Source organism: Labeo rohita, chromosome 15 (assembly GCF_022985175.1).
Source record: "Labeo rohita strain BAU-BD-2019 chromosome 15, IGBB_LRoh.1.0, whole genome shotgun sequence".
NCBI classification, from domain to species: domain Eukaryota; kingdom Metazoa; phylum Chordata; class Actinopteri; order Cypriniformes; family Cyprinidae; genus Labeo; species Labeo rohita.
In genome coordinates this window covers 8,852,694-8,996,872 of record NC_066883.1, presented here as the reverse complement: position 1 = coordinate 8,996,872, position 144,179 = coordinate 8,852,694, and the positions used below count along the sequence as shown (strand labels likewise).

At 40.9% G+C, this 144,179-nt stretch overlaps 3 protein-coding genes and 1 long non-coding RNA gene across 6 annotated transcripts in view; all 4 read right to left on the bottom strand.

Annotated features, from left to right (window-relative positions):
• Window positions 1-1,231: 1,231 nt before the first annotated feature.
• On the bottom strand, window positions 1,232-16,713 carry LOC127177488 (interferon-induced GTP-binding protein Mx). The gene is made up of 14 exons (XM_051129786.1): window positions 16,701-16,713; window positions 16,298-16,490; window positions 9,340-9,548; window positions 5,107-5,241; window positions 4,524-4,678; window positions 4,005-4,143; window positions 3,710-3,908; window positions 3,530-3,608; window positions 3,200-3,319; window positions 2,912-3,044; window positions 2,660-2,818; window positions 2,497-2,573; window positions 2,162-2,419; window positions 1,232-1,503 (listed from the first exon to the last, which is right to left on the bottom strand). The coding sequence occupies exons 1-14, from the start codon at window positions 16,711-16,713 to the stop codon at window positions 1,279-1,281; spliced, it is 2,094 nt and encodes a 697-aa protein (XP_050985743.1). The 3' UTR covers window positions 1,232-1,278.
• Window positions 16,714-40,121: 23,408 nt separating this feature from the next.
• Window positions 40,122-76,133, bottom strand: LOC127176750 (interferon-induced GTP-binding protein Mx). Its single transcript, XM_051128530.1, has 13 exons — window positions 76,081-76,133; window positions 75,725-75,933; window positions 73,379-73,513; window positions 72,745-72,899; window positions 72,234-72,372; window positions 71,904-72,102; window positions 71,711-71,789; window positions 71,364-71,486; window positions 71,114-71,246; window positions 70,875-71,033; window positions 70,664-70,740; window positions 49,438-49,713; window positions 40,122-40,878 (listed from the first exon to the last, which is right to left on the bottom strand). The coding sequence occupies exons 1-13, from the start codon at window positions 76,128-76,130 to the stop codon at window positions 40,654-40,656; spliced, it is 1,959 nt and encodes a 652-aa protein (XP_050984487.1). The 5' UTR covers window positions 76,131-76,133; the 3' UTR covers window positions 40,122-40,653.
• Window positions 76,134-104,873: 28,740 nt separating this feature from the next.
• LOC127177486 (interferon-induced GTP-binding protein Mx1-like) lies at window positions 104,874-126,130 on the bottom strand. Its single transcript, XM_051129785.1, has 11 exons — window positions 125,963-126,130; window positions 125,351-125,489; window positions 125,025-125,223; window positions 124,855-124,933; window positions 124,509-124,631; window positions 124,300-124,432; window positions 124,047-124,205; window positions 121,111-121,187; window positions 120,760-121,023; window positions 112,974-113,181; window positions 104,874-105,199 (listed from the first exon to the last, which is right to left on the bottom strand). Exons 1-11 carry the CDS (start codon window positions 126,128-126,130, stop codon window positions 104,874-104,876), a joined length of 1,875 nt encoding a protein of 624 aa, XP_050985742.1.
• Window positions 126,131-142,110: 15,980 nt separating this feature from the next.
• The window catches only part of LOC127176744 (uncharacterized), a 5,256-nt gene continuing 3,187 nt past the window's right edge, over window positions 142,111-144,179 (bottom strand). For all 3 annotated transcript variants that reach the window (XR_007829146.1, XR_007829144.1, XR_007829145.1), the window contains one exon: window positions 142,111-142,589. This is a non-coding gene — a long non-coding RNA (uncharacterized LOC127176744). The remainder of the gene's footprint in view (window positions 142,590-144,179) is intronic.

Here is a 144,179-nt window from a genome sequence, read left to right as displayed (position 1 = left end):
TACCAGCCCAATGCCCAAATCTATTTTAGAGGGCACTTAAAACATGAAATTGATTCTTGGTGCCCTTTATATATATATAAAAAAAAATATATAAAATTAAAAAATATATAAATATAAAAAATATAAATATTAAAATATAAAAGATGTTTAATATCCTTAGACTTTGGGTGGAATCATAGTCTGAAGCTGGTCATACACTGCATGAATTATTATTATTATTATTGTTTTTTTTTTTTTTTTTTTTGTGAAACTCAGATCTGCAGACTGACTCTGAACAATTAGGCTACAGACTGTAAATCAGGGCAAAAGCTGTGTAGTGTATTCCAGCCTCAAACTGAGCTGCTGCAGCAGTAGCATCAAAGACATCACATAGGAAATAAAGACAGAGTGGTTAGTATTATATTAGTGTAATTAATGTAAATGAAACAATTAACACAGGTAACATTAATGAGGATGTAACTGTTAAATATATATAAACCATTAGAATTTTTAGTGCAGAAAATTAGTTTTCTTTTTATGTTATATTAAGAAGAACATCAAATACAAGACAAAGAGGTAATATCTTTACCCAATGGAGACTAGTGGAGTGTTTTTTTTTAGTTCGAATATTGAACATAAATACATACTCTTTTGAAGTCTGTCTTCACAGTCTCAAATTTCTACTTGTGCCGCCTCTCTTTCTTTTGTTATTTTGTTAGAGAGAGAGAGAGAGAGAGAGAGAGAGAGAGAAACTGAATTATTGTTAAATTAAAATAATAATAATAATAATAATAATAATAATAATAATTTAACAATAATTCCGTTTTTTTTTTTTTCTCTCCTCCTGTAGTTTTACCTGGTTCAATTCTCAGGTACACAAAAACTGATAAAATGTATACCTTGAATGTTAGTTTGTTAGTAAGTTTATTTTCTTTCAGTATCATGTACAGTATTCAAATGAACTCTTCTCAGAACTCAGAACTGACACAGAATCCCATACTATTCATGGTGTTATATCCTATATATTCATTCACAAAACTTTTTGATAACGCATTGGATAGGCATTACAGGAATTATGGATTTATGTCATTTTAGTAATGGAAATGTAGTGGAATGACTTCAGCACCAGTTTCCATTCAGCGACTCGAATTCGAAACACACATTATGCTTTGTCTCTTATAATGATCCGACAGATAGAATTTCTAAACTGAAATAAGATCAGTTATAATATATCCAGTGGCCAATATCTGCAGCCCTGATGCTTAATTTAGACATATCCCTGATGTTTATAAAGATGTGTCAGTGTCTGTTGTTTATCAGTTCTTGAGCTTTTGTGAGACGTTCCAGACGCTGCTTTAGATCAGCTCTCCTTCGCCACTGGTCTGAATCTTCTTTCAGTAGTTCGACCACATCTGCCCCGTTCCTCATTTCCAGCATTTGATGTCGCAATGTCTTAGCTGCATCCTTCAGCATGAAGAGGATGAGCAGCATGGGCACATAGTCTGTCAGGCGTTGATAGATGATCTATATGGGGATAAAACTTGAATTATTATAATATTCACTAAGATATTTTAGCCACCTTTTGGGGTTTGTTGCCCCTTTGGTGAACCTCTAGTGCCATTGCACTGCCAACATGTGGTGTGGTTCTTCATTAATTGTACTCCTAAAAATAAAAGTGGCAGGTAACGCCGCAACACAGTAGTTTCCGCAGCAATGCCGTATAAGAATAAATTTCCCAAAGAACCTTTTAGTCATTTTCTTAGTGTGAGGAACATTTTAAAGAACTCTTGTTCCCACTACAAAGCACCTTTGTAAAATAAAAAGTTTAGTGGATGTTAAAAGGTACTTGAACATAATTTCAACAATATTTATTTAACTATAAGTAAGCCATTCGTACATACATTCCCCTAAAACACTGACTCTTTTTATTTGAGTGTCCCAACCAGTTCTATACAGTAACATTGACACAGCCATCATTTTGGGGTGGGACTATCTTGTGATCGATTCGGACTGTAGTGGCATGGAAATACACGTGACATTGTGTATTTAAAGCCCATGTACAGTAGATATTACAGTGTATACATAACAAAGATAAATTATGCATGTAAATGAACATTTTTACTGTGTGTAAATTAACGGTTAAAATAACGACAAATTTTCTGTCACTGTCACAGTGACCTACCTCATAATAAAGAGCCAGTTTTTCTGGTACTAGATTTCTCGTATCCAACAATGCACAGCCTTTGGAATTTAAAACCATGTCATCTTCACGGAGGTTCTCGTAACGTTCTAGCCCAGTCATTTGATGGATGTCAGATTCATCAAGTTTCTTTTGCAATACTTTGTCCTGCGTGAAAACCAGTTGCTCCATATGAATGAACTCTTCGATTCTTTTCTCCACTTTGGCCTCTTGTTTTAACTGAATCTCATCAATCTTTTTCTGAGGAGTACAAAATAATATATCAAAGATAATAATAATAATAATAATAATAATAATAATGTAAAAGTTTTACTTACAGAGACATTGCATTTCAGTGACGGGTACTGAACAAAACATAAATTACATATTTCCCTAAACTTATTTTGAACAATCTCTGGAAGAAAAAAAAAGAGAGAAGTAAAGAAGATATCTTTATCGTCAAAAATGTTTAACAGTATATTTAGAAAATGCACACTGTACCTCGTACATCTTTCAGTGTTTGCATAGCTGGCTCTTGAAGGGCTGCCACATGGTCTTGGATGACACGTTCAAATTCACTGAAGTTACTGAACGTTAGCAATTCTCTGCCACGATGCATCTCATTATACTTTTCTATCATTTCCTTTACTTTTGCATTGACTAAATTTGTAATAAAGATAAGAGAAGGTCAGGTTTAGGGATCCTGATACAGTCGTAAAAAGGAACCAAAGGTTTTATCATATCTTGACTCACATGATACTTCAGTGTCTCTTAGGCAGCTGTCCCATTTCTTGAATACAGGACGTAGAAGTGCATGAATGTTCCTGTTTTTTGAATGTCCTGTTCTACTCAGTTCATCGATTTGGTCACTGAACTCTATTATTATCTATAAAATAAAAAAATAAAAATAAAAAAAACTCAATCAATCAATCAGTCAATATCGAATAAAAACAAAAATAAAATCAAATTATTTAAGGGATAGATAGATAGATAGATAGATAGATAGATAGATAGAATGTGTTTTATTCTCAGAGCTATTACCTTACTGAGAAAAGGTCCCATCATTTCTTCTTCAAGAGGTGGACCCTGATACTTTTTAAGATCTTCCCGCACACCAAGTATTTTAGTGTTTATCTGCTCAGTTAAGTGTGGTAGTGATTTCTGTGTCAATAAGAAAATATATTTGGATAAATCAGCTGGCTAATTGCACCATATACAGAATATCCATAGTGCATCCCACACGGTGGCACTTCACTTGGCTGATCCTAAAGTCTTAGACCTAAGTCTTACATTTTTGTTGTATTTATAGTTTTTTATTTACTTGGGGGAAAAAAAGTGTTAAAAGAATCCTTGTCATCATTTAGTGCTTGCCTTGATATGATAAACCAGTTCTGTGGTCAATTTCTTTGCCAGGCACTGAGTAGATGCTTTATCATCATTCAGTAGAGAGCTGTCAAAAAAGAAAAGCACTATATAAATATATTTTAAGTTGTTTGAAACAAACCATTCATCAATTTTCAGTTAAGGTAATTTAAGTCATTAATTAACTACCTGAAATATCTGTGGTTTTTAAAGAATTCAATTTCCATGTCTATGGCTTCATCAAGAGGCATTTTGTTATTGATGTCACTCTGACCACGACATCGCACAATAATGTAACCCTTACTGAGAGGAACAACTTTGCCCTGAACAATGTTCAAAACATCAGTCTCTGCCCCTCTGTCAATAAGATCTGGTTTTGTGAGAATTGCTAAAAAACAAAATAAAAAAAATAAAATAAAAATTAGATGGCAAAAAAAAGTGATTATATATATCATAAAATGACAAAATACATAAGTTGGCAAACCAAGAGTTCTGTTTCCCTCGGGGTCTGCATGTTGCGCCATTCTTAGTGCTTCTGTTGTTGTTATGTCAACATTGCAGGGCACAACAACTAAAATGATGGTCTCACTTTTGGAAATATATTTCAGTATCAAGTTTTTGATCTAAAAAAACATGACATATTGTCTGTTTAGGGAGGAGAGAATCTTCAGGTCAATATGAAACACCACTAAACCCATTATACTTCCATAATATCCATGATAAAATGTTATGCAGGAATATATATGACACTAAATAAAAATACTAATTCTGAGTTTGTGTTGACTTTACACCAGTCAGCTACAAATAGACTACCTAATTTTTATCTATTTGAAACTGAATGTCATCTGGCAACATGTCAAAAATAAACATTTTTTGAAGCTGCAGTTTAACAAATAAAAGTGGGACTTAAGGAGATAGCTACTGATCACGCAATGAAGACTTTGTGTACACTGAGTTTGCTGTGAGACATAAGCTGCTTTGAGGAAACATCACATACACTCACCTGATCTGCAATATCATCAGGTTGATCTTGCACAGGTACACGGGTTATACCAGGTAGATCGATCAGAGTGAGGTCACAAACATTAGGAGATGAAATTTCCAAAGTAATGAGTTCATCACTGATTCCAACTGTATTTCCAGCAAGCTCATTTTGAGCTGTTGAATTCACATGTAAGTTTTTCAACAGACATACAGAGGAGTAAAGTTTTGGTATTGGTAAGTTTGCATCTTGTAAAATCTACCTCTGAAATTCAGGGCTGTGTACCATTCACAACAGAATTGAGAATACCTTTGAAATCCTAAATCATTGAGTTTCTTTAAATTTAAATTTAATAAATCCATTCCAATTCAAATTCCAATTTAATATGCTTGTAGACCATATAGCTAATTTAATTCATATTCATTAATCGAAAGGGAATCAAATTTTGAGTTTTTGAATTTTGCACATCCTTCAGACACAAGTGAATATTGGCTACCACATGTACCACATGCTTTTTATGATGCTGATTCATTTGAATTGCTACATATATATAATAATTATTATTATTTATTTTTTTATTATTATTTTTTTTTTCCATACTGACCTTTTCTAACAAGGTTATCCACCATTAATGGGTCATAAAAGGTCTCTTTGTGGCCATGGTAAGAAATGGTCCCTGACCATTGTCCTTTTTTGACCTTCCGCAATTTCAGCTCAAGAGGACACCGAGTGACAATGCCTGAAAAACATAAAAGCATAAAGTTTTTCTTTGTACAAATGTGACTTCTCACACACAACTGATTAACACAGAGATTAGTGCTTTTACTAGAATAACACAAAAACCTAGACCCCTTTAAATAAATTAATTGTACTGTAGTGCAATAATCTAAATACTCTTAAAAGTTGGGAAAATAAACAGGATTAGTTTTGATTAACTTGGGAAATTATATACTTGGAATATGACTAGATTTTTCACTAGGTGGCAGGTAATTAGTGATGCAAAAACTAAATGAGTAAAGTAAAAAAGATGAACAGTACTGTTGATGACGTCTGAAATTCTAGGGCTGTTTCTTTGTAGGGGTGTAACTAGTAATAGCTGTAACTTGTAGGGATAAGTCAGATACACTTAGTAGATCATCTCAGGTAAAGTCTGTAACGCAGTTCCCTGAGAAAGGAACGAGACGCTGCATACTGATATCGTTGCTATGTGAACACTTCTGTGTGAGCCGTCCGAAGCATGTGAAGACACTTGCCAATAATCGGAAACAAACGCCGCCAGGATCTAAAGTCTAAAGGAAAACGTTTTAGTCATTGTATGAGGTATGGCAAGGTTACACAGTGTCTTGTTCCCTTTTCAGGGTACTGGGTTACATACTGGTTTGCATCCTTTTCTCATTTAATTTTCTGACAGCCTGAGACAAGTTGAACCCAAAGGGACTTGACTGGCTGGGATGAATCCATACCCAAACTATAATATCTTAAGAATGCACCAGTCTGTCACAGCTCAAACATCTTGCAAAGATGCAACCTTAACCAAAGCTAAGACTAAAGACTCTGGAATGGACTCTGATACCAAGAGGCAAAGCCACATCATGTGCCTCATAAGTAATGGCATCAACAATCTAATGAGAAAGTCACTGTAAATCTTTTGGGCCCTGACTAGACATAGACTATGAAGTCTATCATGCTCTAGTAAGTCAAATGGAGGAGGGGAAAGGCTTGAAGAATGACTGGACGGACGACAGTGGATGGCAAGTAAGTAAGTAATGTTAGAGCCAATAACAGAGCAACTTTCACAGTCAGAAACTTTTCTTTTACTGACTCCAATAACTCCAATAAACCAGATCCACAGATAACATTGATGTGATTGTGGCAAGTAAAAATCACAGCCACTTACACTTTGATAGTAGCAGGAGATTCTGCAAAAAAAGCAAAGCCTACCCATTATCCAGACCTGAAACCATGTCAGTGGAGAAATATATTGAAGAAGCAACTGGTTTCCTATCTACACTAAGGACCAGGCCAAGCCTATTAATGATGTCAAGATGGTCCTCTTCTGTTTACAAAAGCACCAGCTCTACGTAAAGGCAGAGAAATGTAAGTTCCAAACATTCTTGGGGTATATCATCAGTCATCAAGGTGTCGTCATCAAATGTTTTCTGAGCTTCGCTAACATTTATAGACACTTTATCCACAATTACAGCCTCATCGCTGCTCCCTTAACTTTGTTGATTCCAATTCACAGTCACTTATCTTCCAGGCAGTAAACATGGCAAAGCCAATGCTCTTTTCACGCTGTCATGATCCTCCTTGCCTTACACCACAAAATTAATCCATACTACCACCATCTGTTACCATTGCACACATAAGCTGGGACATCATGGAAGAGATTCAAAGAGCATAACAGATAGACCCAGTACCACTTGAGTGCCCTCCAAACATTTTGTCCCTTAATACACTACGTCAAAAAACAATGCAGTGAGTCCATACCTCCCTTGGTACTGGACATCCTGGTATCCACAGAATCATCAGCTTGGTACATAACCTATTCTGGCAGCCCTCTCTCACTAATGATGTCATTGTTTTCGTTAAAGACTGTCCATGACACTCTTGCAGCTTAAACCCAATGAAGGGTTTACCCACCGCTATGGAAACTGCTGACTCTATTCCAAGTTTTTACGATCTGCCAGAGGATATTGTGTCCAGTTGTGGACCCCATTTTACTTCCTGAGTTTGGCAAACACCTCCAGAGACTTCTGCAAACAACTGGACATCAATGTCAGCCTCATGTCAGGGTTTCACCCAGAGTCAACAATACAATAAACAATAAAAAAATAAAAATGGAGCTTTCTTCCTTGGGTAGACTATGCACAGAACTCCCTCACTCATTCCTCAACCGGACTCACTCCTCTCCCTTGTGTCCGAGGCTACCTACATTGTTCTCTTGGTCGGCTGAACCCACTATGGTGCCCACGCTGGATAATTGGATCAGATACAGATAACGGGTGTGGGACAGCGCTCACATAGGACTGCAATCTATATCCAAGTTAATCTATAGATATTTTGGACCCCAACTATCAGCCTGGCCAGGTGGTCTGGTTATCCACCAGGGACCTCAAGTAGTGGCTATCCTCAGCCCAGGATATCAGAACTGTTAAACAGGTCAATCTTGTGACATACATTTTGTAGCTTCCTGTTAACTACCATATTTCTCCCTCTTTTTCTTTTCCTTGCTGAAACTGGTCCACTCTGCATCTGGCCGCGGAACCACAGATCCTGAGCTTCCTTCTAAACTGGAGATTGATGGATCACCTGCTTACTTGGTCAAATATACCGTATATTGTGGGTAGCCACTGATGACATTTTGTACCCATCACTGATCCAAGAATTCCACCAACAGCACTCAAACCATCCTGCACAATGACTAAGGGGATAACCAAGAAAAAGGACACTGGGAGGTGTTGGTAGATTGGAGGGTTTTGTGATAAATGAGGCCGGTATAAATCATACAGCCACCAGAGGGAGCCCTCACCATGTACTAACATGACTGTTGCTTTGTTGGTTACTTCCTGCCGTCAGTATTTATAGCCATATAGTTTATAGCCATTTATAGTAATAACAGATGATGACAGATTTTTTTGTTTACGACCCTGTCCATCAAAATGTCTTGTCTTAGATTCAACGCTTGTCTAACATAACCTCTGATTTATATATACAGTGCTGCTTGAAAGTTTGTGAATATCATTTTCTATATTTCTGCATAAATATGACCAAAAAGTTAATCAGGTTTTCACACAAATTTTGAAAATTTACAAAGAGAACCCAATTAATTGGCACCAGTAGCCTCCATCCCCCCTCTCTTCTCCCAATGCTTTCCTGTCTGCTTTCTATACTGTCCTATCAAAATAAAGGCAAAATGACAAAAATATAACTTAAAAAAAAAAGAGAGAACCCAATTAAACAAATGAGATTGATGAGTTACAAATGAGACATGTCAGAAGGCTATTGGAGAAATGTTTTGTGGACAGATGAGACCAAAATATAATTTTTGGTTTAAATAAAAAGTATTATGTTTGGGGAAAGAAAAACACTGCATGCCAGCATAAGAAGAACCTTATGCCATCTGTGAAACATGGTGGTGGTAGTATCATGGTTTGGGCCTGTCTTGCTGCATCTGGGCCAGGACAACTTGCCATCTTTGATGGAACAAGAAGTTCTGAATTATACCAGCAAATTCTAAAGGAAAATGTCAGGACATCCATGCATAAACTCAAATTTAAAGAGAAAGTGGGTCATGCAGCAAGACAACGACCCCAAGATCACAAATCATCCTACCAAAAAATGGTTAAACAAGAACAAAGGCAATGTTTTGGAATGGCTGAGTCAAAGTCCGGACCTTAATCCAATTAAAATGTTGTGGAAGGACCTGAAGCAAGCAGTTCTTAGGAGTTCTCAAGTGTTTCTGTACTAAAGAATGGGCTAAAATTACTACAAGTCATTGTGCAGGACTGATCAGCAGTAATAAAAAACGCTACTTGCAGTTATTGCTTCAAAAAGGGGTCCAACAGATACTGAAAGCAAAGATTCACATACTTTTGCACCTCACAAATATTTAACACTGGATAACTAAATGAAAAAGTATATATTTTTGTCTTGTTTGTTTGACTGGATTCTCATTGTCAACTTTAAGGAAAATCTGATGATGTTTTGCATTATATTTATGCAGAAATATAGAAAATTCTAAAGGGTTCACAAACTTTTAAGCAGCACTATATATATATATATATTTTTTTTTTAGTCACACAGTGCTAAAATAAAAGGAGTTTCACAGACGTACCACTTCCTCGAGGTAAAGCCACTCCAGAAAGTGCCTCCAAAACAGAACTCTTTCCAGAACTCTGATCTCCCACCACCGCAATGGATGGTAGATCTATATCTTTATCAATGCCAATCAGCCGCAGAGAATCAATCAACTCTATTAAAGGCTGAACAGAATCAGTGAAATGATTGTGGAACGTTCCTTGAGTTTGTGACTCTGAAAATGAGCTTTGTAATTAACACATTAAAAGAGAGAAACAGAGACATTTTTAGATTTAGATCATTCATTATTTAAATGTATTTAGATTTAGATTCAACAGTGGATGTACAAGCACTGGATCTACAAGCACTTTTGTTTTTCCACAGTACTCTGTGGTGGAAATAACATGGTAAAATGTATATAATTCATTTTATTCATTTGAACTACACTTACATACATAATATTTACACTTACGTTTACATAATATTTTCATGCTTAATTTGCCAACACACACATTAAGCATAACTGAATACTGTACCTTTCTTCATCCTGACTATGCATTGTTTGCCTGAAAATGATTTAAGAAATTTTAATCTGAGATTACTCTCAATTTACTTTGTTAAATTAAATAATTAGGAGGAATGATTTGGTATGTGCAATAAGCCCAACACATTCAATGCAGTGCTTTCACTTACCTCGTATAGTAATATGTAATGAAAATCAAGAAACTGATGTCTGTTTATTTATGCTTGCGTTATGTGAAGAACAGTTCAACTTCTGAAAGGTATATATAGTGTAGGGCGTGTTTCACGATCGTTGATTATTTATTATTTATTGCTCCAATAAAACTAAAGTTCCTTGTTTGTATGAGTTGACTGGTCTGGAGATCATATGTCTGGAGACAGGTTCAATCGGAAATGATTCATAGGTACATTTTTAATTTACTTACGTTTATCAAGGCAATAAACCAATAATTCTCCATTCCTGTTACTGATGGAGTTTGGATTCCTTGCCATTGTCACCTTTTGGCTTTCCGTATTTGGGGACAATTAATATTTGGCAATATTAACTCTGTTGGATGATGCCATCACTGTATTGTAATAATCTGTATTGTATAAAACGTTACAGAAATAAAGGTGAGTAAAGATCACGTTAGTTTTGTTTTGCTTTCGTTTTAATTCCTTTTTGACTTTTGTACTCACACTAATGACATTAAAAAAAAAAAAAACAGTTATGGCTCATAAAGGAAATAAATCATAATAGCATCATAATTTGTTGTTGTAGCTTCAACTAGTTGTTGGCTTACTTGTTCAGTGTGTTAAATTTTATAATTAATTACTTAATAATCGTACTAATACTGGAGTTGACGATGCATGCATTTCCTTAAATTCTGATTTTGATTCATTAAAGATTCAAAAACTACTTTTATTCAAAAAGACAACACCGCTAGTTTCTCAAATGCACCCTGATACATATTCAGTTCATTCAATTTGTTTGGAAACACCCAAACAGAATAAAATAAATCTCTTTTTCTCTTTATGTAGCTCAAACAGTAGAGCTTGCTGCTAATAACACCAAATAAAGTGATTCAAATTAAGACAATCTCAGAAAATGTGTGAACAAATGAATTACTAAAGAGGTTGGAAGCAATATTGTTTTGGATAAAAGCATCTGTTAAATGCATAAATGTTCTTGGACTCAACCAAGTATATCACTTCTTCAGCTTTATAAACTACAGCTAAGTGTTATAAACTGGCTATTGCGGGGTTGGATGTACAATTTATGCAAATTACATTGTGCTATATTGTATTTTATCAAGGAAAAAGATTTAAGGAAAGAACCAGAGAAAAAAAAAGTTCTATTTGTACATAAAAAGACTGATTTGATCTTGAAAAGGACAAAACTCACAAGCAAGCATGCATACAGCATATTTCGCCATGTTTCATTTCACCAAGAAATACATTTTGGAGCTGGTTTTCCAAAGTGTTTAACAGCCTGTAACTTTGAATAGAAAATGTCATGTTTTACAAAGTGGACATTCCTAAGATAATTTGTTAAAGTGCTCCTATTATGCCTTTTCAAATATGATCTTTCATGTAGTGTGTCATGTAGCTGTATGTGAACATAACCTATCTGCAAAGTTATGAAGCCGACAGTGTCTATCAAAAAAAAAAAAAAGAGTCGGCTCACATTTGCCTGAACAAGTCGTCAGGAATTTGAATTTTTTTCTGTTACGGCCATACGTCACGAAGTAACACATTTGCATAATGCACTTCCAAAAGATGAATCTACAAAGATTGTATTTTCTAGCGATCTTTCAAAATACGTAGTTGTGTATGTTATGTATTGTAACAACCCTGCACATGTCTTGCTAACCGGCTAAATCACGCTTCTATAGTTCTGTTGTTCACCTGTGGACCCACTGTAGTCTGACAATTTGTGATTGATGCAGCTTGACTGTCTCTCTGTCTCATTAGTTGGAGTAATGATAAAGGATGGCGCACGAAGCAGCTTTCACACCGAATGTGGAAAACGCTGTGCTATGAAACCTATTTGTTTCAATTGCTTCTGCCGTGTGAGGATGGCTTGTTTCTGCCTCAACCAAAGCGCACACCATGGACAAAGTTCAAATGAGTTGTTCAAATGAACTTTTGCTGCTGCGCTCTGAAGGGCTAGTGCAGCGATTTCCGCGTTAGGTGTGAAAGCCGCCTTAATGCATTATACAATGTTGAAGTTTACAACATAGAGGTGTGCCCGGTTCGCTTACATAAGCAAATTGCCAGCACTTTCCACGGTAGACCGTGCTAACTTGTCGATCAGCCACTTCAGCCGTTTCATCGTCAGACTCTGGCTCAAATTGGTATGGTAAAATTGATACCATCTTTTCTATGTATTGACAAGTATCCAGGACTGTCAATCAGTTATGGCAATGGGCGTTTCATTCTCCAACACGCTTTACGCGGTAGACCAATCATACAGGACTGCATCATCTGACCAATCACAGCAGTGAGGGCTCACGGAAAGGAGGGGTTTAGAGAGACTGATTCTTCGAACTGCTTCGTACGAGTCGTTTACAAATCATTTAGAAATGGGGTAAAATTAAATCTATTTTTGGAGAAAACTAAAGAGTTTTTTGACCTTGCATACATGTAAACCTGTTTTGGGAGTCTATTAAAACAATATTAGCAACCTTTAAAATGGCATAATAGGAGCACTTTAACACTCATATTAGTCATTAATGAATAACTACACAGGAACAAATGACTGATGCACTATTAACATTCTAGTAACGACTACTGACTAACAAGAAATTCTGATTAACAAATCAGTAAGTCATAGTGCTCACTTAAAAGTGGTAGTTCACTATTAGCTAATCAATAACTACCTTTTTTTCATATCTCCCAAAGAACTACTAAGACCTACTATATACAGGTTCATAATTAATGTGAATGATGCAAAATGTATAATTAATTCTAAAATACAGATCACTAGTAATGACTCAGGTAATACCAAATACTTCAGAAGTAATTACAAATTTTTTGGATCCGTATTCTAAAGTGTAGATCATAACTCTCTAGTAATGACTGAAATCATTGTAAGCTTTTGAGGTATATGTAAGGTTTTGGATAGTAATGACTCAAGTGTTATTACATCCTTCTAAAGGAATTACTGATTATTTGGATCTGTATTCTAAAGTGAAGATCATGGTAACCCACTAGTAACGACTCAAGTGTTATCAAAGCCATCGGAAACAGGACTATCCAGAACTTTACGAAAACCTCAATAGTTTTTAATGACTTAAGTCGTTACTAAGGAGTTGTTATGAGTTATCCAAATAATCAGTAATTCCTTCTGAAATATTTGGTAATACCCAAGTCATTACTAGTGGGTTACCATGATCTTCACTTATCATGGTATATAATACATTTTGCATTACTTACATTAATTATGAAGCGTGTATATAGTAGTTCTTAGTAGTTCTCTAGGAGATATGAAAAAAATGATAGTTACTGATTAGCTAATAGTGAACTACCATGTTCAACTGAGTGCTATGACTTACTGATTCATTAATCAGAGTTTCTTGTTAGTCAGTAGTAGTTACTAGAATGTTAATAGTGCATTAGTCATTTGTTCCTGTGTAGTTATTCATTAATGATGGAACTGTATTCTAAAGTGTTACCAATATTTTTATTTTATTTTATTATTATTATAATTTTTTTAAGTAAATTAAGAATGTCGTTCTAGAATAATTTTAGAATAAATTGTGAAAAGAAATGGCTTGGAACAATTAACCAAACAAGGATTTAACATTAACCAAACAAGGATAAGCAGGAAAAGAGAACGCAATAAAGGCTTATTGTTCACTGACAATAAAGAACTATGACACCTCATCAACTTTATCTAGCCTGTATTTAGCTGAATTGACCAAAAGGAGGTCAACCACAATTCCCCTGTCTAACTGCTAGACATTCTTATTTGTCCTTTGTTATTATCAGGCATCTGTTTATGTTGCATGAGACGTTGGGGCAGAACCCACTTGTTATCGGGGTTGTGAGAAGAGTATGAAGGCGAGATAGATAATTTACTGAAAAGCCAAGGTCACTGGAGCATGAACTAAAATGTAAATAAATCAATAAAAAATGTATACCATAACACAGTGTAGGTCAGTTTGTCTGTCAAATGTCTTAATGCAAATGTAGGACATTTTAAGAATGTCTATATTTTTTGTCACCATTTTAGTACTCCTGTTTCTTTTCCCCTTTAACCTTTTATGTGTCTGTACTCTCAGGAAACCCAAATTTCTATTCCTTAAACTTTATCTATTCTTTGAATTATTTTGTTGAGCACCACAAGTAAGAAAGCAACATTTTTGGAGAAAATATTTTATTATTTGTATTATTATTATTTTTTTTAATAAAGAGTGTTGTTACCTGGAATGGGACATTCACCATTGTTTTGGACAAATATAGTACTAATAATTTAGATGTTCTCTAAAAAATACAAAATAATTCAGCAAATTCCTCTTACTGTTACTCAAACTCAACATCCTGTGAGCTCTGGCCAATATACTTTAAGCAATGAATTGAATAGGAGCCCATTCCAACCCAGTACATATTTTTCAGAAGGACATATAATTTAAATCCATAACCTTACTACAATTGCTAAAAATGTTTGGGATGAATTGTAGTAATATTTTATTCAAATCATCTTATGAAAGACCTATCATCTGTTATTGTTGATAGATCTTTTTATTATTGATGATCTTTTTGGTATATTTTGCTCTGTTGTGAATGTGTATGCGTTATTAAACTTCCCCACTAGGTGGAAGTACTAAGTAACCACAACTTATTCTATATGTGTAATTACAATTAATGTGACTGATTTGATGTAATCTTATTTTACTGACTATTTTAAAATTGAAGGTTAAATGTTACGACCTTTGATGGAAATTTTGTCTAGGAATTTAGGAGGAGTAACATTGAGATGACCAAAAGAAGAAGCTTAAAGTAAAAGTGGCAAGAGAAACGCAGGACATCAAATTAGCACCGCAAAAGATTTATTGCTCCCAAAACCATGAGTATTTACAAACATTTAAGAACACAAAGTAATAAACAAAAATAATTTGTATAACCAAGACAAACGGGAAAGGGGAACTGAAAGTGGCGCTAGAAAACCAAAGAAATAAATATAACAAAAAGTACCCCACTGTCTCCTCCCGGCCCTCTAAATAAAAAAACAAAAATATGAAAAAGAAAAAGTCTTCAGCGCAAATGCGCCCTGAACCAGAGTCTGGTCCAGGTTGTCACAACATCTCTGTCTTCACAAATCGCCCAAAAACACAATTGAAATATAAATGATTATTATAAATATATAATTATAAATATAAATATAGCTTCACAATACTCATTTTGGGCTCTGTGGTGAACATACGATCAGAATATACTTACAGACTGATATTCTCATGAATCAGCTCCCTCCGATCACCACCAGAGGGCACTCTCTCCGGAAAACTAACCTATTCAGACTCCATTTCCCACAACACCTGGGCCTGATCTCCTTCCCAGGTGTCGCCCATTAGCCAGCCTACTTAAGCCACTTCTGGACTCTCACATCTCGCGAAGTCTTGTTTGCCACGGGCTACTTCTGAGCGTTATTCTTGTGTTTGATTATTAGTGTTTGACCTGGACTGTTTATTACTCTGATTCCCTGCCGCCTGCATTTGGATTTATTGCTCTGTTCTCTGGACTACTGTTACTCTGCCTGTTGCCTGCCCCGACTTCTGCTCGCCCACAGATTACTTTTTTGGATTGTCTGACCCAGAGTTTGTTTTCAATAAATGCTGCAAATGGATCCGCATGTCTCTGACCCATCATTACAGATATTTACTGTTTAGTGAATTGTTTCAGAGTGTTTTTTTTATTTGTTTATTTTTAATTATTATACATTTTTAAGTGCTTGCGTGAGTGTCCGGGATCCACAAAACTACAACAAACATTTCACATTAGATAAAGTTTTAAAATATATTATTGTAAAGTTACACGATTTAGCAACCAATTTAAACAACTAAAAGGGATCAACATAAATGTACGTCAGACTGTGTTACAGAGTGAACGAGACGTGAAGCGGGCGGATCCTGTCACGGAGGCAAGACAGGAAGTGATTGATCGAGGATAGGTCCCTGTGTAGCGTGACGGAGAACTCAAACGCGGATACACACGAGTGAGTAGGTTAACCACGCTGTTTATCTGAGAACGCTCCAGCAAAGGAGTAGAGATTTCCACCAGGAAACCCGCGTTCTCACACGCACACAGATAGGTATATAAATAGCTCCGTAGAGCGGTACTCACGTGAGTTGGTTGGAGAAGAGAAAGGCGACCTACACAGTAGTTCAACATGAACTCAATGTCCAGCGCCAGCTGAACCTTACTTCCTGTTTATATACCCGCGGAGATTACTTCCGGGACCTCGTGACCTCACGTGATCCGGTGCGTGTGACAGTACCCCCCCTCCAGGGCCGGCACCAGACGGACCCGGAGCAGAGGATACCCGACGACGGTAGTCCTGGATGAGGGCTGGATCCAGGATGAACCGTCCGGGAACCCACGACCGCTCCTCCGGACCGTAGCCCTCCCAGTCTACAAGGTACTGGGTGCCCCGGCCTCGATCCGGGGTGGGGGGGGAGCAGGGACCTGGGGAGACAGGGGAGAGAAGAAGACAGGTTTTAGTTGGGATTGATGGAATATGGGATGGACCCGGAGGGAAGCAGGCAGCTGGAGCCGGAAGGTGACAGGGTTCAGACGGTGGGTGATCTTGAAGGGGCCGATGTACCGGGGGGTGAGTTTTTTGGAGTCCGTCTTGAGATTGATGTTCCGGGTGGATAGATAAACCCTGTCACCTACGTGGAACAATCATCCCGGAGGGTGTCGGCGGCGGTGCTGCGTGACATAGCGTCGGTTGGCCTTCTGAATGGCAGCACGGGCGTGGTTCCAGAGCCGCCGACACCGGCGGACCAACTGTTGGGCAGACGGAACTTCAACCCCCGGCTCCTGATGTTCAAATATGGGAGGTTGAAATCCGTAGCATACCTCGAATGGGCTTAGGCCGGTAGCGGTGGAGGTGTGGAGGTTGTTGGATAGTTCGGCCCAGACGAGGTAGCTAGCCCAGGAGCGCTGATGTTCACTGGCAAAGCATCGGAGGAAGCGCTCCAGTTGTTGGTTGGCCCGCTCCGTCTGGCCGTTAGTCTGAGGGTGGAAACCGGACGATAGGCTGGAGGTGGTGCCGACCAGACGGCAGAAGGCCTGCCAGAACTTGGCCGTGAACTGGGGCCCTCTGTCCGAGACGATGTCCTGGGGAAACCCATGCAGGCGGACTACATGTTCGAGAATTAATTCCGCGGTGGTCTTAGCAGAGGGGAGTCCGGAGAGAGCCACCAGGTGCACAGCTTTGGAGAAACGATCCACGATGGTGAGGATGGTGTTCTTTCCTAGGGACTCGGGGGAGTCCAGAGACGAAGTCAAGGGAGATGTGAGTCCAGGGGCGTCTGGGGACAGGGAGGGGCTGCAACTCCCCGGTGGAGGGCGCGTTTGGGTTTTTTGAGCGGGCACAGATGTTGCAGGCCTGGACGTACTCCTGTACGCAGCGTCCTCCACCAGAACGGCCGATGAAGCTGGCGGTTCTCTGAACTCCCTGATGTCCAGCCAACGTGGAGTCGTGTCCCCACTGGAGCACCTCCTGACGCAGGTCGTTGGGAATGAAGAGGCGTCCAGCGGGTGTGTCGGTTGGAGGAGGTTCTTGGCTGTGACTCTGGCGCACTCTCTCTTCTAACCCCCACCGGATGGGAGCCAAAATGATCTGGGGAGGTAGGACAGGCGCGGGTTCGGAGGTGACGGTGTCTCTTTGGTGTTGTCGGGAGAGTGCATCAGCTTTGGTGTTTTTGGATCCGGGACGGTAAGACAGGTGAAAGTTGAAGTGTTCAAAGAAGAGTGCCCACCGCGCCTGCCTGGGATTGAGTTGTTTGGTTTGTTTGATGACTGTGAGGTTCTGGTGATCGGTCCAGACGGTGAACGGCTCACTGCCGCCCTGGAGCCAGTGACGCCATTCCTCCAGAGCCCACTTGATGGCCAGCAGCTCACGGTCCCCTACCCAGTAACGTTGCTGTGTGGGATTAAATTTTCTGGAGAAGAAGCTACATGGGTGTAACTTCTCATCTGGACCGCGTTGCGAGAGGACGGCTCCTACACCCACATCGGAAGCTTCCACCTCAACAACGAAGGGCTTGGTAGGATCGGGATGAGTGAGAACCGGAGCTGTGGTGAACTGATGACAGAAAGTCTTGAATGCTTGAATGGCTTCCGGGGTGAGGTGGAATTCTCCGCGTGATGGTTTTGTGAGAGCAGTGAGAGGTGCTGCAGTCGAACTGAAGCCCCGGATGAATCGCCGATAGAAGTTGGCGAACCCCAGAAAGCGCTGTAACTGTTTAAGCGATGTGGGTAGGGGCCATGAACGCACAGCTTCCAGCTTCTGGGGATCCATGGCCACACCCTGAGCAGAGATGATGAAACCCAGGAACGTGGTGGAGTGCTGGTGGAAAGCACATTTCTCCAGCTTGCAGTACAACTGGTGGGCCAGCAACCTCTGAAGAACTGCTCGGACATGCTGGGTATGCTCTTCTAAGGTTTTGGAGTAGATGAGGATGTCGTCCAGGTAAGCGTAGCACCATCTACCCAGCATGTCCCGGAGAACATCATTGATGAAGTGCTGAAATGCGGCTGGACTGTTGCAAAGGCCGAAGGGCATCACGAGGGTCTCGTAGTGACCGGTGGGGGTTATGAAGGCCGTCTTCCACTCGTCGCCCTCCCTGATGCGTACCAGATTGTAAGCGCTCCATAAGTCCAACTTCGTAAAGAAGTGGCCACCAGAGAGGGCGTCCAGGGCGGTGTTGGTGAGAGGAAGTGGATGACGGTTCTTCACAGTGATCTGATTGAGCCCTCGGTAGTCAACACACGGTCGGAGACCCCCGTCCTTCTTTTTTACAAAGAACCCCACGGCCGCCGAAGAGCTGGAGGGTCGGATGGTACCTGCGCGAAGACCCTCCGCTACGTACTCCTCCATCGCGAGTTGTTCCTTAGCCGAAAGGGAGTACAAATGACCGCGGGGTGGCACCGCGCCCGGCACGAGATCGATAGCGAGGTCGTAGGGGCGATGAGGAGGCAGCCGGGCCTGCTAAAGACCTCGGCCAGGTCGCGGTACTGGACGGGGATAGCTTCGCGGTCGACATCGAGGGCCCCGGACTCCCCCGAACATGTCCCAACCTTGGCCCGGAGACAGAGCTCCTGACAGGTCGCGCCCCAATGAATGATCCAGTGTGACGTCCAGGAGATGAGGGGGTCGTGAGTGACGAGCCAGGGGTGACCGAGAATGATAGCAGGTGAGGGAATTTTAGTGACATAAAATTGGATAGTCTCTGAGTGGTTGTCGATGATGAGGGTGAGCTCTTGGGTGCGGTGAGTGATGGGACTTAGACTTAGGGGGCGACCGTCAATGGCGGTGACTTTCAAAGGTTGGGATAACGCCCCAGTTACAATCCCCAGATGGGCAGCATAAGCCTGATCGATGAAGTTCCCAGCCGCACCCGAATCAACGGATGCGGTGGTCTCGATCCGTTGGTGGCCCATGAGGATTGATACCTGCAGCAGCAACCGGGAAGTGACGGACTCAGGGTAGGTTTTCGCAGCAGTGGGACCAGATGAAGACCTCCCCCTCTTCACCTGGTCTGTCCGTTTCCCGGACGCAGAGGGCAGATCGCACGATGGTGGTCCGGGGAGGCGCAATAGGCACACAGGCCCTCGCGGTAGCGTCTGGCCCTCTCTGCTGCTGACAGGGAGGTGCGCCCTATTTGCATGGGTTCCCCGGCTCCACTAGAATGGGCCTCTGAGGCGATTGGTGGAGGAGAAGGAGACGCAGCGACAGCGTTGGAGGCAGATGGTTCAGATGTCCTCTGGTAACCGGTGGATCCTGTGAAAGAACGGAAAAGAGGTTTAGTGGAATGACTCATCCGCTGATCCACCCGGAGGGCCAGCTGGATCATGCCCTTCAGGGTGTCAGGGAGCTCCCGCACAGCCAATTCGTCTTTAAGACGGGTAGAAAGTCCTTCATAATAGGCTGTGCGGAGAGCGGCGTTGCTCCAGGTGGTTTGGACTGCAAGGGTGCGAAATTCAGTGGTGTAACGGCTGACACTGCGACTCCCTTGCTTTAGATGGTACAGCCGTGAGTCAACCTCCACCTCGCTCTCAGGATGTTGAAAGACGGTTCTGAGCTCGGTGGTGAATGCTGGGTAGGAGTGAGCGATGTCGGTGTCAGCTTTCAGAACCGCCGTGGCCCACTCTGCTGCCTGCCCCGTGAGGAGGGAAGTGAGAAGAGCGATCCGGTTGCGGTCAGTGGGATATCTTGACGGCTGAAACTCAAAGATGAGATTTAGGTTTGTGAGAAAAACATCGCATCTGGTTCCGGACCCATCCCATTTGTCCGGAAGTGATATCTTGGGATGACTGGCAGGGGAAAGTTGGCGGACTGGTTCAACCGGAGAAGCCGGCGCAGTGGCCAGGTCATCGTGATCCGCCTGCAGGGCGGTGAGATCCGAACGGAGCGTCGCGCACTCCGCCTGAAGACCCGCGGTCTCGGCGCGCAGCGCGGTAATCTCCGCCCGGGAAACCACCAGCTCCTGCAGCAGAGTCGCGATCTCCATAGCCTGCCGCTGCACCACTCCCCACAGCTGCTCCAAATCCGCCGGGACCATCTCGGGACCGGACATTCTGTCACGGAGGCAAGACAGGAAGTGATCGATCGAGGATAGGTCCCTGTGTAGCGTGACGGAGAACTCAAACGCAGATACACACGAGTGAGTAGGTTAACCACGCTGTTTATCTGAGAACGCTCCAGCAAAGGAGTAGAGATTTCCACCAGGAAACCCGCGTTCTCACACGCACACAGATAGGTATATAAATAGCTCCGTAGAGCGGTACTCACGTGAGTTGGTTGGAGAAGAGAAAGGCGACCTACACAGTAGTTCAACATGAACTCAATGTCCAGTGCCAGCTGAACCTTAATTCCTGTTTATATACCCGCGGAGATTACTTCCGGGACCTCGTGACCTCACGTGATCCGGTGCGTGTGACAGATCCATGCGCAAGCTTTTATTAAACAAAGACATGGTGATAAACAGACAGGGTCGACATCAGCAAACAGATACAAACAGGGCAAGATGAAAGAGTGATCCAGGGACAGGCGAGGGTCAGTCGGTGTCGAACGTAATCCAAGGGGCGAGGCAAACGGGTGATCCAGACAGACAGTCAATAGTTCAAACGGGGGGTAAACAGAGTCTGAAATGGCAAGACAAAGGGTAAATCCACGACAGACGATGACTCCAGGGCAAGCTACAGGCAGGCTCGGATACAAGACTTGGAAAACCAGACTAGAAACAAGATTAAACTTGACTAGGGAACTAGACAAATACTCTGAGTGGCTCCGTAATGTTGTTAACACTAGGAGAGTGCTAAACGTTAGCTGTGACTTTGTATTTATAGACCTTTTTGCTGAGTAAACTGCCATTACGAATTCTAACTTCCGATTGGATGCTCTTCTGTTCCGGTCTTCATAAGAAGATCTGTTTTTAATGTAGCTAACGTCAGCAGCTTCGTGTCATCTTCACACTCATTAACCTTTGAGGAGTGAGGCACTGACAAATGACCGTCATTGTGACATTGCAAAGTGATGGCACTATGGAGCTGTGTGCTTTTTAAAAAACATTTTAATAGGTTTAACAGTAGATTATTATCTTAGAATATATGCTAATTTGACTAGAAACACTTGTTACATCCCAGATGTAAAAAAGTCTAGAGTAAAGGAGTACCAGAGAAAAATAAAAATTAAAGCTGCAAGCAGCGATGGGCAGGCCCTCGCACCCGGGCTCACCGCCGATCGGTGGCAAATGGTGGGCACTATGCTTTTAACATAGTAAATTTAGGAGGAATATGTCAAAGTCATTTAGATGTGCCAGAATTCTTGCTGCCAGCTGGTGGCGCTATGCCTATAACTGAATATTGGCATGCAGATGTCTTCAGGCCAGCGATTTTATCAAACATATGAAGTTTGGTGCAGATTGAACATGGCATGCTTGAGTGTAAGACATGACATATCCTGCTGCCAACAGGTGGTGCTATTACAGAATATTGGCCTTTAGATGTCTTCAGGCCAAGACTCCTGCCAAACATGTCAAGTTTGGTGCAAATTGTACACTGGATGTTTAAGTTAGTGTAAAACAAGTCATTTGTTGTTGCTAGCAGGTGGTGCTATGATTGTAATGGAATATTAGCCTTTAGATGTGTTCAGACCAGGACTCTTATCGAACATGTGAAGTTTGGGGCAGATTGGACATTGTATGGCTGAGTTACAACAACTTCCTCTTTCATAGCATTAATAGCATGCTTTAGCACTTAGTAAGTGTTGCTACCATGTTTGAGCGTGTTTTTAGCATGTTTAGCACTCAATGGCTTATTTTAGTGTGTTGCTAATAGTGTATCACAGTGTTTAACGTCACTTCCTGTTGACAGTAGGTGGCGCTATATCTATAACTGAATATTGTCACATAAATGTGTTCAGACCAGGACTCTTATCAAACATGTTAAGTTTGGGGCAGATTGGACATTGCATGCCTGAGTTATAGTAACTTCCTGTTTCATTGCATTAATAACATGATTTAGCACTTAGCTAAGTGTTGCTAACATGTTTTAGCATGTTGCTACCCTATTTAACACTTGTTGATACTTTTTAAAATATTGCTAGGCATCCAGAACAGTATTAAACGTGTCACTTCTTGTTGCCAGCAGGTGGCGCTATGACTATAACTGAATATGGGCATGGACATGGGCATGTGTTCAGACCAGGGCTCTTTTTAAACATGTTAAGTTTGGGGCAGATTGGATATTGTATGCCTGAGTTACAGTAACTTCCTGTTTCATTGTATTATTAGCATGCTTTAGCATATTAGCTAAATGTTGCTAGCATGCTTTACTATGTTTGTAGCATGTTGAATATTAAGCTTGGGGCAGATTGAACATTGTATGCATGCGTTACAGCAATTTTTTATTTTTTTTTGTATTAATATCATGCTTTAGCTCTTAGCTAAGTGTTGCTAGCATGTTTTAACATGATTCTAGCATGATGCTAGCCTATTTAAAACTTAAATTGCAAACGCTTTTTAATATGTTGCTAGGAGTCCGTAACACCGTTAAACATGTCACTTCCTGTTGTCAGCAGGTGGCGCTATGACTATAACTGAATATGGGCATGTATATATCTTCAGACCAGGACTCTTATCAAACATGTGAAGTTTGGGGCATATTGGACATTGTTTACATGAATTACAACAACTTCCTCTTTTATGTCTTTAACAACATGCTTTAGCACTAAGTGTTGCCAGCATGTTTGAGTATGTTTTTAACTAGTTTAGCACTCAATGGCTTTTTAGTGTGTTGCTAATAGTGTATCACAGTGTTAAACATGTAATTTCCTGTTGACAGTGGTTGGCCATATGACTATAACTGAGTATTGGCATGTAAAAGTGTTCAGGCCAGGACTCTTATCAAACATATTAAGTTTGGGGCAGATTGGACATTGCATGCCTGAGTTACTTCCTGTTTCATTGCATTAAGAGCATGCTTTAGCACTTAGCTAAGTGTTGCTAACATGTTATAGCATGTTTCTAGCATGTTGCTACCCTATTTAACACTTGTTGATATTTTTAAAATGTTGTTAGGCATCCACAACAGTATTAAACATGTGACTTCCTGTTGCCAGCAGGTGGCACTATGATTATAACTGAATACGGGCATGGGCATGTGTTAAGGCCAGGACTCCTATCAAACATGTTAAGTTTGGGGCAGATTGGACATTGTATGCCTGAGTTACAGTAACTTCCTGTTTCTTTGTATTAATAGCATGCTTTAGCTCTTAGCTAAGTGTTCCTAGCATGTTTTAACATGATTCTAGCATGTTGCTAGCCTATTTAAAACTTGCTAATGCTTTTTAATATGTTGTTAGGAGTCCGTAACACCGTTAAACATGTCACTTCCTGTTGTCAGCAGGTGGCGCTATGACTATAACTGAATATGGGCACTGACATGTGTTCAGGACATGACTCTTATCACACCTGTGAAGTTTGAGGCAGATCGGACATTGTTTGCTTAAGTTACAGCCACTTCCTTTTTCATGGCGACACGTCGAACTTTGTCAGGCCGCCACGGACACGCCCCTTGACGAAAACTCAAGATCTTCACAATTTAGCATCGCTAAACTGTCAGCAAATTTGAAAATGATCGGATAAAAACTGTAGGAGGAGTTCATTAAAGTACGAGGCCTGAAAATGGCAAAAACTGCACAAAAATCGTACAGGAAATTCAATATAACGGACTTCCTGTTGGGTTTAGGATGTTGTACCAGGAGACTTTTTTGTAGGTATTGGTGTGTTACACCTGTGTACCGAGTTTCGTACATGTACATGTGAAACGCAGCTCAAGGCGCACTCCTTTGAAATTTTATAGGTGGTGCTATCGAGCCATTTTGCCACACCCACTTCTGATACCAATATCATATGTAAATTTTCGCCAGGACTGACACGTGTACAAAGTTTCGTGAGTTTTCGAGCATGTTTAGGCCCTCAAAAAGACTTTTTACTTTGGAGAAGAAGAAGAAGAAGAAGAAGAAACGGAGCAATTCCAATAGGGTCCTCACACTGCAGTCCTCGGGCCCTAATAAAATTGGTAGGGGTGAATGTCCCCTGCCCCACATGACAGACATGTTAAATTCCAAATTAACAGGTATTTTACTGACAAAAGTATAGTTGACAAAGTAAAAACTGGAAGCAAAATAGACTTCAGGAGGGGGAAACAACAAACAAAAGGACCCTCTAACTAGTTAGGAGGTAAAACTGTCTAATCTGACAACATAAAAGAAAATTAACAACAGAAATGTACACTAACTCCCTAACTAAACCAAAAACATGAGAAAAAGGTTCACAGAAATAAAATGGCACCCACCTCCCTACAGCTTCCAACACAGAAACACAAGCACCAGATCAAAAAGGCTACAATAAGCCGTAACTTATCGGTTTTATACAAGACCAATGTCTGTGACACAGTAAACACAGCAACATGAGGCAGGCAAGGGGAACAGCACTCTGGAAGGCGAGCTTCAATGTGGCTGGCACTTTGAACAGCCTTTGTTTGCAGCCTCAGCTCAGTAACAAGCGGCAGGTGTGAGCGATCATCTCCCTCTCCTCCACACCTGGTTGAGCAGCAGGTAGCACATAAAGAGAGAGAGAGAGAGAGAAAAGCACACCACAGCACACAGCCGCAAGATAAGATAACAGATAAGATAAGACAGATGCTGATAAGCACATGGTACTTATACTTAGTTGAACAAGAGATTCCTTCTGTTCTTGGGGCAAGTATGCAAGGTAGTCATCAAGCTGACTTAACACTGTTGAATTCTGAAAGTGTTCAGAAGTCAATTCACCCACAACTGGATCATCTTCAGAGGAGCATAGAGCAGCAGACACCACCACAGCAGGCTTAGCTGGCTCATCATCCTTGTTTGAAGAAACTTCTGTTACACTTTTACTCACGTAAGATTTCAACATGTTAATGTGACAAACTCCTGTGTTTTCTCCTGTGATCTGGAGTATAATGACATAATCTGTCTCACTTAACTTTTTCTCAACACTGTAGGGGCCAGCAAATCTAACATGCAGCGCAGAGGACGGAATGGGGAGTAAAACAAGCACTTGATCACCAGACTGGAAACTGCATTTAACAGACCTTCTATCAAATCTTGACTTCATTTGAGACTAAGTACGCACAAGATGAGCTTTAGCAAAGTCACATGCACTATGCAGTCATTCACGGAAGTTACTGACATAGTCTAGCACGTTGGTGGCAAGTGGGGTTTTTGATATCAGCTGTTCTTGAAAGAGTTTTAGGGGCCCACGAACTGTGTGACCAAACACAAGTTCGTATGGACTGAACCCTAATGATTCTTGGATAGTTTCTCTGACAGCAAACAGAAGCAAAGGTAGACCTTCCACCCAGTCTTTTCCCGTACTCACACAGTACGTACGGACCATGGACTTCAGAGTTTGATGGAATCGTTCTAGTGCCCCCTGTGACTCTGGGCACTAGACATCTGATGAGAAACTCCCAACTCTTTCAAAACCTGAGCAAACAGCTTTGAGGTGAAGTTAGAGCTTTGGTCAGTTTGGATGACCCTTGGTAGGCCAAATGTTGAGCAGAACTTTATGACCTCCTTAACTATGATGTTAGCTCTCAGGGAACACAGTGAAACTGTGTGGCAGCACACATTAATGTTAGAATATACTGATTACCAGATTTTGACTTGGGCAAGGGTCCAACACAATCCAAGATCAAGCGTTCAAATGGCTCAGTCATGACTGGTATAGGATGAAGAGGAGCAGAGGGAACAGTCTGGTTGGGCTTACCTGAGACTTAAAAATCATGGCAAGTAACTCACTACACTGTTCCTCAGTCCAGGCCAGAAGAAGTACTTTAAAATGCACTTGTATGTCTTTGTGATTCCAAGGTGACTAGACAAGGGATGCTCATGCGCCAATTTTAGGACCTGGGGACAGTACGGAGAAGGTAAGACAAGTTGATGTACAGCCAACACATCCCCATTCACTAGTGGTTGCCATCGTCGCATTAGTACACCATCATCCCAATAGTACGTAACTGGACCACCCGGAGCTTTTTTGAAACAGCAGCATCTAGACAGGATGACAGAGATGGATCAGCCTTCTGAGCAGCAGCAAGGTCCTCCTTTCCAACTTTTAAAGAAGTTGCAGCTGAATCAGGGTTATCCTTTTCAAGAGAAGAAGAGATTTCAGGTTTAATGAGGAGAGTCCACTCTGAAATATCTGACACAGGGTTAATAAATGAGTCAGTGAGGTTCACAACATCATCCCACTTCCGGGACTGTGCTCGAGTATGTATATTCTTATTCCTCACAGCGCATCTCACCTCACACCAAAAACAAATATTCTCTGATGAAGTAATCCGTATGAAACCAACACAATGTCCAGTCTCTCCGGTCTGCTTCATTATTTTTAATTAGATCACGCCCACCAGCTGCCTTCGCTTTTCATATTATAATCACCACTTGAGGGTGCGCGCCGAATGTAAACGCCCACATCACCAAAAAAAGCACTGAGACTTTTCTTCCAAGTTCATCTGGGCTCCTTGTTCTTTCTGGAAAAAGATGCACTGTGAGGTAGGGCTGTATACCTTGGAGAACCTGGCGATACGATACATACCTCGATACACAGGTCACGATTCGATACATACCTCGATACAGAGCTGTCTCGATATTATTTGATACAATGTGACACGATTCGATACGATTCAATAAAAATACATGGGCCAGAGCCAATTAGTTAATGCTGAACACATTTACTCAACAAACAGAACTCAATTTATTGAAGACAAAAGTGCATTATAACAAAGTGCATTTTGCTTAAATATTTGCAGCTTTAAGTGCTCTGATTAATTGTACACAAATTGTATTAATCTGGAAATTACCACAAGTCAACATTTAACTTTCCAAGGGTACAGTCTGAGCTCACACAAGCACAAAATCTTCTTCTTCTTCTTCTTCTTAACTTCTTATTAAATCTTCTTGTAATTCTTTTTTGTGACACCATGTACTGCCATAACATATTTCACTATGAAATCACTTAAATGCTATATCTTGCTTTAACATTTGGCACAACAACAAATCTACCTCATAACAGGATGGATTTTTAAAATCTTAAGGCTAAACCAGGTTTGTCCTCAAAAAGGCAGGTTGAACAAAAATCACTGCAGCAACAAAACAATAACCTGAGGATACTCTTGGTAATGCTAGCTTTATCCTATGACTTAAGATTTTTGTTCAAAAACAGAAGTTGGTCAACATGCTTTGAGCTTAGTACACTTCTCTGTGCTGTTACAATATCACCTGCCGTAGAGAAAACGCGCTCCGAGGAGACACTAGTCCCTGGAATGCACAGGTACACTTTGGCAAGGCGTGACATTAGTGGATATTCATTCCGGTGTTCTTTCCACCAACTGAGTGGACTTCCCTCAGCAAGAGACAGGGGTGGTGCCTCCTTGTACCTTGACATCTCCTCTTCTGCCTGGGCCTGTGTGGTTCTGTGTCTCACCGCAGGACCTGCACTGTAAGTTGAACCAAGCAGATCAGCCAAACAGCACAAGTCCTTTTTCTTCTTGGGTGGTGGGCTGGCAGGAATGTCATCCTTGTCTTCCACATGATTGTCCTCCTCTCCTGGTATCACTTTAGCCTCTTCCTATTATGCAAAATACAGATTTTTTATCAATAAACCCATAGTTAATTCTATAAAGAGCATATTCAAAGACATTTAATAGTTAGTTTGCCTTTTATTTAATGCGATGAACTGACAAACCTTTACAATATATTGTTTTGCTAGTATAGTGCTTTACATGAAGTATATGTTTGAAACCATTTAGTTTTTTTAAGCTCTTACATACTATTATGAATTTGAAATTATGAACTGAATATTTCGTTTTATTACACTTAGTGTATATGTGTGTGTGTGTGTGTGTGTGTGTGTGTGTTTGTTTGTTTTTTATGTTTTTTAACTATGTAATGCTAATGTTAATGACACAGTGAAAGGGCTTACCTGAAATAGTTCTTGAATTCTTCGAGCTTCTGCAGTGATTCTCAAGTATATTTCCTCTCGTTCATCATCAGGAAGGAAGGGCAAAGCTTTGAATCTTGGATCGAGTGCTGAACATACATACATGGTCTCTTTCTGCTGATCCATGTACCTCTTGCTCAAATCTTGGCAAATAGCCGCTTTGATTTCTTTCACTATCTCACTATCTGCTCTGCTCTCTTGGAAATCCTGGATGAGCTGAGCATGAAGAGGGGCCACAACTGACAGTGTTGGAGAGCTTTCTTTTGACATTACAAGAGTAGCAATCTTCATGGGCTTCATTGCATCCACTATCTCCTCCGCAGATGTAATGTCCGACTCACATAGGGTGCAAACTTCTTTCTCGGTTTTCCTAAGCTCGTTGGACAGAAGAGCAGCGGAGACAGCGGGTTGCTGCTCAAGAAAGCGCTCGAGCATATCATGCGCGCTATTCCAGCGCGTCACAACATCAGTGATCAGTTTATGTTCAGGCAACTCAAGCAACTTCTGCTTCTGTCGAAGTACGTGGCTGGCTGTGGTACTGCGCTTAAAAAAGGTGGATATCCGTCTAACACGTCCCAATAAACGAGCGACAGCAGGAAGCTTCAGTGCACGCTGCGAGGCCAGGTTTAAAGTGTGAGCGAAGCACCTGAAATGCAACATACCGGCGCTCATATTTGCGGCGTTGTCAGTCACAATAGCTGGGTCTTTGGATACGAGGTCCCACTCCTCCAGCGCCGCTTTCAGTAACTCTGCAATGTTTGACCCCGTATGGCTCTCGTGCATGGCTCGCGTTTGTAACACGTGCGACATCAGTTCCCACTCCTCGTCAACGTAATGGCAAGTGATTGTAACAAAAGCTTCCGTGGCTCGTGATATCCACCCGTCACAAGTCAGTGCCACTCGTGGGGCAAAACTCAGGGCTGACTTAACATCGTCTTTGACTTTGTCATATATTCTCGGTACTGCTTTGTCGGTCATGTAGCTGCGGGTAGGGATCACGTAACGGGGATCTAACGTGTTGATCATAAAGCGAAAGCCTGTGTTCTCGACAACACTGTAGGGACATAAACCTTTGCAAATATAATGCACCACAGACTCCGTAATCTTCTGTGCACGGAGTTAGATGGAAGCTTGGATGTTGTGTTGTCCAAAGTAGTTTGCGTGGGGTCCCGTGTTTTTTTGGGCTGCGGCGAAGCTAGCTTGTCTGCATGGTGTCTTTGCAGGTGGGAGCGCAGGTTAGTTGTATTACCGGTGTAGCGTATAGAAGCCTGGCAATGCTTGCAGATTGCATTTGTTTTATCGATCCCTTGGTTTCCTTCCTTTGCTTTAAAACCAAAATATGTCCAAACATCTGCCTTTAGGGACAACGGCGCTTCTAAAATCTTCAACATTTTCCATGACTTTTTTTGAAACTCGCGGGCTCCGCTGCGCCCCCTAATGGCTGGGTGGAGTATCGATACTAAGGGCTAGAATGTCGATACTGTATCTTTTTTTATTATATCGGTATGTATCTAAGAATCGATATTTTGAGCACACCCCTACTGTGAGGAATAAGAATTAAGAGGAAGAACACGATGTGACACACGGCACAATCCATCAGAGGAGATATTTACATGAGTAAGTCTATCTTTTATTAGCCTGCTTGCGTTAGTTGTTACTGTGTTACTGTGACAGAACTTGTACACATTTTACTAGTTAGACTTTTTTCAAACTATAATTCCTGACTACAGCAAGTGAAACATGAAGTACATATGAAGTACGATTCATTCCATTGCATCAAAATGTCTCACGACGCCAGGATGTTTTTTAACGTTCTGTACAACAGAAAATGATGCGATATAAAGGTAATAGTGTTTACTCTTATGCTTAACAATAATAATATAGTTTCCCTGATATAAAATGTTTTTGTATTGTATAATACACATAAAGCATGCTTATGCTTATGACTTAAAGATCATATTATTTAGTTATTTATCGTATAACAATAGGATGTAATATGAGTGTTTAAACTGAGTGTATGTTTAGACCATGTTCATCAATACTCTGCTCTCGAATAGATGTTTAACGTGATAAACAATAATTATTCGTTTTTCAGACATAAAATGTTCTTTTTATGTTAATACAAATGCGTAAGTCTATGGCTACAAATTCATACACTATATATACACTATATATATTTTACAGATGCTCCTGATATTAACATGCTCAGAGATGTTTTTCTTTGTTGTTTGTTTTTTAGTGATCTGATACCTGCACAACAGATTAATCCTGCTGTCTTTCAAACTGTTTTGCTCTAAGACCGCTGTACCAACATCAGATGTTTAACTACACATATTCTAGTGTAAAACAAGTTCCTTGACTACTGATAATAAGTTTGGCAAGCACTTAAATATTAGGTATGATTTACTTTTTTCACTTGTTGTACATAATTCAGAAAACAGTTTTCAGAAACTACACAAAGTCTGTTCACATCTCTGTGGTTAGATCAGGGTGCTCAATAATGTGTATTTGACCTTAATTATGTATATTTTGATTATACTGTGTTGTAAATAAAATAATAATAATTTGAATCTCTCATTGTTTCTTTCCTGACAGTCACAGTCTCATTGATGGGTCATTAGGGAGGGCTCTTTGTCTCTCAGGTGTGAATTGCTAAATATTTATGGGTCATTGCCACTCCTTCACATATTACCTTTCGATCAAAAAACATGTCTTAGAAAATTTACATCAATATATTGTTTTCTCTGAATGAGTGAACATCATTTTGTAGAAAAAACTCTAGCCTACCACATCCAGTTCTCAAAAGTCTTGTGAACAAAGTTGCATATGTGTTTCATGGCCTTATTTCAGTGACTTAAAAAATTTAGTTTTTCACTAACCACCCATAAACGTTGTTTTCTCAAGAACACAAACATGTACATTCATGTTGCTTACATATTATTGTAGCCCAGTTTGTGCTAATTACAGTGTAATCACCAGACTTTAGCCATTAATGTGTTTTTAAGATACTGAAAAAGCACAAATGTCAGGGCATGTCAAAACTTCTCCAGGACCCCAAAACACCCTTAGACCCCAGAGGGTTAAGTACATGTCTGAGCCCATTTAACTTAAGTAAAAAAGTGTAGTCAGTACTTCTACTTTTACCAGAGTATTTTTAAACATGAGTATCTGTACTTCTACTTGAGTGAAGGATGTGTGTACTTTTGCCATCTCTGGTAATAGTGCATCATCTTTTACGATGTATTAAAAAAAAACAAACAAAAAAAAAAAAACATAACAGACACAAAGACAATGCTTATTGTCTTAGACTTACTAAAATGTAAGTCTGAGCTGTTTCAACTGAAAGAAACATGCACTGATTGATCTTAAAATATATCGGTGTCTTTGTTTTGTCTCAAGATGCATACCAGAACTGTTTTTTTTTTTTTTTTTTTTTTCTAAGCACATTTATAATTACATAAATATAATTGAACTATGCCTAATCCTGGCTTAGTCTAAGCCCTATCTGTAAAACCGAGCCATAGTTTCTCAAGGTCACCCTTTGTAGTCTTTCAGAGAATCTCTTTTCCCTTATCTGTTTTCACTCCAACGTTGTGTCGAGTGTATGACAGTAGGGGTCACTCTAGGGAGCCCAAACACCTCTGACAACATTGAGAAAAGGCCAATAAAATTGGGTGTGCAGAAACTGCATAGCTGGCCACGCCCCATGCATCTGGGTATAAATAGGCTAGCGTGGCATCTGCTCACTTGTTCTATTCTTCGGAGCCAAATGCAGCGTCTCTCTGTGAGAAGCAGCACCATTTACCTCTTCGTTGTTGGATCTATGGCACAAGCAGCAGTCTCTCCTTCTCAAACACAGATAAGTGTTGTGAGAGTTCCCCTGGGTGCTTCAACGGTGATCTTGAAGAGCAAATCTTCCTCCTAAAAGAGGTTTGAGGATTGCACAGTTGGGATTGAGTGTTGATAAACAGGCCTTTCCTTCCATGTCCTTCTGGTTGCGGCCTACCTCCCCAAACAATCGACACGATCGTTGTGTTCAGTGTTGGACTATTCTCATGCTGATGCAGTGCTCGCTGTTTGCGAAAACATGACCATGGACACGCTTTGCTCATGAGTCACATGCTTTTATGTGAAGCTGCTCACCTCGACTGCTTCCCGTTCTGGTCCTTCTACTTCCGGGTACTAGGCCGCTGCGATGTGCATCGATGGGGAGCAAACCCCGCAAACCTCTCGCTCCACACATCCCTCGGTCGAGCTTCCGGATGAGTTTAACAGTCTGTCTCAGCACGGCTGATTTCTTATTCGGAGCTCATAAACAGGCAGAATGGGCAGCAGCAGCATTGCAGTTGGAGGCGGACACTAAAATGGCGGCTGTGCTTAAACAGGCAGCCCAGGAGATCGGAGTCCCGAACCTTTAGGGCTGAATAATAGACATCTGGGTAATGACAATCACACTCGTTTCCAGTGCCTGGTTCCCGGAAGTGCACGAGAAGTTGATGAAATTGCGGAAGGCTCTGTTTTCATCCAGAGGTTCCCCAAGCGGAGAGGGCAATTGCGGTGCACTCCCTGCAAAATGCCGCCACTTGACGGGATCCCACCAAGGCTCCCGTCCAGGGCCTGTAAGTTCTCTCCGGGCAAAGGCTTACACGGCTTCTGGACAAGCTGCTTCCGCCCAGCATTTCATGGCCATCCTGTGGGTGTACCAGGCCAAGGCGTTATGAGATCTGTACGAGGGTGGCCCCAACCTAGAGCTATAGCTGGGCCTATGGGCAGACCCACCTGACGGTCAAAGTTCTCGCAGGAAGGTGGCAACGTCAGGTTGTCAGTAGGTTACCTAGAACCCTCGATAGGTTTCTAAGTATTCCTCAGATGAGCAATCCATAAGAGGCGGATAACTGACCTACCCAGATCCACTCTCGACTCGGGGATGAGTGGTGGATCTGGTCCCATTCCAAATCGCAACCCTCCTGAGAAAGGGTGTGATAGAGCCTATCCCCTCAGCTGAGATAAAGAAGGGGTTTGTCAGCCCCTACTTCATTGTACCCAGGAAGGGTGGTGGACTCACACCAATCTTAGATCTGAGGTTTTTAAATTGGGCCCATCACAAGCTCCCATTCAAAATATTAACCTTTAAACAGGTTCAGGGTTCAAGATTAGTTTGTGGCATTAGACCTGAAGGCAGCGTACTGTCATGTCTCGACCCTTCCAAGACTCTCTCTTCGAGGTTGGGCTCATCAGTACAAAGTTCTCCCCTGTGGCCTATCCCTGTTGCCTGGCGTCTTCACGAAGGTCGCGGAGGCTGCGCTTGCCCCCCTCAGGAAAGTGGGCACATGCATTTTTAATTATTTTGGTGACTGGTTGGTCCTTGAACACTCATGAGATTCAGTTTGCACCCTCAGGGATGTGGTTTTCAACCACATGGCTCGATTAGGATTTCAGGCTATCTGGGAAAAGAGTAAACTCTCCTCAGCACAGGGTTTCTTTTTTATCTGTGTAAAACTGGACTCTCGTCACTATGGCTTCACGTCTTTCTTAAGACTGTGCATAGTCAGTGCCGAAGTGCGTGAGAGCACTCAGATTCAGTACAGCTGCCCCCTTGATATATTCCAGAGGCTCCTGGGGCACATGGCATCCTCAGCCACGGTCATGCTGCTGGGCCTGATGCATATTAAACCACTGTAACACTGACATACCAGAGTCCCGAGATGAGCATGGCGCCCAGGCACACATTGTGTGTACATCACACTTTTGTGTTGCAAACCTTCAGCCCTTGGGGACACATTTTTGTTTCTACGGGCCCTTGGAACAAGTGTCCAGATGCACTGTTGTCACAATTCAATTTTTTAAATTCAAATTTATTTGTATAGCGCTTTTCACGATACATATCATTGCAAAACAACTTTACACCAAATTGACATTTTTACAATACATGTAGTAGTAGCTTGATGTACATATGGTAGAGATGTGTGGTAAAGATCAATTAATGACGTAATCAAACAGACAAAGAACACTATAAATTAGTAGCAGAATTCGGTAGTGCTGTATGTTGTTTCAGGGTTGGTATCATCTGAAGTCCTTTGTGGGGTTGGCATCATCTCTTCTTAAGTGTTCTGGATCCACACTGGAGCTTGTGAATTCCTAGTTACCATGGGATGTCAATCCCATGGCAAAAACAGAGAACAAATAGGAACATAATTAGCGTAGCTGCTGTTCAAGCTAAGAAAAGAAAGATTTGTTAAACCAGAGCTAAAAGATTAATAATGAGCATTTGATCAGATATAACTGCAGTAAAAGTTTATGAGATGCATTATTTTAGTGCTTGGCTAAAAAGATGTGTCTTTAATCTAGATTTAAACAGAGAGAGTGTGTCTGAACCCCAAACATTATCTGGAAGGCTGTTCCAGAGTTTGGGTGCCAAATGTGAAAAAGCTCTACCTCCTTTAGTGGACTTTGCTATCCTAGGTACTACCAACAGTCCAGAGTTTTATGACCTTTGGGAGCGTGATGGATTGTAGCGTGGTAGAAGACTAGTTAGGTACGCAGGAGCTAAACCGTTAAGTGCCTTATAGGTAAGAAGTACTATTTTATAGCTGATGCGGAACCTAATAGGTAGCCAGTGCAGAGACTTTAAAATTGGGGTAATATGATCATATTTACTTGACCTGGTAAGGACTCTAGCAGCTGCATTTTGGACTATCTGTAGCTTGTTTATTGAAGATGCAGGACAACCACCTAGTAGTGCATTACAATAGTCCAGTCTAGAGCTCATGAATGCGTGAACTAGCTTTTCTGCATCAGAAACAGGTAACACGTTTCGCAGCTTGGCAATGTTTCTAAGATGGAAGAATGCTGTTTTTGTAACATGAGAAATATGATTTTCAAAAGACAAGTTGCTGTCTAATATAACACCCAGGCTTTTGACTGTAGTGGAAGTAACAGTACATCCGTCTAGTTGTAAATTGTAAGTCAAAAGATTCTGTGTATTGTTTTTAGGTCCAATAAGTAATATCTCTGTCTTATCTGAATTTAATAGCAGAAAATTATTGGTCATCCAATCTTTTACATTTTTAACACACTCTGTTAACTTCGATAATTCAGAAGTTTCATCTGGTCTTGTTGAGATATATAGTTGAGTATCATCAGCATAACAATGGAAACTAATCCCGTGTTTTCTAATAATATTACCAAGGGGCAGCATGTATATTGAAAATAGTAGAGGATGTAGAACAGATCCTTGTGGCACTCCATACTTTACTGGTGATAACTGAGATGACTCCCCATTTAAATAAACAAAGTGGTATTGATCAGACAGGTAGGATCTAAACCATCTTAAAGCCTGCCCTTGGATACCTGCATAATTTTGTAGTCAATCTATTAGTATGTCATAATCTATAGTGTCGAACGCAGCACTAAGATCAAGTAAAACTAGCAATGAGATGCAGCAAGTCATTAGTGATTTTAACAAGTGCAGTTTTTTGTGCTGTGATGGGGCCTGAAACCTGACTGAAATTCTTCATAGATATCATTTTTGTGCAAGAACGAGCACAGTTGAGCAGATACAACTTTCTCTAAAATTTTAGACATAAATGGAAGATTAGAAATGGGTCTGTAATTTGCCAGTTCACTAGGGTCTAGTTGTGGTTTCTTAATAAGAGGCTTAATAACCACCAGCTTGAATGGTTTAGGGACGTGACCTAAAGATAACGATGAGTTGATAATATTGAGAAGCGGTTCCTCTGCCACAGATAACAATTCTTTTAGTAATTTAGTGGGTACGGGATCTAATAGGCATGTTGTTGGTTTAGACACAGTGATGAGTTTATTTAACTCTTCCTGTCCTATAGTGGTGAAGTACTGCAGTTTTTCTTTGGGTGTGACGAAGGAAGTTGACATATTAGACACAGTATAATCTACATTGTATAACAGTATAAATTACAGCGAAGCGGTTCCGGGTGGAGATCTCGAAGACCGGAGGTGGCGGAGGGGGCGAGGTCCTCGGCCGGGGCCTGGCTCGCGTCTTCCCCTGCTGCTGCACCCAGGGTCCGTGGTGTCCCGGCGCCGGAGTGAAGGACATCTGGGAAGATCGCGTCCAGGGTGCACGGGACCTGTGCAGAGAAGCACACAGAGTAGAGGTGGTCAGAGTGTTAGTATCGCGCTGTATACTTACCTGGGAGGATTCCAGAGCGGCTCTCCGCTCTCTCAGCTCAGTCTGCCTCCCCAACAGCTCCTGAATCTGCTTCTCCACGGCCTCCAGCTCAAGCTGCAACGAGTGCAGCTCGAACGTGTCCTCACCTGCACTCAAAGGTGGACACAAATTCGCCATTAAAGCAAGTAACAGTGAGTAAACAATGGTAATGTGTGTAAATAGTGTGTCAACAATGCAAGCAGGATTAGCGGCAACCACGCTGGTGCTGCTAACGGGCTATAAGCTAGCAACTCGGGAAATCAAAACAAAACTAGTGATAACAAAGCAATCCAGATGTTTTAGTTGTAAAATACAACAGGGGGTATATTCAGACGTTATAAGAAACAGAAATGATGGTGTATAAAATTGATTTTAGATTGAAAAATAGACAATAAGAAATTAACTTGACGGAGCTCAAACCCTAAGCTCTAAGCGTGCGACCGCAACAAACGGGAAGTGACAACAACAGTTGCTTCCAAGTCAGGCTTGTGTGCAACGGCCCGCAGCCTCAGGGGTCTGGTTAGGCCCTCGGCTGCTTTGGCATATCAGTTGAATGGAGTTGTTGATAATGCTTCTGGCCCTGAAGAGGTTTCAGCCTTAGTTCAGGGCAAGCATGTGTTGGTTCGCACAGACAACACAGTGACTGTGGCATACATCAACCACCAGGGCGGTGTACGCTCCTTTCGCATGTCACAACTGGCCCGCCATCTCCTTCTCTGGAGCCAGCATAGACTCAAGCTTCTGTGTGCCACTCACATTCCGGGCGACAAGTTTTGCTTAGAGGTGAGTGGAGGCTCCACCCTCAGACGGTCCAGCTGGTTTGGAGTCGGTTCGGCCAGGCACAGGTAGATGTGTTCGCCTCACCAGAATCCACTCATTGCCAGTGGTGGTACAGCTCGACCGAGGCCCCCCTCGGTACAGATGCATTGGCACGCAGCTGACCGAGCGTCTTATGCAAGCACGCTTATCCCCCAGTGAGCCTTATTGCACAGACACTTTGCAAGGTCAGGGAGGATACAAAACAGATTCCTCTTGTAGCCCTGTTTCGGCACAATAGAACCTGATTCTCTGAGCTTGTGATCCTATCATCAATCCCTCCCTGGCACATTCCTCTGAGAAAGAATCTCCTTTCTAAAGGGGAAGGGCACAATCTGGCATCCGCGCACAAATCTCTGGAACTTCCATCGATGGTCCCTGGACGCGACCAAGAGGACTCCAGAAACTGTCTACCCACAGTGGTAAGCACCCTTATGCAGGCCAGAGCCCCCTCCACTAGGCATCTGTACATCCTGGAAATGGTGCTGGTGTTCTTCTTAAGAGAAGAACCCACAGAGATGCGGCATCGAATCTGTGCTATCCCTCCTCCAAGGAGGCCTGGATAGGCACATTTCTGCTTCTACACCCAAGATCCATGTGGCAACTAACCATGACTTGGTGGAAGGCAGATCGGTTGGGGAGCACGATTTGTCATCAGATTTCTTATAGGTGCCTGGAGGTTGAACCCCTTCCAGGCTGCACCACATCCCCTCTTGATCTGTCTGTGGTCCTTCAGGTTTCTGTGCCCTCTCCATGGAGATGGCTTCCCTGACTGCACTCACCTCTGTTAAAGACCGGGAAATCTTCAAGCCCTCTCAGTCAACATTTCGTGCCTGGAATTCGGGTCGGCGAACTCTCACGTTGTTCTGAGAACCCGGCCTGAATACGTGCCGAAGTAAACGCAAACTCCCAGACTCAGGAGACTGGTATGGTGTAGAACGGTCCTGCAGAGTTTAGATACAACCCTAATTAAACACACCCAATCCAACTAATCAATTCCTTCAGGCTTAATTGAAAACTGCATAGTATATGCATTGGAGCAAGGATGGAACAAAACTCTGCAGGGCTGCAGCCCTCCAGGAACTGAGTTTGACACCCCTGGTGTAGAGCCTGCAATAGTGCTTCCCCCCTTCTTCAGTTTAGTAAGTTTCCCCAGTTGAACCCTGAACTATTCCTTCCATCATTCCAACATGCATTCAAAATGCCATCAATAAAATGCACCTGTGTTCACTGTCCATAACATACGTCTGCCCATACCATAACCCCACTACCACCATGGGCCACTCGATCCACAACGTTGACATCAGCAAACCACTCAACCACACGACGCCATACACGCTGTCTGCCATCTGCCCTGCACAGTGAAAACTGGGATTCATCCGTAAAGAGAACACCTGTCCAAAGTGCCAGACACCATCGAATGTGAGCATTAGCTCACTCAGGTCGGTTACGACAATGAACTGCAGTCAGGTCAAGACCCCGATGAGGACGACGAGCATGCAGATGAGCTTCCCTGAGACACTTTCTGACAGTTTGTGCAGAAATTCTTTGGTTATGCAAACCAATTGTTGCAGCAGCTGTCCGGGTGGCTGGTCTCAGACGATCTTGGAGGTGAAGATGCTGGATGTGGAGGTCCTGGGCTGGTGTGGTTACACATGGTTTGCGGTTGTAATAATCATGCTGTCTAATCAGAATCTTGATATGCCACACCTGTGAGGTGGATGGTTTATCTCGGCAAAGAAGAAGTGCTCACTAACACAGATTTAGACAGATTTGTGAACAATATTTGAGAGAAATAAGCCTTTTGTGTACACAGAAAAAGTCTTAAATCTTTGAGTTCAGCTCATGAAAAATGGGGGCAAAAACAAAAGTGTTGCGTTTATAATTTTAGTCAGTGTAAACGTAAAGAATATTTTGAGATAAAACTAGCATTCCAAATGATATAATTCTTATTTTAAGCCACAAGGTATTTTTTTTTAAACTGAGGAGTCTAATACATTATTATACATATTTTTATACATTAGAGGATAATTCTGATGGAGAAAAAAAGCTCATTTGTGTAATATTACTGCAGAATATGTCTATTATGTTAAGCACCACAACTGAGCAAGAAACTTTTTAGGAGAAAAGCTCATGTTTATTTTTTTTTCCATGAAGGGTCTTGTTATCTGAAACAAGACATTCACCCTTTTTTTTTTTTTGTTTTATCAGTGCATAACCCCCAGTGGTATTTATGGCATATTTTGGTCTGTTGTTAAGTATGTTTACTGTATGCATGTATGTAAGTATGTATATATTACTAAACTTCCCCACTAGGTGAAGGTGGCACTTACTGAATCAGCTGGCAGGAGAAAAGCAAGCAAACAAAAAAACAAAAAAAACAAAACAAAACAAAACAAAACAAAAAAACTCATAAAGACTCCTTTAGGTTGAATTATTACATTTATTGTCAGCTAAACGATTTGAGACAAAAATACAGAGGGGCACCATTACAGTTATTATCACTTTGACAATATCAGTCAGGTATTCACATCTCTCATACCTATACTTAATGTTCTAGGATATCTGACTAATTAATGGCAAAATTTCATCTTAATTTAATATATAAAATCAATACATAATTTGTATAGCACTAATTACTGATATACTCAAACTTTGTGTCCCATGTAGCCATTTGTTACCAACTGCCTTTTTCAAGACAAGTTTTTTGTTTTGTTTTGTTTTTAAATCACTGATGTGTTGTGTGTTGTATAATACAACTTCCAAATATTATTTTTTTTCCCATCCATACCAAACCAAAATCTCATCCAAAAAACTTCAGAATAATGGAACTCAAAGTGCTACAATGCTACATAACTAATTTCTGGGTTTTGGCCAACAAAATTGCATTACAATAAAATTCTGTAAATTTAGTAAAAAATATAATACAGTTTCTTTAACTCTAAATGCAACTCTAAATTACTCTAAATAACTCTATGTGTTATTGATTTAAATGATTGGTAGAATAATTAATTGATTGATAGCCCTGATGCTATATGTATTTATATCCCTAACGTAATGAATTATATCAGATCCTGCTGCTTATTAATTCTTGAGCTTGTTTGAGGCGTTCCAGACGCTGCTTCAGATCAACTCTTTTTCGCCCTTGGTCTGAGTCTTCACTCAGCAGTTTGACCACATCTGCTCCATTCCTCAGTTCTAGCATTTGATGCCGTAAAATCTTAGCTGCATCCTTCAGCATGAAGAGGATTATCAGCATGGGCACATAGTCTGTCAGGCGTTGATAGACAATCTATATGGAGACAGGACATGAATTATAACAGTGAATTATATACGTTTTTTTTTTTTTTTTTTTTTTTTTTCAGGGTTGGAGCTAAAGTCTGCAGGATGTCGGCACTCTGGGGGTGCTTCTCATTAATTATTTCCTTTGCTTGCTTCCTTTCCTCACGTCTTACCTCCACCCCATCAGGATGCAAGGGAAGTACGCAAGGAAAAGACGCGAGGATGGAGGACTCAAAGGATGAACAATGAAATATTCTTGACCATTCAAGCCTCACTTCAAAGTGTCATCAGCTGCGCTAAAGTTATCTGCCCATATGTTGTTAAAGTTAGTTGTTTAGCGCATTCATACTAAATATGAATAAAGCAAGATGCTCTGTTTAAATATATGACATTATTTAAAGTGCAAAGATAAAATATAAATGTAAATTATTACGACTGATGTGAAGGGGTGTCACGAATCTGGTCGGTGTTCTGCGGACTGCTCACCACCAGATGTCACTCTCACCTCTTCACTACACACAGACTGTCACTCGTCGTCATGGACTACATCTCCCATCCTCCACCGCACTGATCACGCCTGACGCCTGTGGCCAATCAGTGGCACTATAAAAGCCCCGGATCTTCCCATACACGTCACGGATTGTTGCAGTGTTATTGTTGTTTCCTTGTTTTCCCGTGTTTATCGTTCCCGCCTGGCTTTACCGTTTACGTTTGTCTGCCGCCTGCCTTCTGGACTCTCGCTCGTTTTGACTAATCTCTTGGATCGCCCTCCTCGGACACTGTTCGCCCCTGATCGGACTAACGCCTGTCTCACGGACTCCTCTTGTGTTTCCTGTTTATATACCTGTTCGCCATTGCTCTGACTCTGCTTGCCTCGACTATGTCTCTGTCTCAACCCTTCAATAAAAGCATGCATTTGGATCCGCTCGCCTCCCGTCTCCCTGCCTCTGTAACAGAACAATCTGTCGCCACAGGATCCAGCAGCTTTTTACCTGGACATTCACATGATATGGACACAGACAGGATTCTTTGTCGGATCAAACAAGGACCGCACACACTGGATCAATACATCCGTGAGTTTCTTTCCATTTCCAACTACTCCACCCTACCGGACTGTTTAAAAATAGAAATTTTCTGTGACAGCGTAAATGAGTACCTGAAGGCGAAATTGAGACGCGTAGGTCCGCGCTCGTCACTGGAGGCATTCATGAACTTTGTTGTGTGTGGGTTCGCCGTTTACCATGGGGGTCGCAGGGAAGGAACGCGGCAATGGCGACCACGCGTCCCACTCGCAGATTGGCGGTCATGCCGGAGCACGATCCCACAAACACGTTTTCCGCCTGGATCGCTCGTGAAATGGCGGCCGTGTCGGAGTGTGCCCGTGCTATGTTGGTGTCAGCTGAGCCCGTGCACAAGATGGCGGCCGCGCCGATGTGCGCTCGCAAGATGGCAATGACGGTGGAGCCCGTTTGCAAGATGGCGGCTAAAGCATGGCTCCATCACGTCACAGCTGCCCTACCAAAGCCAAGTCAAGTTGCAGCTGTGTTTCCCGAGTCAAGTCAAGTTTCCAAGTCAAGTCAAGTTGCATCTGCATTTCCCGAGTCAAGTCAAGTCTCCAAGTCAAGTCAAGTTGCAGCTGTGTTTCCCGAGTCAAGTCAAGTTTCCAAGTCAAGTCAAGTTACCGCCGTGTCTCCTGAGCCAGGTCAAGCTTCGACTGTTGTTCCAGAGTCAAGTCAAGCCAAAGCTGTAGCTTCCAAGTCCAGTCAAGCTTCCAAGTCCAGTCAAGCTTCCAAGTCCAGTGAAGTTTCCAAGTGCAGTCAAGCTTCCAAGTCCAATCAAGCTTCCAAGTCCAGCAACGTCAAGGCGGTCGTTCCTGCGTCAAGCAACGTCAAGGCTGTGGTTCCTGAGTCAAGCAACGTCACAGCCGTGGTTCCTGAGTCAAGTAAAGTCATTGATCTTCACAAGCTAGTTCAAGTCACCGCTGGTCTTCACGTGTCAGATCAAGTCACTGTTGCTCTCCATGAGTCAAATCAGTTCACTACTGATCTTCACGAATCAAGTCACAGCCAATCTCCACGAACCAAGTCACGTCCTGCCCGACGGCTCAGAGCCCCATCACGCCTCGTCTGACCGCCCAGAGTCAAGTCACGACTCGTCTGACCTTCCAGAGCCCCGTCACATCTCGTCTATCTGTCTAGAGCCTCACCATGTCTCGTCTGACCGCCCAGAGTCAAGCCACGTCCCGCCTGACCGCTCTGAGTCAAGTCATGTCCCGCCTGACGGCCCAGAGTCAAGTCACGTCCCGCCCGACGGCCCAGAGTCAAGTCACGTCCCGCCCGACGGCCCAGAGTCAAGTCACGTCCCGCCTGACGGCCCAGAGCCTCCCCATGTTTCATCAGACCTCCCAGTGCCTCGTCATGTCTCATCTATTTGTCCAGAGCCAAGTCACGTCTCGTCTGACCTTCCAGAGCCGTGCCATGCCTCGTCTGACATCCCAAGATCACGGCCTATCAGGATGGCCGGCGTGCTGGACCCACCACTAGCATCAGTGAGGGCAGCGAACATCCCAGTGGCTAGTGATGCGCGGGTCGGGTATTTTTCCAACCCGCGGGTCCCGCTTTTATGAAATTATTTGGCCCGCCCCAGCCCGCCCCAGCCCGCCCCAGCCCGCCCCAGCCCGCCCCACCCCGCCCGACCCCGCCCGACCCCGCCCGACCTCAGCCCGACCCCACCCCACCCCACCCCACCCCGCCCTGAGCAAGCAAGAGCAAGAATGCATCCGGGGATTTGAACTGTACTTAGCTAGATATGAACTTTGAATCGGAACAATACTTTGGCAACAAATGATGACGTTTCACAAGTATAGACAAGAAAGCATATTGAGAAACAGCTATTGATCCTAATGATCTTGATTAGCTGGTTCAGGTGTGTTTAATTAGGGCTGGTGATAAACTAGGGTGGAAAGATTGGACGCCTTGGGATAAGCCCCATTCACACTACAAGCGACATGCAGAGGCAAAGCGACATGATCCCATTCATTTCAATGGAGAGCTGGTGATTTCCGGCGACAAGAGCGTCATCGAGCTACAGCGACCGTTGGCGACCGGATGGGGTGTGTCCAGCGACGCGACAAAGTTCAGAAACCCTCAACTTTATGCAAATGAAGAGCGACTTTCGGGAGCAACAACCAATAGGAAAGAAGACGGTAGAGCTCATGTGATCGTTCTCCTCTCTCAGCCATAGATAAACATACACAATGGAAAAAAAAGTAGGCTCTGCTTCTCATTCGTTTTTGTTTGTATGTACAGATTTAATTTATATTTATATTATATTTATTCTTTTGCCTCCAAAATGTTTGTATTTAGCGACAAGAAACCTGATTCGCTGTCAAGGCAACCAGTAGTGAGAATGCCCACTAGCAACCTTGTCGCCAGCCACTGGTGACATTTTTTAAATTACAATGATAGCAAATAAATTGGTTGCAAAATGGTGTACACTCGTGTTTAACTTTTAGTCTGCTTGTTATGTTCAGAAAAAATGTCATACAGTCACATTACTATATGCAATAGCCCTGTGGTTCTCAAAGTGTGGTTCAAGTACCAGTAGTTGTACTGCATTGCATACCTGCTGCTGCCATAATAAAGACCCATTTCGAATGTTTACATGCGTTTCTTCTCTTTCTGCTTCAACTTGTTGTGGTGGAGCAGTTACGAGATATTTCTTAAATAGATATATTTCTGTTAAATACTTTTCAGCATTTCAGTAATTAATAAGCATGCAAACTGGAGTGAAGTATAACAGTTACCATACAGTGTTTGGCAGTGATCAAAAAGGTATTAAACATTGAATTTTGAATCAATTTCTTCTTGTAAACTCAGAAATGTGGATTCAGACAGCAATTAAATTACCACATGACCTTGGTGTTTGTCAAAAAACAGTAGGTAATTTGACTGGAGATTTTTATGCAGGTGTTAAGAGGTAAACACCAACATTCTGGATTCAGATGGCAATTAAATCGACTACTCCCTGTAAATGGTGAAAATCACTTACATCCCCATGAGAAAATTACCATAAGAATAGGGCTTCTATTGAATTCTTGCCATTGTTACAACATTAATTATGGGAGAAAAAGTGATATTAAACCAACATCGCTTGAGAACAACAATTTAAATTTAAAGTTTGACTGAAATGAATTGTTAAAGCAACCTGTACTCAGACCACGTCTATTATAAACACAGTTTGTGAAAGCAATGAGGTCCAGGTCTGCCTGTGCTCGTAGCACGCATGCTTCAGTTGCATACATAAATGCGGCGGTGTGCGTGTATCATTTCATATTGAAGCGTGGATGAAACTGCAAACATGACTGTCAGATCTGTCACATTCAGCAGTGACAGTTTTTAAAGTAATAGCATTATATACTGCTGATATAAGCTTTTCTAGAAGCACGAAGCACATTAACAGAAAGTGGCCGTCACACGGTATGCAAGTACTAAACTAAGTTCTACTGTTGGGCAAAAAAGTATTTAGTCAGCCACCAATTGTGCAAGTTCTCCCCCTTAAAAAGATGAGAGAGGCCTGTAATTTTCATCATAGGTATACCTCAACTATGAGAGACAAAATGAGAAAAAAAAATCCAGAAAATCACATTGTCTGATTTTTAAAGAATTTATTTGCAAATTATGGTGGAAAATCAGTATTTGGTCACCTACAAACAAGCAAGATTTCTGGCTCTCACAGACCTTTAACTTCTTCTGTAAGAGGCTCCTCTGTCCTCCACTCGTTACCTGTATTAATGGCACCTGTTTGAACTCGTTATCAGTATAAAAGACACCTGTCCACAACCTCAAACAGTCACACTCCAAACTCCACTATGGCCAAGACCAGAGAGCTGTCAAAGGACACCAGAAACAAAATTGTAGACCTGCACCAGGCTGGGAAGACTGAATCTGCAATAGGTAAGCAGCTTGGTGTGAAGAAATCAACTGTGGGAGCAATTATTAGAAAATGTAAGACATACAAGACTACTGATAATCTCCCTCGATCTGGGGCTCCACGCAAGATCTCACCCCGTGGGGTCAAAATGATCATAAGAACAGTAAGCAAAAATCCCAGAACCACACAGGGGGACCTAGTGAATGACCTGCAGAGAGCTGGGACCAAATTAACAAAGGCTTCCATCAGTAACACACTACGCCGCCAGGGACTCAAATCCTGCAGTGCCAGACGTGTCCCCCTGCTTAAGCCAGTACATGTCCAGGCCCGTCTGAGGTTTGCTAGAGAGCATTTGGATGATCCAGAAGAGGACTGGGAGAATGTCATATGGTCAGATGAAACCAAAATAGAACTTCTTGGTAAAAACTCTACTTGTCGTGTTTGGAGGAGAAAGAATGCTGAGTTGCATCCAAAGAACACCATACCTACTGTGAAGCATGGGGGTTGAAACATCATGCTTCGGGGCTGTTTTTCTGCAAAGGGACCAGGACGACTGATCCGTGTAAAGGAAAGAATGAATGGGGCCATGCATCGTCAGATTTTGAGTGAAAACCTCCTTCCATCAGCAAAGGCATTGAAGATGAAGCGTGGCTGGGTCTTTCAGCATGACAATGATCCCAAACACACCGCCTGGGTAACGAAGGAGTGGCTTCGTAAGAAGCATTTCAAGGTCCTGGAGTGGCCTAGCCAGTCTCCAGATCTCAACCCCATAGAAAATCTTTGGAGGGAGTTGAAAGTCCGTGTTGCCCAGCGACAGCCCCAAAACATTACTGCTCTAGAGGAGATCTGCATGGAGGAATGGGCCAAAATACCAGCAACGGTGTGTGAAAACCTTGTGAAGACTTACAGAAAACGTTTGACCTCTGTCATTGCCAACAAAGGGTATACAACAAAGTATTGAGATAAACTTTTGTTATTGACCAAATACTTATTTTCCACCATAATTTGCAAATAAATTCTTTAAAAATCAGACAATGTGATTTTCTGGATTTTTTTTTCTCATTTTGTCTCTCATAGTTGAGGTATACCTATGATGAAAATTACAGGCCTCTCTCATCTTTTTAAGTGGGAGAACTTGCACAATTGGTGGCTGACTAAATACTTTTTTGCCCCACTGTATTTCACGCACAAGTTTTTAAAAAAACATGCATAAGTTACAAAAGCACAGTTGGTTATGTCTGTGAAGTTAAACAGATGGAAAAAAAAATCATGTTTATTTTAGATAAAGTAAAAGCAGTGTAATATACAGAATTTATACTGCTGTTTGGGTTTACGCTGTTAATATAACCCAAATGATAAAAAAAAAGCAGAAAATCACTCACTGCTCTTGACTGAACAACTTCTATAACTGTAATAAGAAGAAATTCCTTAATTGAAATTCAAGCTGCTTTTAAACGTTCTAGTGTGAAGATAAACATGGCAGATTGTGTGCAGCTCACTCAGGGCAGGGTCTCTGCTAATACAGTAGTGTCAGTCAGCAGTCATGGGTGGGGCTTGTAAAGTTTGATGTCACACTTTACGGATTCTGTGATTGGTAAGACAGTGACACTGTTTAAGATTTATGGAGAAAGGAGCAGGTTCATTTTTATCATTATAGGGTGGTTGTGTACACACACTGCTAACACACATTTATGTTCAAACAACACTTAAAAGGTAAATTGTGTGTTACATGTGTCTACATTATTATTGCGTAAGCTATATGTAGTTATCTCTTAATTGAACTGTAACATTCTTTTGACACACATTTTTGAAACTTGTTTTCCTCTGTATTTCAGTTTTACTCTGTTCCATTGTATTTGAAGTGGTGGTGACAATAAATCCATGCTTCAGTTTCAGTTTCTGTGGAAGGAGTTATCTATCTGCCTAGTTGAAGAAGGGGAACTCTTTTACGAGGGCAGAATAATAGGTCATTAAACCATTAACATTAAACATTAAAGCAATTTTACCCCCATTTGCTGAGAAATATAATGTAGAGATTGAGAATTGAAGCTATTATAGGCTATTAATAAAAGTCGCACAGCAAGTTTCTGTGCTCCTTAAAGTTTCCGTGTGTGCTGTGTGATCTCCGATCTCTGTTTGCAAGTTGTGCGCGTGTTAAAAATAAGCTAGAACGATGATTAAACTTATTTGAACTACCTGTACATTAGATGGTTTTAATGCATACCTACTAGTAAATCCGAATAGAGTCCTCAAACGGTGGTATGATACCACCAGTATCAGACATGGCATGATATTATATAATTCTTCAGAAAAACAATAATTACTAAAACTGAAAATCAAAATACAGCTTGTAAATAAAAACAAAATAAACAAGCGAACCATTTTTACTTTAACATATTAATACTCTCATCTCATCTCTCATAATAATCTCATCTGAGAAAAAAAAAAGGAAGTTAAAATATACATATATGTTCCCTTTCAATTTTAAATTTGACTGAAATGCATTGTTAAAGCTCTGCGAATGGCTTAACCAGTGACACGATCAGGGATTGCCAGCTCTTCCTCACCCCTTTCCCTGTCCACTTCTTCTACCACATTTTCAGTAGTTCAGACTCCAACATTCTACAGCTACACAGAAAGCTGGGCTGTGAGTTCTTATAAAGTTGTGATGTGAACAAGAAAGGGTCTGAGATTACTTCAGAACTGGGTTCTCTTTGGAGTCAACTACACTGTACAACTGGTTCTCTTTCTGGTTCTCACATCTTGGTGTGTTGCCAGTGTTCCTAGCTCTCTGTTCCTGTGTTTGCTTCTGCTGTTTGTCGATTACTGGCTGCTTTCTAGTCAGTTCCTCTGCCTCTAGCCCATTGCAGACCCCTCACTACCGAGGCCTGGCAAAGCCTTCTCCTGCACCACTTTTGTTTGACCACTCTGCTGTGCTTAAGCTGAGTGTGTGTTTTAGCAAACAGTGATTGTACTCACATTTGGATCCTCACCTTATCGATCCTGACAGTTTATACATTACATTCTTACACGATACACAGATACATTCTTACAAATAAAGGTGCTTTATCAGCATCAATGGTTCCAAAAAGAACCTTTACCATCCATGGAACCTTTTCCTTTGGATTATTAAATTGTTCTTTACACCAAGAAAAAAAAAAGTTATTTTATGGCATCACTGTGAAAATCCCTTTTTGGAACCTTTATTTTTTAAACCCTATTTGCACGGGATTAGTATTATCTGAGGACCTCAAGTGATTTAGAAATTACCCAAACATAAACAGAAGAATGTTCCTTGTCACACGCTGCTATACGTCATCCATCTAAGAGATGCCGATTTGCACGTGACTAATATTATCTCAGGACCACTGTGTTCAGCGAAATATGGTAGGTCATTTGCAGGGAATTTTTACTTAACAAATTACAGACATGGCCAATTTGCACGGGAATAAGATCCCAGACAACCTCCGCAATTATAACAAATGAGTAGAGGTCACCAGGTGATACTTATCCCATGCAAATCAGGCTTAAGAGTATAAATGAGTCGCTTATCATGTTTACAGTGTGAAAATGTATGATTTAGTACTGTCAATTGTCAATAAATAAAATACATTTCATAGTATGAGTTGCAACCCACCTCATAATAGAGAACGAGTTTGTCTGGTACAAAGTTTCTTGAGTCCAACAATGCACAGCCTTTAGAATTGTAAATCTTGTCCTCATCATAACAGTCGTTAGCGTTAGGGTTCTCATCACCAGAGTCCATCTGCGCTCTCTCTGGGATATCAGAGTTGACGAGTTTCTTTTGTAAAACCTTGTCCTGGGTGAAGACCAGTTGCTCCATATCAATAAACTCCTTGATTCTTTTCTCCACTTTGGCCTCTTGTTTTGACTGAATGTCATGAATCATTTTCTGAGAAGTACAAAATAATGCATTTCTTGTTTAAAAAAAGACACTAACATAGTTAAAAAAAAAAAGAAAAAGATATTATATAAAGATTTTACTCAAGGGCTAACTGAATATAATGTTTTGGGGCACTTGAAAATTTTGTTTGTCTGCTTAACCCCAGGGCATCCAAGATGTAGGTGACTTTGTTTTTTTAGTAGATCACAAACAAAGATTTTTTAACTCAAAACGTTGCAGTCTGTCAGTCATATAATGGCAAATAATCCCAAATTTTTGAGAGTTAAAAAAAAGCATACACAAACAAAACCAAATTAAACCCTGCGACTCGTGACAATACACTGACGTCCTGAAACACAAAACGATCGGTTTGTGTGAGAAACTGAACAGTATTTATATCATTTTTCAATTTTGATTCACCACTATGTCCTACTGTCCTGAGCACATGCACAGCATCTGGCCTGTGACATGTGTGCACACTCTGGCATAGGATACGCAAACGTCAGAAGCAATATGCGTTTATATGTCACTCATTGTTTACACAGTGCACAGAGATTGTGGACGTGTTCACTGTGAAGATCTGAAGATATTTAGAAGTACAGGTCATCGCAATGGAAGGCGATTTTTATATATCATCAGACAACGTGAATTTTTTTGCCCAACCGTATTTATTTGAACCAGAATACTCAAGAAGTAAGAGAGATGGAGGAAGTCTTCAAGCTTGAGGGAGACAGAGATCTCTTCAAAAGTGATGGTGTTCTTGTAGTAAGTGTTATGAGATGCCAACAGAAGTGGAGAGCATCTATAAGCGCTGATCACTTCCAGCGCTTGCGTATACTACGCCAGAGAGCTTACACATGTCACACGCCAGATGCTGTGCATGCGTTTAGGACAGTAGGACAGCGTTGAATCAGAGGTAAAAAATGATAGAAATACTGTTCAGTTTGTTGCACAAATCGTTCGTATCGAGTCTTAGGACATCAGTGTATCATCACGAGTCACAGAGTTTAATTTGGTTTTGTTTGTGTGTGTTTTTTTACTCTCAAAGATTTGGGAGCCATTGACTACCATTATATGACTTACAGACTGCAATGGTTTGAGTTAAAAATCTTTGTTTGTGATCTACTGAAGAAACAAAGTCACCTACATCTTGGATGCCCTGGGGGTAAGCAGATACACATCAAATTTTAATTTTTGGGTGAACTATCCCTTTAATTATATATTGTATGTATATTTGCAATTAAATAAAAATAAATTATATATGTAATTTAAACATATTAAAGCTGCAGTATGTAACTTTTTGGGTAAAAAAAAGGAAGAACAATAGATTATTTAACAAGTATATAAGTGTTCAAGACTGTCTCCTTACCTTACCTCGATTTGTAATTATAAGCTTATAATAATGATTAATAATTTGAGGTTATACCAGCACTGACATGATGAATAACAGTAACTGGAGCATGTATAGCATATGGTATATATGAGCAGTAGAATAAGATTATTTCAGAGTTAACATCATGCAGGTGAAATACAAAGGCAAATGCAGCTCTGGTGCCAGCCACCCAGTCTCTAGACAACTTAGCCTACCACCACCATCTTGGTAGGTCTACAGCTGTTTAAGATGAAGTAACATTGGTTTCAGTTTGCTTGATTACTCATCCACAAACAATACATGTGATGCACGTAAGGAACATCAAGGCTATAATAACATAGTGAGCCTTCCTGATGAGCTGCCCTTGTGGACTCCTAGTAGGACTCCCCTCACTCTGACGGTTATGTTGTAACCACCTTCTCTCCCTGAAGCACTGTGCTACAGCTATGTCAGGTTGTCAGCAGGGCTTATAAACAAACAAGCAAATAAATGAATAAATAACCCATCAGAATCAGTATTTTAATGTCTCTGTTTATGTGCTCCGTCTGTATTATAACTGTTCCAAAATGGGTTTGAGTAGAAAAAAAAAAAAAAATACCGGTTAATAACTTTTTTTTTTTTTGGCTAATAATAATAATAATAATAATAATAATAATAATACAGTTTTTTTTTTTTTACACAAACAGAGTTAGTCTATCTTGCATCTATAGTCATAATATAGTCATCTTTTATAAGATTCTGGGCAAATGTATTAAACGAAATGAAAAACTGTCATCCTCATAAATCATTAGCAGTGTCTCCCAAAGACCTCTTTCCAGAATTGGTGCTAATGTGCAGTGTTGGGCAAGTTACTCTGAAAATGTAATTAAATTATTGATTACTGATTACTACTTTTAAAAGTAATCAAATTACTGTTCTTATTACTTTATTTCAAAAGTAATCCCTGGTGAAAAAAACAGCATATGCTGGTAGGTATGTTTTGATGCTGGGATGCTGGTTAGGTATGTTTTGATGCTGGTTTAAGCTGGTCCTTTGCTGGTTTATGCTGGTCATGTTGCTGGTCCACGGTTTATGCATTGCCCTTCGTACCCGGTACATTCGTAAGAAGTTTTGATCTGCCCTTTTAGGTGTTTTAAATTGGATATGGAGTTTTTCACGGTTGAAAAGGTTTTCTTTCCCTCTAATTGACAACGCACAATAATGTTCTTGCCTTTGACAGAAATAAACTACAATAATGATTGTATTTCCAGCTACAGAACGCGTACTTTCCTCTCTCCGTGCTGACTTTGACACATTCTGTCGGCAATGATGTAACGCAGCAGTAACGCATGCTTGTTACTATACTCTAATCACTCATTTGGAAATTATAATGCGTTAAATTACTATAAAAAATAATCACATTACAGTAACGCGTTACTTCCCAAAACTGCTAATGTGACGTCATGCTGGCCCCAGGCCCCGCCCACGAATATTGACAGTCACTGCCATTTTAACATAGACCGCCTTGAGCGAGTTCACAGCGAGTTGAACACAGTCCGCCATTGATGCACTGACAAGAATGTCTCCCAAGCGTTTTACTGTAGGTGTTCTGAAGCTGCATGTATGAATCCACATAGCGGTTTCTATTTACTCTCGAAATCTGAGCCACTGAAGACGAGGTGGATTAATTTTGTTTTCGAAGAAAATGCTCCCTCAACTCTACCAAAATTTGTTTGTCTGCGCAAATCAGTTTACACCGGACTGCTTTGTGAATGAGAGTCAGTACAAAGGTTTGCACAAAAGTTGCTCCTGTACAAAAGTTGCTCCTGAAGGATAGAGCAGTGCCAACTTCTCCTGATCCAACTACAGCTGCAGAAGTAGCCTATATATAATCACCTTTTCCGGTGTGTTAGCCAGAATGCGGCTAATAAGACAATCGCCTGACTTACAGCTATGTAATCGGTAATTCATAGTGTAATTCGTAACTGCACATTCATTATGAGCAATGCAGTAAATTGAGTATGTTTTCTGTAAAGATAACATAGACCCAAACAGCAGTGTACTGTATATTACGCTGCTGTCACTTAATACACAGATCTAATATAAACATGAAGTTTCTTTCCCAGCTGTTTACCTTCACAAACTTATAAGTGTTTTTAGTATAAACTTCTGTGTGAAAGAGAACTTGCCAAGTGATAGTGCTTTCTGATCATGTGCTTCGGATGTGTGCTTCCAACAAACATATTACAGGAATTTAAACTGATATGGCTTTAAAATGTGTAATTACAGCACAATAAACTTCATAATCAAAACCAAATAGATGTTTTTTGTTTTGTTTTTTTCTGAGATATGAGCTAAAATAGCACAGCTGTGTTCTGGAACAGAGGACAGGGAGCAGCAGGTCATTTGTATTTAAAGAAACACGAACGAAAACAGCTTGTTTCTGCTTCCACTCAAAATAGCCATTTTTATAATGATATAATAAATGATCTATGGAGTATTTTAAGCTGAAACTTTATAGACACATTCTAGGGACACCTCAGATTTGTAATACATATTGTAAAAAGGGGCATAAAAGGTGCACTTTAAAGGAATTAAAGTAGTTATTTATTTAGTTATACTATTATTATTATTATTATTATTATTTTATATTATTTTTCTTTTTTCAAAATGTATATAAAAATGTTTGCTGCATGGTTAAAAAAAGAGAGAACACGCTACTCATATAAAATTGCATTTTGAAACAAAGGACGGTAAGTCACTATACGTTTCATTTTATTATTACATTCAGAGATAAAATAAATCCATCAAAATGTTTAAAAATATTATGTAGTGGACAGCACATTCCAGGGCCCAGTTTATGGCAAGGGGGCCCCTCCCTGACCACCATAGTGGACAGACGTTTGCTACATTTTGATTGGATCTTGGTAAGCTAACATAAGCAAACTGTCCAACGCCATCAGATAAAGATGCCAGGACAACAGCCAGACATCTCTTAGAGCGCAAGAAGACCACCTTTGGTACAAAGCCCGGGAAGGACAGAACTTCCTATTGGTCAAAATGTAGTTTGTGCCCTTCACCCACCTTGAGACTGATTCCTAAGTGTTTGGAGTGACCGACTATAAAAATTCCTTAGGACCTCCAGATGCAGCAGCAGTGGGTGAAACTAAGAGAGATCATGGAGATCCATCCAAATCCATTCATAACTGTTTTCAATCCTTAAAACTGATGCACACTACAACACACACATTTTATACTTATTCAGAGAAATAAGTATTCCTTATGACAGCTATGTGTAGTGCAACATCTTACACAAACTCAGCTGTTAATGGACAAATGAATGCATGCATGACAGTTCAAACTTTTTCCATCATGTTTGGACTTAATGTGTTCGTAACATTGCCAAATGCATTCTGGTTATGAAGTGAGAAATGCACCGGTAAAACTTTAGTGACACTTTTCTAGCTTTGTGTTTGGACTATGCCAATAAATTCCACAGGAGGAAAGAAGGGTGGGCCACCACGTGTCCCCCCACTCTGATGGAACCAGCCAATCACAGCGTGAAAATGGAGAGGCGCCAAATTGCAATCCCCTCCTCATCGGAAAGGGACAAAGGTACCCTTCCAAAAGACACTCCTTGTTCTGAGTCTGAGTCTTGCAAAAGAAAGGACACTAACAGAACAACCTTCATTCTGAGTCTCCGGCATGTCCAGGGGACGTTAACAGATCAACCTCAGTTCTGAGTCTGAGTTCCAAAAGGGAAAGTACTGCAACAGATCACCTTCGTTCTGAGTCTCAGACCAGTGAGGGAGAGACAGTAACAGATACACAGTTCTGAGTCTGCCGCCTGTCAGGGTGAGACAATAGCAGAAACACCTCTGTTCTGAGTCTCCGGCCTGCCAAGGTGAGACAATAACAGATACCAAGTCCAAGTCTCCAGCTTTTGAAGCAGCAACATATACGACCACGTTCGTCCAGTGTGACAACAACAGATGCAGCGTCCTGAGTCTCCATCCTAGAGAGACAAAGCGGATTGCCCAAGTTCTGAGTCTCCAGCCCAGAGAGACACACAGACATTACAAGATTAAGCTCCGGCGAGCAGACCTTCACTTTAGGTACTTTTGCTTGCGTGTTCCAAGCTAAGGACCTTTAGCACCTACTCCAGGGCCACATCTGCGTGTTCCAGATCTTAGGACCCTTGGTGCTCCAGAAGATCAGCATCCTACAGCGCTTCACCTTCAAGGCTGTTGAAACGGATTCCTGCTCCTTTCCCCACTGTACTGCCTCCAGCGCAACCAGTGGAAGAAGTCGCCGCCACCGGACTGCTCACTCAACCGCAGCAAATGTAAATATCACTTCCAAACCTCTTCCAGAGACCTTGGCATTGTTGTATATTATCAGTATATGATTTTCTAATTTACATTAGGTATTATATAGCTGATTGCAGTTGATAACAAATCTTACACGTATTTGTTTGATGCATAATAAGGTTCTGCACCTTGTTTGTTTCAGAGTAGCAACAGTTTATCTGTCCAGATAACGTAGCTCTGACATAGCAACTCCCAACGTAATCACTTGCTTTTTATGCATCTTTTGCACTTTATTCCTTCTTCATTCATGGTATTCATTTAGTAGTTGTTGATTACTCTTGTCTATCTTTTGTTAATAAAATTTATTTCATTACAACTTGTGTCTTCCTTGTGTTGATAATACAGAAGAGGTTCTACAAGTTAGAGATCCCACCAATCTTTCCTATGCGATGTACTCATAACCACACATTAATTGACACAATCCAAGAATCATAAAGTCAGCTGTGTCATGAGTACCCAACACTACCCTATTTCACCTCCCTAGGTTGGCGAAAGTTAAATTCACTACCTCAACTGGCGTCCCTAGTTTGGCGAAAGCGAAATTTATTACAATCATAAACATAGCTATAGGCTGTTTTAGTTCCTTTCTCTCCACAATAAATCCTCTGAAGTTAACAGTATTTAAGCTATTTAAATGTCAAGCCAAAACTAATTAATTTAATTTTATTAATTTCATAAATTTCAAATCCAAATGTTTTCATATTAACAACGTATCTGGATGCTCAAAATATTATTTATTATGTAAACTATAGGCTTTGTACAACATTCGAATTATCGACATAAAACATCATTCTTTAAATGGGCTATTAACAGCACAGTAAGGTGGTGGTCACACTGACTGGCACAAATTGTAGGCTACTACATGCTATTTAAGTTGAGCAGTGTATATGTAATGGAGGCCAGCGGGTAAGTGCTGCGCAAGTAAACCTCACTCTGCTGATCTCAAGAGATGCACTTGCGACTGACGCTAGTGGTTGCAGCCTTTAGCCTCCTTGTTAGTGCATCCACCTCCCATGCCGGAGACCCGCTCAGAGCCATGTGCAAGTGGGACCCGGGTGGAGGGGTTACATATATGTTTCTTTAAATACAGAGTTCTGGCATGAAACTCTAGATGGTGCAGTCTGATAGTTCTAACTCAGTCTGACATAATGACATCATTATCACCTGGCACAGGTGATAATCGGTATCGATATCGGTAGCCAATGAGCTCGCTGCTAGGGTTGGGTATCATTAGAATATTATCAATTCCGATTCTGCTTATCGATTCTGATTCTTTTTGATTCCCAGTTTCGATTCCAATGTGAATAAAAGATGATATCGAGAATATTTATTCTGTTTATTTTTTGCTAAACATGTAGTTGCAGCTGTATACCATGAACAAAAATCAACAGGCTACATAAAAACATGATTCACTTAAGAGCTGTTTGCAAAATAAAGCTGCGTGATTCTGGATAAATTGGGTTGTTGTTGTTTTTTTAAATGAAAGTTGTGGTTCTCTTACGATTCTGAAGAAAAAAAACATTAGACTACTAAACAAAATCACATGTAGGCCTAATTTATAAGTAAATGATTCAGTGATTCACTCAAGATTTACTTGGTTCATTACTGGATGAATCAGTGTTTTTGAATGAATGATCAAAGACAAATACATTATTAACAGCCCCCTTTCGCCATCTACTGGCATAACGACATAATCGATAAATATTTAACATTATTTGGAATGTCAAAAGATGATTTACTCTATTTTGATCTCTACCGTACATATCAGAGTTTATATCCAGACTATAAACTTTTATCCCAGTCCTTCTGTGATTATTTTAATGTTTGTAACACAGAAATAATGAACTGTGTGGTTGAAAAGACTGTGAAACTGTTTCATTCATATACATGACAGTGGCTCTCTTTAGGTCAGCGGCAGCACAAATGCAGATTTGAATGTTCAAATCACACTGGTCGTACACTGCACGGAAGAAAGTTTGAGGAATCAAACAGGAACAGAGGAACGAAACACGTTGGTATATGAATCGTGTTTGTGATCTTTGAGAATCTGTTAAATTAAAATGCTTTGTCATATTAGTGGTGACACATCTATTGCAACATGTTTAGCTTATCACAAATATTAAAGGCTACTTTGCTTTTTCGACTTCTGATCGCAAGTGTAGTCTTTGGAGCACTATGCGCTTAGATTAGCAAGCAAGGTCCTGGCAGATCGCTAGGTTGGGTCCTCACAGTTGGAAAAAAAAAAGAACAGAAATTTTAATTTCACAAGAAGTATCCTATTTCCGACCTTAAGTATCTGATTCTGGAATCGGAAATGATTTTCAATACCCATCCCTACTCGCTGCTCAACATTCAAATATATGACTAGTGCTTGCTGTAGCAGTTTGCAGTGTGCTTCAGAAACCCTCCATCTTCCCCAGCTCCACCTGTATAGATCTGGTACAAGGTGATTCTTGTATGCTATATAAGGGTTATTTCATGTATATGTGCAGCAGCAGTATTTCTTACATGCTCACAGGATGTATTGGCAGTAGCAAGTCTTTGTACGTGTTCTGCTGCAGCAGCAGCGTAGCACATCTATTCCGCCAAGACCAAATACATTAACATTGTCAATCCCTCCAAGAGTTGTCATGACAGAACTGTATTTTATTTTGATAAAGACTGGGCTGCCATGTCGAGTTAGCAAAAATATGGTGAGGCGCCGACACAATCAATGCAGTTTTCTCTTCTAAGAGAGGAAACTGTTACTCTATAATTTATTGTCATACAAATAGAAGCAAAACAGCATTCAAAACCTTGCAAAATAAAGAAATTAAGCAGGAAACCGTTTCTGCTGTCTCGGTTTCCTTTCCGTAAACTTTGGAATGCATCACAACCAAAACTCAGCACAATTCTTTCTTTTGGTTTATAAACGTGTCATAAATATTATTTTTCCAAAATTTGTGTGCCAGTAACTCAAAAAGTATTAAAGTTAACTTAATATGATTTCAGATTCTGGTTCCTAAGATTTTTTTTTTTTTTTGGAATCTTCATTTTTAAGGCCCTGTACGCTTTGGTCCCAAAGATGTTGAGATCTCAGTGTAGCTCCATGTCCAAATTTAGTATCATATATATATATATATATATATACATATATATACACACATGCTTTGATTCACATTTTTGACACATGCTCAATCATTGCTTTGATTACGCACAGGTGAGTACCCAGATGATACAACGATCTATCATGCCACATTAAAGAGCTGCAAAATGGTATTTCCTAATGAAATGGACAGAATTTGAAGTCTGAGACTTTGTTTCATCTAAAAAGTAACACAAAGCTTAGCATACTGTGATGTATTGGATGGGAGTCACACGGTGTACTGTTCATTCATCAACTGAAAACAGCATTGACTGGGATTTACGAATCGATAGTGGTTCATAAAAATAGAATATAGTAAAGAAAATAAAGAGAATTTAGTAAAATCGCTCTCACTGCGGGGTGTGGTGTTGGACATTAGTTACGCAGTCTCATCTATTCATCTGTTCTCTTCAAAATAAATGCAGAAGCCTATATCGTCATGTATGTTCATAATTAAAAATGAAAATGTGAACAAAAATAAAAGCAATTAAATGTGTTATTATAAAATATAAAATATGAAAATTAATAGATTAGGCCAGAATTATTTACGACCCTGTCCATCAAAATGACAATGTTAAAGTCTAATGCAACCTCTGATATATACGTATGTAGTATGTTATGAAGCTAGCCATTGCACTTAACCAAAATTATATGACTGTAGATACCTAAAACTAAATATATCTCATGTTTAACCACTACAGAGACATCAGTGCCAGTGGCAAATATCAAAAGAACTAGCCGAGGTAAGGCTGCTCTTAGCAGGATACATGAGCACTGACTGCCCTGTGATCGCCTGGAGCTCACATCTTTAAAATCGGCGAAGCAAATTTTCATTATCTTTATAAATAAATCACAGATGTGAGAGTTAAACAACTGCATTCTAGCCTGAAAACCTCTTGAAAGTACATGCATTCTAGCCTGAAAACCTCTTGAAAGTACATTTCATGACACAATAACAGTAATATGTCATAAATGATGTGGGTTTTCTTCTCCACCATTAAAGGGATAGTTCACCCCAAAATTAAAATTTGATGTTTATCTGCTTACCCCCAGGGTATCCAAGATGTAGGTGACTTTGTTTCTTCAGTAGATCACAAACAAAGATATTTAACTCAAACCGTTGCAGTCTGTCAGTCATATAATGGCAGTCAATGGCTCCCAAATCTTTGAGAGTAAAAAAAAAAATTCACAAACAAAACCAACTTAAACCCTGCGACTCGTGACAATACACTTATGTCCTAAGACACGAATTCAAAAAGTGGTGGTGTTCTTGTAGTAAGTGTTATGAGATGCCAACAGAAGTGGATAGCATCTATAAGCACAGATCACTTCCGGTGCTTGCATATACTACGCCAGAGTGTGTACACATGCCACGCGCCAGATGCTGTGCATGCGCTCAGGACAGTAGGACATTTTTTTTTTTTTACTCTCAAAGATTTGGTAGCCATTGACTGCCATTATATGACTCACAGACTGCAACAGTTTGAGATAAAAATCTTTGTTTGTGTTCTACATCTTGGATGCCCCGGGGGTAAGCAGATAAGCATCAAATTTTTATTTTTGGGTGAACTATCCCTTTAACGCTCGCTGGTTAGTGCAAAATGTCCCAGGTTCCGTATGTAACCATGGTTCCCCGAGGGAATGAGACACTGCATCAAAAAACGCATAGGGGAACACCATCAGCGAACCACGCTATGAAAACAGGTGTGTAATCAGTCCAAATGAGCAACAAGTCATCACGGGCGGGGTGACGAGGAGACCAGGAGCATAAAAACACGTGCGGTGAGAAAGCCGGCAGCTTCTGAGATAGAGAAGCAAGCGCGGGAGGGATGGCGGAAGTATGGCAATGAGACGCAGCGTCTTGTTCCCTCGGGGAAACATGGTTACATACGTAACCTGGGACGTTCCCTTTCTGGAACTCGAGCTGCGTCGAAACGCATAGGGGAACAAGATGCCCACGCCGCCAGACTTTCAAAACCCTGCCTAGTGTGAATCAGTGAGCACTGCTAGGACGAGAGAACCGAGGAGCCGGGAGCGGCTTGAATGTTGAGGCTGTAGAACCTCACGAAAGTGAGTGGTTGTGGACCAGCCCGCAGCGTTGCAAATGTCAGAGAGGGGTACTCCTGACAAGAAGGACTTGGAGGCCGCCATACTCCGAGTGGAGTGAGCCTTGACTCCCAGTGGTGAGGGGAGATCAGAGGACTCATAGGCCAATGAGATGGCATCCACTATCCTCCGACTGATGGTGTGCATAGACGCAGCTAGGGCCCTGTTGCGAGGGCCAAAGCAGACAAACAGCTGGGGAGAATTCCTCCACAGGGCAGCTCTATGGACGTAGGTGAATCGGTGAGCACTGCTAGGATGAGAGAACCGAGGAGCCAGGAGTGGATTGAATGTCACTCTGCTGTCTCTGCTGTTCCTGGTCTTGAAAGGGAGGAGGACAGAAGGCCTGGAGTACGATTGGCCGTGGCACAGAAGCGGGCAGCTTAGGAACATACCCCGGACTGGGGTACAGAAAGGCTTTGGCCATACCAGGCGCAAAGTCAAGGTGTGATGGGGCCACAGAAAGCGCCTGGAGGTCGCCCACCCTCTTTAGAGAGGAGATGGCCAGGAGGAAGACCATTTTTAGGGTCAACATCCTGTCTGAAACCTCTTCGAGGGGCTCGAAGGGAGGTCTGCAGAGTGCCTCCAGCACCACGGCCAGGTCCCACGTGGGGACATGGGATCGTACGGGGGCCTCAGCCTCAGCGCACCGCGGAGGAAACGTGTAACCAAGGGGTGTTTTCCCACTGATTGACCACCAAGAGGGGAGTGGAAAGAAGCTATGGCCGCCACGTACACCTACAAGGTGGAGTGGGTCAACCCTGCAGCGAACCGGGCCTGCAAGAACTCCAGCACTGTACCAACTGGGCAGTGGACTGGGTCGAGCTGGTGGACGCCACACCAGGAAGAGAAGAGTCTCCACTTCCAGACATACAGTTTCCTCGTTGAGGGAGCTCTGGATTGGAGGATGGTCTCAACAACCTCATTTGAGAGACCGGAAGCTACGAGATGCGCCCCCTCAGGGGCCACACCCACCCAGGGGCCAGCTTCCACAACTCTGGGCGGGGATGCAGAATCGTGCCACCCGCTTGTGAGAGGACATTCCTCCTGACAGGAATCTCCCATGGAGAGCCGTCGAGGAGGGCAATCAGATCCGAGAACCATACTCGGCCCGGCCAGAATGGGGCTACTAACAGTAGAGAGATGCCGTCCTGGCGCACTCTCTCCAGAACTCCCGGGAGCAGAGTGATCAGGGGAAAGGCATAGAGACGAAGCCTCGGCCACGTCTGCACCATGGCATCCAGCCCCAGGGAACCTTGATGACTCAGATAGAACCAGAGGTGACATTGCGAGGTCTCCTGAGTCACAAAGAGGTCCACCTGAGCCTGGCCAAACACTCTCCAAATGAGCTCCACCACCTCAGGGTGAAGTCTCCATTCCCCGGGCCTCGGCTCCTGTCTCGACAGGATGTCTGCTCCCTGATTGAGATGTTCCAGGATGTAGACTGCTCTCAGCGAGAGGAGTTTCCCCTGGGACTACACCAGGATCTGTTGCGCCAGCTTGTACAAGGGGCGCGAATGCAGACCTCCCTGGTGGTTTATGTAAGAGACCACCGATGTGTTGTTGGTGCGCACCAACACATGGTGATCTCTCAGGTCTGGGAGGAAGTCGTTCAGTGCCTACCGTGGGCTGGGTGGCCACTCATGACCGCTCCCAACTGGTGAGGGATGCATCCGTCGCTAGCGTTACGCGGCGACAAGGAGCTCCCGACACCGGGCCCTGATTCAGGAACCAAGGTTTCCTCCACATGTCTAAGGCACAAAAGCATTGTCGCGTGACCTTGATCATGCGAAGTGGATTTCCCCTCGGGGAGAACCCCTTGGTCCTGAGCCACCACTGCAGGGGTCTCATGTACAGCAGGCCAAAAGGTATTACGTTGGACACAGCTGCCATCAGACCCAACAGTTTCTGGAACTGTTTGACAGTGAGTGACCGGCCTATTTTGACTCTCTTGACTGAGGTGAGGATCGACTCGATCCGAGCAGGAGACAGACGTGCCTGCATCGTGGTCGAATCCCACACCACGCCCAAATAAGTGGTCATCTGTAATGGAGAAAGTACACTTTTTTTGGCATTTAGTCTCAACCCCAGCTCTTTCATGTGAGCGAGAACAACATCTCGATGTTGAACCGCCATCTGCTCTGTTTGAGCTAATATCAACCAATCGTCGATATAGTTTAGTATGCGGATGCCCTGGAGTCGCAGAGGAGCCAGAGCTGCATCCATACACTTCGTGAAAGTGCAGGGTGAGAGTCCTAGGCCAAAGGGAAGAACCCGATATTGGTACGCTTCGCCCCTGGGAACAACTGATCTGGCCGTTCTGAAGACCTCCTCAGAGGTCGCGAACCTTCCAGCACCGCTGTGATACCGGGCGGATGCTGACAGATGAGCGATCTTCTGAGGGCACTGAGGAGAGATGGGCACCGTATGATGAGGTGTTAACCACTCTTCCCCAGAGGAGTCTGCCCTCAGAAGTCCTGAGCCACGAACATCAGGACTTCTTAGCCGAAGCCATCTTTGCATGAAGAAGGGCCCACAGCCCAGCAGCCGCAGAAGCTGGAGAGCGGCAAGGAAGATACCTCTGGAACGCCGCCACGCCTCCTGAAACCTATCGACGACAGCATTGACTGAGTCGCCAAACAGGCCAGAAGGGGCAAGGAGGTCCAGGAGGATGACCCTGTCCCACATGAAAGATCGGGTCATCCTCCTGGACGCCCCCCTTGCCCCTTCTGGCCTGTTAGATGCCTCTCAGCAGCCACCATTACTGCCATAGACCGCCCGATAGCGTGGGTGGTCTCCTTGGTGGCACGCAAAGAAAGGTCTGTGGCTCGGTGGAGTTCAGTGATATCCTCCGCTTTTATCTCATCACTCTTATCCAGCTCCTTCAGCAGGTCCGCCTGGTATCCCTGCAAAACTGCCATGGTGTGCAGGCAAGCACCAGCCTGAACCGCTGACGAGTACCCTTTGCCCACCAGCGACAACGTGGTATGCAGCGGCTTAGTGAGCAAAGTCGGGGCTTTAAGGGATGATCCCACGCCGGGACACAGATAGCTCACAAGTGTCTGTTCTACCCGGGGCATCACCCCATAATCGTGCTCAACAGTTTCCACCACATTGCTGTAATGGAGGGTGGCAGAGCTGTGAACACGGGCCGAGAAAGGTTTTCCCAGATCTGCACACTGAGGTGCAAGTCACCACCTCCACAAGCTCCTCGTACTGGATGGACTGGGGGGGGCGAATCCCCCGCCACATCGACATCCTCAGAGGATAAAATATGGAGGGTCGAGCACTGTCCCCGAGGGGAAGAAACAGCAGAGCGTGCTTCCGTCCCGGTGAGAGCGCTGGATCTGGTGGGTGAGGAAGAAGAAAGGGACTGGCCCATCTCCATTCCTACCACCAGATCCATTTGCGAGCCCCACGACTGCAGCCGCCACTCTGCCTCTGCAGAGGCGGGACCAGAGCCGCGAGGCACGCTGGCGAGAGCTCCCTCCACAAAGAGAGCTCTCCGGGAGCGAAGCGTGTGCAGCGGGAGCAACTTGCAATGTGGGCAGTCAGCTCCCTCGACAGAATTAAATGGGCCCAGGGGCTAAATTATGAAAGACCGGTGTATCGCTAAGATCTGACATTAACGGTTCTGCTATCGGTACTACAGAAATTAAGAAAATACATCAGTCGCTGTTTTTATGCAATAATAATAGGACATTTGTCTATGACGCATTTTTGATATTCGCAATGCAGAAGAAAGAGATCACGGGCATACAGAGGAGCTACGGAGCTATGGAGTGAGCAACATGAAAGCCCTGTTTAATTGTGATGACTGTGGCTGTGATATTAAGCTAATTTTCGATGTTGGCTTCCAAGGATCATAAAAAGAAGAAATTACCCATTTCTGGGTAACAGGCACTCACAGACATGTGCAAGCCTCAATGACGTTTGCGTCCTCATTGTAATTTCTTTCAATTCTTTCCATCCCACCTCTCACTTCTCACCATAAGTGGGAAAGCCGCTTTGCAGCAAGCCTCCTGGACATGGTAAGTGTCTATGATGTGAAAGAAGGAAAAGGATGGCTTGACTCAAAAGTGCACTCTGGTGCAAGATGATGTTTTTATGTACAGTGAGGCTTAGGTGATCCACAGGTGTGCAATATTTGCAAATGACAAAAAAAGAAAGACTGTTAAAAAATAAACAAAACACTGCCACTGACAAAAACGTCCCAAAATATACACGTTTGAAAAGGGTTTTTGATTTGTTCACAGCACTACTATTGCACACTCACTTGTCCGGCCTACTGAAAAACAAACACACTAGTGTGAAAGCACTTTTTATACACTTCCTTGATCCCCTTCCGGGCGACTGGCAAGATTGGAAGAGCAAGGCCGGCTTCAAAATAAGAGTCTGCCCACATTACTGCTGGGCTTTGCCACCGCCTCCTCCAACTCAGAACAATTAAACAACATAAAACAGGTAAGGCAATCACATATACACATATAAGCAGTTCCAGGGAATGTTAATATGTTTTATAAAGATGTGGAAGGAAAAATGTAATGTGGTGCTTTATGTATGTGTGTTGTGAGTTAGCATGTGCACCCACCACTACGGTTGCCAGACTGGGGAAAATAGTGCATGAATGGTGTGTATATCATCTAAACCAGTGCTAATTCAGCCAGGGCTAGCTCTCCTGTCTAAGAATGCACTAATAAGAGCAGCTATTGATTATGGCAGTATGGTGTACAGCTCTGCATCTAAAACACAGCTTAAAAAAATTTAGATTATTCAATCACAAGATTTGCGAATATGTTGTGGAGCAATGAGATCTTCTCCAATCATAGAAGTACAAGATGGGTGAAATGCCTCAAGAACAACGAAGGCTCAAATTAAAGATGAGATACTGGATTAACATAAAACGACATCAGATGGTCATCCAGTTAAGAAAGTCTTAAAGAATTGTTGGGAATATGAGTATAAAAAAATAACAAGCTTTAGATGGAATGCCAGTAAGGAGTTGGTCTTCAGTTACATGAAGAAAAACATACTAAGGGAATGAATTTGTTAGAAAGTTTAGCAGTGCAGAAATATATTGATCAAACATATTACAGTCCAGTACAAATATACACAGTCGGTAATCCGTGTAACGAGTGAGAAGTCCAAGAGGCAGGCAGTGAGACAGATGAAACGAGATGACCAGGCGAGAAAGCTAAACACTGGGAACTAGGGAACTAGGGAACTAACACAAAACAGCAAACCAAAACACCACAATACTCAGTGAGTCACAGGGGGAAGTCCGGGGCTTATAAAGAGCGTCTGATTGGCTACAGGTGTTAGCACAATCAGCGCAATGGGTGATGGGAGACGTAGTCCGTGGGTGTAGTGCAACAGTCTGTGTGATGTGAACTGTTCGTGAAATGTACAGGCGACCTCTGGTGGCGGGCAGACCAGAAAGGATTCATGACAGTACTGATTCCCTTTCAGCTCTGAATAGTTTGTCAACTGTAACATCTGTAGTAAGACAAAATATGATATATGAAGTGATGCAGAGTCTATTTAGAATAAGACCACCTCTACTCATAGTACATTTTTTGTGGGTACCATCACATATGGGGGTGAAAGGAAATGAGAAGGCAGATCATCTGGCTAAACAGGTGTTGAAACAGTCACAAATTGATGTTAAAGTCACGTTAAGTAAAACAAATAAGTATATAATAGGAAATAAAATAAGGAAGAAACGGCAGACAGTGTTACGGAGGGAACAAGGCGAGGAGCAGGTGGATCCAAACGCAAGCTTTTATTGAATTTATATAGAGACGTTGTCGTAGACAGGCTGGGTCAAACACTGGCAAACAGGTATACAGACAGCAAGATAAAGAGAGTATTCCGTGACACAGGCGAGGGTCGATCAACAGCGAACATAATCCAAGGGACGAGGAAAACGGGTAATCCAAACAGGCAGACTTGAGTCCATACGAGGGGCGATCAGAGTCCGTGACGACGAGACAAAGGGTAAATCCACGACAGGCAGATATCAACAAGGCTAGGGACAAGACACAAATGAAATAACTAGACAAGGAAACTAGGAAGGGCTCCGTAAAGCAGCTAACACAGAACGAGTGCTAAACGCTGTACAATACTCGTGCCAGAATAGTGGGAGGGGCCTCGTATTTATGCAGTTCATGATTGGCTGCAACTGTGAGTGCGGTGAAACATGGGAAAGGTAGTCCGGGGTGTAGTGTAACAGTCTGTGTAAGACTTAATTTGTCAGACTTATTCTGTCAGACTTAATTTCATTGTTTGTTTCTGGTCTGAGCTGTATCCTGTCTAGCCACAGCCCTGCCAACACTAATTAAACTCCAGAAGAAGAAGCAACAGCAGCTGCTGCCTGTGTATGTGTTCCCCAGGTGCATAATTTATTGTAAATGTTTCTAAAATGTGCTTTTTGGTAAATGTATTGACCCAGTCTGCATGTGAGTTTACAATGTATCGTGCGTTGCTGCTGCGCGCTGCTTTATTTGCTCCTAAGTCTGCAGTTTGTCCATTTATGTGTTCCCTGGGGCTGTGTTTCTCAAGCAGGGCCGCTCAAACTCAGTCCTGGAGTGCCAGTGTCCTGCAGAGTTTAGCTCCAACTTACCTCAACACATTTGCCTGGAAGTTTTTAGTATGCCTTGCAAGAGCTTGATTAACTTCAGGTTCAGGTGTGTTTAATTGGGGTTGGAGCTAAACTCTACTGGACATCAGCCCTCCAGGACCAAGTTTGGGCACCCCTGCTCAAAAGCGTTGTAAGCTGAGTTGATCACATAGACAATTGGTGGCAATGGTTCTACGATCTACAATCCCATCTATAAATTTTTCATGTTCAAGGAATGTTTTCAGTGGCAAGTTTTATTTTAGTTCCCAGAATGTTCTGCTAAAAGGTAGGATAACATTCCACAAAAACATTCCAAAAATGTTTATTGATAACATTGTTAGAACTTTATCCTGTAACATTCTAACAAAGCTTCACACTAACACTCCCAGTGCGTTCAGTACAGATCCCTGCCCCCACCTCAACTGCTCAAACCACACTGTGTTTTGCTAACGCTTTGTTACGTCAGAATCTAGTCCCCAGGAGCCAACTCTGGTCTTCAAAACTCTTTTGAACACACTGACTGGCACATGTTTAGAAAGGCTGCAACAACTGGCGACCCCACCAACTTAAAGGAATACACAGTGTCGGTGACCAGCTACATTAAGTGCAATGATGACATCACAGACTCCAAGACAATCACTACACTCTCCAACCAGAAGTTGTGAATGACTGCAGAAGTGTGCATACTACTTAAGTCGTGTGACTCTGCCTTCAGAACAGGCAACATGGCAGCACTAAGAACAGCAATCTGAAAGGCAGCAAAACTGTTTCGGGCAATCAGAAAGGCAAATCATGTACACTCTCAGAGAATCCACAGTCAATTCAAGGACAGCAACGACACACGGCGTATGTGGCAAGGCATCCAAACCATCACCAACTACAGGTCAACACAACCTGCTACCCCCCCCAGATGCTTTGAACAACTTCTATGCACTTTTTGAGGCACAGAATGACACTGTCGTGAGGAGGATCACCCCTCCTCCTGACAAAAAGGGACTGTGTTTCTCCACAGATAATGTGAGAAAGACTCTGCGCAGAGTTAACCCATGGAAAGCTATGGGACCAGACAACATTCCTGGCAAAGTGCTTATAGGATGTGCAGACTTGCTGGTTGATGTTTTCATCTTTCACACATCCATGAGCAGCACCATCATCCCGCAATGCCTCAAGACCACCACCATCATCCCTGTGCCTGCTGAGAGCATTGCAGTTGACCTCACACAACCCTCACACCAACTCTTCACCCTCCTGTTATCTGGCAGAACGTACAGAAGCATTCACGTCCTCACTCTACACTGCCCTCCATAATTATTGGCACCCCTGGCTAAGATGTGTTCTTTAGCTTCTAATAAATTCAGTTTTGTTCTAAATAATATAGGACCACAATGAAAAAAAGAGGAAAATCCAACCTTTAATTCAAGTGCATTTATTCAGTGGGAAAAAAAAATCCCACATTAAGAAATAATTATTTTACATCAAATCATGTGTGCCACAATTATTAGCACCCCTGATGTTAATACTTTGTACAACCCCCTTTTGCCAACAAAACAGCACCTAATCTTCTCCTATAATGTTTCACAAGATGGGAGAATACAGAAAGAGGGATCTTCGACCATTCCTCTTTGCACAATCTCTAAATCATCAAGCGACTTGAGTTCTCTCCTCTGCACTCTCCTCTTCAGCTCACTCCACAGGTTTTCAATGGGGTTGAGGTCTGGGGACTGAGATGGCCATGGGAGGAGCTTGATTCTGTGTCTGGTGAACCATTTCTGTGTAGATTTGGCCACATGTTTAGGGTCATTATCTTGCTGAAAGACCCAGTGACGACCCATCTTCAGCTTTCGGGCAGAGGCCACCAGATTTTGCTTTAAAATGTCCTGGTATTTCAAAGCGTTCATGATCCCATGCACCCTAACAAGGTTCCCAGGGCCTCTGGAAGAGAAACAGGCCCACAGCATCACCGATCCTCCCCCATACTTCACAGTGGGCATGAGGTGCTTTTCTGCATACTCATCTTTTGTGTTCCACCAGACCCACTTAGAGTGTTTGTTGCCAAAAAGCTCTATCTTGGTCTCATCTGACCAAAGCACACGGTCCCAGTTGAAGCCCCAGTACTGCTTAGTGAACTCCAGACGTCTGCGTTTATGATTGTGAGTGAGAAAAGGTTTTTTCCATGCATGCCTCCCAAACAGCTTGTTGGCATGTAGATAGCGCCTGATGGTTGTTTTGGAGACTTTGTGACCCCAAGATGCTATTATTTGTTGCAATTCTTTAACAGTGAGCTTTGGAGAACTTTTTATTTCTCTTACCATCCTCCTCACTGTGCGTGGAGGCAAAATAAACTTGCGTCCTCGTCCAGGCTTGTTTACCACTGTTCCAGTTGTTTTAAACTTCTTAATGATTCCTCTGACAGTAGATATGGGCAGGTGCAGGCAAGTGGCTATTTTCTTGTAGCCATTGCCTGACTTGTGAAGGTCGACACACATCTGCCTTACTTGAATGGTGTGTTCCTTTGTCTTTCTCATGTTAAAGAGTGGATAAGAGAAATGGCCTCTGTGTCACGTCATATTTATACCCCAGGGAAACAGGAAGTGATGAATTACTAATTAAATGTTCCTAGATACTCTGATCAACTTTGTAAACTACTGTAGAAATGACAGAAATACTTCAATTACATTTATTTCCTAGGAATTGTTAGGGATGCCAATAATTGTGGAACAGGTGATTGTATGAAAAATAATTATTTTTTAGTAAGGGTTTTTTTTCTTCCCTTAAAATTCACTTAAGTTGAAGGTTACATTTTTCTACAATTTTCAGTGTGAGAGTATGCTTCTGCAATAAAAATTGAATTTATTTTAAGGCCTTTAACACATCTTAACCAGGGGTGCCAATAATTATGGAGGGCAGTGTATGTGAACTGGATTGACAATTACTACACTGACACATATTCATCCCATTAAATTAATCAATTAATATATCCCCACCCCTTGACAGGTGCCATTGTAACAATAAAATCAATGTTATTCACTCCATCTGTCAGTGGTTTCAATGTTGTGACAGATCATTTAAGTACCTCTTTATATGTCATTTTACAATTTATTTTATTTCTATTGAAACTTGTACTGTATGTCATGTAAATGATGAAGCTGAAATTTTGTATATTTACTTCAATTGTAATACTGAATATCACATATAGTAAAATGAAAATCAAGTATTTTATATGTACTTTAAAATTAAAATGAAGTACTTTATGTGTTAGTCAACACATCAGAATATAGTAAGTGTACTTCTTTAAAGCATGACAAAAAGGTTATTAAAACTATGACTTAAAATTTGATTTAATTTGATATTTTTACAAAGTGCACTTTTTAAGTGTTGTAAGTAGTACTTACAGATACAATGTATCTCATTGAAGGGTACTGGTCAAAACATAATATGCACACCTCTTTGAAAACATTCTGAACAATCTCTAAAAAAAAAAAAAAAAAGGAAATATATTTATGACAAGAAGGAAATCATTATTTAAAATGAAAAAGTATTTCAAAAAATGAATGACTATACTGTATTTGCTGTGTACTGTAGTAAATACACACTGTACGGTACCTCGTACTTTCTTCAGGGTTGCTATAGCTGGCTCTTGAAGGTCTGCCACATGGTCTTTGATGACACTTTCAAATTCACAGAACTCACTGAATGTAAGCAATTCTCTGCCACGATGTTTCTCATTGTACATTTCTATCATTTTCTTTACATCTGTTGTGACTGCATTTATAATAAAAAGAGAAAGTCTGGCTTAGGAATAATGATACAGACACAAATGTTCTCAAAATGTTTTGACTTACATGATTTTTCAGTGTTTCTTAGGTAGTTGTCCCAATTCTTGAACTCAGGACGTAGAAGTGCATGAATGTTTCTGTCTTTCGAATGTCCTGTTCTGCTCAGTTCATGTATTTGATCACTGAACTCCATTATTATCTATATAGAAAGAAAAATATATAGGAAAAAAAATCGTCAGATGTCAAATTTCAGAATTATCTATGGGATAGAGATGAATAAAAGGATTTATAGCACTGTATTTCTTATAGCTCTTGCCTCACTGAGAAAAGGTCCCATCTTTTCTTCCTCCACAGGTGGACCCTGATTGTAGTTTTTAAGCTCCCTTTCCCCATTGACTAACCCAGTCTGAATCTGCTCAGTCAAGTAGGGCAGCGATTTCTGTCCATACGAAAGTATAACTGGATTTAACTGGCTAATCTAACACTTTATTCAACCCTCCTATTGAAATAATAAACTGTGACCAGTTACAACCGAATAAACATCAATACAGTTCAATACAGAATGCAGCATTCAACAATCATTATTTCATTTCACAACAACCAATAAATAAATAAATACATACATACATTTAAAATAAAAATGAATAAAAATATAGTGCTTGCCTTGATTTGATCAACCAGTTCTTTGGTCAAGTTGTTCGCCAGGCATTGAGTAGATGCTTTACCATCATTCAGTAGAGAGCTGTCAAGAAACAAACAAACAAACAAACAAACAAAAAACCTTATATATCTTACCCGTAAATTATTCATACATTTATGGCTATAGTGAGAATTACATTATGAATGCATTAATTACCTGAAATATCTGTGGTTCTTAAAGAATTTACTTTCCATCTCCATGGCCTTAGAAAGAGGGATTTTGTTGTTGATGTCACTCTGACCACGACATCTCACAATAATGTAACCTTTGCTGAGAGGAATGACATTTCCCTGGACAATGTTCAAAACATCAATCTCAGCTCCTCTATCAATGAGGTCTGGTTTTGTGAGAATTGCTAACCCATGCATTCAACAACAAAGAAATAAATGTTTTGATAAGCATGAATCATACTTTTACAGATATGTAGCATTAATGAAATTCATGTGTTAAAGAAATATATGATAGAAATACAAAAAGTAGACAAACCAAGAGTTCTGTATCCGTCTGGGTCTGCATCTTGCGCCATTCTTAGTGCTTCTGTTGTTGCTATGTCAACATTGCAGGGCACAACAACTAAAATTATGGTTTCACTTTTGGCAATGTATTTTAATATCAGGTTTTTGATCTAAAAATAAAGATAAAATGTTTCTTGGTTAAACATTAAGTAATCATTTGGCCACTATTCTACACAATAGATTATTATATATCCACAAGTATATCCATAAGAGTATGAGGCCAAGAGGTTAGAGGTAGTGTTCAATACACAGTCAGGGTAATTCACAAGCATTTTGCAATTTAGCAACATTTTCAGATGATTCTGCTCATGTACATTTGATTTGTAGTGATATTCAAAGTTTTCTGTGTGCGTACAGTGAATGATAAATGTGTATTAAGATTTTTTTTTTTTTTTTTTTTTTTTTTTTTTGCAGATGCAGGTTTACAGCTGAAAGGCCTGTTCATACAAAAGTTCAAATATTCACGTTTTTAAAGAGCTCACCTGATCAGCAATGTCATCAGGTTGACCATGCACAGGTACACGGGTTATACCGGGTAGATCGATAAGAGTAAGGTCACAAACATCAGGAGATGAAATTTCCAAAGTGATGAGTTCATCACTGATTCCAACTGTATTTCCAGCAAGCTTATTTTGAGCTGTCAAATACATATTTATAAGTAAACTCAAACAAGTCTAGTTTTTTTTTTTTTTTCAAGTGTTACTGGTGAAATCGAGCCTGGAAATCCAGCTCAGGACACAGAAATGTGCAGCATTCACAGCAGAATTGAGCATGTCTTTTAAATTCTATTTCACTTTCTGATTTTGAATTGTACAGTAGTCAACATTTGAAGAGGATCAACACCTTTCATCAAAGTTATTCTAAAATCAAAACAATACCCGTTCTTGTCTTAGGACAACTTTGATTAACTTTTTTGATTCACTTCAAATGTTGACTACTGTAGATACAAACAGGCCAGTTTTTTTCAAGTCATTAATTTTAAGAGAACCAATTCTGTAATTCAGAATTTTGCCCAACCATGTTATAATCTTTCTAAAATGACTTTCATCATGATGTCATTGCCACTAATGCTGGATATGCTGGTTATGATATATAAGGGTTTCTGTTGATACTGACCTTCTCTGACAAAGTTATCCACCTTTAATGGGTCATTAAAGTTCTCTTTGTGACCACTGTAGGAAATGGTCCCTGACCATGGTCCTTTTTTTAACTTTCTTAATTTCAACTCAAGAGGACAGCGAGTGACAATACCTTAAAAAAATAAAAATAATTTAATAATAATAATAATAATAAGCACAAACAATATACCTCAAGGATACCAAGGTGGCCTAGTTTTCAAATTTCATTTCTTTCCACGCATTCCAGCAAGATTGTGGGAACCAATGATACGAACTGAGATTTGAAAAGCAAGAGGGCGGAATTTTAGTAAATATTTACAGTGAAGATTTGAACTAAATAAAACAATCTGTATGGACTACTTTTATTATCCTTTGCATAGCTTTACAGTTGCAATTGCTATCCTTTTTGTCTGTCATCCATTGCATTTTGTGTACCATGAATGAAAAATACAACAAAGTAGTTAGTTATACAACAAAGCAGTGTAAACTGAAAGAAAACACACACACACATTTAATTGCTTTTGGATTAATAAATGTAATTGATTATATATATATATATATATATATATATACAGTCATGTGAAAAAGTTAGGACACCCTATTGAATTCCATGGTTTTACGTATCAGGACATCATTAAAAAAAACTGGTCCTTGGGGTTGGTCTTACAATTTTGAAAATAAAACCTCAGATGAACAACAACACATGACAAATTACACCCTGTCATTATTTACTGAACCAAAATAAAGCCAAAATGGAAAAGCCATGTGTGACAAAGTTAGGACCCCCTTACTGTTAACATTGGAATTAAGAGGGTAAATAACAGTCAAGCACTGCTAATCAAATACTTTTGATTAACTGATCATCAGCAAGTCTGAGCGCCTCTATAAAAGTATAAGCTTTGACAGTTTGCTGAAGGTAAGACATGTGCAATCATCTTAGAGAAGCAATTGTTGCTGCCATCAATCTTAGAAGAGTAATACGGCCATTTCCAAACAATTTGAAGTTTATTCACAAGTGGAAGACATTTAAAACAGACACCTTTCCTTCCAGAAGTGGACGTCCCAGAAAATTCACCCCAAGATCAGACCGTGTAAAGTTCAGAGAAAATGGCAGACAATCCAAGAACTACACCTCAGACTCTACAGGCCTCAGTTAACATGTTAAATGATAAAGTTCATGACAATACCATTAGAAAAATATGGGACAAAATGGCATGTTTGGAAGGCTTGGCAGAAGAAAGCATCTTCTATCTAAAAAAAAACATTGCTGCACAGTTTAGGTCTGCAAAGTTGCATCTGAACAAAACACAAGTCTTCTAGAATAATGTCCTTTGAACCAATGAGACCGATGTGGAGATGTTTGGCCATAATGCACAGCACCAAGTTTGGTGAAAACCTAAAAAGCATGTAAACACAAACACCTCATACCAAAAGATAAGCATGCTGGAGAAGGGTTGATTATTTTGGGCTTGTTTTGTAGCCATAGGACCTGGGCACCTCACAGTCATTGAGTTGGCAATGAACTCTACTGTATGTCAAAGTATTCTAGAGTCAAATGCGAGGGCATCTGTCCGACATCTAAAATTGGGTCATGCAGCAGGACAATGATCCCAAGCACACCAGCAAATCTACAACACAATGGCTGAAAAGAAAAGAATCAAGGTGTAGCAATAGCCCAGTCCACGTCCAGAGCTCATTCTGACTCAAATGCTGTGGTGAAAGGTGTGCATAAGCAAATGCCCACAAACCTCAATAAACTGGCGCAACGCTGAAAAGAAGAGTGGTCCAAATTCCTCCGGAACGGTGTGAGAGACTGATAAAGTCACACAGAAAATGAATGCTTCAAGTTATTGCTGCTAAAAGTGGTTCTGCAGGCAACTGACCCATAGTGTGTCCTAACTTTGTCACATATGGCCTTTCCCTCTTGGCTGTATTTTTGTTAAATAAATAATGACACTATGTGATATGTCATGTAATGATGTTGATCTGAGGATTTATTTTTCAAATTTTAAGAGCTGCCAAGGACCAGATCATTTTTTATTATGTTCTGATACAGAAAACCATGAAATTCAATAGGGTGTCCTAACTTTTTAACATGACTGTATATATATATATATATATATATATATATATATATATATATATAATTTTTTTTCCCCCACTCTTTAAAATTGTTGAGTGCGAACACAAGATGATTAGATTATGGAAGTGAGGGGAACCTTCCCCCCACCCCGCAAAGCATAACATTGAAATGTGAAGTTACTGCAGTATGCAGTATTGCAATATACAGTATAGTTTCATTTAGTCACAGGATGCTGTAATGAAAGGACATTCAGAGTCTTACCGCTTCCTCGTGGTAAAGCCACACCAGAAAGTGCCTCCAAAACAGAACTCTTTCCAGAACTCTGATCTCCCACCACAGCAATGGATGGTAGATCTATATCCTTATCAATGCCAATTAACCTCAGAGAATCAATCAACTCAATCAATGGCTGAACAGACTCCATGAAGTGATTGTGGAATGCTCCATTAGTCTGTGACTCTGAAAATGAGCTGTTTAATTAAACCATGAAAAGAGAGAAACAAGCAGAAATGGTTTAGTTCATTAGTTAGCAGTTCTGTAGGTATTTTTCGTCAATATTTGTCTATATATATAGTAATTTTTAGCAATCAAACATCTAAAGCATCTGAATACTGTACCCCTCTGTGCCTTGGGAAGCAAAGTCTATAAGTTTGTCCTGACCATCCATAATTTGTCTAAAGATGAAGAAAGTCCAATTTGAGATGTGACATGTTAGCAACTTATTTAGTGTTAGCAAAAAGCACATTCATTTACTTTCTTTAGTACTTTCACTTCAATTGTACTGTGTGTAGTAGTGAAAAAGAGTTGTCTTCTTACCTTATGCTTTTGTTAACTGTAGCAAAGTTCAAAATCCCTCAGGTTTATATAGGCCAACTTTTTACACTATTTCCAACATTTATTAACAGAATAGAAACCAATAAAATAAAAGTTTATTGTTTAAGAAATTAAAATGAGATGACTCATATGAAATGATCAAATTGTTTGGAAATGGTGGTGACAGGTCAGAACTAATTCATATATAGTCATGTGAAAAAGTTACGAAACCCTATTGAATTCCATGTTTTTTGTTGTTTTTGTTTTTGTTTCTGTTTTTTTTTTGTTTTTTTGGTTATCATAATAATAATAGAAAAATCATAATAATAAAAAAAAATATCTGCTTTATTTTTTATTTAACAAAAATAAAGCCAAAATGGAAAAGCAATGTGTGACAAAGTTAGGACACCCTTATTGTTAAAATAGGAATTAAGGAATTTTGATCACATTTTCTTTTTTTTTTTTTTTTTTTTTTTTTTATTTTGAACCTACAGGACAATATAGGCTTATGCATTTATTTTGAAGAGAACAGATGAACAGATGAGACTGTGTAACTTTTCATGTTCAACACCACACCCTGCAGTGACGGCGATTTTAATATATTCTCATGTTTATAAACCAATATTCATTCGTAAATCCCATTCGATCTTTTGGTCTATGCTGTATACAGTTGATGAATGAACAGGACATAGTGCACCACCCATCCAATAAATTGCAATAGGCTAAGCTTTGTGTTACTTTTGATATGAAACGAAGTCTCAGATTTCAAATTCTGTTAATTTCATTAGGAAATTCAAACAATAAATATAATTTTGGCACTCTTTAATGTGGCGTAATAGATCATTGTAGCTTCTGGGTACTTGCCTGTGCATAATCAAATGCAGAGCAAAACATTTGTGACAGTTTCATTTTTGTCCTGGATCCAGCGCTGCAGTGCTGCTACACTGGAACACACTCGCCACCAACTGGACAGGGGATTACAGTTAGAAATGAAGTGGAAGACATTTCAAAGCAGACACCAATTATTCCAGGAGTGGACATCCCAGTAAATTTACCCTAAATCAAATCTAAATCTGTAATGCTTCGAGAAATGGCAGACAATCTAAGAACGTCACCACAAACTCTACAGGCCTCAATTAACCCTCTGGAGTCAAAGACCGAACTGGTGTAGTTTTTCCCATCTGAGCTCATTATCTGTAATGTGACCATGCCCACAATCAGCTTTGCTTTTGATATGTCAGTCGTCCACGTGAGATGCACTGACATTTAAACACCCATATCACTTCCGTATACAAAGCATGATTCATCAAGTTCATCTCGGATACTGTCGTTTTTGGAAGAAGATGTGCTGAGAGGAATGAGACAGAATTTACCTCAGAAGAAGAACATCTTGATCCAGTGGAGGATATCATTCTGATGAGTAATATTACTTCTATTGTTTGTTATTGTGTTATGGGCCGTTTTCACCGTCTGCGTTCAAAAACCGGAAGTGTCGAGTAGTTGTGTAAAATAACCTGGTCTGTTTCTTAAGTATTGTGCATATGCAGCTTGTGCACTCCCATTTAAATCATGAAATGTGCGTCAGAATATCATGACAACATTTTTCCTTGTTTCGTCATACCCGATTAATGATTGGAAACTGTGTTTAATATGTTTTGATGAAACATCTATGATGAATTGTTCATTAATAAATCATAGCCATCCCGTGCTATGGACATTGCCATTCATACAGGCTACAGCGGAAGTTCTTTTTACACAACAGTTCAACGCTTCCGGTTTCCGAACGCGGACCGTGAAAAAAGGCCTATTGTGATGTAACTTGTACATACTTCACTAGTTAGACTTTTCCCAAACTATAATTCCTGACTACATAAATGAAATCAAGTGAAACATTTTGAAATATGTGTCATTACAGGACTACATGTCTCACAACAGCATTTTTTTGGTTACACTGCAACATTATGAATGTTAGAGTCTAAGAATGTTTGGCACAATGGTGTGTTACTGTTCAAGGACTCAGTGTTTAGTTCAGTATGTTCAACCATGTGTCCTTGACTTTTACTGTGTATATTTTGATTATACTGTTTCGTAAATAAAATGTAAAAAAAAAAAAAAAAAAAAAAAAAAAATCATAGCCCCCCATTATTTTTCTCACCTCACATTCTTTCTTACCTGCCTCACAGACACATTGCTCACGGGTCATCAAGGGAGGCCCTTTGTCTCTCAGGTGTGAATCACTAAATATTCATGGTCGTTATCACTCCCTCGCATACAGCCTTTCTAACACAAGACATGTCTTACAAAAGTTAAAACTATATATTGTTTTCTATGAATGAGTGAACAGTACGATTGTGTATATCATTTTGTAGCCAAAAAAAAAAAAATATATATATATATATATATATAAATCGAATCTACCTCATCCAGTTCTCAAAAGTCTCAAAAATGTTCTGTATGTGTATTAAGGGTTTATATCAGTGACTCAAAAATTTTAGTTTTGATTTAAAAAAAAAACAAAAAACATGCTTAACATTCCTTAAACATTTCTCAAAAACACAAATGTACATTTATACTGCTCACATATTATTGTAGCACTGAATGCAGTGCAGACAGAAAAAAATAAAAATAAAAAAAACACAAATGTCAGGTCAAAACTTCTCCAGAGACCCAAAACCCCCACAGACCCCAAAGAGTCAACATGTTAAATGATAAAGTTCATAACAATACAGGGTTGCCAGAAGAAAGCCTTTTCTTTGATTAAATTATTTGTAGAGGCTCTGAATGATACAGTAGTTTCCTGTCAGTAGGCTTTGCTCTGAAGGGTTCAGCTTCCAGCTGTCCACCAAAAAATCTGAACCCACTGAACCCTATGTGACTAGCATGACTGTAAATAAACCAATAAAGTTATTAAGTTTGGTTTTACTTTCTGTTTGATTTTCATTGCACATCATATTATATGCATAAGATGATAGCAACCCTGTAACAAGCCTGATTTGGTGCAGTTGTTCATATTTATATGGCCAAAGGTAAGATTAAATATTTAAATACTTTAAATACTCTACAGTAAGGAAGTTTATTGTTGTTCATCTGAGGTTTTATTTTCCAAATTTTAAGACCTTTTTTTTTTTTTTTTTTTTTGCCTTGATATGGAAAACAATGGAATTCAATAGGGTGTCCTAATATTTTCACACGCTTATTTCAGTCAGGACCAGCCTGTTTAATTAAATTATTTATTAAATTATTTGTAGAGGCTCTGAATGATACAGTAGGTTCCTGTCAGTAGGCTTTGCTCTGAAGGGTTCAGCTTCCAGGTGTCCACCAACTAATCCTCATTGAGGTTTGAACCCACTGAACCCTACGTGACTAGCATGACTGTCAATAAACCAATAAAGTTATTTATAAGTTTTGGTTTTACTTTCTGTTTGATTTTCGTTGCACATCGTATGATATGCATAATATAATAGCAACCCTGTAACAAGCCTGATTTGGTGAAGTTGCTCATATTTATATGGCCAAAGGTAAGATGCAGATCAGTGAGACCTTTATAATAGTAAACCAGACTACTTACACAAAATGATATAAATATTATTGTCACTCTATATCTTCCAACAGCATGTCTTAGTAAGACATTTAAATACTTAAATATTTAAATACTTTTATGGTCAAAGCTCTGTAGTTTTTATCACGGGGGTCAAACATATAATGCAATGCAAAACAATGACTGAGGGATAAACAATATAAACTTTCTTCAAAAGCCTGATGTGCCATATTTGCTACATTATTTTTCATAAGAAAGTATGGAAAATCAAGTAAATAAATTAATAAAAACAGTATTTTTTTCAGTTCATTAATTGTTCATTTTCAAATAGTAATAGTGTCCATCATTTTGACTGGTTGTATATATTCCATCATAATCTATTATTACACGTCATCTAAATGTTCAAATTTTAATAATAACAACACATTTAATTGCTTTTATTTTTGATCACATTTTCTTTTTTTCTTTTTTTCTTTTTTATTATGAACCTACAGGACAATATAGGCTTATGCATTTATTTTGAAGAGAACAGATGAACAGATGAGACTGTGTACCTTTTCATGTTCAACACCACACCCTGCAGTGACAGCGATTTTAATATATTCTCGTGTTTATAAACCAATATTGATTCGTAAATCCCATTCGATTTTTTGGCCTATGCTGTATACAGTTGATGAATGAACAGGACATAGTGCACCTCCCATCCAATAAATTGCAATAGGCTAAGCTTTGTGTTACTTTTGATATGAAACAAAGTCTCCGATTTCAAATTATGTTAATTTCATTGGGAAATTCAAGCAATAAATATAATTTTGGCGCTCTTTAATGTGGCGTGCTTCGGTGAACGAGTACACACTCCACTTCAGCACACTGGCGGCTAGTGGCTGAAAACGAAATCGTGCTGCTGGGTGCTTACTGGCAACGACTCAACCCCGAAATCCGCACCGCCATGGATCTGTACAACGATGGCATTAGACTGGAATCCTTCTTACAGCGAACAACCAGAGTTTCCCAGCGACTAGCCGCCTGCCAGCCATCGATAACTGCTCCTCAGCCCACCTCGATGGCTCCTAGCTTCCCAGTACCAGAACCAATGCAAATCGACACCACTCATCTCTCACGTGCAGAACGGAATCACCGCATCACATTGGGCTTATGCCTATACTGTGGACAACAAGGACATCTCATCCATACCTGCCCCATCAGAACCCCATGCCCGGTGATGAGTACTATTCAATCTGAGGTTGAAACTGCCAGTCTTACGCTGTTGCCAGTAACTCTGCATATGTCTGATCAGTCTCTATCTGTTTCCGCTCTGGTTGCCTCAGGCTCCTCCGGCAACTTCATCTCCCAGGATTGTTTAAACCAACTCCAACTCTCCCGTTGTCGCCATTTTCAAGTCTATTCTGTGAAGACAATTCAAGGAAAATTACTCAGGCGTGGGAAAGTACGTCACTCGTCACCTCTGCATCACCCTGTAAGTCGGATTATTTCACAAGGAGGAAATTCGGTTTCTGGTACTGGAAGAGTCCACCGTAAGCATCATCCTGGAATGCCCATGGCTTCGTCGACATCGTTTAGAGCTCCGCTGGGACCCCTGTGACGTCACTTGTTGGAATGAACAGTGTTATACTCAATATCTATCCAACCTACTGCACCCTCGACCCGTTCCAGTTCATTTGGCATCTACCCACGTGGAAAGCCCCGAACCAACCTTCACCCCAGAAAACCCCGCGGAGTATGCGTGTTCCAGGATGTGTTCAGTAAGCAAGCAGCCACCCATCTTCCACCTCATCGGCCATGGGACTGTGCCATCGAGCTGCTGCCTGGAGCCCAACTCCCCAAGGTACGTCTATACTCTGTCCATCCCGGAGCGCCAGGCGAGGGAGGAATACTTTGCAGAGGCTCTAAGTCAAGGATTTATTCAACCATCCTCCTCGCTGGCCGCTTCGAGTTTCTTCTTCGTGGGCAAGAAGGATGGAGGTTTACGTCCCTGCATAGACTACAGGCAACTCAACTCCCAGAACCTCCAACAAACATATCCTCTCCCCCTGGTCCCTGCCGCCCTCGAAGAGCTTCGTGGAGCCAGGGTCTTCATGAAGCTGGACCTGCGGAGTGCCTACAACCTCGTTCGTATTCGTGCAGGAGACACGAATGAGTCCGTGAACACAGTCTGTACCTCAAACTGGAGAAATGTGAGTTCCATCAGCCATCAGTACAATTCCTGGGTTATGTCATCAGAGACGAGGGTGTGCAAATGGACCAGGGTAAAGTCAACGCCATTCAAGAATGGCCTCAACCCTGCAGTGTGAAAGAACTCCAACGTTTTCCGGGTTTCTCCAATTTCTACCGTCGCTTCATCAGAAATTACAGCTCCATTACGGCTCTGTTAACCTCCCTCCAGAGGGGCAAGCTGAAACATCTCACCCGGAACCCTGCTGCCCACAAAGCTTTCCAACGGCTCAAGAACATCTTTAGCACCGCAACCCTACTACATCAGAATGTACATGAGAATTACTAGCCATAAAGTTGGCCCTGAAGGAGTGGCGTATTTGGTTAGAGGGGGCAGCCCATCAATTCACCATCACTGATCACAAAAACCTCCAGTATTTACGGGAAGCAAGATGCTTGAACCCCAGACAGGCCCGTTGGGCTCTCTTCTTCACACGCTTTAACTTCAAGATTACATACCATTCCAAAAACATCTCAGCAGATGCTCTCTCTCGTCAATTCTCCTCCGACTCCCCCTCTGAACCAGAACCCGTAATTCCACCTAACCTTATAGTCAGCCCCATCCTCTGGGACCAGGATCAGGACATCCAACAAGCCACCCTCCAGGAGCCCGCTCCGCCGGAATGCCCAGAAGGGAAGATCTACGTTCCCTGCTCCCAGCGTCAACCCCTTCTGGGTGCAGCTCACCAGTCTCCGGGCTCTGGACATCCAGGCAGCAAACGGACCCTCTCGCTCCTTCAGGCTCGTTACTGGTGGCCCAGTATGCGCCGTGATACCATCAGGTACGTCCAAAGCTGCTCTGTCTGTGCTATGTCTACCTCTCCCCACCAATTACCCACAGGAAGTGGGCCAAGTACGCACAGAGCTCCCTCCGCCAAGATACCACCGGCTTAACACCATTCCAGTGCATACTCGGTTATCAGCCTCCCATACGAAAATCTGATATATGGCAATATATGTAAAACACATATATAATATATATGTCCATGCATGGATTACACAGATATACAAAATATATGTCAGATACTTGTACTTATATGCAACATATATTTCAAAATATTACAAAAATGGCCGCTTTCAAATATGTAACATGTTTTCAGAAAAAAAAAAACACATATATGGAACATATATGTCTATATAATATATGTCCATATATGGGCAACAACGTATATGTAAATTAAATATATGTTAAATATAAGTTACATATATTTGAACAAAAAATGTAATGGCAAAATATAAATGGCAAAAACACAATATATGTAATGTTTCAAAAACTTTTAATTAACAGATCATTGCAGCTACAAAACACAATAATATTAACACATTTATTTTAAAGTTATTTAAAATGTATTTAAAGGGATAGTTCCCCAAAAATGAAAATTATGTAATTATTTACTTACCATCATGTTGGTCCAAACCTGTATGAGCTTCTTTCTTCTGCTAACAAAGGATGGTATTCTGAAGAATGTTTGTAACCAAACAGTTTTGGGGGTTCACTTACTTTCTTAGTATTTTCCTACCATGAAAGTGGACAGCAATTGTTTACAAACATTCTTCACAATATCTTTTTTGTGTTCAGCAGAAGAAAGAAGCTCATTCAGGTTTGGATCAACTTGATGGCAATTTCAAGCACGTAGTGCTGAAACCCTATTGTAATTGTTAGGATTTTTTTTATTATTATTTTTTTTCTGCCGTAAAACTGATCGTGCAGACCAAACCGTAAGTCGTAGAGACTTCAAATTTGGCCAGATGGTAGAGCTCAATTTGGGGAGAACCTATCAAAGTTTCAGCCCAATCGGCCCATAGGTGGCGCTATAGCGCAAAAAATTCATTTTTTTTACATTTTTGGCCGTAGCTCGTACAATTTTTGTCGTAGACTCAAAATTTTAACATCGTTGCGATCCTTGGGTCAAGACGCACAAAAGTGTACTGGCGCAGATTTTTCATACGACGTACCGTTTTTCTGCAAAATGGCGTTAAATCTCAAACCTACTCTTGCGAACTAGTCCTAGGTTTTTTGCCCTATTGGAACCAAACCAGTGCAGAAATATTCTCTAGACATTGAATATCAATAATTATCAAAAAAAAGTTGAAATTTCGATTTTCGCTCAAAATAGCGCGAAAAAACGTGTTATGCTAACGTTAGCCAAATGCTAATTGTGGCTATAACTCTTGAACGGAATGAGATATTTTCGCCAAACTCGGTACGCTTCTGTAAAAGCTCGATTTTGGGGTAAAAAAAAAAAAAATTGTAGCGTTCGGCCGCTTGGTGGCGCTATAATAACGAAAAAACATAAAAACGGCTATAACTACAATACCGTTTGTCCAATTGACTTAAAAATTGGTATGCAGCGTCTTTGTCCAAAGTGCCAAGACGATCTATGACGTCATTCGCGTAGCTTAAAAAACATGACCGCCATCGGCCAATCAATTTTGAGCACCCATTAGACAAGGTTAACGGAGGCCAATCGGAACGAAACTCACTGGGCATGTTCGACTCATGGGCCTAGAGGTCTGTAAGAATTTTGAAAGAAATCGGCCACTAGTTGGCGCTAACGAGTTTTATGGCTTTGCAATCACGTGGTGTTTCACATATCTACACAATATGCATATCATTTGATAGATCTCCTCGTGATGAACAACTTTGCCTCAAGAACCATTGCTGTCAATCAAATCGTTCATTAATTATTCACAATTATATGAAAAACCTACTTTTGCGAACTAGTCCTAGGTTTTTTGCTCAATCCCGATCAAACCACTGCAGTAATATTCTCTGGACTCTCTAGATCAATAATTATCAAAAAAATGTGGAATTTTGTTATTATTTATCTATAACGAGGTAATTTAGAAAAGGGGTGTGGCCACATATACACAAAAAGGCCTATAAAACCTAAACGAAAACTCAAAACTTTACGAAAATTGGTGAGAACATGGGCCACGTGACTCTTAATAAGCATGCAACGTTTTGTAAAGATCGGACCATAGGTGGCGCTATAACAGTTAAAAAGGCTTTAAAAACACAAGCTGTGTATGGTAAATGGCTTCAAATGGCTAAATAAATGCACATATATTCACACAAACACTAGATCTTCATATCATTTGATAGATCTCCTCATGATGAACAACTTTGCCTCAAGAACCATTGCTGTCAATCAAATGGTTCATTAAATATTCACAAGTATGTTAAAAATCTACTTTTGGAAACTAGTCCTAGGTTTTTCGCTCAATCTCAATCAAAGCACTGCAGTAATATTCTCTGGACTCTCTAGATCAATAATTATCAAAAAACCGTTGAACCCTTTGAATTTGGACAGCTTTAACACAGTCATTGAAAATGTTGTTGTTTACCTAGTGTACCCAAAAGTCTGTAAATCCTAAATGACAACTCAAAACTTCATGAAATTATGGAAGGTAATGCGTCATATGATTCCAAACAAGCTTGCAAAATTTCGTGCAGCTCGGGCAAAAATTGGTGCTATAACAGTTATAAAGGTTAAAACCAGTACATTTCAATGATAAAGTCCCTGTAATTGCCATTACAACCAGTACATGGCAGCAGAGGACCATTCATTGGCTTTTATCTGACACAATCCATTCAGTTCATGGAGCTCTCTTCTAACGAGCTGATGAACAGGTGTGGGCAATAAGGTATGTCTTTCTTATGTAGTGCACTCCAGTCAGTTCATGGAGCTCTCATTTAACGAGCTGGTGATCAGAATCAGGTGTGATCAATAAGTAAGGCAGCACAGAGCCATGAAACATTCTCTATTCTCCAACTAGCCCTAGCTTTTAAACTCAAAATGAAATAAAAAAAATCAGTGCAGTACAATCCTCTAGACTCTCCAGGTTGATAATTCTCAAATAAAACGCTAAATATTTGCATTTGGACAGCTATGACAGGGTCATTTAAAGATGTGGTCTTTATATAGTATACCCAAAAGCCTATAAATCTTAAAAGAAAACCCAAAACTGTGTAAACTGATACATGATTTAATTCTAAACAATCATACAACATTTTATGGAGATTGGGGAAAAAATGGCACTATAATAGTTAGAAACGTTAACAACTATTATGCACATGGTACGGTCTCTGCAGTGATTAATTATAACCACTAGATGGCACTAGAAGACAACTAATGGGCTTATTAATATCACTGATATAGTATTTTTCAGTTCTTTCTTCTTCAAGATTGGCATTTAGACATGATAAATTCATTATCATTGCATGTATGATCATATTTTAAATGTTTACCACTGTATTCATACAGACATATCAGTTTTTTACAATTATGCCAATTATGGTTTGATGTTATAAAACTGAAAATTTCATTTTTTAGTAAAAAAAGAGAAGACTTGCAATAAGAGTTTTGTTGTTGTTTCAGAAATCTAAATGTGCAACAAAATGTGTCTGTCTCTAATCATCTTTAATGAGCGTTAATATAAGTTTAACCATTTAATTTATGTGTATGTGTGTGTTTGTGAGTGTGTTCTCCATTGTGGATGTGTTTTGGTGTTAGTCTTACATTTTGGTTTGGACTACACACTAAAACCATAAAATCTTAAAAGGCTTTATATGCTTGAACCCCGATAAAACTGGTATGACTGCACTGTATCCCTAAAATGTCTAGTTTGAACTTGCCGTTTGCTAGCAACTGATTTCTTCATGGAACCTTTGCGTTGAAATATTTCAACTCAGATCAGTGTTTTGTGTCTAATAATTTTGACACGAAACATCAAAATGTATATTATCCCTTACTTATTATAATCTTAATTCAAGTGATAAAGAATTTTGAAAGTCTGACAGTAATCAGTGTTGAGTGCTACTGTAAGGTTAACTCTGACTGGTTTAAATGTTTCAAAATCATTAACAGTTGAAAATATTAGAAATTTAGAAAAGTAATCAAAAAGTAATTAAAAGTAATGTTACATTACTTTAATAAAGTAATTGAAAAGTTACACTACTTATTACATTTTAAATAAAGTAACTTGTAATCTGTAACCTATTACATTTCCAAAGTAACCTTCCCAACACTGATAAAGTAATATTATCTTATAAAATACATAATGTAAATGAAGTAAAAGACTTACTTAAATACATATTTTAAATGAGATAAAACACTTACTTTTAGTGTTTCCCTGTCAAAACCGACCTCCACCTCAGCACTGCATAGCAATTCAGATATATGAGAAATGTTTAGGTGCACACAGAATATTAATATCATCATGAAGTAATATTACACATAGTGTAAATGAAGTAAAACACTTACTTTTGGCATTTTCCTTGATAAAACCAACTTTTCTGCACCGCGTTGTGATTGAAAGAAAATATCGCTCTGAGAAAAAGTTCAGAAGAGCACAGCACATAAATATCACTATAAATCCATATGACATTATAAAATACAATTTTTAAATTAGATAAAACACTTACTTCAAGTGTTTCCCTGTTAAAAGCATCATCCACGTCAGCACTGTATAGCAATTAATATCTGTGAGAAAAATTTAGGATAATTTAGGGGGCACATCATAAACATCATCATTAAGTAATATTATCTTATAAAATACATAATGTAAATGAAGTAAAACACTTACTTCTAGTGTTTGCCTGTTAAAAGCGACCTCCACCTCAGCACTGCATAGCAATTCAGATCTATGAAAAATGTTTAGGTGCACACAGCATACTAATATCATCATGAAGTAATATTACATTACATAATGTAAACAAAGTAAAACACTTACTTTTGCCATTTTCCTTGATAAAACCAACTTTCCCATCTGCTCCGCGTTGTGATTGAAAAAAAAATCCCTCTGAGAAAAAGTTCAGGAGAGCACAGCACATAAATATCACTATAAATCAAAATGACGTTATAAAATACATATTTTAAATAAGACAAAACACTTACTTCAAGTGTTTCCCTGTTGAAAGCGACCTCCACCTCAGCACTGCATAGCAATTCAGAGCTATGAGAAATGTTTAGGTGCACACAGCATATTAATATCATCATAAAGTAATATTACACAAAATGTAAACAAAGTAAAACACTTACTTTCTGTGTTTTCCTTGATAAAACCAACTTCCCTGTCTGCTCCGCATCTTGAGTGAAAGAAAATATTGCTCTGAGAAACAGTTTAAATACATAAATTCACATAAATTTCGCTATAAATCAATATGACACTATAAAATACATATTTTAAATAAAACACTTAGATAAAACACTTACTTTCCCTTTTAAAAATAATCTCTAGGTCAGCACTGCGTAGCAATTGAGATCTGTGAGAAAGGTTTATGTTGGTTTAGAAGCATACAGCTATAAAATACATATTTTAAATGAGACAAAACACTTACTTCTTACGTTTCCCTGTTAAAAGCGACCTCCACGTCAACACTGCATAGCAATTCAAATCTGTGAGAAACGTTTAGGCTTCTTTAGACACGCACTGCGTAACGTTAATATCGTTATAAAGTAATATTATCTCATAAAACACATATCACAATTGAGGTAAAACACTTACTTTCAGTGTTTCCTTGATAAATACCCCGTTTGCTCCGCATCGCGAGTGAAAGGAAATAACGTTAACGTTATCTCTCTGAGAAGAAGTTTAGGAGTACACAGCTCTCGTCTGTTCCGCAGCGCGAGTTGAAAAAAATGTCTTTGAAAAAAGTTTAGCGGCATACAGCACATTAATATCATTTCAAAACGATATGATATTACAAAACACATTTTGTGCGTAAGATTAAAGACTTTATTTCATTGTTTACCGTCCTCTTACGCTCCGCATCGCGAGGGAAGAAAATGGCGTCTGTGAAAATATTTCAAATGGGTGAGGCGCGCACACAAGCAAATGTCCTGGATGTAACTAATACGAATATAAGGCTGTATTTTACACTGGTCAGAGGGTGCTGTTTACACTTGCTAGTGTTAATCCTCTAAAATTCAACACCACAAGTTTAAATCTTTACTCTAAAAATCCATAACACCAGGATTTTAACACTGCGATTTTGCTAATGATCCATTCATAGACTCTTAAGTACCTACCCATTAAAATCCAAACAGCAGCTTTTTTTTTTTTGTTATTCGAAACATGGTCAGTGTACCTTCAAGAATAATAATAAAAAAAATAATAATAATAACAATGAGCTGTGTATTGTATGACATTAAAAATTGAGGCTTTTTCTTAGCTGCTAGTTTCATAACTGTCACGCTGGGGTAAGGAGGAGACCAGAGAGGGAAGTAAAACGGAATGAAAGGTGGTTTATTAACAGAGTGATGCAAAGCAGACATAAAACAGTGGCAGATGTACAGGTTGATATGACTTTCCTGAAAGTAGAGTTCTTAGGCTTCACAAAGGGGTGCTGGTGGCTGATGGAGCACACACCGGAGATTCTGTGGAGAAAGCGGTCTGGAGCTAGCATTCGGGGTAGTGAACTGTAGACCAGACAAACACTGAATGACGGAACAGTCTATTTAAAGGGTGTGGTAACGAGAGTCAGGTGAAACCAATCAGAACTCCGGTGAGGCAGAACGGATGGGGGGCGCTGTAGGTGACGTGGCTGATAGAGGTGGCTGTGGTGAATGCCTGACATTACCCCCTCCTCCAGGGGCGGCTCCCGACGCCTTAACACGACGCCGAGGGCGGCCGCGGCTGCGAGGGCCGGCCGATCAGGGTGGCTGCGGTGGAACTCCAACAAGAGTAACGGATCCAGGAAGCACCCATGACCTCTCCTCTGGGCCGCACCCCTCCCAGTCGATAAGATATTCCAAGCGGCCTCCTCAACGCCGTGAGTCCAGGACCTCTCGGACGGTGAACACAGAGGGTTGGTCCAGGATCTCCGGAGGAGGGGGTCCAGCCTCAGCTCCCGGGACGTCTGTGACAGAGGGAGAGAAGGGTTTAAGGAGGGAAACGTGAAATGTGGGATGAATTCTGTACCTTGGTGGGAGCTGAAGCTGGTATGTCACGTTGTTAATCTGCCTCAGGATGCGAAAGGGACCAATGTAGCGGGGACTCAGCTTACGGCAGGGCAGGCGAAGTCGCAGATCCCGAGTAGAGAGCCAGACAAGATCCCCAGGTTGGTAAAGGGGGGCGGTGCGTCTTCTAGAATCGGCGAAGAACTTGTGCCGTCTTACCGCCCGCTGAAGATGGTGATGAGCTGAGTCCCACACTCTTTCGCTCTCTCGAAACCAGTGGTCGACAGCTGGAACGTTGGAGGGTTCCTCCGTCCAGGGGAACAACGGAGGCTGGTAACCGAGTACGCACTGGAATGGTGTTAGCCCGGTGGTGTCTTGGCGGAGAGAGTTTTGTGCGTACTCGGCCCACGGGAGGAACCTGCTCCAGCTGTGCTGGTCGTCCTGGCAGTATGCACGGAGGTAACGTCCAAGCTCCTGGATCTTTCTCTCAGTCTGGCCGTTCGTCTGTGGATGATAACCAGATGATAGATTAACAGTGATACCCAATACCTTGAAGAATGCTCTCCATACGTGGGAAGTGAATTGAGGGCCCCGGTCCGAGACTATCTCCTCTGGGAGACCATAGTGCCTGAAGACTTGATGGAACAGGTGTTCGGCCGTTTCCATGGCAGTGGGTAGCCCCCTCAAGGGTACCAGTTTACATGCCTTAGAAAAACGATCAACGATGACGAGTACACAGGTGTGTCCCTCAGACTCAGGCAGGTCCGTGATGAAATCAATGCCGAGGTGGGACCAGGGCCTCTCCGGAATAGGTAATGGAACCAGTTTACCTGTGGGAAGTTGACGGGGTGAGTTAGACTTGGCACAGATTGAGCAGCTTTGGACGTACCTGATGGTATCCTGGTGCATACTGGGCCACCAGTAACGAGATTGTAAGAGCGAGAGGGTCCTACTGCTGCCTGGGTGTCCGGAACCCGGAGTCCCGTGCGCTGTGCCCAGAAGGACTTGACGTTGAGAGCGGGGCACGTAGATCTTGCCTTCTGGGCAGTCCGGCGGAGCTGGCTCCTGGAGGGTGGCTTGTTGGATGGCCTGATCCAATTCCCAGATGATGGGACTGACGATGAGCTCTGAGGGGAGAATGGGTTCTGGGTCAACGGAGTCATCCGGGGAGAACTGACGTGAGAGGGCATCGGCGGGTATGTTCTTGGAGCCAGGTCGGTAAGTGATGGAGAAGTTGAAACGAGTGAGGAAGAGAGCCCATCGGGCCTGCCTAGGGTTCAGACGACGAGCTTCACGGATGTATTGCAAGTTCTTATGATCTGTAATGATGGTGAAAGGGTAGGCTGCTCCCTCAAGCCAGTGGCACCACTTCTCCAGGGCCAATTTGATAGCCAACAGCTCTCTATTCCCGATGTCATAGTTTTGCTCCGCCGGAGTCAGCTTACGGGAGAAGAAGGCACAGGGATGGAGGACAGGAGGCTCGCCGACCGCTTGAGATAACACCGCTCCGACGCCGATGGTGGAGGCGTCCACTTCTACTGTGAAAGGACGTTCGGGGTCCGGGTGTTGGAGGACGGGAGCGGTGCTAAAGGTGGTCTTCAGCTGTTTAAATGCTTCGTGGGCAGCGGGGTTCCAGAGCAGGTGTTTCGGCTTACCCCGCAGGAGGGAGGTCAACGGGGCCGTGATGGTACTGTAGTCCATGATGAATCGGCGGTAGAAGTTAGTGAATCCTAGGAAACGCTGGAGTTCTTTAACACTGGTTGGTAGTGGCCACTTCTGGATTGCATCGACCTTGCCCTGGTCCATCTGCACGCCCTCGGCGCTGATGTTATATCCCAGGAATTGTACGGAGGGTCGATGGAATTCACATTTCTCTAACTTGAGGAACAGACTGTGTTGTCGAAGCTTCTGGAGGACCTGCTGGACGTGCTGGCGATGTTCGGCCTGGTTCCGGGAGTAAATCAGGATATCGTCGACGTAGACCACTACAAACTGATGTAAAAACTCCCGGAACACCTCATTCATAAACGTCTGGAAGACAGAGGGACTGATGGATAAACCGTACGGCATCACCTGGTATTCGTAGTGGCCTGTGGGTGTTACGAAGGCTGTCTTCCACTCGTCTCCCTTCCGAATACGAATGAGGTTATAAGCACTCCGCAGGTCCAGCTTCGTGAAGATCCGGGCTCCACGAAGCTCTTCGAGGGCGGCTGGGAATTATTTGGGAATTGAGTTGACGATAGTCGATGCAGGGTCTTAGACCTCCATCCTTCTTGCCCACGAAGAAGAAGCTGGAAGCGGCCGGCGAGGTAGATGGACAAATGAATTCCTGCTTAAGAGCCTCCTCAATGTAAGCCTCCATCGCCTGGCGCTCCGGGATGGACAGTGGATAGACCTTGCCTTTAGGGAGCTTGGCATCAGGCAGCAGATCGATCGCGCAGTCCCATGGCCGATGAGGTGGAAGGTGAGTGGCTGCTTGTTTACTGAATACATCCTGGAACGCAACATACTCCGCCGGGATCTCTGGAGGGTCTTCGATCTCAGGACTCTCCACGAGTGTAGACGACAATGTGACCGGGACCGGAAGTGGTTGAGGAATGTTGGAGAGGCAGTTTTCTTGACAGCGTTCACTCCAGCTGATGACATCGCAGGGATCCCAGCGGAGGATGGGTCGATGTTGTTGAAGCCAGGGACGTCCCAGGATGATACTCACGGTGGAATCCTCCAGTACCAAGAACCGAATCCGTTCAGTGTGAAACAGTCCAACTTGCAAGGTGATGTGAGGTGATGAGTGACGAATCCGCCCACGCCCGAGTGGTTTTCCCTGAATAGTGCGTACGGAATATTCATGGCAGTGTCGTTGACGGGTAAGATGTAGTTGATTTAAGCATTCTTGTGAAATGAAGTTGCCGGAGGACCCTGAATCAACAAGAGCAGAAACAGACAGCGCACAATCAGCAGTACGTAGTGTAACAGGTATGAGCGTTAACTGCGAGGTTTCAATGTCTGAGGTAATGGTACTCACCACTGGGCGTGGGGGCCGGATGGGGCAGTTACGGATGAGATGTCCATTTTGTCCACAGTACAGACAGAGACCCAGGGTGATGCGGCGATTTCTTTCCGTGCGAGATAATCGTGTGGAATCCATTTGCATGGGTTCTGGTACTGGAGTACAAGCAGCCACTGAAGCGGACTGAGGAGCAGTTACCGGTGGTTGGCAGGCGGCTAGTTGCTGGGAAACTCGTGTAGTACGTTGGAGGAAAGTTTCCAGGCCTATGGAGTCGTCATACAACGCCATAGCGGCGCGGATTTCCGGGTTGAGTCCTTGACGGTAAGCTCCGAGAAGTGCAGTCTCGTTCCAGCCACTAGCCGCCGCCAGAGTGCGGAAGCGGAGTGTGTAGTCGTTCACCGAGGAAGTGCCTTGTTGTAGCCGGAAGAGTTGATCGGAAGTGGAGAGCGTGTTCGTGACCGTGCTGAAAACTTCAGAAAAGTGAGCGGTAAACTGTTCATATGAATTAATGATCGGATTATTTGCGTTCCAAATAGCCTTTGCCCATTGGAGGGCCCTACCGGTTAGCAGTGAGATGAGGAATGCCACCTTAGCGTTGTCGGAGGAGAACTGTTGTGGTTGCATCTGGATGTACAAGTTTACTTGAAGAAGAAAACCGCTACACTCAGTCGCTTCTCCCGCGAATGTCGCGGGTAAGGCCATGGGACTTCCTGAGGCAGAAGGCGGGGTAGGTGTTGGTCTCTTGGCCGCCTTGAAGGCATTCACCAATTCCAAGAGAAGATCGGTGACTTGTGGTGGTTCGGTGCTCATTGCAGAGGTTGATGTTGTTGTAGTCGGTCTGGTCTTCTGTCACGCTGGGGTAAGGAGGAGACCAGAGAGGGAAGTAAAACGGAATGAAAGGTGGTTTATTAACAGAATGATGCAAAGCAGACATAAAACAGTGGCAGATGTACAGGTTGATATGACTTTCCTGAAAGTAGAGTTCTTAGGCTTCACAAAGGGGTGCTGGTGGCTGATGGAGCACACACCGGAGATTCTGTGGAGAAAGCGGTCTGGAGCTAGCATTCGGGGTAGTGAACTGTAGACCAGACAAACACTGAATGACGGAACAGTCTATTTAAAGGGTGTGGTAATGAGAGTCAGGTGAAACCAATCAGAACTCCGGTGAGGCAGAACGGATGGGGGGCGCTGTAGGTGACGTGGCTGATAGAGGTGGCTGTGGTGAATGCCTGACAATAACTCTGTAAAAAGTAAAAAAAAACAAACAAACAAAAAAAAAGTCATCCACATGTTTGTACATGTTCTTTATCATATATGGCTCATTCAAACAGTGTTATTACAAATATGTACATATATGTTCACATATATTAACTATCGTTTTATATATATATGTTCATATATGGCCATATATCACATTTCTATATGGGCTCCGCTGTTTCCCTGGACAATGTTAATGGTCCAGCTGTCGACCACTGGTTTTGAGAGCGAGAGAGAGTGGGACTCAGCTCATCACCATCTCCAGTGGGCAGTGTGCCGGCACAAGGGCTTCACCGACACCAGAAGAAGGACTGCACCCACTTACCAATCAAGTCTGGCTTTCCACCCGCGGCCTACGTCTGCCCTGCCGCAAGCTGAGTCCCCACTACATAGGTCCCTTCAAGATCCTGAGGCAGATCAATGACATCACATTCCAGCTTTAGCTCCCACCCAGGTACCGCATTCACCCCACCTTCCAAGTCTCCCTCCTTAAAACTTTTTTTCCCTCTGCCACAGATACTACGGGAGCTGAAGCGGAACCTCCTCCTCCAGAAGTCCTGGACCAACCTTCCATCTACACGGTCCACGAGATCTTGGACTCACAGCGTCGGGGGGCCACTTGGAATATCTCGTCGACTGTGAGGGGTATGGGCCAGAAGAGCGATCCTGGGTGTCCAGAGACGATGTGCTCGACCCTTCTCTCTTACTGGACTTCCATCGTGACCACCCGGATTGTCCTGCCCCTCGCGGTCGTCTTCAACGTCGTGTTAGGGTGTCAGGAGCCCCTGGAGGAGGGGGTAGTGTCAGGCATTCACCACAGCCACCTCCACCTGCCACGTCACCAGTAGCACCGCCCACTTGTTCATCATCACCTGAATTATAATCGCGTTCACCTGATCCTTGTTGAGCCAGGCCTTATATAAGACACTCTTCGCCAGTTCCCCTTTGTCTAATCTATCATTCACATCGTTGTCGCTAGTTCCTGACCCTATGCATTTCCCCTCGTCGAAGTCTCCTGTGCTTTCTGGTTCCCGCGTGGCTTTCTCATCTGGACTATCATCTCAGGGTGTCACGAATCTGGTCAGTGTCCCGCTGTCCGCTCACCACCAGATGTCACTCTCACCCCATCATCACACTCTGACTGTTGTACCACACCCCGGACTACATCTCCCGTCATGCATCACGCTGATTGCGTCAGCACATGTGACCAATCAGCAGCACCATAAAAGCCCCGGTCTTTCCCCATGCTAGTCACGGATTGTTGATAGTGTTTCTCCCATTGTTTAGCGTACTCTTGTTTCTAGTTCCTTGTGTTTTTGATTCTCTTGCCTGGCTCCCCGTTTTTGACTGATCGCCGCCTGCCTTCGGACCATCGCTCGTCATCAAGGACTATTCTCTCTCGTCTCGCCTCTGACACTCCTGTTACTGTTGATTTTGACCCTGCCTGTATGACCATGTATCTGTCTCGTCCCTATAATAAAGGCTCGCAAGTGGATCCGCTCGCCTCTCGTCCTTTACTCTGTGTTACACAGGGACAGTCAGCTAAGATTACCTAACTACTGTTCCATTTTGCTTTCTGCCATTTACAACTGTTAATAAAACTCTGGTTTGGTTTGCTACTCACCTCCTGTCTCATCCGTGTGTGTGTGTGTGACAACCCTGCAATGACAGTGATTTTAATATATTCTCATTTTTATAAACCAATATTGATTTGTAAATCCCAATCGATATTTTGGCCTATGCTGTATACAGTTGATGAATGAACAGGACATAGTGCACCTCCCATCCAATAAATTGCAATAGGCTAAGCTTTGTATTACATTTGATATGAAACAAAGTCTCAGATTTCAAATTCTGTTAATTTCATTGGGAAATTCAAGCAATAAATATAATTTTGGCACTCTTTAATGTGGCGTGATAGATCATTGTAGCTTCTGGGTACTTGCTTGTGCATAATCAAATGCAGAGCAAAACATTTGTGACAGTTTCATTTTTGTCCTGGATCCACTCATTCAGATTTTTTCTTTTCTTCTTTTTTTTTTTAAAGATTTATTTTTTGGTATTTTTGCCTTTATTAGGATAGGACAGATCAGAACCAACAGGAAGCAAAGTGAAAGAGAGATAGTGGGCGGGATTGGGAAAGGTCCTCTAGTCGGGATTCGAACTTGGGACGCCCATCGTGCAACAGCGCTGTATGTCGGCGTGCTGCCCAGAAGGCTACTGGCGCCAACATTCAGATTTTTTCTTTGAAGCTGACCGGTTTGTAGTGGTGGCAGACCCAAAGTTAAATTTTAAGGTAAGTGAGGGACATCCTTAATTAAATTGTTCGGGCGCCAGACAAGGCAAAAATAAATTGCCAAGTCAAAAGAGTTATTACTATATATATATATATATATATATATATACACATTTATTTTATTTTTTTTAATCAATTCCCGGGAAAACTCAAAATGAAGCCACCGACACACAAATTGTCATCAACACATGCACATTAACACACAGGAAAACACAAATGAATGAAATAACAAAATTCACAACAAATTTTCTGTTTTAGTGTGCAAACTGTTGTTATTAGAGCACATGCATCAGAAAAAGAATCAAATAAAAAGCATTAATTAAACATCCATGTGGTTTCACTTGCTTAATTCAACCTTGAACAAGATCAAGAGTCCAAAAGAAAAAAAATGAAACTAAAAAGTCCTTGTTGTCACAAAAACTAACAACAACAACAACAAAATCAGTTTCCCTTTACATTTATCTTGGAGAAACAGTCTTCAGTCTTAAAGTTCAAACTTTTCGTACACAACAATAATGAAAAACAAAAAACAAAAAACAAAATATTTCCATCAGGAGTAAACTCGCTGAGTGTGTGTGCTACGTGAGTGAGTGTGTGCGAGTTTTTCATGCAGTGTGGATGCGTGGGGTCCGGCTGCATGAGGCAGGCAGCGACTGGGCGGCCAACCAATATACAAGGCCGGGAAAGGAATTTTTGGAGCTTCGGCGGGCTTTAACATAGGAAGAGAAACTGAGGTACCTGCAGCAGGCGAACCAGCCTGGATTTTACGTTGCAACTGGCAATCATGCGCCACCAATTTCTCAGAGTTTTTTTGGCATCGTACACACCCGGTCTGTGCAAACAGAGATCCAACACGCTTGGCCACTCTTGCTTTCAGGTATCGTTCACGTTATTTCCTTCCACACACGCCGACTTCCGTTTTTTCCTCGCTTTTATATCAATTCCACCATTTTGTTTCACCCTAGTGCCTCAACTAAAAAAAAGCTTTCCTGTAAGAGTGTCATGAGTTTCTTTCAGAAGTCTTTCCAAAGTTTTTCAAATGTTTGGGCCGTAAGCATGCTGAGACAGCTTTTTTCTGGGATCCGTACTTGACTCCCAGCCATACTCTGCCCCAGTGCCTTAAGTCGCAGAGGTTCATGAAGAGCTCACTAAAACATTGACGGTACACTTCTCTGCCCTTCCTTCCTCAATACCCTCAACGGTAAGGCAACCAAGGAATATGTTCCCCAGTCAGTGCTGAACTCCCTGAATTAATTCAGGGAAAAATAGCAGTTCCTTTAAAACAGGAGTTTCAGAAGTTTCAGAAGCTACTGTGGTATATGGTTTCTGCAGCAATACAGCTTGGATTGCTGCATCTGACACTGCTTCAGCACTGGTTGCAAAGCTGAGTCCCGAGATGGACATAGAGCCGCGGTATGCAACAAGTGGTAGTTACCCTGGTCTGTCATCCACAGGCATGCAGCTTTGGGCTTTTTGACAGGACCTTGATTGCAGTGGCATTTGAGTTGCCTCAAGTTGTTAGTCTCATTGTTTGCCCTTTGTCAGTTTCATCCATTACGACAGGGCAAGCATGTGCTTGTCTGAACAAACAACACTGCAATGGTTGCGTAAATCAACCATCAAGTGGGAGTATGCCACATGTCGCAACTCCCCTGACATCTCCTCATGTGGAGTCAGATTTAGTTAAAATCATTGTCAGCCATTATGGGGGAGTTCAATCTGCACCTGATTTGGAGTCTATTCGGACAAGCTTTAAGTCTATTTGGAGAGTTTAAGTCCGCAGGACTCTCTCTGGTCCAGGTTCCTGTGCATGCAATATCATGCTGATATCAGAAGCAACTATATTATTACTATTAGCAATCAATAAAACTAATATTGTCCATTTTGTAGCAGATGGGCAAATTAGACTCATTATTATTTGTCATATTTAACAAATAATCCATAAACTCTCTATACCAAACAAGCAAACTCTGAGGTTCTCTGGAACCCTTCACCTAAAACGCAAATGACCCCGAAGGACAGAACGGACCTCTGACTACCGCAGTAACCAGATAAACTTTTTGACCTAATGTAATGTAGAAAGATTCTCCCATAAGACTAATATAAAATGACTTCCTCCCATTAATCCACAGGAAAACATCCAGTGAACATGCCCTAGGACATTGTGCATATTGTTCCTGTTTTTGTATATTGTCTTGTATTGTGTACTGTTTTATGCATGCTTTATGATAGAACCACTAGTTAATGTAACCTCACCAATATCATGTTTAGTATTTACAAAGTTGTATTTTGATTATCTAAATGATAGTTTATTAAATAGTTTGATACTTTTGGCTCCCCTGGAGCTGTGACCTCCATAGAAAAGGCCTCATTTTTCTGTGACTTGCAGTCTGCTCCTTCTCCTCTTCAAGCTTTTGGTGGCTGCTTGTGTGAGACTAAGTCCCGGGGCTGATGCAGCCACACTTATCAGGCCTCAACTACAACCATGACTTCACTTTCCACCTGGGAGAAAACTCTCCTGACCACAACTGATTCAGAATAGTATTTTTGGAGTTTGTCACTCTTCAAGCCTGGAATTGTGTGATTGCTGTATTATTGTTTTGTTTTATTTAAATCAATAAATGAGACAACACACTGGTTGCTCTCGAACTGACATCTTTTAATCTATCCCTCTTAGTTCACCCCTCATGGTCATGTTACACACTTACATCATGACATATTATACTTGAATATATTACATCCCCCTTTTATTTTATTTTATTTTATTTTATTTTATTTTATTACCAGTAAACATATATCTAAACATTCAGTAATGCATTAACCAACATAAGCATTATTCCTTAACTATATCGATACATGTTTACTCTGATTTGCTTTATTCAGGAACTAATCTAGTACATTTTATAGTCTCTGAGTATTGTAGAAATTTTAACTTCCCTTCCTTGTCTTGAAAAGATGTTTGTCTTGGTCTGTTTTTGTTTCTCCTGTAGATCTTTCCATCTGGGGTGCGAAAAATGTAAGATCTTGGTGAATCATGTTTCTTCAGGATATTGCAGGATTCCAGATTTGTCCTTGCTGTACTCTCACTTTGTCACCTGGTGATATTTCTGGCAACTGTCTAGTGTTTTTGTCATAATAAAATGTTTGCTTTGACTGTCTCTGTTCTAGTTTTTCTTGAGTTCTTTCACTTCCTTTTGAAGTCAGCAATTTAGTAGAAAGTGGCAGTTTGATTTTTAACCTTCTTCCCATAAGAAGTTGTGCCAGTGACTTTTCAATGCCATCTAATGGAGTATTGCAATATTCCAGCAACGCGATATATGGGTCTCCATTCGATTTCCTCTTTAAAAAGCCTCTACATCAGACACCTCTGAGACTGCAAAGGATGTTGCTGAGACTTCAGAGATACAGTCTGAAAGTCATCTACAAGCCAGGCAAAGACATGCACATAGCAGATGCATTGGGCCATGATTACCTTGATGAATGTGATGAGGACCTGCTTAAAGAGGTGTTAGAGGTAAATTGTGTCACATCTCAGCTACCTGTATCTGAAAAAAAAAAAACTGAAAGAGTTAAAGAAAGCAACAGCTGAAAATCCTGAAATGCAGAAACTGAAAGATTACATCATGAAAGGATGGCCTGCAGAGAAAAGTTCAGTGCACAAAGACATGCAGAGGTATTGGACATTTAAAGATACTCTCAAGTGGCTTTTGATCGCTTTCAACCAAACTTTTCACATCCGTAAACAATCACAAGTAGTTCCTACTCTATTTGAGCATATCAACGTTGGCAATCTGTGAGTGCTCTTGATCCACATGCTATTGGTTTCTCATCTTGTAGCAAAACTGCACCCATGCCCTCAGAGCTGGCATCTACTGACAATGTTAATGGTTTGTTGAAATCGTAGAATTTCAGTGTTGGATCATTTGTTGCTGGAGTTCCCTTTCAATACTACACTCATTCTGCGTCGCTAGACACTATGGGAAAAAGAGATTTTTTTTTCTCCTTGACTAAAGCCTTTTTTAAATAACGCAGTGAAACTGCATGGACATTGGATCTTGCAGTGAAAATAAATGAACACTGTGGAAGCAGTTCACCCATCCCAGAGTGAGCCAGCCATTACTTCCTCATCCCCAAGAAGGATGGAGGCCTACGGCCCATCCTCAATCTGAGACACTTGAATTGGGCCCTCATGAAATGGCCATTCAAGATGATCACATTGAAGCAGATCCTCTCGCACATATGCCCAGGGGACTGGTTCTTTTCTCTGGATCTGAAGGATGCTTACTTTCACATCCAGATAGCCCCCCATCACAAATGATTCTTGAGATTTGCCTTAGAGGGAGTGGCTTATCAATACATGGTCCTGCCCTTCGGCCTGTCCCTGGCTCCCCGTACATTTACGAAGTGCATGGACTCTTACCCCTCTTACCCCTCTGAGACTAAGGGGAATCCGCATCCTCAATTACCTCAATGACTGGCTTTTCCTAGCCCAGTCGGAGGCGGAGCTGTTATCCCACAGATCACTCCTTCTCAGCCACTTGGAGTACCTGGGACTCAAGGTCAATTTGGCCAAGAGTGCACTGCATTCCAGCTGACGAATCTCATTTCTGGGAGCAGTTTTCGACTCAACACAGATGAGGGCAATAGTCTTGACAGAACGAGCTCTGGCAACACAGCAGCTCATAGCCTCATTCAAAATCGGATGCCTCTCACCCCCTAAAGACATTTCAGAAGATGCTAGGCCTTATGGCCTCAGCATCCCCAGTACTAAAGTTAGGCCTGCTTTGTATGTGGCCCCTTCAGTATTGGCTGAAACTATGGGTTCCATCTCATGTGTGGCGTCACAGGTGCTTGTGTATCAGGGTGGACCAGGCCTGTATAAAAGCCCTGACCCCCTGGAAGGACTCGCAATGGATGGAAAGAGGCTTGCCCCTGGGTATGGTCTGCAGGAGAAAGGTGGTCACCACAGATGCTTCCAACACGAGTTGGGGAGCTCTGTACGATGGTAAACCAGCTTTCGGCCTTTGGTCGAAAGCACAGAAAGGAATTTACATTAACTGTCTAGAGATGCTGGCAGTGTATCGAGCCCTTCAGTTCTTCTTGCCAGATCTGAAAGGGCACCACGTGCTGATCCGCTTGGACAGCATGACGGTAGTGTCCTATATAAAGTCCTATATAAATCGCCCGGGAGGGCTTTCCTCCAAGCGCCTCTTCACTCTGGTGGAGGGCCTTCTGGAGTGGGCTCAGCTGAACCTGTGGTCGCTGAGGGCAACGGATGTACCAGGCAGACTGAACCAGGGTGCAGATATGCTATCACGAAGCAACCCACGAATGGTCCAGAAAATCTGGGAAATCTTTGGCAAGGTGGAGGTCGACCTCTTCGCCTCAGAAGACAACTTTCATTGACCAATTTACTGTTCGAAGGACAGATTTACAGGCACTCTCTGTAAACCCCTCCTGTCTTGAGTTTGGACCAGGTGACTCTAAATTCATCCTGAAACCGAGACATGGATATGTACCTAAGGTGCCCTCTACTCTCTTTCAGGCACAGGTAATTACGCTTTCTGCACTCCCTCCCTCAGAGGAGGACCAGGAGTTGAATTTACTCTGCCTGGTCAGGGCATTAAGGATATACATTGAGCGGTCCGCCTCCTTTAGGCAGTCAGAACAGCTCTTTGTTGGCTTCGGTGACAGCAATAAAGGACATCTGGTCATGAAGCAGAGACTTTCTAGATGGATAGTCGACGCTATTACACTAGCTTACTCCTCTTTGGGTTTGCGATGTCCCATCGGGGTACGTGCCCACTCCACCAGGAGCATTGCCTTGTCTTGGGTCACCGTGGTCTAGCGGTGTGTTCATTGCAGAAATTTGTGCGGCGGCCGGCTGGGCCTTGCCATCCACCTTCACTAGGTTCTACAACCTGGATGTCCCCACCCTACAGGCGAGGGTCCTTTCTGCATAATGGAGCTAGTCCTCTGCATGAGTGATTCTGCATGCCAGACTAAGCCATGGGAGTGACTTCAGGCTATGCCTGTAGGCTGTATTAATTTTTGCTGTACTCTAGGCCCCCAAAAAGGGTGCTTGGACAGAAGTTTATTAGTTGCTCCTCTACCATGACACGGCCTGTATGGAACAGTTCCCATAGCGTCTAACGACGCAGTACAAGTGTAGTATCGAAAGGGAACGTACTTGGTTACTGTCGTAACCTCGGTTTCCTGAGATACGGGAACGAGTACTGCATTACTGGCCATGCCATGTCACTGCATGACTTAGTCTTCACTTCAGTCGAAGTAACCTGAGGATCCTATGGTGAAGCGGCCGCTTATAAAGCCTTATGGCCCTGCCCCTTCAGGCGGGCTACAGTGGATTTCGTCACCATAGGCTCATGCAGCAGTGCTTTTGAGTCATTGGTTCGTTTTGTTTCAATGCACGATCCAATGTCCGTGCAGTTTCACTGCGCTATTAAAAAAAAGGCTTCAGTCAAGGAGAAAAAAGGACTATTTCCCCATAGTGTGTACCAAGGTTACAACAGTAACCAAGTACGCTTTGAGCCTCTGAAAACTTTTCTCTTGTTCACTTTCCTAGAACCATTCCACATCATTTTCTAGCAGCTGTCTGAGTAGAGCACTTACTTCTGACAAGTTGGGAATGAACTTGGATATATACTGCAGCATACCCAGAAATCTTTGCAGCACTTGCTTGTCTTTTCGTGGAAGTAACTGAACTACAGCTCTCACTTTCTCTTCATTTGGTTTCAGTCCTTCTGCTGTAAGCACATGACCGATATACTTGATTTGTGATGTTCTGATCAATATTTCTTTTTGTGCAGCTTTAGGCTCTACTCTCTTGCCCCTTTAGGCTCTACTCTCTTGCCCCTACTCTCTTGAAAACTGGAGCAGTTTTCTCTGTCTGGCATCATGCTTTTGTACTGTTTCACCCCAAACCAGCAATCATCCACAATGTTTATCACACCATCCAAATCTTCAATCATTTGTGCAACAGCTCTTTGGAATACTTCAGATGCTGATGGTATTCCAAAAGGTAAACGCAAGAATCTGTACCTTCCTATGGGCATGTTGAATGTAAACAACTTGGAGCTTTCATTGTCCAATTTAATCTGCCAGAACTTTTGGCAAGTACAGAGAACACTTTGGCATTTGGCATATTTGACAATTCTTCTACCGTAAGTAGAAGATAGTGTTCACGTTTAATTGCCTTGTTCAAATCTTGTGGGTCAAGGCATATGCAAATTTTGTCTAGCTTGACAATCGTCACCATGCTACTCACCCAATCAGTTGGCTCTGTTTGTCTTTCTATTATGTTCATGTCTTCGATCCAGTGCAGGTCTTCGATTATCCTTTCTTTCAGTGCAACAGGAACTTTTCATGGATCATGCACAACATGTCAGTGTTTAGCAAGAGAGGACCCAGATGTAGAATGAACAGGGGAATAATGTTTATTGACAGAACTGGAAACACAGAAGGATGAGGCAGTGAGACAGTCCACAAAATAAACCAGGTCACACAACAGGGGAAACGGGCTGGTCAAGGATGGAGAAACTCCAGACTCTGTGACAAAGGAGACTAGGTAGAAGCCCAAAGAACCACAGGCTTGGTGCTGGGGTAGTAACTCTGGAAGCACCAGAATGACTGTCAGGCCAGAAGAAGCAGCGACCAGGGAGGACTCAGGAAACAGGGCAGGAACCAACACAATAAAGACAGCCATGTGTTCAGGCACAAGACAAACAAGGAGACATTAAACAAAGACAAGACTGACAAGGCAGGACTCTGACAGTACCCTCCCCCGAACGGATGCCTCTAGGCATCCTCACCAGGCAAAGACCAAGGGGGTACCAACTGGGAGGGAGGGTGTGAAGCTAAACATGGAAATCCAGAGTAGGCAGGAAACACTGGGGATGGGGCTGGGAAGTTAGGAAACAGTCCAGGGAAGTTGTTTTGGGCTGACAAGGGAGGTGCCCTCTTTTGAAACCCACTAGACCCAAGTAACACAGAGAGTGGGATGGGAGGGCTGAGAATTTTACTAGGAGCCCTTTTAGACATATAGGTGCCCTTAACTAGTGGAGACTTGGAACTGGGCTGGTGTCCTCTACAAATGTAGGCATGCCCTCCAGGGCTGCAGGCACTGTCTCAGAAGCTGAATCTGTAATTCTCCCTAGGATTGCAGTAACTGGCACAGGGGCTGAATCTGAAACGCCCTCCAGGGCTACAGGAACTGGCTCAGGGGCTGAGACTGAAAAGCCCTCCAGGTCTACAGGAACTGGCTCTGGCGCTGAATTTGAAACGCCCTCCAGGGGCTACAGGAATTGGCATAGGGGCTGAATCTGAAACGCCCTCCAGGGCTACAGGAACTGGCTCAGGGGCTGAGTCTGAATTGCCCTCCAGGGCTTTAGGAACTGTCTCGGGGCTGAATCTGGAATGTCCTCGGGGGCAGCTGAAATGCCCTCCGGGGCTGCAGGAATAGACTCAGGAGTGGACTCTGGAGCGGAAGTTTGGAGAGACTCTGGAACAGACTTGGGACTGGGCTCCTGGGCTGGAGTAGACTCTGTGCTCATGGGAACTGGTGGCTTGAGAATGGCTTCCATAGGTCTGACAGCGACAACGGAGTGCTTAGGAGTCGTCTCCATGGTTGTAACAGGAGTGGACTGCTCAGGACTGACATGTGCAACTGTGACAGGAAGAGCGGGTTGCTCAAATCTGGATTCTATAACTGTGACAGCGGGTTGCTCAGGACAGACTTGACAGGAACAGGTTAAATCTGTGGCAAAGGAGACTAGGTAGAAGCCTAAGGAACCACAGGCTTGGTGCTGATGTAGTAATTATGGAAGCACCAGAATGACTGTCAAACCAGAAGAAACAGCGACCAGGGAGGACTCAGGAAACAGGCAGGAACCAACTTGACAAACACACACAAAGACAAGACAACAAGAGAGACAAGAGATAATGGACCAAAAGCAAACTTGCAAAAACTATAACTGGGGAGAATAAAGAAATAAGACTGAAAAGGTAGAACAAAAGTAATAAGAAGAGTTCTAGAAATAATTACTTATAAAACCTACAAAAAAACAAAAGCATAGAAATAGAAAATGCTAGAAGCATATTACCAGAACTACAAACAAAATAAATAAAAACAAGACAGCAGCCTTGCTGAAAACTAGAAAGAAAATAAAAAGACAAAAAGTCAAAAAGTTAAAGAACTAAACCATAAAGACTGGAACTAGACTAAAGACTAAACCCAAGAACAAATAAAAACTAGAATCTAGCAAGACAGAACTGAAAAAAACAAAACTGGACAGGACGAAATATACTGACTAGCAAGCTTTAACAAGACTAAAGAGACTAGCAAAAAGAATGCACACAAGGCACACGCAAAACGAACCAGCAAAGACAAGAGGGAATAAGCACAATATAAAGGGATCAGAGCACACAAGTATCAGGTGAACACAATAAGACAAACAAGGACTAAACAAGGGTGTGTGGTATCTGAAAACGAGGAGGCAGGACAAGGGGAGCACATTGCCAACACAAACAAAGACACAGCCATGTGTTCAGGCACAAGACAAACAGGGAGACATTAAACAAAGACAAGACTGACAAGGCTGTCAGGGCAGGACCCTGACAGTACAGGCTTTACTGATGGATCTGAATGTGATGTGTGATGATATCCTGGCATGCATCCTAGACCGCTGAACAGATCTTCAAAGTCTTTTAGAATGTCATCATCAGCAGACACTTCATGTATCCTTTTTATCATGCCTTGTGGATCTTCCTATTATTGCAGGAGCATTTCTTTCAACAATCTGAAATTGAATCTTGTGTTTTTGACCTTTGTACTCACAGGTTAGCTGTTTCTATCCCAGTGGCGACATCTGGTGCCCAGAGTATGTAAGTAATTTGCAGGTGGATTTCAGGAGCTTCTCCCTTATCTCCAACAAATTGAAAGTTTTCAATAAGAGAACATTACATTCTGCACCAGTGTCCAACTTGAAATTTACTTGCTTACCTCTTATCTTCAGCACTTCATACCACTTTTCATTCTCTTTTTGTGTTTCTGTGGTGACAGCCTGAATACCTTTCACTGTTTCTGAACTTGCACTGTGCACCTTTTGTTGTCACTTTCTTCTGTCTGCTCAAGCATGTGCAACTTTCTTGGCTGTTTCCGAACATTTCTGCACATTTTTGCAAAGTGATTTTCTTACTGCACAGTCTGCACGTTTGTCCGTAGGCAGGACATTTTCTTTGTTCATGCTTGTAACTGCATCTGCTGCAGTTTGTGTCATCACTCGATTCATGTTCTTTTTTTTTGGCATACTTTTGATTTTTTGTTTAATTTTCACAGCTTTGATCTTGTGCATGTCAACCTCTTAATTTAATGCTTTCACCTGGCTGGACATGATTTTGTTCGTTCGACAAATGTCCACAGCTGTTAATAATGTGAGATCTGCCTCTCTTAGCAATCTGGCTCTTACGGTGTCATCTCTGATGCCACAAACAATTCTGTCTCTGAAGGTTTTTATCGATTCACGATAGTCGTCTTTCTCATCATGAAACTCAAAGGTATTGCAAACTTAAATTGCTTCCTCACCTGCGACATGTAGAAATGAGGCACACTGCATGTTTTCTGACTTTTCTGTGATTCCACTAGCCGTCAGAAACAGGACAAATTTTTGTACCCAAATCTTCCAATTTTCAGAAAGATTTCCTTGTAAACACAGGTTTGATGGTGGCTGCAACTGTGAGATTCTTCTTTTGATGCACTTACAACTTCTGACACCATGTATTATTGTTTTGTTTTATTTAAATTAATAAATGAGATGTCACACTGGTTGCTTTCGAACTGACATCTTTTTATCTGTCCCTCTTAGTTCACCCCTCACGTGCACATTACGTATAATACATCATGATGTATTATACTTGAATATATTACAATTGCAATTCCAACACCAACAATCCTTTGAACCATCAAGACATTCATTTGAAACTGCATCCAGACGCTTGTTCAATGGCCAAGGCAATGCAAGTATCGCACATTTAACTAAATGAAAAAGAGGTTTAGTATAACCTGCAGACCCTGTTGTAAAACACTGCTGTAGTGGACAGCACATTCCAGGGCCCAGTTTATGGCAGGGGCCCTCCCTGACCACAATACTGGACAGAGGTTTGCTACATTTTGATTGGATCTTGGTGAACTAACATAAGCGAACTGTCCAACGCCATCAGATAAAGATGCCAGGACAGCAGCCAGACATCTCTTAGAGCACAAGAAGACCACCTTTGGTACAAAGCCCGGGAAGGACAGAACTTCCTATGCAATTTGTGCCCTTCACCCACCTTGAGACTGATTCCTAATGGTTTGGCCTGTGACCCGGCCATAAAAATTCCTTAGGACCTCCAGATGCAGCAGCAGTGGGTGAAATAAAGAGAGATCATGTAGATCCATCCAAATCCATTCATAACTGTTTTCAAACCTTAAAACTGATGCACACTACAACACACACATCTTATACTTATTCAGAGAAATAAGTATTCCTTGTGACAGCAACGTGTAGTGCAACCTCTCACACAAACTTAGTTGTAAATGGACAAATGAATGTGTGCATGACATTTCAATCTTTTCCCATCATGTTTGGACTTAATGCATTCATAACATTGCCAAATGCATTCTGGTTATGGTTTGAGAAGTGAGAAATGCACCGGTAAAACTTTAGTGACACTTTTCTAGCTTTGTGTTTGGACTATGCCAATAAATTCCACAGGAGGAAAGAAGGGTTGGCCACAACGTGTTCCCCCACTCTGATGGAACCAGCCAATCACAGCATGGAAATGGAGAAGCGCCAAATTGCAATCTCCTCCTCACTGGAAAGGGATAAAGGTACCCTTCCAAAAGACACTCCTTGTTCTGAGTCTGAGTCCGGTAGGGGAAAGACACAACAGAAACACCCCGTTCTGAGTCTCCGGCACGTCCAGGGGACGTTAACAGAAACACCAACGTTCTGAGTCTGTGGCCTGTTACAGGAAAGGCAGCAACAGATCAACCTTCGTTTTGAGTCTCCGGCCTGCAAAGGTGAGACAACAACAGATACCAAGTCCAAGTCTCCAGCTTTTGAGGCAGCAACAGATACGACCACGTTCTGAGCCTCTAACCTGTGAGGAAAGAGATAATCTATGTTATGTAGAGATAGTCTTCGTCCAGCGAGAAAACAACTGATGCAGCATCCTGAGTCTCCATGCTAGAGAGACAAAGTGGATTGACCAAGTTCTGAGTCTCTAGCCCAGAGAGGCAGAAGACACACAGACATTTGCAACAAGGTTAAGCTACTGCGAGAAAACTTTCACTTCAGGTACTTTTACTTGCGTGTTCCAAGCTAAGGACCTTCAGCACCTACTCCAGGGCCACATCTACGTGTTCCAGATCTTAGGACCCTTGGTGCTCCAGGAGATCAGCATCCTACAGCGCTTCACCTTCAAGGCTGTCGAAACGGATTCCTGCTCCTTTCCCCACTGTACTGCCACCAGCGCAACCAGTGGAAGAAGTCGCCGCCACTGGACTGTTCACTCAACCGCAGCGAACGTAAATATCACTTCCAAACCTCTTCCAGAGACCTTGGCATTGTTGTATATTATCAGTATATGATTTTCAAATTTACATTAGATATTATACAGCTAATTGCAGTTGATAACAAATCTTACACGTATTTGTTTGATGCATAATAAGGTTCTTCACCTTATTTGTTTCAGAGTAGCAACAGTTTATCTTTCCAGATAACGTAGCTCTGATATAGCAACTCCCAACATAATCACTTTCTTTTTATGCATCTTATGCACTTTATTCCTTCTTCATTCATGGTGTTCATTTAGTAGTTGTTGATTACTCTTGTCTATCTTGTTAATAAAATTTATTTTATTACAACTTGTGTTTTCCTTGTGTTGATAATACAGAAGAGGTTCTACAAGTTAGAGATCCCACCAATCTTTCTTATGTGATGTACTCATAACCACACATTAACTGACGTGATCCAAGAATCATTACGTCAGCTGTGACATGAGTACCCATCACTACCCTATTTCACCTCCCTAGGTTGGTGGAAGTTAAATTCACTACCTTAACTGGCGTCCCTAGGTTGGCGAAAGCGAAATTTATTACACTGCTGATGGTTCTGTGAAGATGGATAAATGACTCTTTTCATAGCTTCATTCCCTGTTTCAACTTGATACTGGAGGGCCAGTGTCCTGCAGAGTTTAGCTCCACCTTGCCTCAACACACCTGCCTGGACAAGAATACATGAAGACCTTGATTAGTTGGTTCAGGTGTAAACTCACTGGGGTTGAAGCCCGCACTGATGCAGTCTGTCTCATATTTTCTTGATGACCACGAAAAGAACTACAAATACTCAGTGTTTTTTAGATTGTACAGATAAGAATAAGGTATAATTTGAAACTGCAAAGGGTCAACTTTTATTTGTGTATAACCATAATAGCAACAAAACAATGCTTTTGTAAAATAAAAAAAATATATGCATATATAAACAGGGTGCGCTCTCTGTCGTTTCAGTCTTTGTCACCTCTATTCACAGACAAGTAAATAAAACAACCTGAATCTCAGCAAATACACCTCAAAGATGTGAGAAATATATGCATAGAAAGCTTAAAATGTCTACTTTTAAATGAAGTAAGTCACATCCAAAACAAATATTCTCTTATAAAATAATCCATATGAAACCAACACAAGCTCCAGTTTTTCATCCATGCTTGCTTGTTAACTAATCACCTTATTAAACATTACCAAATGATTAACAAATCATTATTTAAACATTAATGGATCTCTCTAGATTTCAGCATCTTTACTTATTACAAACCAGTCAGACTTTATTTCATACAAAACTTCTTACTGAGAATTTACAGAGGTTTAGATGTTGGTTTTATCAAATAAATAAATAAATACATACATACATTTTGAAGTCACCCTTGTGGAGATAAGTGTTTGCTGTAGTTGGCCTCTGACATTAGTTTTTTTTTTTTTTTTTTTTTTTTTTCTGCTGCTGTAACTATGTGTTTCTGAAGCACATTTGTTTCATCAAAGATTGTAAGTAATAAAAAATAATTAGTTTCACATTGTAGCCCTAGAATGTCACTGCACAAAGTTCTGTTTTTAAATAAGAAATCATGTAGATTCACAGACATCAAGAATCTGCATATGGTGACATTCAACAAAATATTCAGATAAATAGATCAACTCTGAACGTCACAAAACAAGCTACTAAAGTCACAAAGATTCATTCAGGATCATTGTTGAGGTTCTTGTTGTTCGTTTGAGTCAAAAGGGCACAGCTTGGAACACTTTCTGCATAATGAATGAAAAACATATCAGAACAGCTGACTGTCATAAAATCACAAGACTGCTACAAAGCAAAACTAACACACTCAGAAATAGGTCTCCTGACAAGATCAGTGAGTCAGACCACCATATGATGATCAAATCGTCATAAATAAGTAACCAGCATCATCTGATAACATTTTCTCTCACAGTTTTTGCTATAAAAAATGTACTTAGAAACACAACCACAACAGTCAGAGAAATACTAATGATAAAAAATGATCAAGAGCCCAACTAAACCAACTGATTACAGTACAATGGTAACTTTATTATTTTCAATAAAACCAACATCTTAACCCTAATTAAATCTTAATAAGAAGTTTTGTATGAAAGATATAAAGTCAAACTTGATTGTAATAAGTGAAGTTGCTGCGATCTAGAGAGATCTGTTTGCGTTTAATGTTCTGTTGCCCCCAAATCACTCAATGCTTTTAGCAGTAACACATTACATCAAATCACAGTTTCTTATTGTTTGAAATTACAAAATGGTAACACTTTACAATAAGGTGTCATTTGTTAACATTAGTTAATGTATTAACACGAACAAACGATTAACACAACATATATTACACTATTTATTAATCTTTGTTAACATTAGTTAATAAAAATGCAGTTGTTCATTGTTTGTTCATGTTAGTTCACAGTGCATTAACTATATGTTAACAAACATGACTTGTGATTTTAATAATGCATTATTAAATGTTGAAATTAACAATAACTAAGATTAACAAATGCTGTAGAAGTATTATTAATTCTTAATTCATGTTAACTAATGAATCTTATGGTAATGTTCATTAAAGTTCAGTAAAGCATTTCTTTTTCTATTAATTTATTTTAGATTTTATTTTACAGTACATTTCCCTCTGTTCTACAAAAGTACTGCCCAAGTTACAAACCCAAGTTATAAAACATTATGAAACAACACTGAGCATAAAAAAATGTATAGGAATTTATTTATTTGACATGTATTAACAATGTGAGTATATATATGTTAATGTGTCAAGCTATTTTTAACAATGTAGTACACATTTTGGCACTCTCACAATCCTATTTTATTTTTTTTTCTGCACATTATTTGGATCAATCAGCATATGTCCCTAGTGTGCATTCAAAGCCTCGACTGACTGAATCATCATATGTTTTTCTATATCAAATGTGTTTTTAGAAACACAATCACAACAGCCAACAGCCAAAAGCCAAAAGCAAAAAAAAAAAAAAAAAACTGACATTAAGAAATCAAGGGTCAAGAGTCCATATAAATCAAGTGCATATCTCCATAACGGTGACTTCAAATTGTATTATTTTAAATAAACATCAACATCAGTTAACTATCAGCATTTTTTGTATGAAAGAAATAAAGTCCTTGATTTGTTAGTGTTTAATGTTCTGTTGGTTTTTAAAAGGGTTTCTATTGTCTGAGTTTTGTGGGTTGCCATTGTGTTGAACAGTAGAGTCTGTGCTTCAGTCCAGGAGAAGACTAAAAAACATTGATGCTGTGTTGCATGTTGCTTTATTTAAAGGCGATAACTGTAGTTGCTGATACAGTGATAGTTACAATAGTTCACGTGTGTGCTGTTGATAGCTAATGGAACTGCAAAAGATTTACATTTTACAGAGGATGTTTCACAATAATAATTCAAGAAATACTTATAAAGTAACAGTGTTTTTTAAAAACATTTGAGAAACAATAGGTTGTTTTATCTTAACAGTTTTTGTTTTCAGCCGCTTATGCCAGACTGTTTAAAAATAAAACAAAATAAAAATCATCTTTAATGATTATTTCTATTTATGGTATTCATGGTAAACATTTGGGATGTATATACATATGTATGTATGAATGTATTTATTTTTACAGTGCATATTACAGTACTATATAATTTTAGCAACTCTACAGATAATTTGAAATATCTTAAATTGTTTGCCACTGATTTAGCAGACAGAATTATTGAAACAAGATCAATTATTTAATTATAATATAACCAGTGGCCAAATTCTGCAGCCCTGATGATAAATTTATTATTATGTTATAGATGTTTAGTAAAGATGTCTCAGTACCAGAATCTTTTACTTAGTTTTTGAGCTTGTGTAAGGAGTTCCAGACGCTGTTTTAGATCAGCTCTTCTTCGCCCTTGTTCTGAGTCTTCTTTTAGCAGTTTCACCACATCTGCTCCATTCCTCAGTTCTAGCATTTGATGCTGTAATATCTTAGCTGCATCCTTCAGCATAAAGAGGATTATCAGCATGGGCACATAGTCTGTGAAGCGTTGATAGATGATCTATAAAGAGACAAAACATGAAAAACTATAATGCTCACTAAAAAGATATAAAGGGACACCTTTTGGGGCTGTTTGCCCTCTAGCGATTTTTTTTTTTTTTTTTTTTTTTTTTTTTTTTTTTTAGCAAACTTCTGCTGATGCACTGGCGTGGGTGGTTTGTTTACACAAACAGACTCAATTTAAAATAGCTATTAACTGATCATCTTCACCTATTCCATTATCCAGTGGCTATGGGCACTTGGGAGTAAAAATAAATAAATTTAAAAAAGCCTAAACAGGCAAAACAAAATATGTACCAAAGCGAAGCAATCAGTTTTTGTGTGCAAGGAACTGAACGTTATTAATAACCTTATTACCTATAATCCATAGCCTCAGGCAAATGGGGAAGTCTTTTTCTTTAAGGATATTCTGCCCAAGCTGGCAAACTATAGTAACATCATCAAAGGAGGAATGCCATTACAGATCAGAAGCAAATTTTCAGATTTTGATTAAAGATTACCAAAACAAACTACTTTTTTTTGTTTTGTTAAATTTCAGTGGATTAACTTGTTACGGATCCCAGCGGTGCCTCCATCTATATGTAGACTGTGGAGGAAGTGTGCAATTTCCTTTCATCTGCAAAGATCTACGTCTTACCGTTTATCCATCATTCTTGTAAGGCATATGGATTAAGATGGACAACTATGTTGGACTGTGTGGCACGTGGACTGGAAAACAGATAAGCCTTTAATCACTTATCTTTCTAGGGCATGTGCTATCCTCTGAAGGAATAAAAACAGACCCTTCTATGTAGAGTTGGGGTACTCGGACTCGTACTCGTACTCGAGTCCGGTCTCGAGTACAATTTTTAGGCGACTCGGACTTGTCACAGACTCGGATGCATTTTTACTCGGACTTGACTCGGACTCAAGCCTTCGGACTCGGAAAATATGCCGAGTCCATCCGAGTCCAGAGATAGTTTACGGAAATGTACAGTTTCTTGATGCATTACAATTACAAACAGTTGATTCGATGCATTATCACGAAAGTGATATTCAGTATTTGCATTTGTTTTAAGTCTTGTCCAGAAGGCTACTTGAAAGCCGACAGGTTTATGTGCGCACACACTCAAAGCGCGCTCATAGAACGCGCCTCTCAGTCAGTGTGTGAATGTCGAGTTCTCTTTCGCTTCTAAAAGGGTGTGTTATTGCTACACACATGCTCGTCTTAGAGACTATTCATTTAAATAAATTCGATTTTGTCTTAAGTAAACCTGAACAGCTGGGAGAAACACTGATGCGTCAAAATATTTGATATGTGCGTCAGATCTTAAAGCGACAGCAGCGTAAACCTGCGTCATAAATATCAAACAACAAAAGAAAAAGAAAAAATCACTCACTTTTCCTGACTGAATCACTTATTAACTTTAGTAAGAATCATGTTTAATGTATACAGTGAAGATTTTGCACTGTTTTATTTTAACATTTATTACTTCAAGAAATGTCTGTAGTCTATTTCTCTGATAGCCTTTAGACAGACCTACCTAAAAAAATCTACTTTTAAAAAGATTCTTTTTTTTTTTTTTTTTTTTTTTTTTTTTTTTTTTAAATATAATTCCATTTATATTTTTTGATTAATATATTATGTATCCTTTTGTTTGGCCTACTCAGAGTGTTCACTTGTCTTCAATAAGCTTGACAATGTTTTACTTACATTAGTTGATTAGTTTTTGCTGTATTAAAAATTATTATTATTTTTTAAACATGGTGGCAGTTTCTAGCTTCAAAGAAAAATAATTTGTCTAACATCTTTGCAGCAATAGTTTTAATGGGTCCAAAACCACCTTGGGTGTGCATGATTTTCTAATAATTCAATGGCACATCATCAATTTTTCTTTATATAATGTAATTTATTGTAATTAATGCATTCAAAAATAAAACAGGTGTGAGTCTGCTGTGGCTTATGGAAAGTATACATAGGGCTTTATACACAGTGCATGCCATTGTAAAGACTAGGTTTATCCCTCACAGCCTCATTTTCATCCAAGAAAAAAAGTCATAAAACCCAAAACATACACAGCCACAATCAGAAATAAAAGATGTGCATCTTCTGCTCTTAAGGTCCCATTTACCAAGATACCTACTCCTTTACTCCCCACCCTTGACCCACCCTTGAATTTATACATTTACTATAACAGTGAATAAAGTCAAGTCCCGCCCTAAAATTTATCACATTCTAAAACCTGTTTCACTCTGAAATATGTCACAAGACATAAGTCAGCCATAACTTCTGTTCCATGACTTTAAGTTTGCTAAGCAGAGCATGGACACTAATTATGAGATGTTGTGAAATCAAAAATCAAAATTGCAAGATCCACTAGAAGTTTGCTTTTCTTAAATTTCAATTGACATTGCGTTTTTTTAGTTGCAGAGTTTTAAAACAGGGGCACCCAAACTCAATCCTGGTCCTTGGTTTAGCTCTAACTTGCCTCAACACACCTGCCAGGGAGTTTCTAGTATACCTAGTAAGAGCTTGATTAGCTGGTTCAGGTGTGTCTAATTGTGGCTGGAGCTAAACTCTGTAGGGACAACGGCCATCCAGGACCGAGTTTTGGCACCCCTGGGTTAAAACAATGTTAAGATTCCGACAAACTTTAGTGTTTCCTTGGACTCGGCTCGACTCGGACTCGGCCCTTTGGGACTCGGACTTGAGTCCGACTCGGCCCATTTTGGACTCGGACTCGTCTCGGACTCGATTGGTTAAAGACTCGGACTCGACTTGGACTCGACTTAGGTGGACTCGAACCCAACACTACTTCTAAGGTTGCAGCTATTTGTGATTTCCCAGTACCCCAGTCTCTCAAAGATTTACAAAGGTTTTAAGGATTGGCTAGATGGTATCATCAATTTATACCAAATCTATCTGAAAAAGCAGCACCACTACATACACTAAAGAAGAAGCAAGCCACGTCGACTTGGACTGAAACATTTAAAACGATAAAAAAAAGCCTTGTATAGAGCCCCTCTCCTTATCCCGCCTGACTTCAAGAAATCTTTTAAGGTACAAACAGATGCATGTGAAACTGGCCTCAGAGCTGTGTTGACCCAAGAGATCGATTGGCAAGAACGGGTGATTGCATATGCATCTAGACTTCTTCGAGGAGCAGAGCAAACATACTCCATATCCGAAAAGGAGTGTCTTGCAGTTGTATGGGCTGTAGAGAAGTGGACAGTGTATTTGCAAGGAAGACCATTTGAGGTAATTACTGATCATGCCGCCTTAACTTAGGTTTTCCAGCATCCCAAACCTTCCTCCAGATTATCTCGCTGGAAAATTAGACTTTAAGGCCAAGAGTTCAAAGTTAAATATCAGAAAGGTCAGTGTAACATTGTACCAGATACCTTGTCTCGAAGTTTAGACACTACCTCAGCACCTATTGCAATAGTCAAAGCTACCAGGAATTCTGAAGTCCCAGCTAATTTGCCGGTTGACTGGTCAGATGTTGCCACCGCTCAACAGAATGATCTGAACAAGTGCAAGACTTGGGCATAAAGGTTGGTTCACAAGCAAGCCAAGATCCCTCTAGAGTTCACAATGTTATTCAAAATGAATTCCTGTTCCGCAGTGTACCTGATGAACAAAAAGGACCAAAATTACTGTTACAGGTGCATCTAAAAAATTAGAATATCATGAAAAAAGTTTTTTTTTTTGTTTGGAATTTATTTCAAAAACTGAAACTTCTAGATTCATTACATGTAAAATAAAACATGTCTAAAGTTTTTTTTTGCTGTTGTTGTTGTTGTTGCTGTTGTTGTTTTAATTTTGATGATTAGAGCTTACAGCTCATGAAAGTCAAAAATCCAGTATCTCAAAATATTAGAATATTTCCTAAGATCAATCAAAATATGTTTTTTTGCACTGTGGGCAGGTGCTAAAGTCCTGCTGAAAAAGGAAATCAGCATCTCCATAAAGCTTGTCAGCAGATGGAAGCATAAAGTGCTCCAAAATCTCCTGGTAGACGGCTGCATTGACTTTGGACTTGATAAAACACAATGGACCAACACCAGCAGACGTCACGGCACCCCAAATCATCACTGACTTCAGAAACTTCACACTGGACTTCAAGCAGCTTGGATTCTGTGCCTCTCTAGTCTTCCTCCAGACTCTGGGATCATTATTTCAACATGAAATACAAAATGTACTTATATCTGAAAAGAGGACTTTGGAACACTGAGCAACAGTCCAGTTCTTTTTCTCCTTAGGCCAGGTAAGATGCTTCTGACGTTGTTTCTATTTCAGCTTGGTAGCCCTTTTCCTGAAGACGTCTGAGTGTGGTGACTCTTGATGCGCTGACTCCGGCTTCAGTCCACTCTTTGTGAAGCTCTCCCAAGAGTTTGAATCTGCTTTGCTTGACAGTATTCTCAAGCTTGCGGTCATCCCTGTTGCTTGTGCACCTTTTCCTACCCAGTTTCTTCCTTCCATTCAACTTTGCATTTAATATGCTTTGATACAGCACTCTGTAAACAGCCACCCCTTTCAGTAATGACCTTGTGTGACTTACTCTCTTTGTGGAGGGTGTCAATGATTGTCTTCTGGACCATTGCCATGTTAGCAGTCTTCCCCATTAGTGTGGTATCAAAGAACAAGAGATACCCAGAATTTATACTGTAGGGATGGACATTTAATGAAACTCAATTGTAAATATTCTAATATTTTGAGATACTCGATTTTTGACTTCCATGAGCTGTAAGCTCTAATCATCAAAATTAAAACAAACAAACAAAAAAAAAAACTTTAAAATGTTTTACTTTCCATGGATTGAATTTATAATTTATGAAAGTTTCAGCGTTTTAAATGTTACAAACAAAAAATGAACTTTTTCACAATATTCTAATTTTTTGAGATGCACCTGTAGTAATACCTGCCTGTTTACGAGTTTTTAAGGTATGTCCATAACAATCCATTGAGTGGGCACCTGGGTCGACTTAAAATGCTACTGAGATTTATGGAAGTTGCTTATTGGCCCAGTTTGAGGACTGATGTATGGAAATACTGTAAGGAGTGCCAAACATGTCAAAAGTATAAACCAACCCTCTCCAAGTTGTCAGGCTACTTACAGTCTACTCCAGTCATGGAACCAGGATACATGTTGGGTGTAGACCTGATGGGTCTGTTTCCAAAGAGTCCAAAAAAGAATGAGCATTTGTTAGTCATACTGGACTATTGTTCAAAATGGTTTGAACTGTTTACACTACGGGTTGCCAAAGCACCTGACAACAGACTGTCTACAAAGAAGGTGACCTTGTCTGGGTTCACACTCACCCTCTGTCAAAAGCTGATCATGGTTTCATGGCTAAGCTGTCTCCAAAATGGAAAGGTCCTGCCAAGGTATGTAAGTGTTTGGGACCTGTAAATTATACGGTTTCGTTTCTTGATAACCCTGATATTTTTGATATCTGTCATCTACAAAACTTAAAGCCTTTTAACGGAAATGTCCAGTCTTCCAATGAGGGTGTGATATACTTTCATATTGATTACAACAGGCAAATAGATTAAGATGGACAACTATGTTGGACTGTGTGGCACTTGGACTGGAAAACAGATAAGCCTTTAATCAATTTTTCACACTTCATTCATCATCCATGGACAGTGACCTACTTTTTTTATTCTAACTTTAATTTTTTGGTGTATGTTTATTGTCAGGATCCTGCCCTGACTGTCTTGTCCCTGTTAAATGTTTCTCTATTTGTTTTGTGTCTAAGCACATGGTTCTGTCTATGTTTGTGTCTGCTACGTGCTCCTCTTGTCCCACCTCCTTGTTTCCCCTGGTCACGCCCCTTGTTTAGCCCTTGTCTGCTTGTTTATCTGCACCTTGTCCTTGTTTGTGTGTGCTGCTCCATATATTGGGTTCCTTTCCCTTGTGTCTCTGCTGGTTCGTTTTGGTGTTTACCTGTTTCTTGGTCCAGAATATATCCTTTGATCTTGCGCTAGTTATTTTGATCTTGCTCAAGTCATTTTGGATATCTTGGCTTTTTTACTCTTAGATTCTTTCTTTGGTTAGATTTGGTTGTTTATTCCCTTTGCTCTTTTTTTGTTCTGAATTGTCTGTCTTGTGTCATTGTGTTGTCTTCAGTCTCGTCTTGTTTGTTATCGCGTTTTGTCCTGTCCCGCCCTTACCCAGATTCCCGTGCCACTGACCCCTACTGCCTGGAAGCAGCTCTCCTCTCTAACATGTCAAATCTCTGGTTCTGGGAGTCCCTATCTTGCGGCTAGACTGTGTGACATTGGAGTTTCTCTTCAAGCTATGGGTTCCCTGGGTCCCTGCCTAGTTCTGCTTCTGGAGCAGCCTTCTCCATGTTTTAAGACCATTGCCATCTCTGACAGTCTCGGGGTCATCCCTCCTGCCGTATTGTCATCTGCCCTGCCCCTCTGTTTGGACTGTTTCACTCCTCATTCTCCCTGCTGTGTAGTCTACATCTTGTTAATAAAACTACCCTTGTCTGCTCATTTGCATCTGGGTCCTGTTTCTTGCAGATCCCTGACATGTATTTGTTTTTGATTTGCTGTAAGTATTCCCAAAAAAGGTTGATATGATTTGAGATGTGTGCTTAAGATTTTTTTTTTCTATTAAATATAAAATATAAATTTTGCATTCAATAAGTGACTCTTGTTAGATCAACTATTTTAAGTGTCTTGTTAGATAAACTATTTTATTGCAATTACCTTTTTATAATTAAAGTGTATAGTGGTTTTTGGGTTTGGTTATATAACAGTCACCAGCCTTATAAAAAGTAAATATTGTAAATTGTTTGCACCCCCAAACAATCAGGGGTTGTGCCCCAAATTAAGGTTTGTAGCAAATGACTTTTTTGTTGAAAATCCTCTATTATGTGGTGTCATTACGATTATTTAACTGCTCTCGATCGAGATGGAGCATGCCCCAAACATACATTTTTGATATTTAGGATTCTTGATCGGGCTGCGTCTGACGTCATACACGAAAGTGAACAAGTGTCACCTACAAGTGTCACCTACCAAAGTGCCTCTAAAAATTGAATGAAACTGTCATCTTGTCTGTGGTCTCCCATGGCTCCCATGTAAAGTCGGTTAAGATTTGAAAATTGTCTAGTGTGAAGCCAGCCACTGCTCCAGAGTTACTTTTTTAAAACTCTGGGGGTTTTACTGTGTAGCCGTAATCAACTTACCTTCTACATAAACCATGAGCAACCATAAAAAACGTTTTGTTGTTGTTGTTGTTGTTGTTATTTGTTTGTTTGTTTTTTTTTGGACTATCAAAGTGACAGTGGCCACTGACTTGCATTTTATGATACCCAGCTAAGTAAGTAAGTAAGTAAATAAATAAATAAATAAATACTTTTAAATAAATAAATAAATACATAAATACTACTGTTTCACCAAAGGAAGAAGTAGAAGAAGAACAACAACAACAAAGAAGAGCAAGAAGAAAGTCATCTATGCCTTGAATGGCCTAACAGCAAATTTTAATTTCTGATGAACTATTATTTTAAAATGACTATGCATTTATAGTCACTGTCAATAAATAAATAATAGCAAATAGTCATAATAATAGTAACCCACCTCATGATAGAGAATCAATTTGTCTGGTACAAGATATCTTGTATCCAACAATGCACAGCCTTTGGAATTAAAAATTGTGTCATCATCACCATAGAGGTTTTCACCACAAGAGTCCATCCCAGTCTTCTGAGGGATGTCAGAGACATTAAGTTTTTCTTGTAAAATCTTGTCCTGAGTGAAGACCAGTTGCTCGATATCAATAAACTCTTTGATTCTTTCCTCCACTTTGGCCTCTTGACTCGACTGAATGTCATTAATCATTTTCTGAAAATAACAACATCACACAATGCATAATTATACTACTACTACTACTACTACTAATAATAATAATAATAATAAATGTGTACTTACAGAGACAATGTGTCTGAGTGGAGGGTACTGATTGAATGATGAGTAGCATATGTCTCTGAACACATTCTGAACAATCTCTGAAAATGAAATTTATTTTATATGACAAGGATGATAAAATGTAACATTTACAGATGGAATTCAAGATGATTTTGTTGTTTGTTTATTTTGTGATTTTGTTTTATTTTCATTTTCTGTGTGGTCCACCTGCTTTATGCTGTAAAAAGAATCCTAATTTTACAGAAAATAACTGTTTTGTTTGTTTGTTTGTTTAGCTTTTTGTTGTTGTTGTTGTTTTGTTGCTTTTCTTTTATTTTAAACTGTAGTCAAAATTCTGTAAAATTATCTCTAAATTAATCTCTTTATATATAAAAAAATTACTGTATTTGTACACAGTATTTTTCTGTTTTCTTAAATTACATATCAATGTATGTAAAATTCCAAAAATAATTTGTAATTAATACTATTATTAATAAAATTAATAAACAAAACAGTTAGATGATAACACAGTCAAATGACTGGCAGCACAAAGTGGCAAAGAAAAGCTTAAAATTAAAGTAAAATCTCCTTATTTAAATAAGCTGGTGACACTGTTAATTTACGAGTATTTCCTAAATTACTACAATGAAACACCTTCACTGTAATAGTAAATAAATAAATAAATAAACAAACAAACATCACATTACTGTCAGCAACAGAACATGAAACACTAACAGACCTCTCCAGATCTCAGCATCTTCACTTATTACAATCCAGTCTGACTTTATTTATTTCATGTAACATTGCTTATTAAGAATCAAAAGACTAAACAGAGGGATAAATTTTGATATTTTATTGAAAATAATAGTTTAAAGTCACCATTGTGGAGATAAGCATTTGCTGTAGTTGGGATCTCGACCCTTGACTTTTTGACATCATTTTTTTTTTTTTTTTTTTGCTGTTATTATTATTATTATTATTATTAATAATAATAATAATAATAATTTATTTATTTTTATTTTTTACTTCTGGCTGTTATAACGGTATGTTTCTAAAGCACATTTATTACAGCAAAAAGGCTGGTTATTTATTGATGATGATTCAGCTAGTGGCCTGACTCACTGATCTCATCATCGTCTAATTTTTTTCAGTTTTACATTATTTGCTGCAGTCTTGTGATACTACATCAGTCAGATATTTTGATTTTTGATTTAGATTTTTTTCTATTTTCATTATACAGAAAGTGTTTTAGAAACACACAACTACAGCAGCCACAGAAAATATATATATATATATATAAAAGTCAAGGGTTAAGAGCCCAACTAAACTTAATTTTACACTTTTCAAGTGGTTGTAACTTTTCAACCAATTGTTCCAGTAAAATGAAAGTTAGTACATCTGATTACTCTCCTTATGGTGATCACATTGGATATCTTACATTAAAACTCCACCCATTACATTAGCAGCCATTTTGAAAAGTACAGTATTATGTTTCTTCACAACTCCTCCTTCAATTTGTCTAATTCTTACGCAAATTGGCTCAGATGATCTTTGGACCAAGCCGCACAGAAATGAGTGAACCAATTTTTGATATTCATCTTAGTTCAAAAGTAATGTGAACTTAACGAGGTTGACCCAAAATTGGTTCAGAGGCCATATCTCAGCAAAACTTTGATGAGTCGAAATGGGTACACTTGGTAAATTCATCAACACCATGATCTGGGGGTACATGCCAAAGTTAGGAACATTTAGGACATTTTTTAATAACCTGTGAACAGTTAGTCAGAAAATCATGATCTTGGTGTCTGTGGATTCCTTGGGTCATGTTGAATCTGTGGATATTGATTTTTCCAGGTGTAATGCCATGCCAGCAGAGGGAGCCCTTACCCATGGACTGACTGTTACCGCTCCCTCTGCTGCTTCTTTGGTTACTCCCTGTTTGGTGGCCATAGGAGGGCCACGCCAAACAGGCATTGTGAAGTATCATTTCACCTTTGTGGATTGTACCAAGCAGTTTTCCTGTTTCATTGCCTTGTTTTTGTTATTTTCCACGGTTATCATTTTGTTTCATAGTCATAGTATTGCCTTGTTTCCATTGCCATAGTTTTGTCTAGTTTCATTGCCTTGTTCATTTGTTACTCACTGGTATTTTGACGTTCTGCCTGTTTACTGGATTACACTCTCGCCTTGCCCTGGATGTTACTGTTTTGTTGGAGATTGACCTTGCCTGTCTTGACTACATTGTGTTAAATAAAAGCTCGCACTTGGATCTGTCATGCTTCATACGAGTCCCATTACACCAGGATTGGCTGAACCATGTTTGAAATTTGTCATGAAATATAAGCGCAGTGCCACCTAGCTTTACAGAGATATAATGATTTTTGCAAAAATGCTTATAACCTTTGAAAACATTGTCCATGTCATTTAATTCCCGGGGTTTCACCAATTCTGACACTATTTTTTTCTTTTTCCATGAATGTGTGTGTCCACCATATTGAAGTAAATGAAAAACAGTTTTGTTTTGTTTTTTGCTACCCCTCCTACAAATTTTGTCCAATTTTGTCCAAAATTGAATCAGATGATCTTTGGACTGAGCTGCACAAATGCATCTAGCAGTACATTTATGTATAAATAAATTGATTCTCAGTTCAACTTCTGAACTTCAGCAGCAGTGGGAACCTCATCTTTCCAGTGGCGCAACAAGATGGAAGACATGCAATTGACCTGGACATTGTGGGTTTGAAATTGTGTGTATTGTTTTTACAGTTTGATTAATTAAATATGCTCTTGGACTCATGAAACAGGGTTTTGTTTTGTTTTTGTTTTTGTTTTTGTTTTTTTTTTTGTTTTTTTTTGTTTTTTGTTTTTGCTTTTTTTTTTGGACTACTTTACTCTGAAGTGCAATAAAACTATTTCATGCATGCTGACTATACTGTATATTTAGAAAAGTGCACACCAACCTCGTACATGCTTCAGTGTTGCTATAGCTGGCTCTTGAAGGGCTGCCACATGGTCTTTGATGATACTTTCAAATTTACAGAAGTCGTTAAATGTTAGCAATTCTCTGCCACGATGCTTCTCATTATACTTGTCTATCATTCCATATACTCTCACTGTGACTGCATTAGTAATAACAAAAAGAGTATGTCAGGTTAATGGATTTTGGTACAGTTCTTCAAAAGGCACAAATAGTTGTAACATATCTTGGCTTACATAATACTTCAGTGCCTCTTAAGTACGTGTCCCATTTCTTGAACTCAGGACGCAGAAGTGCAAAAATGTTTCTGTCTTTTGAATGTCCTGTTATACACAGTTCATTTATTTGATCACTGAACTTAATTATTATCTATAAGGGAATATTCATACATCAGAAAAACTATTGAAATAAGTAATACATAAATGATGTATATATTTGTGATTACCTCACTGAGAAAATGTTCCATCTTTTCTTCTTCCAGAGGTGGACCCTGGTTGTAGTTTTTAATCTCCCTTTGCGCAATGAGTAGTTTAGTCTGAATCTGCTCAATCAAGTAGGGTAACGATTTCTGTGTCCATAAGAAAATATAACTGATATATTAACTGGTAAGTTATATATTGTATGTACATTAAACTAACAAATTATTTAACCTTCTATTGAATTACTAAACTGTGAACACTTATGACCTACAGATAATAATCACTGTTAAGGTGTTCTTATGAAGTATAAATGCAACATTTATTATATATTATTTACACATTACATAATCCCTGTCATCATTTAGTGCTTGCCTTGATAGGATCAATCAATTCTTTGGTCAGGTTGTATGCCAGGCATTGAATAGATGCTTTTCCATCTTTCAGTAGGGAGCTGTCAAGAATAAAAAATATTTCTGAAACATGCAAACCATTCAAAGATTTACACTTATGTACAAATATTTATTTTATGGATGCATTATTACCTGAAATAACTGTGGTTTCTGAAGAAATGCATTTCCATCTCCATGGCTTTAGAAAGAGGAATTTTGTTATTGATGTCACTCTGACCACGACATCTCACAATAATGTATCCTTTGCTGAGGGGATTGACTTTGCCCTGAACAATGTCTAAAACATCAATCTCAGCTCCTCTGTCAATGAGGTCTGGTTTTGTGAGAACTGCTAACCCATGCATTCAACAACAAAAATATAAAGGTTAGGATAAGCATGAATCATAATTTTACAGATATATAGCATTCATGAAAAATGTTAAAGACAAATATTATTGAAATACAATAAGTTGGCAAACCAAGAGTTCTGTAACCCTCGGGGTCTACATCTTGCGCCATTCTTAGTGCTTCTGTTGTTGCTATGTCAGCATTGCAGGGCACAACAACTAAAATGATGGTTTGACTTTTGGTAATATATCTTAGTATTATGTTTTTGACCTAAAAAAAAAGCATATTACAAAGTAAGCAAGTATTACAATTTAATAAAACATTACAAAAACTTTGTTAAAAAGTGTTGATTGGATCCACTGATTTTAAACATTTTGAACATAATGTGTCAAAACTTATTTTTAACAGGTTTACAGCTTAAAGATATAGAAGCCTGTTTCCACCACTGAAAGAAAAAAAAAATATATATATATATATATATTGTTTATATCTCACAATTCTGAGAAAAAAACAGTCTGAATTGCGATGTTGTATCACTCAATTCAGAGAAAATACAAATCAGAATTGTGAGATAAAGTCGCAATTACCTTTTTTTTTTTTATTTAGTGGCAAAAACGGCCTTCCATATAAAGGTCTGTTCACACAAACGTTTTAAATATTATTTACATACTTTCAAGCAGCCAGGTTTGTGTGTATATGTGTGCGTGTGTGTCTGTGTGTGTGTAAACATCATATATGTTCACCTGATCTCCAATATCTTCAGGTTGACCATGCACAGGTACACGGGTTATACCGGGTAGATCGATCAGAGTCAGGTCACACACATCAGGAGATAAAATTTCCAAAGTAATTACTTCATCAGAGATTCCAACTGCATTTCCATCTAGTTTGTTTTGAGCTGTCAAATACATATTCATAAGTTTGCAGACTCAAACAAGACTAGTTGGTTTTTCAAGCATTGGTGAATTTGACCCTCGAAATCCACCTCACACTATATAAAAAAGATAGTTTCTTTAACTTTACTTTTTGAGTTATCCTTTGACATTGACTCAAGTTAAGTTGCATTTATTTAGAATTGTAAGTACTTTCAACTAGACAAATTTAGTTATTTTAACATATAAAGATTAGTTGGGCTAATTGTATTAAAGTAAATTGAACTTACTTTATTAAGTTTACAATACCAAAGATTGTGTTCATTTAACTTAACTTTTTGAGTTATCATTTTGCACTCAGTTATTTCAGTTTGATAAATGTATATATTATAAAGTTTAATTGGAATAACTTTATGAAAGTAAAGTTTTCAATACCACTGCTCATGTTCATTTAACCTAATTTGACTTAGGGATTACATATTGTATTTATATTGTAATTGTTCTTTTTAATGTAATTTGTGTCAACACACACACATTTGTCAGGAAATCATAACCACTGATGCTGATTTGTAAAGGTTTCTGCTCATATCGTACACTCCGAGTTGTGTCGAGTTAGTGTACGACACTAGGGGTCGCTCTTGAGAGCCCAAACACCTCTGACAGTTTTGAGAAAGGCCAATGAAAATTGGGTGTGCAGATTTGCATAGCTGGCCACGCCCCGGACATCCGGGTATAATAGGGCAGCGTGTGCATCTGCTCACTCGTTCTGTTCTTCGGAGCCGAATGCAGCGTCTCTGCGTGAGATGCAGCAACATTCACCTCTCTCGTCGTTGGATCTGCAGCACAGACAGCGGTCTCTCCCTCTCTAGCACAGCCTGTGTTGTGAGAGTCCCCTGGGTGCGTCGACGGCGATCTTGAAGAGCAATCTTCCTTCTAAAAGGGTGATTTCTCTGATAGAGCTGGCACGGTAGGATTGTGTGTTGGTTAACATATCTTTCCCTCCGTGTCATCCTGGTTGCGGCTTACCTTCCCAAACGATCGACACGACCGTTGTGTTCAGTGTTGAGTTATGCTCACGCTGATGCAGCGCTTGTTGTTGACTCATGTTTTGCTTGCGAGAGCTCGATCATGGACGCGCTTGCTCGTCAGCCGCGTGCTTTACGTGAAGCCGCGGCTCACTCCGACTGCTTCCCGCTCCGGTCCTTCTACTTTCGGGTACGAGGCCGTTGCGATGTGCGTCGGTAACGAGCATTAGGAAGCAGGGAAGGCTCTGCCGGGTGAAAACCCCGCAAACCTCTCGCTCCTCGCGTCCCTCGATCCAAACGATCAACACGACCGTTGTATTCAGTGTTGAGATTCTCACGCCGATGCAGCGCTTGTTGTTGATTCATGTTTTGCCGGCGAAAACATGACCTGGGCGCACGAGCCGTATGCTTACGTTCCCGACTGCTACCCGCTCCGGTCCTTCTACTTCCGGGTATGAGGCCGTTGCGATGTGCGTTGGTGACGAGCATTACAAAGCAAGGAAGGTTTTGCCGGGTGAAAACCCCGCAAACCCCTCGCTTCGTGCGTCCCTCGATTGAGTTTCCGGACAAGTTTGTTAGTCTGTCTCAGTACAGCTGACTTTCTTATTCAGAACTCCTAATTGGGCGGAAATGGTTAGCGGCAGCATCGCTAAGGAAGGGCGTGAACTATTTGAAAGCAGAAACTTCAGCTGAGAGCAAGCCTCTACGGGGGACTGATTCTCAGTTTGAGGTGGATGCTAAAAAATGGCGGCCGTGCCTGAAACGGGCAGCCAAGAAGGGGCTGGTTAATAGACATCTGGGTAACGACCTGTACGCTCGTTTCCAGTGTCTGTTTCCCGGAAGTACACGAGAAGTCGGTGAAATCGCGGAAAGCCCATTTAAAAAAAAAAAAAAAAATGGTCAGAACGTGTTAAACCAACTTCTCCTCCTTCACCACTCTCGATGGGGGTCCAGCGAGGGGGTTTCAGAGGTTCCCCCAGGCGGAGGGGGCGATTGCAGTGTACTCCCTGCTAATCGCCGCCGCTTGTGGGATTCCTTCCAGAACTCCCGTTCAGGGCCTGTAAGTTCTTCCGGGCAAGGCTTACATGGCTTCTGGACAGGCTGCGTCCGCCTTACATACCATGGCCATCCTCTGGGCGTTCAGGCCGTGGCGTTGCGAGCTCATTACGAGGGTGGTTCCAACCTAGAGCTGTGAGTCGTGGCGCACGCTCTAGGAAGGGCGATGTCTACTTGTTGGTCCAGGAACGCCACCTGTGGCTGCACCTGTCAGAAATGCGGGAAATTTGAAGTCCGCTTCTTACCCCCCATTTCCCAGGTTTTTCCTTCTGGCAACACCGTGATAGAATTTGCAGCGAAAGTCCTTCACGGTAGGAGCAGACAGAGCCGCGGGTCAGGGCTCCGGTCCTCTACCCCGACTACTCCTGTCTGTTCGTCGCCACGGACGGTCCCCTATAGAACTCCTGAGGCCCCGCGACAGCCGGGCCTCCGGCCTGACCGCCCAGCGGTCAGAGATCTTGTGGGAAGGTGGCAACACAAGCTTGTCGGTAGGCTTGCTAGAACCCTCGTTAGGCTTCTAGTTTTTCTTCTGACGAGCAATCCAGAGCAGGCGGGCTAGCTGACCCGTCCAGATCCACTCTCGACCCGGGGATGAGAGATGGATTCGGTACAAACTCTGCATAATGGCAAAGACACACCGCGCTCTTGGGGCTTCATCTCCAAACACGGCGTTCTCTGCCTTATTCAGCCACGACATTCCCATTCCAGGTACGTCGGGCATAGTTCCCTGAGACCTGAAGCTTCTCAGAACTACCTGACTTGGCTATGCAACTCAGGTTGCAAGGCATCCGCTAAGGTCTACGGCATTCTCTTATAAATCGACTCAGGGCAAGAATGCTATGGTCCCTTAAGCGGAGATCGCAGCCCCCCTGGGAAGGGTGCGATAGATCCTATCCCCTCAGCCAAAATGAAGGTAAGGGTTTGCCGACCCCTACTTCATTGTACCAAGATGGGTGGTTGACTCATACCAATCTTAAAACAGAGGTTTTTGAATCGGGCCCTTTCTCGAGCTCCCGTTCAAACATTAGCCCTTGAACACACATTCCTTGTGTGTCAGGGCTTAAGATTGGTTGATGGCATTGGACCTGAGCGACACGTACTATCATGTCTTGATCCTCCAAGACTCTGTCTTCGAGATCAGGCTCATCAGTACAAGGTTCCCCCTGCGGCCTATCCCTGCCGCCCTGCGCCTTTACGAAGGTAGGGGGGGGCTGCCCTTGCCCCCCTCAGGGAAGTGGGCATCCGCATTCTCAATTATCTTGACGACTGGCTATTCCTAGCTCACTCGTGGGATATGGGTTGCGTACACAGGGACATGGTTCTCAACCATTGGCCCAGTTGGGACCTCAGGTCAACTGGGAAAAGAGCAAACTCTCCCCGGCACAGAGGATCTCTTTTCTCGGCGTAGAGCTGGACTCGGTTAGTATGTCTGCGCGTCTCTTCCCAGAGCGTGCACAGTCAGTTCTGAGGTGTGTGGCAACACTCCGATGCGGTCAGCGGTCCCCCTAAAACAGGTTCAGAGGCTCCTAGGGCACATGGCATCCTCAGCCGCGGTCACGCCGTTGGGTTTGATGCACATGAGACCGCTGCAGCACTGGCTTCATACTCGAGTCCCCAGGTGGGCGTGGCATCAGGGCACATCCCGTGTGAACATCACACCATCGTGTCGCCAGACACTCAGCCCTTGGACAGACATTGTGTTCCTGTGGTCAGGTGTCCCCTTGGAACAAGTGTCCAGACGCATCGTTGTCACCACAGATGCTTCCAAGATTGGCTGGGGTGCCACCTGCGACGGGCAGGCAGCTTCCGGGGTCTGGACAGGCCCCCGACTGTTCTGGCACATAAATTGTCTGGAGTTGTTGGCAGTGCTTCTAGCTCTGAGGAGGTTCCGGCCTAGGATTCAGGGCAAGCATGTGTTGGTCAGGTCCGACAACACTGCGACTGTGGCCTACATCAACCACCAGGGCGATGTACGCTCCTTTCGCATGTCACAACTAGCCCGCCATCTCCTGCTCTGGAGTCAACACAGACTCAAGTCTCTACGTACCACTCACATTCCGGGCGGAACCAATCGTATAGCCGATTCCCTGTCATGACAGGTTTTGCTCGGAGGCGAGTGGAGGCTCCACCCCCAGTCGGTCCAACTGATTGGGATCGATTCGGCCAGGCAGAGATGGTTCTCTTTGCCTCACCGGAATCCACCCACTGCCAGTTGTGACATGGTCTGACCGAGGCCCCCCTCGGGTTAGACGCACTGGCACACAGTTGGCCGAGGGGCTGGCTCAAGTATGCGTTTCCTCCAGTGAGCCTCATCGCACAAACTTTGTGCAAAGTCAGGGAGGACAGGGAACAGATTCTCTTGGTGGCCCCCTTCTGGCCCAACAGAACCTGGTTCTCAGACCTGGTGCTCCTGGCATCAGCCCCTCCCTGGTGCATTCCTCTGAGGGAGGACCTCCTTTCTCAGGGGAAGGGCACATTCTGGCACCCGCGCCCCAATCTTTGGAACCTCCACCTATGGTCCCTGGACGCGACCAGGAGGACTTCAGAGACCTTTTCCTTCAGTGGTAAACACACTTCTACAGGCAAGAGCCCCCTGACGGCTGTATGACTTAAAGTGGCGCATCTTGAGAACTGGTGTTCTTCCCACGGGAGGGACCCACGGAGCTGTGGTATCGAATCAGTGTTATCCTTTCTCCAAAAGGGCCTGGACAGGCACCTATCTGCATCTACACTCAGGGTTCATGTCGCAGCCATATCAGCTAACCATGACCTGGTGGGCGGCAGATCGGTGGGGAAACACGATTCGGTATCAGGTTTCTGAGAGGAGCTCTGAACCCTCCTCGGCCGCATCTAATCCCCTCTTGGGATCTTGCTGTGGTTCTCCAAGGTCTACAACAAGATCCAATTGAGCCCCTTCAGTCAGTCGAACTCGATGCTCTCTCCTTAAAGACGGCTCTTTTTGACTGCGCTCACTTCCATCAAGAGTGGGAGACCTCCTGGCCCTCTCCGTGAACAGTTCGTGCCTGGAATTCGGACCAGCGGATTCTCACGTTGTCTTGAGACCCCGGCCTGGATACGTGCCCAAGGTCCCCACCACTCCCTTCAGAGATCAGGTGATGACCTTGCAAGCTATTCCTCTCAGGAGGATGACCCCAACCTAACCTATGTTATGCCCAGTCCGTGCCCTGCGCATCTACATGGAACAAACTCAGCCCTTGAGATGTTCGGAACAGCTCTTGTCTGTTACGGAGGACAGCAGAAGGGGAAAGTTGTCTCCAAGCAGAGGATCTCCCACTGGCTGGCAAACGCGATCTGGATGGCCTACCGGGCCAGAGGCCTACCCTGCCCTCTGGAGGTAAGAGTCCATTCGACTAGGGGCGTTGCTGCCTCGGCAGCCCTTGCAAATGGGGCCTCATTAACAGACATCTGTAGAGTTGCAGGTTGGGCTACACCTAACACATTTGCCAGATTTTATAATTTGCGCCTGGAGCCAGTGTCAGCTAGAGTTTTGAACACAAATTCTTGACTCTGCACACTGGCTGGTGTAGAGCTTGCCTAAAGCACTTCCCCCTAACGGTGATTACGCTTTGAGTCTCAGTAGGTTTCCTGAACGCGAACCCTGGGCACCATTCCATCATTGGCACTCCTGACGTAGCAGAGTTTGGTGGAGGAACTTGTTACGAAATCTCAACGCAAGGCATGGTTACTTCTCTAACTCTTGGTTGGATTTGTGCCCCATATGTAGTGGCTCCTCATGTAGTGGCCCCATGTGTGTATTTTCCACCTATAACTCCTGTGGTGCGGTGTTTTCCCCTGAAGACAGGTTTGTCTCTAGGGCCTGAGTCAGGTTGTCTCCCCGGGTGTGAGACCCACCTCAGGTCCCATATTTAATGATGTCACTTTATACCCCCCCTTTTGGGCAGGTTGTGAACTCCGTAGTGCCTTTTCCTTCGGGAAACCGGCACTTCCCCAACGTTCTCAAGACACTCAGCCGCTCCACTGAGGAAGGCCCGGCTGCGGGACACTGCTGTAACAGGTCAGTCTTGGACGTTGGATGGTCACGACGAGGTGAGCTGCACTTACGTTAACACGTTGCCCTGTTACACTTGCGCTTATCACTCGTGACGCGGCCAGACATGTGGCGTGTTTTTACGGGGACCCCTAGTGTCGTACACTAACTCGACACAACTCGGAGTGTACGACAGATAGGGAACGTCTCGGTTACGTATGGTAACCCTCGTTCCCTGATGGAGGGAACGGAGACGTTGTGTCTCCCATGCCACATCTCTGGTCCGCCTCTGAGTGAGCTGAGACGCTCGGCTCCTCAGATCAGAACGAGTGAGCAGATGCACACGCTGCCCTATTATACCCGGATGTCCGGGGCGTGGCCAGCTATGCAAATCTGCACACCCAATTTTCATTGGCCTTTCTCAAAACTGTCAGAGGTGTTTGGGCTCTCAAGAGCGACCCCTAGTGTCGTACACTAACTCGACACAACGTCTCCATTCCCTCCATCAGGGAACAAGGGTTACCATATGTAACCGAGACATTTTCTACTTATTATTCCTAACCACTGAGAGTCTGTGGCAGCCCATAGTTAGGGGCCAAGCACCAAAGGCACCTATTGTATCAGCTGACGTTCTTCTTCTTCCGCTCTTGAGTCTATGGCAGCCCATAGAACCGCTTGCGGGAAAGTTGTGAAATTTGGCACACAGACAGAGGACAGTCTCAACATTAACCACAGCAAATTTGGAGTCTCTATCTCAAACTCTCACCACTTGTCTGAATTTCACTCATATTTATGCTAATAACTTTTGAACTGTAAGGCACAGGAGGAAAATTCTCTGAATCCTTGGCACATGCTGAGTCGAATGAACACCAAAATGTAAAAATTGCAAGGTTTAGTTTTTTCGATTCGTAAAACCTACTTTTTCAAACTCGTCCAAGATGGTTTGTCTGATTTTCACCAAAATTGGCTCAGATCATCTTCAGACCATGCTGGCAAATTTTTTTGGAATTCAAGTTGATTCATTAAACCGTTCTCCAATAATGCACAATCGAATTCTACAAAAAGCGTGCAAAAGTGGATGCAAGGCTATATCTCTGCAACAGTTTGGCATATTAAGACCAAACTTGGTGTGTGTTATAGTAAGCATGACCTAAGACTACCTGCAGTGTTTTGGCACAGGGCCACCTAGTGGTCAGGAGATATGAAAAATGGCTCTGTTTGCTTATAACTTCTGAATGGTTTGGCCAAAAATCACAAAACGTCAAAAAATCACTAAATCTCTTTAGATTTGATGCATCATGCGAAAGTCGAACCATACCCAATTTTCCTAGGTCAGCCACTTTGGGCGTTAGCCATTTTGAATTTTGTCAAAAAATATTTTACGAATGCATTGACGAAACTCGTTATGTGTCTTCAGCACCATGCCCTGACAGTACTCAAAAGGTTTGGGGGCAGCACCACCCTGTGACCAAAAGTTATTAAGAAATTTCAAAAAATGCAAATAACTTCTGAGGAAAATGGCTTATTGTAAAGAAAGTCTCAATATATTCCTTGGGTCATGCTGAGAACATCGACACCAATTATGCCAAAATTGGCCCAACTTCCTGTCCGCCATTTTGATTAATGTACAAAACCTACTTTTTCGAACTCCTCTTCGACTGTTGGTCTGATTTTCACCAAATTTGACTCGGATAATCTTCAGACCATGTAGGCAAAAAGTTATGGATTTCGTGTTGATATACGAAACGGTTTTTGTTTAACACGTCAACAAATTTGCTGGAACCACGCCAAACTGCATCTGAGGCTGTATCTCTGCAAAGCTTTGACATATTGACACCAAACCTTGTGTGTGCCATTGACACCTCACACTGACCACGCCACATTAATTTGGTAACAGCACCACCTATTGGTTGAGAGTGATAAACCATTCATTAACCATTAATTATGAAATTTCCAAAAATGTGAATAACTTTTGATTGCATTAACCTATTGTAATGAAACTCAACTCTCAAAATATTCCTTGGGTCATGACAACAACATACATGCCAATTATGCTATAGTCGACTGAACTTCCTTTCTGCCATTTTGATTATGTTAAACCTACTTTTTTTAAATTATCCTAGACCATTTGTCTGATTTTCACTAAAATCGAGTCAGATCATCTTCAGACTATGCTCACACAAAGTTATGGACATTGTCAATAGACAAAACCATTTTTGTATAGCAAAGCAAAAAATTTGAGCCATGATGCCAAAATGACTCTGAGGCTTTATCTCTGCAAAGTTTTGACATATTGACACCAAACTTGCTGTGTGTCAATGTCACCTCACACTGAACACACCACATCGATTTGATAACAGCACCACCTATAGGTCAAAAGTGATGAAAACACATTACTTGTGGTTGTTTTATAATTTTTATTTTATTTTATTTTATTTTATCTCTCAAAATTCTACAAAATTAGCCAGGTGGTGAAGACAAGAAAAAAAGGAACAAAATCACAGTGTCACTTGCAATCATCACTCGCACTTTCCGCTATCTGCAACATCACTTGCAATCGACACAAATTATGCACTTGTCACAGACTGTTGCCAATGGAGACAACACGCTCTGTGTTTATGGTTTTCTACAAGAGGAAAACACTTTGCGCATTGTGTTCATATTCTGTTGTTCTGTGGCCATGGATTTGTGGGTCTTGTCTCTTTCTCCTACAGATGACTTGCGGGACCCTGTATGTTATAGTACTAATTAGTTTTAATTATTTAACCACCACAGCATCTTATCATTTTCATTTTATGAAAATTGGCTTAGATGGTCTGCACAGAAATGACTGAACAGAATTTTGCTATTCATCTCTGTTCAAAAGTTATGGTTTCACAAACTTAACAATGTCAACCCAAAATTGGTTAAGAGGTATCTCAGCCAAACTTTGGTCAACTGAAATTAAATTTGGTATGCTTTATCAGCACCATGATCTGAGGGTACACACCAAAGTTGGGAACACCTACGGGTCATGAGATACCAAAAATGGGCATTTTGCTTTTAATTTTTTAGCAGTTTGTCAGAAAATCATGATCTTGGTGTCTGTGGATTCCTTGCTTCATGCCGAATCATATATATCAATTTTGCCAGGATTGGGACACAATATCTTTTAAAAGTTTTGATATATTGGCACAAAATTCGGTAGGTATTGGCATGTCCCAAAGGTGCCTGAGAATTGTGAACACAGAACTGCCTAGTGTTCCAGCAATCTAATTTGTTATTTTATAACAATGTGTCTGTCTGCCATATTGAAGCAAATGAAAAACTAACAATAAGTCAGCTTAACATGCTAATCTGGTTAACATTTTCATTTTTGTTTTTTAATAGTAGTTCAAATAAATAAATAAATAAATAAATAAATAAGACATAAGTCCCAATATGTTTAATTGTTTATTTCATTATTTTTTAGGCACTTTGGGTGAGAAAAAAAAAGTCTCATAAATAATACGTGTAAAGTATATAAAATATTTGTATTTTAACTATTCAGCATTATTATAAATGAACACAAGATTTTTTTCTATTTTTATTTTTTTTTTATTTTTTTCCAAAGGTTGACATAAAAATGTGGAGCAACTGCAATATTGCAATATACAGTATAGTCTTATTTAGTTACAAGGTTCAGAAAAAAAATAAATTTCTGAGTCTTACCACTTCCTCGAGGTAAAGCCAACCCAGAAAGTGCCTCCAAAACAGAACTCTTTCCAGAACCCTGATCTCCCACCACTGCAATTGATGGTAGATCTACATCCTTATCAATGCCAGTCAACCGTAGAAAATCAATCAACTCTATCAAAGGCTGAACAGACTCAATGAAGTGACTGTGGAATGCTCCATGAGTCTGTGACTCTGAAAATGAGCTTTATAATTAAAACATCGAGAGAGAGAGAGAGAGAGAGAGAGAGAGAGAGAGAGAGAGAGAGAGAGAGTTGGTGTTTCTGCAGTGGTAGAAAACAATACAAGATCTTTCAGTGCAGACATGAAAACATACCAACATGTTAGTGTTATGTTATGACCGAGAATACTTAATTATGAGGCAATGTTAGTATTTGTGTTGCAAATATTTTAATATTTAGTATAGCTGTATTGTATGTGGGTATTTCTATGAGCACTTCCAGCACTGTGGACTGACTAACTAACTAACCAACAAAATAAATAAATAAATACATACATACATAGATTTAAATACATACATAAATAAATAAATAAATAAATAAATAAATAAAAATAATAATAATAATAATAATAATAATAATAATAATAATAATAATAATAATACTTAGACAGTTGATTTAGTTTTATCTACAAAACTGTCATTTTTAGAACCAAAAAAAACACCAAGTAAAGCAAAACATCTGTGGCATTACTGTATACTGTACCTCTCTGCGCCTTGGGAGTTGTAATCCTTAAGTTTGTCATGGCAATCCATCATCAGTCTAAAAATAAATTTCTAAATTTTAAAAATGAATTTTGAAATTCCAAACTGATACATGATTTGTTAGCAACTTGTTAAGAGTTTATTCAGTACTTTAGTAGTTTACTTTCACTTGAATAGTGAAAGTAAAGTATTTCACTATGCAAAGTAATGACAAAAAGAAAATGTTGCCTCCTTACCTTACGCTTTTCTAGCAAAGTAGCACAGTTCAAAATCACATAGGTTTATATAGGTCATCTTTCACACTGATTTCAACATTTATTAACAGAATGTACACCAATGAGATGACTGGATTACCCATCATAGCAAACACTGGAGAAAGGTCAGAACAGATTCATATAAATTCTTTGTTGTATAACAAATCTCTTTTTTATGAAGTTCATCCTCCATTGCCTTTATAGTCATCAGTTGTGTTTGACATTCTTCTACTGCTGTTTGTGTGGACCGGATTCCATTTTTGCCAATCAGTTTCCCTTCTTCTCTCTGTCTCACCTGTTCTGGGACCCTATAATAACCATTCCAGCACGTTGGTTTATGCCATACCTTTGTGTTTGCACTTCCCTGATAGTGAGTCTTTTGTCATTTGGCTAGGAGACAAGCGGTGTGTAAGTAGGTTAAGTTCAGAATGATTGACCCTGATTGCATTATAAAACATATTAAGCTGTAGATGCACACATTCACTGTTAAAAATACATTTATTGCAAAGTTCTTCAACATGGGAGTTTTGTTTTATGTCAGAGAAAACGCCTTTTTTTGTCCCATCATGTTAATGTTACAGTAATGGTTAAACAATTGCAGAGATTTTATGTATTTTAAGGGTTTAAAGTGTAGTCTTGTTTAACATTATGTAGGCCTATTATTGGAAACGAGCTGGCAGCAGAACACAGAACAGGATGAAATGTTATAATTTCATATTAGGTAAATGATTAAACAATTTAATAATGCAACTGAAAACATAAGTCCATTGGTATGACAACTAAGAACAACAATAATAATGTAATTAATGCCGCGATTTCAATATTCATAAGGATTCACTTTTAGGTGTTGTCAATACGTCAGTATTGTGAGTTTTAGTGTCTGGAAAAACCTAAGTAATTGTAGGTTTTGTAGAGCCACATTTTACCTAAAATACATATGAATTATCATGAGATCACATTGATAATAAAATGTTTCCACCTCAGAGGGATCAGACAAGCACAATAAATGTGGTCACTGCTTTTGAAGGTTAAGCCTGCTGTTTGGGAATGCACTCATTTAGGACAGTTCTGGGAGGTAATTATACAGAGAACCTTTGATGACAGACTTTTCTCTGTCACTGCAGAAAAACTAAAACAACATTTGTGATGGTGTGCAATGAGAATCACAATGACTACAACTGAAGTTCTAAAGGACTCAATGCTATTGGTAAAATGGTCTCAATTTCACAGCAGTCACTTATATTATTATAAAGACTGAAAAACTTTAAAGAATTTTGCTCTGCTGCTGAGGAGTGTGTCTCTCTCAGCGTAGAGTGACAATGTTTTCCTATCTCTGGCCCAGGTGTGTCCTTGGGTCATGAGATCCTACACTGTAAAATCCAGTAGTGTACCTTACTTGTATATAATTAGTTATCTTTACTTAGTTGCTCTACTTACTAGGTTTTATCAAGTTACAGCTAATTTCAAGGCGAAAAAAAACAGTTTACTTGCTGTTTTGAGTAAGGCTTACTTAAAATATTTAAGTAGTCACAACAAAACCAATGACATGAATACACCAGTGAATACAGCAGTGCGCTAATGTGTTGCTAATGTGCAACAAAACCACAGAAGAAGAAATTAGGACAGTTAGAGCATGCCCAACAAGCAATGTTTTGAAATTGTGCTGACATCGGTTGGCTCCAGCTAATTGGCGAAGAATTTGCTGAAACTGGGAAAAGAAGCAGAGACTGCTTGCATTTTTACCTCTGGACAAAGACACTAAGGTAAGTTATCAAAAAAAATAATTGTGTGTAAATGTGTCTTTCTGTCTGCTGCTAATTTTAACTGACTTAGCCCTATTTTGTGCATGGGCTGCATGTAAAGTAGACAAAAGACAAGTGATTCTGTTTACACTAGATGCTTTTTTACTGTCACAAATGTAAAACTTTGTAGTTAGTTTTCTGTTTTGCCCAGAGTTGATGCCGCAAACTCATGTTGATTTTAAGTTAATTTTTCAATTTACAATTTTATCATCATATATGTTTTAATACGTCACACTTATTGCCATTGCATGATTAAACCTTTGTGGTTTAAATTAAATGAGCTCTTTGTCTCACAGTAATTGTTATTTCTACAGTAATACAGAAGAAATGCTGCTTTTGAATTGATTTTATGACTGTGGCCTCAAATAGATATGTATAGAAATGTGGACACTTTCTTTCTTTCTTTCTTTCTTTCTTTCTTAATGCAACCCTTCTAAAACATGCAACTATCAAGGAATGAATGTGTCTGTAATCTAGAAGCCACAACACTAGTGTAACTTACTTTTATTTGTCATATTTAGGACAGTGTTTGTGGCAACTGCCTTCTCTGAACAGCGGTCTCATCAGCACAGGCCTCAGTACATTGGAGGTGAGATATTTCAAGCTAATACATAGCAGTACAGCAGTTTTTTTTTTTTTACTCAGTAATCACTGTGCTACACTATTTACAATTTCATTTAAAAAAAAAAGTCTTGCATATGCAGTATACCTCTAACCACTTTTTTTTTTTTTTTTTTTTGCAGATTTAAGAGGACACTTCACACCCTACAACCCCTAAAATGTGTATGTTGCTACGTTAATTGTTTTCAAAATTTTTAAAATAAACAGTTAATGACCTCTTTATTGACACTTTGACAAAAACATTTGTACTGTAACACTTGAATGTCTTCAACAACTTTTTTTTTTCTTTTTTTTTTTCTTCTAGAACCCAGATTTGACAGCACTGCACACCCATCTCGGGCCTTCCTGTTTCATTTTGCGATTACCCCACATACTTCTACTACTAACCCGCTTTGTAAGTTCTAAAAAAAAAAAAAAAAAATACACCTTAAACAAACACTTAATTGTGGGAAAATGTAATGTGTATTTGCTCTTATATTACTGAGATACTTCTATAAGATTATTGTTGATTATATACCTCGTTCACCCAAAAAAGAAAACTATGCCATTTAATCTCCCTCATGTCATTCCAAAATGAACAAAAGTCATTGGTGAGTAAATGATAACAAATTTAAATTTTTGGTGAACCAGGCAGGACAGATAACACTGACAAATAACCATCACATTGCCCTACTTAATATTTTATTTGTTTGTTTTATGCAGGTGTCTGATGTTGATGCAGTCTGGACACTAATATGTGTTGGATTGCTGACCATCATTGAAGATGATGTCTTTCTCCAAATCCTCTCTGCCTTGACCCTGTGTCTTCTGCCATCATTGTTCAGGGTACACTGCAAAGAACAGTCTGTAGAATCTACATCAACTGTTTGCTTCTGGAATGTCATTTGCTACATTTGGATTACTGCTACATTTGGATTGACCTAATACCATGAAAAACACTTAGAGATTCATTCAAAGTGTGGTGCTTTACTTGGGACAAAACAAAACCCTGAAACTAAAGTGACTTTTTGAACTTTAATTATATAAATCATTGGCAACGTGTGCAGCCTACCCAGTGCCATACTTAAACTCATCCTCCTACTGCTACCTCCACTTCTTACACTAAGCATACCCTAAATCAGATTGTTGTTGGTTTGTATCAGATTGTTGTTGGTTTGTGTAATACATTACCTTTAACTTTGAATTGTCACTGCCTTGAATTTATGTGTCATATGAATGGAACATTGTTTTCATTAATTTGTAATGGATTTTTGAAGCACTTAAGTTACTAGACTAGTTAAATTACTACTATTACTACTTAAATTAATAGTTAGTAATTTAAGTGCTTAGTTGCATTTACTTGAACAGAAATCTAATTTATTGCTAAAACCATGCAAACCGATAGCTTTAAATAAACCAAGTAAGCATTACTCTAGCACCAGAGTAACGCTTACTTGATTTATTTAAGGCAATCGGTTTGCATGGTTTTAGCAAGTAAATTAAATTTCTGTTCAAGTAAATACAACTAAGTGATTCTGAGTTACCAGAACTTGCGTGTAAGTTTGCAACACTAAATAAACATTTGTAAGTACAAAATACTGTTCTTATTTCACTTTACTTGTTTTTTTCAAGGCAGTCAGTTTGCATGCTTTTTTTAAGTAAGGTTTACTAATTAGAATTTACAGTGTAACAAACCAAAAGGTATTTTATGTTTTTACAACTGATTTGAACATTTCTTTGATTCTGGTCTGGGTATTTAAGTGAAGTGGCATTATAGTCATTTGGGATTCTGTAACCAGATAACCCCCACCCTGTGTGTAAGTCTCTAGAGCTCTGCACCCAAATCTTTCACATGCCACTGTGTCTCTAGGCTGTTAGGTATGCATCTCTTAGATTCATCTTTGAGCAATTGATGTTATGTACTTATCTAAATTGGAACTGAACCTTATTCTGAAATAGATTTTCATTGTTGTCATTGGCATGATACATTTCTACTGGACAAATAAACTAATTTGATTTGTATGGGAAATTACTAAGTAAACTACACTTTTTATCTAAAGCAAGCAGTAAGTGGCAGATTTTAAAGGTCAAACTATACATCATCTGGCGAAAATCAGACTGGTGAGTTTTTGATCATGAGATCCGCACAGGCCACACAAGACTCAAATGTGACTTTGGGTCCATGATGAACGAATAATTGAAAGTATGGGATACTCAAAATAATAAAATACTATGAAATAAAATACTCACTTGCAGTGATGGTCATTAATAGTGACTTTGAGGTCTCTAGGACCAACTCTATAGTGCCACTAGTGCAACTTTTTAACCCTTTGCTCTAATAAAAATGAAATGAAATTTAGTTAATCTGATGACACTCTTCATGCTGGTTGTCACGAATCTGGTCGGTGTCCCGCTGTCCGCCCACCACCAGATGTCACTTTCACCCCATCATTACACTCTGACTCCTGTACCACTCCCCGGACTACCCCAGCTAACAAATTTTTGTTCTGGGAACGTTTTGCTAACGTTCTGTTTTGGTTGTGGGAACGTTATTTGGAATGTTCCAAAAACGTGGAAATGTCCAGTTTGTTTAACGTTACTATAACGTTATTTAATGGTTAGCATAACGTTCCTACAACGTTCTTGCAACCTAAATTTCATTAAAAATATAACGTTCTATGAACGTTTATTTGGAACATTCCAAGAACGTTAAAATGTCCAGTTTGCTTAACGTTACTAGAACGTTATTTTATGGTTAGCATAACGTTCCTACAATGTTCTTGCAACCTAAATTTCATTAAAAATATAACGTTCTATGAACGTTTATTTGGAACATTCCAAGAACAATAAAATGTCCAGTTTGCTTAACGTTACTAGAACGTTATTTTATTGTGAGCATAACATTCCTACAACATTACCCACATTTTACTAAAAATACAAAGTTCTAAAAACAATTATTTGGAACTTTACAAAGTATAGTTTAATAAAATGTTATTTTAAGATTAGCAGTGTTGCAACATCATCTTTCAACATCATTATTACAACATTCCAGATACAAGCACATTGCAGGCATTTCAGGTATTTTAATTAATAAAGATGCACACTTTCAAAAAAAAATAAAAAACTCATTAACAGATTAAACAGATTAGTGAAAATTGCCTATCATGTAAAAAAGTTTTACATTTAGTTTAATATTCATGACAAGGACAACTTCACAGGTAAACGTAAACTATCATATTAACATTTAATCAGTGAGAACTTCTGAATTGTGTGTGGGTGCTGAAAAACTATCACTGCGGGAACTGTGGTCCATGGCCTGTCTCTTCACACTCCATCTGTAAAGTAAACAGATTGGCTGATGTTACAAATTGTGTTATTACAAAATGCTTATGAAGTCATTAGTGTGGCTATGCAAAACCATTTATTAGGATCTGTGCTGCAAGTTCTACAAAAATGTAATCACTCAAAAGTCAAATCCAGTTTACAAAAAAAGTTATACAATAGGACGGTTCAAGAAAACACTGTAAAAGAGTACACCCCAAAATGAAAACTCAGAAAATAAGGTAAATGCTGTCAAAATGCTGTAGATGCCAAACTCATTTGACTTGGCATACACTACTTTTAAAGACAACAGCAGCATTAAGAAAAACGTCTTCTGAAGCATCATCAGATTACAAAAAATATAAGCATTCAAATAATACATTTTCATCACATCATTTTTAAAAAATATTTTAGGTAATCCTTAATCAGGGGTGGGGAATGCTGGAGGGCCACTCTCCAATCCTAATCAAACACACCTAAAAAAAAGCTAATCAAGGTCTTCAGAATTACTAGGGCTACAGTCAGGTGAGGTGTAGTCTCAGCCTCAGACGTCACGCCCACGGAACGTTGGCTAAACGTCTGATGCATATGGTACACTTAACTGGAAACACTTCAGGAATGTCGAAGTCGTCATCTGATTGGTTGAATTTTATCGGATTTCCGGGGGACGCGAGTGTCGCGTTTATTTTCGGTCCGCCGGGAAACAAAGCGCAGACGTGTGATTGCAGAAGAAAAACTGTCGTGTTTACATGAGTGACAATGAGCATTTATCAAGATCAGCTAAACGTAGGATTCTCAAAAGTATGCGAGGTTCACGGCATAGACTCTTTAAGAGATGTCCAGGAGTTTTGTTTGAGGCACTTAGTGGAGACAAAAAGAGATATTTTAGCCTGTTTGCCGACGGGATTTGGGAAAAGTATTTTTTTCCAAGCCCGGCCGACCCTTTGCCAGCATTTAGAATTTTTTTTTTTTAGATAATTTTTTTTAATTTGTTAGTTTTAGATGCTTTGAAGGTCTCTGAACAAAGTCTGCATACGTTTCCTACTGATTTACTCGGTGTTTTGATCAGATGTGGTAATGCAGACGCCATTGTTGTTATACGTGCACGAACAGATCAATGACTTACTGCTTGTTTTCTTTAGCCGGCAATGTCTGCTAGGATACTTGCCAAGATGGGAATTTTGACAAATATTTGTGTGAATTTGTCCATTCAAACACAATAAAAGAGCTTAGTATGTGCGCGTGTTCTGAGGTGCGGGTTTGCGCGCTTCCGATGAGCACACACACAGATCTCCTCACTTCTCACTGCGCACAAGTTTGCGTCTTATGGCTCTTATATGTTGAAACTGGCAAAGCTTAAATGAGTTTAGTTGAAATCAAGATAGCAATGTGTGCTGTTCAGGTCTCACCTGCACACGAGCACTATAAGCATCGGCGAGATGACGGAATAAATGACTGCTCATATTCCAGCATACGGCACTCGCATTGAACAAGAATGGTTTGTCCACGTTTTTTTATTTAATCGCTGTTGTTGTAACGTATTGGTAAGCCAGAATGCGCATCCATCAACAGAAACACACATTAGCCGAACCCTGTTTGTTTTA

Excerpts from the sequence above, each read along its gene's own strand:
- LOC127177488 (XM_051129786.1), bottom strand. Across the intron at positions 4,144-4,523 it reads CTGATGATATTGCAGATCAG|ATCAAAAACTTGATACTGAA; the intron begins GTGAGTGTATGT and ends ATGTTTTTTTAG. Across the intron at positions 2,574-2,659 it reads AACACTGAAAGATGTACGAG|AGATTGTTCAAAATAAGTTT; the intron begins GTACAGTGTGCA and ends TTTTTCTTCCAG.
- LOC127176750 (XM_051128530.1), bottom strand. The coding sequence starts at position 76,130 with ATGGATGGTCAGGACAAACTTATAGACTTTGCTTCCCAAGGCACAGAG. Across the intron at positions 72,373-72,744 it reads CTGATGACATTGCTGATCAG|ATCAAAAACCTGATATTAAA; the intron begins GTGAGCTCTTTA and ends CTTTATTTTTAG. Across the intron at positions 70,741-70,874 it reads AACCCTGAAGAAAGTACGAG|AGATTGTTCAGAATGTTTTC; the intron begins GTACCGTACAGT and ends TTTTTTTTTTAG.
- LOC127177486 (XM_051129785.1), bottom strand. The coding sequence starts at position 126,130 with ATGTATTTGACAGCTCAAAACAAACTAGATGGAAATGCAGTTGGAATC. Across the intron at positions 125,224-125,350 it reads CGAGGGTTACAGAACTCTTG|CAGTTCTCACAAAACCAGAC; the intron begins GTTTGCCAACTT and ends TGCATGGGTTAG. Across the intron at positions 121,024-121,110 it reads CACTCAGACACATTGTCTCT|AAAATGATTAATGACATTCA; the intron begins GTAAGTACACAT and ends TGTTATTTTCAG.